We start from the raw sequence: 142,040 nt of genomic DNA on the forward strand, positions 1-142,040 counted from the left end.
GTCGTCACCAATCAAGAACCACTCGCGAACAACACACCTAGTGTTGATCAATACATCCTTTTAGTGTCGATCAGCACCAATTGGAAACCACACACGAAAAGCATAGCTAGTGTCTACCGACACCCTTTTGGTGTCATTAGACACCAACTGATGCGACCCTGGGTAGCGTTCATACGGACGGACGGATATTTTCGTGGACGGACGGACGGCTTGGCCAACGAACGTATGGACAAATTGAACAAACGGACGGACGACGACCTAGCGAGACGAACAAACGGTCGAACGCGAGGTTATGGACGCGGAACGGTGAACAGACGTCGAACGAACAGTGGTCTAGCAAGGAATGGTGGAACGGAGGAATCTGGCCGATAAGTAACTCAACTCGGCAGGTTCTGGTAGCGATGGAGCTGGAGATCGACTCGGTAAGTAACTCGACCGGAGCAGATCTCAAGGGATGGAGGGTGGATTGTTGTAGCAACACACGAGCTATGTAAGGACTCGTGATACGGCTAGACTTAAACGATTTGAACCCGGTTCAAAGCGTGTTAAGGGTTTTCGTTTCCATGAGAGAATAAAGAGAGAAAGAACAACTTTTATATGTTTATTCAAGGTAGGTTGCTTTTTACAAAGAGGTTCACAACCCTTAAATAGGCAAGCTAAGCAAAGGAACTCTTAACCCTAAAATAAACGTGGCCAAACGCCAGCCTTAAACATGGTCACAAGGAAAAGACAAAGATAAAGAAAATTCAACGGTCCGAAAGATATTTAAACAAAGTAAAAAAAGATAGGATTGCCACGTCACTTGGACGGGAAATGCGTTAAGAGTTCATGGCCTCATTAAAACCTTCTCGGTAAACCCTATGGGACAAACCCGAGTAAGGAAAAAGAGTACCATGCCTCGTAACGTCTTAATGTCTTCACCCTTGAGCATTCTCCTGATCATTAGCATCTCTCCGACGTCGGGTTTGGCAATGGCTTCCTCTAACTTGACCGGTTCCGCGTGATCGTCCGGTTCTCCTTCTTCTTTGTCTTGAGACTCGATGTCACCGGCTGGTGTAACGATCATGGCTCTCGGGTTTGGGCAGTCTCGCGCATAGTGTCCTCTTCCTTGACACTTGAAACAAACAATGCCCTGGCTCCTTGCTTTGTTAGGAACTAGTCGCGGATCAGTACGCACTTCCTTGGCCGGTTCCTTTGATTTGAAACGAGTGTCGATCCGGCCTGACTTGGACTTGTCTTTACCAGCTTAGGAGTCCTTGGTTGCGTGTGCGACTAAGGCTCACGGCCTACCTCTTGATTTGTTGTTCGACTTGAATGGCCAAGTGCAACAACTCGTCGAACCCATCGTAAGAAAGTCTCTCGACCTTTCGCACGATTCGGTCTTGCAAACCATCGAAGAATTGAGCCATAAGAGCTTCCTTGGTCTCGTCGATTTGGAATCGATTGCGTAGATGTTCAAACTCCTCATAGTACTCCTCCACGCTTTTGTTGCTTTGATTAAGTCTTCTGAACCGGCATTGCAACTCCCGGCTGTAGTGCGGAGGAACATATCGGCGCCGCATGGTGGCTTTCATGGCATCCCAAGTAGGAATGGGACTTTCATGGTTTCTCCTTCGATCGGCCACGCCTCTTTCCCACCAGGTTAAGGCATGGTCCGTAAGTTGGGCTGCGGCATAGGTGAATTGCCTCTGGTCCGTGTACTGGTAACAAGAGAAAGCATGGTCTATGTGTCCTTCCCAGTCGAAATAAGCTTTGGGATCAACTTTGCCAGCAAAGGTCGGAACCGTGAGCTTATACGCTGGCTCAAGCTGATTGTTGTCAGGTCTGGCTCGCCGGTCTTGGTTCCGGTTCATGCCGCCTCTGGCATCGAGGAAGTCATGTTCTTCCTTGATCATATCTCCCATATCGTGTCTGCGGTTCATCGGTCGGTTACGGACGGGGCGTACGGGAGCGGCGGGTGGTGGCCTACCAAGCTCCATTCGCTGTAGGCGTTCACCTAGCTGGGCGATCTGGGCTCGGATATCAGTCAGGACAGCTCCGATCTCCGGTGGTTGTTGCGGCTCTTCAGGCGGCGGATGTTCCGCCATTGCTCGGTCAGTGTCTGTACGGTCGGCGGTTGTACGGACGGCGGCGGCCGGTGGTACGTACAGTGGCCTCTGGTTGGAAAATCCGGAAAGTGGTACCAACAATAGTCAGTCGCCGGAAAAGGTGGTCGTACGGCCGGTGGTCGGTGTACGGACGGCGAAGGCGATCGGTCGGATACAGAGGTCGATGACTGCGGTGCGTTTGGCTCTCGGTCCACGGTTGCTTCTTGACTTTGGCACGTGTGCTACGTCAGTCAGACCACTCGTGCACACCTGTCCACAAGATCACGCGTTTTGCTTTAGTGTAGCGAATATTCCAAAAGCTAAATGGATATTCAATGATTGAAAGATGATTGAACAAAAAGTAAAAGCAACCTACAAAACGACAAAAGGAAAGAAATTTGACGCAAAACGGCTAACCTAGGACTGACACGCGTCTATGGACCACTACAAACAAAGAAAACAAGGTAAAGCAAAGAACTTTAACGATCTACACCCTAAAACAACCAAAAATAAAAGCAAAACAACCCAAAAGATCTAGCTAAGTAAACGAAGAACAAAAAGAACAACGAGACGAGCAAGAACAAGCTAGAATGGAAATAAACTAACAACCTAGAGCACAAGGGAAACGAAAGATGACAAAGGATGCACGAAAATAGAGGTAAAGGAAAGATACAACCTTGTAGGGATTCTTTAGCTCTGATACCAAAATGATGTGACCCTGGGTGGCGTTCGTACGGACGGACGGATATTTCTGCGGACAGACAGACGGCTCGGCCAATGAACGGATGGACGGATTGAAAAAAACAGACGAACGGCGACCTAGAGAGACGATCAAATGGTCGAACGCGAGGTTATGGACGCGGAACGGTGAACGGACGTCGAACGAACGGTGGTCTAGCGAGGAATGGTGGAACGGAGGAATCTGGCCGATAAGTAACTCGACTCGGCAGGTTCCGGTAGCCATGGAGCGGGAGATCGACTCGGTAAATAACTCGACCCGAGCAGATCTCAAAGGATGGAGGGTGGATTGTTGTAGCGACACACGAGCTATGTAAGGACTCGTGATACGGCTAGACTTAAACGATTTGAACCCAGTTCAAAGCGTGTTAAGGGTTTTCGTTTCCATGAGAGAACGAAGAGAGAAAGAATAACTTTTATATTTTTATTCAAGGTAGGTTGCTTTTTACAAAAGAGGTTCACAACCCTTAAATAGGCAAGCTAAGCAAGGGAACTCTTAACCCTAAAACAAATATGGCCAAACGCCAGCCTTACACATGGCCACAAGGAAAAGACAAAGATAAAGAAAGTTCAACGGTCCGAAAGATATTTAAACAAAGTAAAGAAAGATAGGATTGCCAAGTCACTTGGACGGGCAATGCATTAGAGTTCACGGCCTCATTAAAACCTTCTCGGTAAACCCTGTGGGACAAACCCGAGTAAGGAAAAAGAGTACCATGCCTCGTAACGTCTTAATGTCTTCACCCTTGAGTAATGGTGAAGACCGTCCGAACAACCTCGGAGTGTTGAGACGAGTTGTTCGGTCGTGTTCCTTGACCGGCTAGAATATGATCGTAGAGGAACCATTCGGCGAACAGGTTGCACTTGATCAGGAGGTTCCTCTTAGCACTCTTGCTTCTTGTAGTGGCTCCTGAAACGATCCGTAGTACTTGGGCCGCTTTCCTGGTTCCTTGTCCCGAACTGGCCTCAAACTTGTCCGTGTCTGTGTCCGTGTCCGTTTAAGCGTCCGGTCCAGTTGGCCAGGTCGCATCACCAACTCTCTTCGGCACGATCCTGTTGATCTTTCCTCAATGAGCACTAACTTCCATCATCCACGATCAACAGACAACAAGAAGTTAGTGTCGACTGACACCTAAACCGTGCAACTAAACTTCTCTTATTAACCATTTGATTGATCCACTTAGCTTAAACCCCACACCATTGAGCTTTCACTTAGTAATCCTCCTGCCAAGACCTAATTTCATAGTCCATGGAAGCTCATGTAAGGTTCCAGGTCAAATCGAGCTCGGTGGCCCAACAATCAATCTAATTTGCCGCAAATCAGCCCATGGAAAACCTCCATATTAATACTCAAAAAATTTCAAAAGTAACTGTTTATACACAATCCCACCATTACATATGGAGCATGTAGCACCAGGAAGCTCCCCAAAAATTTTTAGCTAAATCAGACACTGTTTCATCCTTCCAAATGTTGTCCCATAGAAGCCATTCTAGACTAGTCCGCATTGTTCCATTGCAAGTGTTGGTGTAGACTGACACCACTATGGTGTTGAACAACGCGAAGACTGCAACCACGATCTAGGTGTCTCCTCAAGCCCCTCTTAGCCACAAAACCCTAATCATCTATAATTGTCGATTACCTAACCAATTATACACCAAACTAACACACTTACCAAGGTAAGAAGCTACAAAGAGTCTCCACACTCTCACACCCACATATCAAGACAATGAGACACAATAGTAACATCATCCTTCTTGTATCTCTCTCCCTGTGAGCTTCTTTCTCCCTCATCTTCCACCAAGAGCGCCAACCCTCTTCTCCATCTATCCTGAACGCATATGTTACAACTCTCTTTCCATCTCCTTTAATGTCCCATCCCCACTCCGACCATCTCCTTTTACCCTTTTCCCCAAGAGACTAACCATGCCTCTTGTCTCTTTTGTTTAGGGCTGGAACAACTAGGGAGAGAACCCTAAAACAAAGAGGGTGTTCTCCTTTTATAAGGAAAGTTTAGGGTTTCTTTGAAACCTATAAACCACATCAAACCGGAAAATGAAACAAAACCACAATCTTTGATGATTATGGTGTCGAGTGACACCATCTTGGTGTCGATTGACACTAATCTCCAAAACTGAAATTTGGTTTACAGGCGTTACAATGTGGTTTAGGCTTTGTAGAGACGTTACAATGTGGTCTAAACTGGTATGGTCAACAATAAGTTTAGACTTTGTAGAAGGGCTTCCATCATCTAGAGGATTAAACTCAGTTTTGATAGTAGGAAACAAATTAAGCAAATATGAACTTTTCATAGTCCTGAAGCGTCTCTTCACAACAAATCAGTGACATAAGCTTTTGTTTGAGAGGTGGTCAAGTTTCATGGATTTCCAGAAAGCATGGTATCCAACAAAGAGCTGCATGGAGTTTCTCTCAACTGTAGCTTAACTTACCATCCGCAATCAAACGACCAAAAAAAGTTGGTTAGCAGGTACCTAGAAATGTATCTACGTTGTTTCACTAATTGACAACCTGCTAGTTGGGAACATTGGTTACCTTGGGCCAAATATTAGTATAACATCTCTTTTTACTCAGCAAACCATAATACTCCATTCTTCATAGTATATCAAAAGGTGCCATGAAGACTGATTCTCTATGGTGATACACCAACACCAAATGCGAATGTGGAGGAGCTCCTTAGGGATCGAAAAATTTTACTAGGGAAGATGTGTGAAAACGTAGAGCTGACACAATTCTAGATGCAAAAAGAAGCAAACAAACTCTGGAAAAAAAAACTTCAACTGGAGGTAGAAAGTGTATATTATTTATCTTCTTCTTGCATTGAAATCATGTCTCCCTTGGGACTACAAAAATCCTATCTTTAATCTCAAATGTGTCTGTTTCGATCCTCGTATTTACTCTACAAACCTAGAATCTTTAAGTTGACCAAATCTTCTTTCAAGTCGACAGTTCCGTCGCCCATCGCCAGACTCTTCACTTCAAGCACCTCGGCACTCAAGCTCTCCTTGACTTCCGTGAGCCGGAGAGTTACCAACCGGGGAATCTTGGCCCTGAGCTCTTTGACCCCATGTACTGCTAATGATATGTGCCCTGAAGTTGGGCTCCACAAGCACATTACATTTGTAGACTCTGATTACTCCGCATCAAACTCCTTTGACATCCGACTGCACAAGCCACTTGTCTCCACTTCCCGGAGCAAACTTCACTTAATCACTATTCCAAACACCACCTCATCTTGATACTTAGTCGCACAACCAACCACCCTTAAGCGACCAAGTAACAAGAGAGATAAGCTGCAATCAGCACACCAAATATCTCTAATAGAGAAACTCTATAATAGAGGTGGATTTTACTCCAACTCATCTCTATTCTTACCTCTAAAACAGAGATTGCTATTTTTTCCTCTATATATAGAGGAACTCTATTTTTCTCTACAAAGGGTTCCTTTATATATAGAAGAAAAAATAGCAATCTATATTTTAGAGGTGAGAATAGATGTGGGTTGGAGTAAAACTCACCTCTATTATAGAGTTTCTCTATTATAGAGGAAAAGATAGGAAAAATCATTGGAAATGGTCTAATAGAAGTGAGTTTTACTTCAACACATCTATATTCTCATCTCTAAAATAGAGATTGCTATTTTTTCCTCTATATATAGAGAACTCTATTTTTTCCCTCTATAAATAGAGAAAAATATAGAAATCTCTATTTTAGAGGTGGGAATAGAGGTGTGTTGGAGCAAATTTGCCTCTAAAATAGGTTGCTATATTTTTCTCTATTTATAGAGGAAAAAAATAGAGATGAATTGGAGATTCTCTTAGACCATTTCAATTGATTTTTCCTATATTTTCCTCTATAATAGAGGATCTCTATAATAGAGATGAGTTTTACACTGATGGTTTTCCCTATTTATTCCTTTATAAAAGAATATTCAAAATAGATACTATTTTTATTTTACAGTTAACACCTTTTATTTACAAAAATTGCAAACTGACCCATTTTACTTTAAATTTTGTAACACTTTCATAAAATTATCTTTTGCAAATGGTAGTCTCAACATTTCAGAATAAATATTTATACTTACATTTATATTATTAGTTCTTAAAAATACTTATTTTATTTATTTTGGTCATAAATAAAAGACTTAAAATATTAAGAGGACTACTTTACAAATAAAACAGTTCAACTCTATTTATAGAGGAAAAAATAGAATTTCTCTATATATAGAGAAAAATAGTAATCTCTATTATAGAGGTGAAAATAAAGATGGATTAAAGCAAATATTACTATATTATAGAGTTTACATGCAAATATAGAGAACCATTGGAGATGCTCTTAGTTACACAAAAGCATGCTAATCCGCATCCAAAAGTAATCAAAAGAATACCTTAAGCTAGTATTGCCAAGGCTGCTAATCCGCATCAAAAATGACAAAAGAGCAGCTTCCTACCTAGCTATGCATGACGAAAATCATAACAAAGTCTAATAGAAAACAAAACCAAAGAGAAACTTAACTATGTAGTTAAATATAAAATCATAAACAGTATTAGACACTTAAGTAGTTATGTATAATTATGCTTATGTATTAAATACATTATAATTATTTATTCAAAATTTATTCTTTTTTTAGTTACTGAAAAGATAATTAAAACAAAATATATGACATAAACATTTATACAACCATTTTCCTGTAAATATCATCTATCGTGTGCATCCATTTTATATAATCATTATTTCTCTGTTAGTTTATTAATTATATTTTTATATCTTCCATTACAAACCTTATATATATATATATATATATATATATGTAAATCTATTATAAAAAGGTCAATCATAATCACACATTCTGACCAATTCAATTTGGATATTTGTTTTTACAAGTTGTTTTTAAAACATATTACAAAACTAAACACAATCATTATGTGTTTTTTCAACATAGTGAAATTTTAAAAAGTTAGTAAATTTAGGCGTTGGGCAGAAAAAATATATATAGAAATTAAAAAGACTATTCAAAATAATTAAATAGCATGAAATTCATAAATCTAAATAGTGTAACATCTGTTGGTGCATGGCATGGGTTCTTACCCAGTAGTTATATATAATATTAAAAAGTATTTGATCATTCAAATGTTTGCGTAAAAAAAATTACTCCCTCTGTTTTCTTATATATGGTTTTTGTAGGTTGTGCACACAAATTAAAAAAAAAAAGAATTTGTTTATTTTGAAACTAAAACATTATTTAATAATATCTACATAACACTATTTAACCAATGAAAAAAAAACTATGTATAATATGAATTGTTAGATCCAATAAAAAACTAATTAATTTTGTATTGAAAACTTGAAAGTAAAATATTTCCCTCAAGTATCATATAAATAAAACCGGACAAATTATAATTTTTTTTATCATATATCGATATCCCGGAAATTTTGAATGATATCTATATATAAATTTTTGGAGACATTTATAAAATAAATCCTAAAGTTGACACTTATTTACAGGCATACCACTGGCATTTAAAAATTAATTTAATAAACAAATTAACTCTACTTATATACGATTTTTTTTATAGACACTAAGTATTTTAAAAGGTAACAAACATAATTGTAAATGTATACATATTTTATTTCTTTATTTTATAAGAAAGTGAGTGAAGAGGTATTGTTCTTTAAAAATTTGAAAAACTGATTTGATAAAAAGTGACTTTTAGTCTCATATACTATATTTTACTTTCACGGGTTTCGTATGATTGAGTTTTTGCGGATTAAAAATCTTTGAACATGTTGCGTGATCCGCCTGGCATGGGGGTTTGGAATATAGAACCAACACTAAAAATATTAGTTTATTTCATATACTATAAATTTGTAGGCATAGTTTGAAAAAATAACTTATAAATTATTTAGTATATGAACTACAAAATATTACACATACTACAACACATTTTTAATATTCCAAAAAAAAAATTGTATACACATAAAAATATACATTAACATACCATATATGCATATACTTCTGTTTAATTATTATAAAACAAAACAAAGTGTTTTAAAAATTTATATTCTATCTTATAACAAATTTATAATTAATGTAATTAGGTTATAAACTGTATAAAACGTAAGAAGAAGAAAAAATATTCTAAACAAAATTATAAATTAATTAGATAAAAGTTAATTAATTGAAAATTTAAAAGCTAAATAATTAAAAATTATTATTTAAATATATTAATTTATAATTTAGTGTCGCGGTGTACTATGGGTGAAAACCTAGTGATTTACATAAATAAATAAGACCATCCGTCCAAAACAATTAAATTACACTATCATTCATTGGGACTTTAAATAGAGGTTTGTCAATTCATAAATACTAACTAGGATATATCCCGTGCTTAAAGCACGGATCAACATTTTTAAAAAATTTATAATATAATAATAAAAATTATTGTTTTATTTTTAAAAATATATATTTTGTTTGAGATAATATTTATTTTGAATTGTTATGTAAATCTATTAGTCTATTTGAATACTTATTATTTTAGAATATTATAGTATTTTATTTTTGATGTATTATTACATTTTTATATTGTTTATTTGTTGTATTTGCATCATTATTTTATGAAATATAAAATAGTAATTTTAATATTATAATTGTGAGCAAATAAAAAATATTAAATTATCATTTATATAAATTTAGTTTTACCAACCCGCCGATGTGGAAATTAAAACACACATTTTCATACATTGAGTAATATATTTTCGTTTTTAAAAATTCAAATCACAACATATGCAGAAAAAAATATGCATTTTATTAATTATAAATATTATATGAAAATTCCAAACAATTTGTAAATAAAATAAAATAAAGATGATAGGAGAATCATAATTTAGTTATTAAAAATAATTGTATTGTATACTTGGATATAAAATCTTAGTTTTTAAAATTCTGATTGGTTTATATATATTTAAAAAAAAAAATAATTAGTAATTTCGTCCATAATTTATTAGAGAGAGAAAATATTTTTTTAGATTTTTTAATATTTGATCTGTAAGTGTTTTTTATTTTTAATTAATTATATTTATTTTAATTAGTTAATTAAGCTTAATTAATTTTTTCTAATGGCAATTGAATGTAATTTTTTACACATTTTAAGGTTAGTTTCATATTTGTACTTCTCAATTAATATAGTAGGATTATTTCATTGCCAGTATTAAATACAAATAGCTAGGAGAATGTCTTCCGTTTAGTAAACTTGTTGCGATGCTTGTTATTAGTCTAATTATTTTCCTATTTACCATCTTTGGATAGGAAAAAACGAAAAAGGGTCGAAGAATGAGAGGTAACGATTAAAGATGGATTTAGAAAACTTATAGAGAAACTTCCGATCTTGTTTAAGATATCACACAGGTTCAAGTCAGTTTCTATGTTTCCTCAAACAATTTTGAGCGAAATTTTTCAATAAATAAAATATAAAAGAAAGAAATGAAAGAAAACAAAAATTAAAAGAAGAAATCGCCCTAAAATTAAGTGCGGTGGTGAAATTGGAGAGAATGTGGGGTTGAGAGAAGCCATAAATGTGATGACACATCGATTTCATGATAACTCCTTGTAACACATCACATGATATTCAACTCCGCTTGATTCCAAAACAATCTTCAATGACCAGATTTTTCATAACGATAAATGTTAAAAATATTTGATTTTTTTTTTCTGTATGTGTAAAAGATTTGATTCTTTCCTTCGTAATAGAAGAAGCACCGTACCATCCTCGATAAATAGAATGGGTTTGTTAAAAAGGAAATAAAATTGTTTGAAAAACTGGTGTAAACTCTATCTTGATGTCTCAAGGTTGTATTAATAATAAACAGTTATAAACTAGCACCTGTGTTTACTTTACTCACAGGATACTCCAAATTGGTGAAGATGGTGTGGACACCAGTAAAATGTCCAGCTTTCGCGACTTATTTAGATGAAGTGGAGAAGAGCAAAACGAAGTTTTCATTTTTTTCATCATCTTTAGTTTGTTGTAATGCCAATTCTAAGGTGGATAATTTAACAGTATTTTCCTATATTTTACCGCATCTTGTTTTATATGTATACAATGTACATATTGATAACCAAATCTTTTTAATTTAAATAGATATTGAAAAAAAAAACAGAGTACGTGTGTGGTTAAATTAAAAGCTTATATTGATTTTTAGAACTCTCTCTAACAAACCCTAATGTCCATCCAATCAGCTGTCCAAAGCAAAAGAGGTGAACTCTAACAAACCCTAATGTCTAATCAGCTGTCCAAACTAAAAGAGGCGACAGAACCATTTGGCTCATCCCTAACTAAACCTGAAATCTAGTAAAAGGTTTAATTTCCAATGAAAGCAAATAAAAATATTGGCCGCTTGCTTTCATGCTAGTCCCAGCTTTTGCACCCTTCCGTAGCCACACTACTTTCTTCCTTTTCTTTCCTCTTTCCCCATTTCCATGAAATATGTGTATTGGAATGTGTATTGATTTTACCATCTCGTCACACCTTCACAATTATATATAGTTTAATGTGATTCATTTCATTATTTAACAGAAAATATTAATTTATTTTTGTCTGTTTTCGTATGATATACCATTTTTCTAATTTGTCCATAATAATAATGATAAGTAATGACTTTTATTTGACCAAATTAAAAAAAAAAGTAATGATATTTATATACTAACTATTTGCATTTATAGTTATACTTCAAAACCTACTAATCAACCCTAAATACGACAATATGAAAAAAACTACCCTATATTTGATTGAAGAAGTATCCCACGAATAAAGTCGAAAAGGAAATATTCTCATATACTCTTTTTGTTGTTGTTGTTGTTGTCATCATCAACGTTCTCATATACCAATCTTTCTTTACACCATTGATAATAGAGTATCTTAATTTAGTGTTCTTGGAAGGAAGGCCGACATATACAATATTCTCGCGAATAAATATTCTTCTTTACCACATACACCACCTTGCATATGCTAATTTTATTTAATTTTGACGATGATAGATGAAAAAAATAAAAATCATTGACAATTTTTTTTTCCCTGGCCAATTGTATATTTCCAATAACAATGTTTTGTTCGTTTTCTTTAAATAAATATGCCTTTAACTAAATGCTAACAAAACCGCAACATTTTTATTTTAATTTGCTTAGCATTTGATTAAGTCCATCCCAATATTTCGATAAGATTTGTTTTTTTTAATGGTACGCAACCCTATGAGTGAACCGGACCCTACTCGTTAAAAGACATAGAACACAACCCTACATCGAAATTCCGAAAGCCTTGACATTGCATATAATAATTTTGCCCCTTTAACTCTCATCCTCTCCTTAGGCTTATTATCTTCTCCATTTAATTAATTTATGATCTCTTGGCATAGTTGTTGAAGTACAATACCCGATTTTAAGGCAAGTGTCTGTTCGGGTAGAGAGATAAAGAGAGAACGGAGAGAGGGCTAGAGAGAGAGTAAGAAGCTTTTTCACCTATATAAATTGCTCTCATCTTCTATCTATTCTTCAACAAAAACAACTTGTTCGGACTATATCTCCCATCGATCATGGCTAACTCTGTGATGGCAACGGAGCAACTCTGCTACATCCCTTGCAACTTTTGCAACATAGTTCTTGCGGTATATATATATGAACTATATTTGCTTTTATCAATAATGGATCTATGCTCCTGCAAAAATATCGTATATATTTAAAGATATATAGTTTAAGCATATATAGATCTACCTTTATTTCCTTTGTACTATTTATTGGTTTCTGATAAAGAATAGTGCAGTTCTTTTCATCAGTTCCACTATCTTACAAACGTTCAAAGTTCTTCCCAATGAAATCCGTTTGTAATTTGTATTTTTTTCAGTAACAAATATTTCGTTTTAGCTAATGGTGCCAGAGAGAAGTCACCATCCTTCTGCTATACATGACCTCCCCCCCCCCCCCCCCCCCCCTAATCATATATAGATCTATTTTCTTCTCTTTTCCTGCTTTTCTCAAAGTATAGTCCTACTTGTAGCATTTTACTTATAATTTTGGGAATCAGAAGATAAAAATATTTTTCAATGGTCATGCATATATGTGTGTGTGTCCCTATTTACTAATCTGTAACAGATTGTACATAACTAAAAAAGGAGTCACTTTCCCTAAATGGTGGTTTCAACGAAAGAAGAGATGATCGTCTATCTCGAGCCACTACTTTCGTTTTATTTTAAGATTTGATGACATAATTTTCACTCCCTCTTTTATTTTTGAGCTTTGCAAACCCACAAACGATTGGAATATCCTATCTATAATAACACCAAAAGCTATATATTTCTTTTGTGTCTATAATTATCATGAACAAATTTAAGTTGTATAAATGTATATAAGTTTTTCGTCGATCTTTGTCTTATGGATCTGGTAGACAAATCCAATTTGTCCAAGAAAGAAGATCAATTAATTAATATGTGAGATTGTGTTTTGCTAAAATGTGTAGGTGAGTGTCCCATGCAGTAGTCTGTTCGACATCGTGACTGTCCGATGCGGTCACTGCACTAATCTGTGGTCTGTAAACATGGCAGCTGCTCTTCAGTCGCTTTCACGACCTAATTTCCAGGTAACTTCTATATATCTCTCTCTCTCTCCTAAATTTGCCTTAATTTTAGGAATTATATTGTAATAAAAAAAACACTCGAACCATCATCCCTCTAAAACTTAGGGCTCTTTTGTTTGTTTTCAAAGACAAATAATAGACAGAGATCTGAGCCTGTTGTTGCATGTTCTTTCTCCAGCGGCCGTCTACATCTACATAGCTGATAGCCCCCAAACATTTTTAAAAACTACTTAATTTAATTATCTTTACTCTTTTCAAGTTTATTCAATTTTATTTTCCTGCTGCGACTGATATATGCAGCCTTGTCGTAATTGCTTTATTTCATAGAGGCCTAGCTTATGTTGATCTACTACTGATGTGGGCTACTTCCTCTATGATTTGATTGACATGAATGTTAGGGTTTCATAGGTTTGTTTCTTTTTCTTTTTCTAAATATATTCTCAGATTCCTTTCTTTAAAGGTTTTGTCTTTTACTACTATTATACTATTTAAACATTAATAAAACGTCTTTTCGTTGGTCCAGTTTATTTTTTCTTTTTTCATCTCCTAATTTAGACAATACATACATGACTGCTTCTCATGTCCTCTTGATTCACCATTTCGATCTGAGAAAAAAAAAAGTCAAGTAAATAAAAACTAAACTTAATTAGCATATAAATTGTTATTAACAAGGATTAAATGTGGAATATAGGCGACGAACAATGCAGTACCAGAATATGGATCTTCCTCACGAGGTCACACCAAAATTCCTTCCAGGATTTCAACTCGTACCAAAACTGAGCAAAGGATTGTAAACCGTTGTAAGTTTTGCCTATCTAGAAATAAAGAAGTACACATGACAAGCAATTTTTGTGTATATTTTAAGTTTCTTATTGTCTTCCAGCTACGGAGAAGCGGCAGCGAGTACCTTCTGCGTACAATCAATTTATAAAGTACCAAAATATTTCTAAGACATACATATATAATTTATGTATTTTTTGTTCAAATTCTCTTAATTAACGAAGAGGTAATTGATTTGTGTGTTTATTTTATCGTGAAGAGAGGAAATTCAGAGGATTAAGGCGAATAATCCAGACATAAGCCACAGAGAAGCATTCAGCACCGCCGCCAAAAATGTAAGTTTTTCTTTTGTTTTTCTCGACGTTACAAATTTTCTATATAAAGTATGAGTTTCTTATAGCTAAAAAATTGTAAGTTTTAAAGAGTGAAGCTTTTTGTAGAGGAACATTAGAAAAATTATTAAAAATGCCAACCATGCGACAGTAAGCGTTAAAGAAAAGTACTATTAAATAAGTAAGAGTTTGCATTTAGGTTATCTGCTGCTGAAAATTAATGAACCGATCCGTTAGTATATATATATACACTTTACTTTTAAAATTTTTAAACATACAATAGATGTTTACCATTATTCTTATTTAGTTTATTTACTAAGTAATATTAATGACTTTCTCTCAACCTAAGTAAATAAGAACAATAGTAAACATATTGTTTTTTTTTCTTTCTAATAACTAAGAGGTTATGACCAAACTATTTTAAATTGTTTTAATATGGTCTCACACTTTTTAGTGGGCACACTTTCCTCATATTCACTTCGGTCTAATGCTTGAGAGCAACAAGCAAGCCAAGCTAGCTTAATAATGTAAGTGCTCTGTTCTATATATCAATCGTTTTAAAGATTCACCTTAATTATAAAATTTATCTAGTGGGAACTTACATGATTTTACTTGATCTCTCTGGTTTTAGTCTGGCGGTTAATGAAAATGAGTGTTGGAGCTTTGATGTAACAAGAGCTGATAAGGAAACTATATAATATATATATATATATATATATTGTATGATCTTGGATGTAAGTGAAGATGTCAATCTTGAAGACCATATGTAGATATAATTTAGTAATAAGGTTCTTATGATTTATCTTTTATGGCACTTATATGGTTCGTCTCACAAGAATTTTGAGTTCGTTTTCGGATTTTATCAATCTTAAACAAAAAAGAAAATGTAATCTACGTCTGAAGAAGGCATAGAATATGGCGAATCTATCTTATTGTCCAAACTCCTAAGTATCACGATCAGTACTACTTCGCTTCTAAGTCCACTATCCACCGGTTTATTTTTGGGTTTATCAAAACTCGTTGTAATAGAGAACAATCCCTTTACTTATGTTTTGGCCTATGTATATCATTTAATAGGTGTCCAATGTGATTTCATATATATATATATATATATATATATATATATATATATATATATATATATATATATATATATATATATATATATGTTCCTTTCCATAAAATTGGTCACTCTTAAAATTCTCTTGGATGAAGGATTTGTAGAGATGGATCGAGAGACACCACATAGATGATAAACGGTCTGTGCTAAGTCTAGAGTACTCAAGCTTCAAGAATTCACACACAGCAAAGCTGAGACGCTTTGGGCATTTTGATAGAAGTAAACTAGGTTTTTATTGCATATAAAAATATAAGTTATAGAGGCTGAGAAGGGACTTTATATAAAATCTAGCAGCAAGGACCTATATTTATTACAATTAAGAGGACTAAACTTACAAAACAACAGTCTCCAAAAGGGCTTACAACAAAGATACTCATAATTATTTCGTCCCAAAACTGGTTAGAACCAATAAAACATTGCATAGACGCAGTAATCGCTTTGTTAGTGTTTCTAGGATCGAAATGCGTCACAATCCAATACATATGATTTATTATAAGAGTTAAAGATACATTAGAAATGTCTAGACATGTGTAGAAAGACTTCTGTGTATAAAAAAAAGTGTAGAAAGACTTCTTACCATTTCGTCACAAAACTAGTTAGAACTAACAAAACATTGCTTAGAAGCAGTAAATATTTTGTTACTATTTCTGGGGTCAGAATATATCATAATTCAGTACATATGATTGATTATGAGAGTTAAAGCCAACAAAAATTATGACTAATTGAAAAGAGTTCAAGATGCATTAGGAGTGTTCAGACAAGACCTATTACCATTTTATTCTAAAACTGGATAAAACCAACAAAACATTGTTAAGAAGCAGTAAACCGATTTGTTAGTATTTCTAGGGTCGAAATATGTCACATTTCAATGCATATGATTTATTATAAGAGTTAAAGATACATTAGGAGTGTTTAGACATGTGTAGAAAGACCTCTTACCATTTTGTCCCAAAACTGGCTAGAACCAACAAAACATTGCTTAGAAGCAGTAAACCACTTTGTTAGTGTTTCTCGGATCAAAATGTGTCAATCCAATGTATATTTATAATTATAAGAGTTAGAGATGATTTAGAGTGTTTAGACAAGACTAAAACTATTGTGTCCCAAAAGTGGCTAAAACCAATGATAACATCATTATTTTACCCATTTTAGCTATAGTTTATATATGCATTTAGGAAGAGTTTGATGTGATTTCAATGCTAAAAGGTCTATTATCAAGTATTTTAGGTTTCAAAAAGGTTTTACACGGTTAAAGGTAAAAAGGACCAACTTATCTTGAGTCAAGAGGAGGTGGAGAAAGTTTTACATGCTAAATTTGATAAAGATGAGCATCGATTTCGAAGGTAAGTTTGAGGCCATCATCGAGAACATTACACGCTTGGAGGAACAAATAGACATCATCAACAATCAAGTTTTAAACCATATGGAGTATATTGAAGATGATAGAACGAAGATTATCAACATGGGTTACCCCATTGTTACTATCGTGAATCGCCTAGAATGGAAGATTGAAGCCTTACAACGAGGATTCACTAATCGAGACGAATGCAATAATTCAAGTGATGATCAAGTTAATAAACATTATAAAGCTCAAGAAGGACATAGAGCCTCAAATGAGTATCTAACTGTACCTATTGAGTCCAAGGAGTGGACTAAAGAAGAATATTATCGAACCGTTTTGAAGATTTGACAAGAGCGAATGATGAGTCTTATGATCTACCATCTACTAGAAGATGGAGAAGAAGAACTTAAAGATGTCTACTGTTGAAACGACCCGACCCGTTTTTTTTTTTAAATAAGAAATACTAAATAATAATTAATAAATAATCTAAACTAGTGGTCCCATATCCACTAGCCACCTAACCACAATCAAACCAAACAGCAGAAAAATAATCAATACCATTAAACCAATAATCCAATAACCAATATTAATTCATAATAAATAGGCTAATAATCCAACCATCATAAAACGAAGAACCAGCAATCCTAAACAACATTCTAGGACTTAACTCTAGCAACCTAACAGAAGCCAGACAACAAGCAATCGAGCCACTAGAACATCTTCCTCTTCATTGCCTTGATTCCACGATCACACTTTGCCTTCACCCTGCACCATAAACACAAATTGAGATGCATGAGTATTTTATAAACACTCCGTGAGGCAATCCTCCCATCTACTGGGCTATACACACAAGCAATTGAGATACTCTAACCATCAAACAACAATCAACAACAAACCAGGAGCTGCATCGACCGACACCAACCATGCATCGACCGTCACCAACAGGGATCGCATTGACCAATGCAAGACTAGCCTGCATCGACCGACACTAACATTGCACCGACCGATGCATGCTCGACATTTTACGAAAATCCTAGTTGCATCGACCGACGCCTCCACATGGCATCGACCGATGCTCCTAGGTCAAATCGCGCCGTCCTCGCATTTGCATCGACCGACACACAAAGTGCCTCGATCGACGCACATGCCGAGTATCGTTTTACTCGAAGCTTCTCGCCGATCATAGTTCCTAAACCATCAAAAACTTGATCCCAAGCCACAAAAAAAACTTCACAAAGTCCCAAATATCATTCTAACAAGCCTAACAACACATAAACAAGCAGATCAGAGAAATCTCAAGATTAGATAAGCCGTGGTCATGCACTCACCTTTGCCAAGAAGATTCTAAACCTCAAACACGAAGATCTACACTCCTAGGAAGCTCCTACAACGATCCCAATTACAGATCTCGCAAGAACAACCACTAAATTCCAAGAATCTCACCAAGAACACTCAAGAACACTTCCTCTCTTTTCTTTTTCCCAGAAACGGCCAAACTCGGCCAAACCCTCGAGTTTCTGCTTTTATAAGCGATTCTAGGGTTTTCCTAATCCCAAAACGCAATGTTTAACTTAAACTCGTCCGCGAAAACCAACCTTGCATCGATCGATGCATCTCCTAAACCGGGATTTTGGTTCGCGGATGTATAACTGTTTCATTACATTTTGAATATCTAACGAAGAAATTATCGAAAATGCAATTTTAAACAATTTTGGACCAACGAAGAAGCTATCTACCGAGGTAATTCTAGAAACCTACCACCTCCAGCACACTACAACATATATCAAGATTGGAACCTGCCCCACGTCACTACCAAAGTTGTTTTCAAAGTCCTTACCCGAGGAGAACTGAAGACGATCTAAACTGGTCTTATCAAAATTTTCAAGACAATTCTCATGCTACTACATAAAAAAAAAGCTCAAGAAGAGAGACTAGTGATCCTAATGTGAAAATACTTGGACTTCCAAGAGATGAATTCAAGAATGTTACATGAGAAGATCGACAAAATGGATTCTACTCTTTTGGGAAAGATGGATGAAATTTTTGTTAAAGTTGAAAAATTTGATGAACAAATTTCTAAAGATGCTGAAACCATGGAGAGAAAGCTCCATATGCTTGAAGAATAACAAGAGAGAAATCTTAAGAGCGCTCAAGACAATGATATAAACATTAGAGACTTGGCAATAAAGTTTTTGACTTAACAAAGGACCATGAGTCCAAGTATGGAGTTTTTTCACCAAAGATGCAGACACAAGGAAGCGTGTGGAGAAGCTTGAGAACCGAGCTTATGAGGGCGAGATGAAGATGAGTAGTGTCAGCCTTCAACAAAAAATGATTTGGAGATGTTATATCCAGAAATTTTACGTTAGTAAAGGAGAACCACCACTACAAGAAAACAGGCAAATAGCGACTGCACTATTAGTCACTATTTAGTCGCTAAACGGTGTGTTACGACTAAATAGCGACTAAAACTAGTAGTCGTAAATCGAGAGTCGCTAAAATAAATAGTCGTAAAATTAGTCGCCAAATAGCGACTACATTACGACTATTTTGCGTAGTCGTAAATTTAGTCATAATATAGTCACTAAATTTAGCGACCACGTTACGACTATTTTACGACAACGCAAAATAGTCATAATGTAGTCACCAAATTTAGTGACTAATTAACGACTAATTACTGACTATAGTTGTATTCAAGTATTTATACATTATTGTATTTATACAGTATTTATACAAATTACATATATTTTATTAATTGTTTTAAATATATTTAAATTATGAATAATGTTTTAAAACATTATTTTTTGAGTACTATATTTATTATTATAAACCATGATTACAAAAAAATTGTATTACAAAATAAAATTAAAAATCATAACTAAAAATAAGAATAGATGAAAAACTACATAATAAATGGTTTGTAGCACATTCTCAATTGCTTTGTATTCCATCATTGAAGCCTAGGTAGTTCCCATTAATCTTCCAAGAGCAACTCATTTCTTCAGAACAAACAAACAAAAAATGTATCATGGGGACTCATTTCCCATTATCAATATAACACAATTTCAAAATCGAGACTAGAAATGAGAAACAATCGGGACAAGCAATTCACTATAACTAACATGTCTTCTAGCTTAAAAACGTGAGTGTGAGTAAGAAGATCGACAATGGTGACTCAAGTTAAAGAGTGCATATAAAACAGGTGTCTAGAGATCGGTATTACCAAATAACTCTTGACAAATTCAACAAAAAGCCTCACAAAAATTACAACAGAGGCTTCTAAACAAATGACTCTTTGACAGATTTAATAAAAGTCTCACAACAATAAGTAGCAAAGTATATATATTGTACCTTAATAGCGAAAGATACAATAGGATAAGAAAATGTCTTAACCAATGAAAGTTTACCTTACGCTCTGAAATAAAGTTGTACATCATGAGCTCTGTCTAAGAGTGTGCTTGGCTGTGGCTTTCTCTGTAAGCCAAACATCATCTTCGACCTAAGAACAATAGGACACTGAATCAGATGGTTTACGCATGCAACAATGTGACTTCAAAGAATTGAAGAGTAATACAAGAGTAATAAAATAAACATAAGGGTTTTACCTATCTTCTTCCAGCCAACCGCTTTCAAGCTTCTCCAAATCCAGTCTATTGATCACAAACAACAAAATAATATAGTAAACAAAAATCACATGTTCAAACCATAAGCTTCAAAGACACAAACACAAACACCAACACACACACATACCAGATTTTATCATATAAAATCACCAAAACTGAGGTGACTCTGTGAAAGAAGTGATATGCTTTTAGAGAGCTTAGTTTGAGTACCTTCGGTGACTTTGGTGACACTGAGGAGAGCCGAGTTGAGCCTTAAGTTCTTTAAGCCACAAGACTCAACCAAAACAGCTGACACTTGATCTGAGAGAAACCCACCAAAGAAAGCAAAAAAAAAACAAAACAATTTTGCACATAAGTACTCAAGAATTCTGAAAAGATGAAATAACAAAGCAGTTCCAGGATTTTTGAAAGAAAAGAAACCCACCTCCATGGAGACCAAAACAGATGGAGCTAGACATTTGAAAGAAATGACAAGAGATATACCCGCGTGGCAACAAAGCTATTGATGCGCTACTCCTTCCCTCACTTCTCCTTCATCATTCTTCTACTTCTTATCCTCCCTCATCTGCAATCACACAGGGGATGAGAAACGCGAAAAGGCAACTAAGTGGATCACATCAGCATTGGCTACCGATATCAAGCAGATAAATCAAACTCGTTTTCAGCAGAATCAAAGTGAAAATCTATGCTCCTACAGCGGAACAAGAAAAAAAAAAAAAAAGAAGGGATAACAAATGAAAGCAACTACTAAGCCTTCAAGAACGTCGGAGAGGATAGGTGTGAGAGCAAAAGAGAACTTGACCCATTGTTGCTTGATAGAAAAATTGATTCTTTAGTCGACCCAAGTTTTCGGCTGTGCGCCGGAGAAGCACACGACTTGAATCGAAGCAGATCTTTCCCGGTTTTGAGATCCCAACTTCTAATTTCGTCGATAAATCCACGGCTTAGCTTTTTCGTCTTCTATGCCGTCTTCCTCCGCTTCACCTCTCAGCTTCTGCTTCTTATATGTCGTCTTCAAACCAATTCGAAGATTAAGGTCATTACAAACGTAGACCAGAAACCCTAATCCCAAAATCAGATTTAAAGGGGGAAATAGAGATAGAACAAACTAACCTTCTCCCACGGAAACCAGTTTCCCTTCTAGATCTGGAGATACGGTCGGAGGTTTGGCCGGACAGAGTCATCGCGATTCGAAGAAATGAGAGTGAGAGTTTCTCCGAAAGAGTTTCGAGAGTGATGATGATTTTTTTTTTCTAAGTGTAGTGTGAGGAATAGAGGCACAGGTTGGTGAAGGTTTCTTTATTTGTTGATTTTTATTTCTTTTTTTTGTTGGCCAATTTTCAATTCATATCAAAATCCAAAGTGGTACAAAAGCCTCTCAAAGCCCAGACTAAATGATATAGTTTTATGTTTTTTTTTTATCAACAATTAGTTTCAGATTTTACAATGACTAATTTAATAAATTTTATAAGTAAATAGTTTTTGGAAGTATTAAATTATATATATACACTAAATAGTTTTAGATTAGATTTAATTTTATACACATAATGGTTATATTTTGGTTAAATGGTTTATAATTTAATTTCTATATACTATACATTATAAAAGTTTAAAATTTAAGATATAGGGTTTAAAGTACAGGGTTTGGTGTATAGGTTTATGATTTGGGGTTAAGTTTTGAATTTATGAATTATGAATTAATTTCTAAGATTTAGAGTTTATGATTTAGGTCTTGGGGTTTGGTTAAGGGTTTGGGATTAAATTTTGAAAATTATGATTTTCTTAAATAGCGACTGATATGCGACTTCTTAGCGACCGTTTACTATAAGTCGCATATTAGTCGCTAAATTGGTGACTATTTAGCAACTACATATTTTGGTGTGCAATATAGTCATAAAATAGTCGCTAAATTACGACTAAACTAGCGACTAACATATGCAGTCGTTAAAAAATGACTAATATATGACCAAATATTTGTAGTCGTAAAATAGTCGCTAAATAGTCACTACTTAGTCGCCAAAAATGACGACTACATATATAGTCGCCAATTGTAGTCGTAAAATCCATGTTTTCTTGTAGTGCACCAGCTACTTAAGGATATTGAATGTGAAATTAAGGTGAAGAACCAAGAATTTGCTGAAAAGATTGAGAAAATATCCTCACGTCACGTGTTGATGGACATTACGTGAAGAAAGAAGAAACCCTACCCTATTCAAAAAAAGGAAAACATTCATATTTCCTTTTAGAAAGAAAATTTTGGTTCTATAAGAACAAGAGAAAACCGATTCCTCCTCTACAAGATCTCGATAAAGGAGAAAGTTCCCTAGAGAAAGAAGAACTTGAAGAAAAATTCATGGGAAACAAGCTATAAAGTTCCATGGAAACCGAAGGTTTCAACCCTAATTCACGTGATACCTCTCAACAAGAACCAAGGAATTCTGTGTTGTACCAACACTTGATGCTTCACCACCATGATATCTAGAAGGTTTAGAAGAATGAAAATCAACACCCCATGTCGCTTGTAACACTGCCACAATCTTCAAAGAAGTCCAACCTTTGCGAGAACTTGAACAAGGGGAGATTTATGAAGAAGAAGAAGAACGTCTCAAGGGAACACAATTTCAACATGAATCACGTTGACAACAGGATTTTCATCCAGGGTATCAATTTCCTATGCAGTTGTAGTACAAAGGGTTAACAATCCAAATGGTTGTTATGCTAGCAGATAAGATGTGATCAGAACAATGCAAGTCAAGCCAAGCAATAATATGGTTTTGACTATCAACCTAAGATGAACAAAAATAAGAAAACAGAAAGAACAAAAATCAAGAACAACTCGAAGTACTACACGATGCAGGTGATCGGGTACCATACCGGGTTGGTGATCGAGTTGATGTAAAAGTTGTAAACAATAAAAATACGAAAGCTCCTAAGGATGGGGTAATCGGTTCATAAGTATTTCTAATCAACCTAGAATGTTTTACTGGCCTCAAGCAATCTATTCCCTAGACAATAAATCTCTAAACCTTGCTAATCCATTCTCGTGGTAGAAATAATCAACTCTAATCACTTCCTTACCCAACTCTCGTTGGAGAAACGTGACTAAGCAGGCAGTAAAGTCCAATTCACTATTGTCAATAAACTCCTTACTCATCTAATCTCTTAGGCTAAGTGAGTAAATCTCTGGCATTAGTTGATTCAAACATTTCATCGAACACCACTCGGTGCAAAAATGACTAGGATTTAATCTGAACCACTCGGTCTGAAACTAGCACTAAGAGCACTAATCCATAAAAGAATTTCCATAAAAAATCAAGCTAAAACATCCTAATCGATTAAGAATACGTACTAACCTATCCCATCCATAGAAACTTTTGGTTCACTACCCAGATTTCATTGCAAAGAAAATAAACCCTGAAAAATATAAAAATTGCATAATCATAAAGATGAAAAAGAGAGAGATGTTTATTAGAAAGAAAAAATAAAAAAATGTAAACAGAATTCAAGTTGAAAGAATAACAAAAACTAGAAAATTTGCTCAAAGAAAAGTGTAAAAACGGCTCTCATCTCTTGTGTCTCGAAAAAGAGGTTAAGAAAGGGTTTATATATGGAAACCATTTGACCTAGCCACACTAGATGGTATCCAAAGCCCAACTTGAAGAGGTGCTCGACCTTATCCTCGACCTCCACTTCGAGTGCATGGTCGGATGGTTCCATTCTTCGATCTGGATGTATGTATGTTCCTTAAAACAGGAATAATTCTTAAACCGGACCTCCGATTGGCCTGAAATCACCACCATTGGAAAGCTAACTCGATTCCCTATAACTTCAATCAAGAACTCAGAAGATGAATCCCAACAGAAAACCTTCATTCGAGTCGATCTTTGAGGGTCTCGTCATGAGCTCGACCGGGTGGTCTTTGGTACAGAAGACAGCTTAAAACAATGGTGTTATTTTCTGGATTATTATTGCTTAAAATTTCTGGTTTTCAAAGTCTGAATAGAGACATATACGATACAAAAATGGATATGAGAGTCTCAGTGGTTAATAGGTCGTTGTGTATTGTGTTGTTTATACGAAGATATATATTTTTTAAAAGTTGATTATGCGATATGTAATCAGTTACTTTGGAACGGCTACTTTGAAAATTTTGGATAATTTTGAAAACAATTATATAGTTTTTTTGAATAATGTGAACTAACTATATAAAAGTTGGGGAATTCGGGTATTCTGTTTAAATTTTTTACCCAATCTCTATTAATAAACATCTTCTAATGAGTAATCATTTAAAAGATGGAATAGGACGGTACATGGAACAATACATAATGGGACGTTACAGATGGGACAGGAGGAGATGTATTTTTCGTTCTAAAGTAGATACGTCTAGATTATATACGCACAATAATCCAAATTAAAATCTGATATTTGGATTTAATACCAATATTATACAAATACTTAATTTATGTATTTAAGATAATAAAATTCTAACTTACTTTTACGAATTTAAATTTTATATGAAAATATTTTTCCCGTACTACCTAGTACCATGTTTATCATAAACAGTTTATGTATAAAATTACACAGAAAATCTGATGATGATATAAAGTGGGTCAACTCATTTAACCCATTAATCCACTAAGCTTAACTGGTTGTGGGTTGATCCAGACCATTTGCTGAATGAGTTGGATAGAATCATTACCCATTAAACACTAAAACTCAATGGTTATGAGTTGGTTTGGTTTGGTTTAACCAATTTGACACCATATTACTATACTACAACAAAAATAGACATAAGAGTGACATTAATGAACTGAATTCTAACTTAGATTGATTGATTTTTTATTGGAAACTGATTAATCTTCCGGATTCGTTTTCTTCTTCAATTTATCACGACTTCCCTTTAATTAATATTTTTTAAAAATATATACTTCATATAAGATTAAGACTTGTTATCTTATACTAGTATTTGTGTTTAAAATTTTAATTAAAAGAGATGCACTTTTCTTGTACACTAAATATACAACTTGTTGGAGACATTTAATTCAACTATTAATATTTTGTTGTATTTGTTTTTTATGGATTTCTAATTGTTTTTTTTCTTCAATTGTTTACCTTTAGTTCAAACAACAAAACTGTTGAATAAGATTAGATGAGTTTAAAAGTGAGATATGAGCGTCTGAATCGGATCATATCATAGTTTATATATGTATACTATTAAAGGAGGAGTTCTCATAAATCTTTCCACTTTTTTGTAAAAAATTACATTAACACCAGTGGTTTTTTTAAAAAGTACACTAACTCTTTAGAAGATCAATGTATATATGTTTGGTTAACGTATATACAAACTACTCGTTTTTGTTTAGAAATTTGATTATTTGAATTACATAACTGTAATTACAATCCTTAAATATCATAGTATTTTTTTTTTGTTTGATGCATATTGCTATTGTTTGTCTTATTTGTTAACTTACATATAAATTAGAGGACACCATTCTGGGGTATATGGACTCCGAATTAAGAAAATCTAAAAGCAGCATTTTAGAGAGTTTCAAGAGGAGTACAAAGAAGATATATCTAAAATAAATATAAAAAACAAAAAGCCCTGCTGAATAAAGTTATACACCAAAAGATAAATAATTGGTAAGCAAGGAGAAGACTCTGACTGGTCAAGAAAGCTTTGACTTCATGTTGAAACTAATCTCTTCTTATTTTGTGTAACAGAGTCCTTTTTTCCACCATTGGAGTACTTCTCAAAGCTCTCGTGTTTGTGCGAATCTCAAGGCTTGTGAGACAGAATTGATGGGCACAAGCTTAACGTAGATAGGATCAGAGACATCAAAGCCAAACATAATGGCCATATCATTAATCATGGACGTGTACATGTATAAAAAGTATCTCAACTTCGCCAGCTCTCCAGATCAATATTTCTTTACTTGCCATATTACGCTTTAAATTAGCCTACAAGTAGCCTTGCAGGATACTTTACACACCGTTGGAAAACCGATTGAATAGTTTGAAGTACATGAGACGTTCATTCAGAATACTCATCCTCATTACCATCACGATATTGATTGACATCTTGTTCCCGCTCGTGTTTCCAAGATCTACCAAGGCCTTCTTCGTCCTCTAACCTTCTCATCTTGGAGCTCGAAGGACCAACCCTAGAAGAGTAAACCTACATCCAAATCCCCAAAGTCCAAAGAAATTGGCAAGAGAAGTAGAGAACTTTCCACATACTTCTTGTCTTACTCTTTTAAATGCTAAATGTATGGATTTACTATACCCCTGAATCTTTATGTTCTATCACTGATAGAGTTGATCGTCGCCTTACAGTCACCCTTGAAGGTACTGGAAAGTGTTCAATCTCATCAGAAGATCTTCCTTCCCTGGCCCTTTTCTTCCTCAAGGTCAGCTTTGTGGGTGGGGGCTGCCAAATTCTCAAGGGTCATCCCGAAGTATTATGGACAGAAAAAAAAAAAAAAAAGATAACCAACTGGAATATGTAACAAAACCCGATGCAGGTATCGTTTAGGTAATACCAGATAGCTAGCGGTCCCATCGTCAAATGATACCAGGTATGTGTCATTTGCATCGTCGCCAAGTACCTGTTATAACATCAGGTGAGATATTTACTTCAATCAGCGACTCAAACAATCAAAATTTTACTCAAACCACAATGGCAATGGTACATACATCCCAGTGGTATTCGCGAACCCAAGTGTAAGAGATATCTTCGTTTTCATCATGCATATCCTTAGACAACTGCCACAGCAACATAAATTGATAACGCATAAATCAAATTGAACTTTTCTTGACTTGACAAAACTTGTGTAACAGAGATCAGTTCGTGGAGAGGCATGTCTACCTCATCCAAGGAAGGAACCATGTACGCCAGAAATTTTTCTGGATTAGCAGTGTCTGATCCAGCCACCACATAGCTTTTCAAAATGGCCTGTGGAGTATAAGGTCAGAGCTCGTCATCACTATGAAAGATAAGGCAATCAACCATTGTCAAGATTCGGCCCCATATCTCATATATCCCATCCTCATTCGAGTACACTTATGTAAGCAACAAAATCGATATAGTTTATACAGTCATCTTGTGTCTATCAGGAACAAAGTTATCCCTATGATTGAGAACAGAGATAATTGGACCTTTCTCAGGGATATCGGTATTTAATAACTCACCCGTGACTCATGTTCATCACGAATTGAAGGGTCTAACTTGCCAAAGAATTCAGAATCAGCTGTAGGAGCACTATCAAAATTCCCTACCACAAACTGCTCATCGTACCTGTGTCAAAAAAACAAAAAAAACGGAAGAGACAAACTGTCAGCTTTCAAGCACTTCATCGTTGTGTCTACATGCCGGGAAATTATGTGAAAAATATGACTGATTCGGGATTTTAGATTTAAGATTGTCTGCAAGGGAAAACAAGGAACATCCAACCTATCAAAATATGGCAACAGTGGTAACACTTCAACCGGCTGCAAGTTTTTATTGGTGGCATGAACTGGTCGAGACTTGCATGCCTCAAAGGATGCTTCAATATCCTTGATTTGTCTCTCTCTAGAGACCAAAGAAAGGAAAAAAAACATCAGATCTTCCTTTTCCACTTTCTTTAGAAATACACAAAGTGAAGAAACAAACAACACACCTATTGTTAAGATTTTGCAAGATGTCGATGCCTCCTCCTTTCATCTCTCGCAATTCCTTTGCTTGCTTCTCAGTTAGCGACTACACATGGAGAAAGATAGGAGATTGGAAAGTGTTTAAACAAAGCTATATACATCACAAAAGAAAACTTCCAACAAGTGAGACTGATACCTGTCTTGCCGATTCATTATTAATAGAAGAAATGTATTGTGTTTTCACGAGCCAGGAAACACCTTTATCAGTTGGTCTTTCTTTTCTCCGGATTCCTTCTTTCTTAATAGGTGTAACAGCATCATCATCACGCAACAGTTCTTCATCTTCAGGGGCAAGAGGTGCCTTGACTTTGGGAGGGCTGAAAAGCGATACAACAACAGTAAGTATCCCAGTAGATGAGAAAAATAATTAACTTTATTGAGAAGATCATACTTGTATACACTTAGGTCAAGGAGATCCAAGGGTATTCCAAGATCAGGCTCGACAAAGATTTTTGGTTTCCATAATTTCTCCAAGGATGTGATGGTATACTTCGTAAATCTAGTGGGATCAAAATAGTTTAAGAAGTAAGGAAAGGAGATTAAACACAACGGATTCAAGAGATAAAAATTGGATCAATCTTTTCTTTTTTTTGGCAATAGAGTAACAACATACTGATCTTTATCCCGTTTAATGGTCATGAGCTTAAGCTGTGCACTAGGATCAGGGAGCTCATTCCGGAACCTTCAAGAGAAGTAAGAAGATGATTATATCATTCTAATAAGAGTAAAAAGATGAATACTCTTTGGTTAGTCTCTAGTAGAAGTGAGTGAGAATACTGACTTGAGCTTGCAGATGAAGGTGGTTGGTTTCTTTAACCTATTCTCGACCCTGTCGGTGGTGAGTAGAGGCGTAGGCTTCCTCTCCTCGGTGTGTCCTTTGGGGGGCATATGAGACTTGTGAGAATTTTTCATCTGCTGTTGTCTAAGTTTATCTGCTTGCCTTTGTTTCTCTAACTCCCTCTTCTTCCTAAGCCTCCTCTCTTCTTCCGTCTCGATTTTCTTAGAATGGGGAAGATGAGGCCTATGGTGCTTCGATGGATCCGGTTTAGCACGCTCCCGCCTGGAGGCCCCTTTGTCGCGGTCATTGGCTCCTTGGTTTCGAGGAGGATCGGGTACGACGGGAGGAGGAGCTGAGGGGGGTGGAGGAGGGGGAGGAGGAGCTTGGACCTGATTGAATTGAGGATAATGGGAAGGCTGCTGCTGATAGTAAACATGCGGAGGGGGAGGCGGCGGAGGATAAGAGTACGGTTGATGATGCGACGGTGGTGGGGGAGGAACAGGAGGGGGTAACGACGGCGGAGGAGGCGGAGGGGGTAAAGGATTTTGAGACGGCGGAGGAGGATACGGCGGTCGGTACGACGCCATTCTCGTGGTATACTCTGTGATCTGATGAATTCCCTAAACGAACGACGACGAGTCTTAAAGATTCACCGATTTCCTTTTTTATTTTTTTAGGGCCTCATTAACGGCCCAATAATCGATACTATCATATGGGCTTTCCTAGCACGGTTTCGACAAATAAAGCTCACCGTTTTATGAGTCCCCAGTTTGGTGTGAACCGTTTTAGCACGGTTTCGACAAAAACATGGGTTTTTTTTTCTGTTAACCGGCAGGCACGCTTTGTGCAAAGTTTTGAAGTTGATCAACGAGGAACACATAACAGAGGATATTCATTACTTTATCGATACTGTACTACTTCTTTATAACAAAGGGACATTATGTTAGTGAACCGAGTTGAGGTTAAACACTTAACAATCTCGATCCAAAAAGATGACGCTCATAAAAAAAACCTCTGACCTGGGGGGGCTTCATAAGCCGAAGATGTTATGGTCGTTGGCACTGAAAATAGCACCGCCAAACTGCCTGGTGTTCAAGTCGCCTCCATCAAGGGCGGACCCAAAACGGTCTAGCCACTGGGCAGGGCTGGGATTCTCTGCCTCTTCCACCCACTCCGACATCATGTCAATTTCCTCCAGGACAATTGGGTCTGTCTCCAAGGTAATCATTCTCCCCAATTTTAGATTCTGATTCACGTACATCATATTGTTCAATATCTCTCTGTCAATCTTGTTACGCCTTTCCCAGTGCATCTGCTGGAATGTACTCCATTGGCGTTCCAAGTTGTAACCGCTGCACACTTGGCTCAGTATCCTGATGGCCACCCGCTGCAAAACAGGTGCTGAGTCACCAAACTGCTCCCACCAGAGACCTGCATTACTAAAAGCAAACCATCATTAGACATCAACTTCTACGACTTAGTTACCAATTCTCAAGCTAGCATGTAAATGGGAAAATATCTTCAAGTTTTGCAATTTGGTTTTCTCTCTTACTCAGACTACCTAGACAACTTTGTTCACAAGTCAGGTTTGTTCAAAATCCTGTATTAACTTCCAAAAGTTACGAATAGCACTATAGCAGCCCTTTGAAATTTGACTAAAAATTATATTCACGGTTTTTGAAAAAATATATAAATGTATTGTCCGTCCATACCTGGTGAAACTGAAGCCCTGGCCTCCATCGCCAGGTTACAGCCGAACAATCCCTTTGCCCTAGTGAAAGTGAATATCTGATTTGTAATATCACGTCTTAGATCGCTAGTGGGAAGAAGTTTCTCCAACACTTTGAAAAAATCTTCTTTCAAGGAAGTGAGGAACTTAATCTCCGGGTTATACTGAATACTGGGGTTCAAGAATGCTGCCGCTGCATGAAGAGGTGAATGCAGATGGTCACACCACTTGGAATCAACTATGTCAGAAAAGACCTTATGCTTATTCTCATCCATTATGTAGTATGTCCGTATTGACTCCTTGGCCTTGGACATTAACTCATATATAGATCCTACAGCGGGCTTTCCACTAGAAACTTCCCTCAACACTTTGAGGATAGGCTCGGAAATAGCCACACTTTCTTCCACAGCTCTCCAAAAATCATCATCCTCTAGGATATTCACGCATGACATGCTCTGTGGTTTATTAGTATTAGTGGGGGTATACTCTGGGCTATTGAACATGTGCTTTAACCTTGCTTTGTGTTTCATCATTGACTGCAACGATAGAAAATTGGAAACAGACCTTGTGACACCGCTTCTGATAATATCTTGCCCACATGTTGACTTTCTCATCAAATCTAGCACGGAGCTATTGTTGTACACAAACTTAGATATGACCTGCGCTTGCAATATACATTGGTTGACCCAATCTACCTTGGAGAATTCATCTAGTATCATGTTCAAACACTGAGATGCACAAGGGGACACGAAAATGCTTCCATAGTTTTGCAAGATATGGTTTGAGATACCTGTGTAGCTGAAGCTGTTGTCCATAATGATTTGCACTATATGCTCATGTCCAATATCTTGGATGATAGAATCAAAGAGATCAGCGAGGCATTTTGTGTTCTTGAAATATGAGGAGGCGTCCACAGACTTGTGAAAGAAGGTTCTGGAAGGTGATGAGACGGAGAAGTTAATGAGAGCTCGGGATTTGTTGTCGGTCCATGCCTCTGCGATGACAGTACAGCCCGTGGTGACCCACTCCTTTTGAGTCTCTTTGAGTTGTAAAGTGATTTCTGATTTAACCCTATCCAGCAATTCAGTCTTGAGAGGTGGGGCAACAAATGCAGGACCACACTTGGCGATGGCATCAAGCATAAAGTGATAAGAGGGTGAGCGGGCAACACACCAGTCAATCTTGTTCTCAAGGAAGAAAAGAGAAATATTCCTCTCTGCAGTCTCCTGAGCAGTTGGAGAAGAGGATGACTGGGGTAGAAGGAGATTACTACTAGTAGGAAAGAGTTTGGAAGCAGAAGAGAGTGTAACATCGGATTCAGGAGGAGGCAGGGAAGGTGGTGGTTTAACTTGGGGAGGCTTGTCGGTGGTGTTGGTGAGAGGTGAATCTTTGGGATCATCCTTGGCCGATAAAATGGATCGGACTCTGTCAGTAACATCGTGTCTAACCTTGGCACAAGGATTGACACCTTTACTTGGAAGGCGAGAGAGATGATGCTTCAACCTGCTAATGCCGCCATTAAGAACTCTGGAGCAAAACTTGCATTTCACCTTATTACCATCGAGTTTCTCTGCGTATTCCCAGCAGATATCCTTTTCTCGTACCACTGTCAGTATGTGCAATTTATTATAGTATGTGATGGCAGACACGAAATGACTACTAAAGCATGATCTTAGTGAGATGCCAGGAAAATCAAATTGAGCTACCTACTTACTTACTTTACTTACTGGTGCTGAAATGTTTCTTCGTCAGTCAGCTTATTATACACCTGCCAAACACACACACACAAACCGTAGAGTAAGGAAAAAAAAAAGTGAAGAAAAAAAATAGCGTGGCACACTGCTGGATGGATCCAAATATGAATAATCTATTCTTTCTATCTATAAGGATTCCGGATTTCCTCTTGAGTATTGCAGGAAAACGAGAAAGACACATGACGAAACCGGTCGGGGGTCGTCGCTGGGAAAAACAGATTCAAAAGATGATCTATATCGGAGAAAGACCAAGTCTCCAAGAAAGAAAAAAAAAAGAACCTAAGACAAATTTGAAAGGAGAAAGAGAAATTGGGAGAGAGAAATATCAAATATATCCAATAAAGCTTACAGAGAAAGAAATATGGGGGGAGAGATTCACTTCTTCTCGCCGGAACTATCTATCTATCTTCTGAGATTTCCAGCTTAATTTTTCGCGATATTTTGCTCTTATTTCTTTCTTTCTATTTAGTTATATATACATGTATCGTCTATCGCTACTATTATTTTTGAAAAGTCGTTTATAAATTAAACATCAGTTTTGTAAAAAATTAGGATTTAATCTGTAGTATACTACAGGACAAAAGTATTTTATATAATTCTTTTTAAAAAAAATTAGAGTGAGTTTTTATGAGTTTTAGTATTGATGTTACACTTTTATATATATGTTTTTTAGTAGAGTCAAGTTGTATGAGGGAGATGCAGAGAAGCAGATACTGACTTATACAGAAGCTGTGAGGACTGTGGATCCCATGAAAGCAGTTGGCAAGTCTCCTCACACGTTGTGGGTTGCGTTTGCCAAGTTGTATGAATCCCACAAGGATTTGGTTAATGCAAGAGTGGTTTTTGACAAGGCTGTCCAAGTAAACTACAAGACCGTGGATCATTTGGCTTTTGTGTGGTGGGAGTGGGCAGAGATGGAGTTGACGCACAAGAATTTCAAAGGACCTTTAGAGCTGATGAGGCGTGCTACAGCTGTACCATCGGTAGAAGTCAGAAACAGAGTGGCTGCCAGTGGGAACGAACCAGAACCAGTCCAGCTAAAGCTACACAAGTCCCTGAGGCTGTGGTCACTTTACGTTGATCTAGAAGCAAGTGTAGGGACACTGGAATCGACTAGATCAGTGTACGAGAGGATACTGGAATTAAGAATAGCCACACCTCAGATTATATTGAACTATGCTCAGCTTCTTGAGGGAAACAACTACTTTGAAGAGTCGTTCAAGGTGTATGAAAGAGGTGTGAAGATGTTTAAGTACCCAAATGTGAAAGACATATGGGTAACGTATCTCAAAAATTTTGTAAAGCGACATGGTAAGACAAAGCTGGAGCGGGTGAGAGAGTTGTTTGAGAATGCTGTTAAAATGGTAAGTTCATCTGATGCTGCTCAACTGTACCTTGAGTACGCAAAATATGAAGAAGATTATGGTCTGGCGAAGAGGGCCATGGGAGTTTACGAAGCAGCTACAAGAAAAGTTGCTGATGAGAAGAAGCTTGAGCTGTATGAGATATACATAGCTAGTGCAGCAGAGAGGTTTGGTGCTCAAAGAACTAGGGAGATATTCCAAGAAGCCATAGAATCATCTGGGCTTCCAGAGAATGATGTGAAGATGTGCATCAGATTTGCAGAGCTGGAGAAAAGCATGGGAAAAGCCGATCGAGCTCGTGCTGTCTACAAGTATGCATCACAGTTTGCAGACCCTCAAGTGTGGCAGAAGTGGCATGACTTGGAAATTGAGCATGGAAACGAAGATAGCTACAGAGAAATGCTTCGCGTAAAGCGAACTGTTTCTTGCTGCTCTCTATCTCCTCCAGCTCAGATTAACACATCACAGTCTCTGTCAGACACTCTTCTATCTCAATTCACCCCTCCGGCTCCGGTTAAGAAGGCTAGGTCTCTGTCTGATACTCTTTCCCCATTATTCAGCTCTCCAGTTAAGAAAGCACGGTTATTTGTGTAAGAGATGCTTACTGTTTATTATTTGTCCCGTGTAAGAGATGCTTACTGTTTATTATTTGTCCTAAGATGTTTTGTGACTTGCATCTCTCTCGTCGGTAAGAGACTTGCATCTCTCTCGTCGGTAAGAGACTTGTCAGTGGTATGTGTTTCATCTCCATCAGCAAATATCTCTCGTCGTTTAATATTCTTGTAATCTTGTAATCTTCCATTTTTTGGATCAACATATTAATTTTACATATTCCAATATGAAAAAGGAGAAAGTAGGAGTATATTTTAGTTAAGAAAAAACAGGAAAATTTGTCTTCCAATAAAAAAAGTTTCACCAATAGAAAAAAGTTGAAAACAATATTTTTCAATAAATTATTTAAATATAAGACGATCTATGTCTATTTAGAAGTGAATGCTTACAAAATTTATAGAATTTATAATTAACTGTATATTTTTTTTAATCCCTTTTTCTATTTTATGTTGAATTAAGGACTTAAAAATAAAAATAAGTAAACAATATTATAATTTCGAATTTATTAAATATATATATATATATATTTATAATCTCCTTATAATTATTTAAAAAAACTTGGTATTTTTTTATAAATTCTGTAGTTTTTGATAATTATCCTTTTACATTATTAATATTTCTAAAACAAAATATTTTATTTTTGTTGTAATCAAAATTCCTCCTACTTAATATTAACTTTTACACATGTCAAAATCTGAAATTGTAACTTAACACATGTCAAAATCTTGTTAATGGCTAACTTTTAAAACCCAACTTTATATAATAAGATTCGGTACTTTGTGAATCATCTTGTATTGTTATTATAGATCAATTAATCATAGAACAGTTTTCAGTAATCAAGTCCTCCGTTGTTAGGAATGGGACTAAAGAGCTCAAATAGAAGAGTAGAAGAGCAGCAAGAGCTTCTTTGGAAAGACATTTTCTCTTATCGCTATTTGTTGACATACGCCACGGATTAAATGGCCAGTAAGTTATATTTCTTTTCCATTTTAAACCAAAATATACTCCTACTTAATTCTTTTTCAGTTTGGAATAGATAAGATTAATATGTTGACCAAAAAAATAGAAGATTAATATATGCATCTTCTTTTTCTAATACTGTATTTTAAAATTTATTTTAGTAGTTTTAGACTGTTTTATTTAATTTATATTTTCATCTTTGTACATCATGGTGTGTCAAAGAAACTTTCACGTATACATTGGCAAATTTAACATTAGTTACTATCAAAAGATTTTGTGACGTTGGAAAAGGGTCTTTAGTTTCATTGGTTGCTGGAGCAAGCCACTTTGAGATAGCGAAAAGACTTGAACATGTTCTCTCCATCCAGGAGGAGGGCAGGTTCTCTCTAGTGGAGGAGGTTGGACGCAAGGTTATCTCCCAAGGGAAGAAAGTGGAGGAGGTTGGATGCAAGGTTATCTTCCCATGGAAGGAAGGCGGAGCCAAAGTGGTGGAGGAGGTTGGACGCAAGGTCTCCCATAACGCAAGAACGCAGAACCGAGGTTCTCTCTATGGTTGGTCATGCACTATTGTGATATAATTTATTTTTTATTCGAAATATTTTTTGAGCTAACAATTTTAGTGATTAAAGAAACTATACAAAAGTGAAAGTAAAAAGACATATAATAGTTGGTTTAATTTGTTCATATGAACATTTTCTAGGTGGTGGTAAATAATATTCCATTTGTAACATACAGTATACTTAGGTGTAAAAATACACCTTTAATGGTAATATAAATAAAATATTTGTATATAGGATATAAATCAGTATATTATAGCAAAAAAATTATAAATAATGTATAATAAATTTTAATATATTCTAATTAAATTTAATTTTAATTACAAACTTTAAATCTGCACATCGGGCATGTCCTTAAATTAAGGACAATTGTTCATTAGTTGTTTATACCAATTCAACTTAGGCTATGATTGGGAGACACTTTAAACACTTTAAAATTAATTTAAAGTCTTAAAAGCCTAAATTTTACCAATCAGATTTTTATTACTTTATTATTTTTGACAGACTTTAAAGTCTAACTGCCCATCTTTAAAGACTAAACATTTTTTTGTCTTTTTTGTCTTTTTTGTTCTCTATTGATTGAGAGTTAATATTATCTATTCTCAGCCATATTAAATCTCAATGAGTAGAGAAAAAAGACAAAAAAAGTGAACTAATCATCAAACAGTAGGAGATTACAAACAGAGAAGTTGGTAGGTGTTTTTTTTTTTTTTGTGGCATCTTAATTCTTATAATCTTTACGAATCCACTAAGTTAAACATATCTGGAGTGCGTAAGTAATATACAAAGTCCTTAATTAGTTCCTTAGTTATATCTATTTCCGGCATATTTTTTTGTATTCTCTCCTCTGAAGTAATCAAAATAATGAACAAGTTAATCCCCTATATAATAAAACGGAAGTACACAACTTTTTTTATAAACTATGAAGTTTTTATAAGTTGGTTACAAAATAGGTTATAGATTAAATATAAGTTGGTTTTGGTTACAAAAAAAAAAGTTATAGACTAATTGGTCAATCTTTGGGCTATATGAATACAATTAAAAATATCCCAAAGATTTCTCTTAAAGAGAATATTCTAATGATTTATATAATTTCCAAAATAATATCTTTAGTATTCTATGTATTGTTACAAAATATATACTGTTAGACAAAAAAAAAAAATACTGTTAGGCGTAAAAAGAAATAACATCTTGGCAATTTATCACACTTAGACCATCTTTAGTCGAGAATGTGTAAGCGTTACTCAGAAAACAAAAAAAAAAAGAATTTATTATACATATTTCTTATTTATTTATTTATTAATATATGTACCAGTGAATAACTGACACATGTCTCTTTACTCTAAGAACCGATTCTTCAGATACTCCACCAAGCAATGATTACTCTTATTTTTTACTCTCTCTCTTCCTTTTGTTATTATTTTAATAAGAGTAATTGCAAGAGCAATCCCCACTAATGATGCTCTTAATTGTATAATTTTCACAATCATTTTTTTCTAATATAAAAAGTAATATTTTTCTTGTAAAATTAGCAACTTAAAATTAAAATAAGTAAACAATATTATAATTTCGAATTTTATGATATATCTTATTATATAATTTCCTTATAATAATTTTTCTAAATTTTAAAACTGTTTAAATATTTTAAATAAAATTAGGTTTCTTTTCTCTATTTTACTTTTATATAAAACTTTTTTATGATAGGTTTTGAATTTTTACATTTTTATTTTTTATAATTTTAATAAATTTAAAATTGACATGTGTCAATATCTGAATGATACAATTGACACATGTCACAATCTTGTTAATTAGTAATTTTGACATCAAATTTTATATAATAAGATTAGTTTTATATTGATATATATGTATATGTATATACTTTCCTTTTTACATTTATTTTGTTTTCCTTTTTAAAATCGGATATTTCGGTAATAATTTCTAATTTTTAATTAACTTTAAAGAAAAGAAAAAAAATTCATTAACTAATGCAAGTTTTTAGTCTCAGCCATATATATTAGTCGATCCAACCTAATTAGGTAGGAACAAGAGAGGAAAAAAACACACAAGTCGTGTAGAGATGGATGCCAAGAAGAGAAGAGGCGTAAACATCTTAGATGACATTGTAGAAGAGATTCTGGTGAAGGTTCCGGTGAGATCACTGGTGAGATTCAAAGCGGTGTCGAAACAATGGAAAGGAACCATAGAATCAAAGTGGTTCGCAGATAAACAGGTCAGGTCTCAGAAATCTCTAGGGGGAGGACAAGCGAGAATCGTCAAAATTGTACCACGATGTTTTGGGAGAAAAACACGCAGAACTCGTCTCACTCTAGAAAATCTGTTGTTGATGCCTCCCAATGGACTCGTTTATACTTCTCCATATCGACTCATTAGGCATCCTCGCCCTCGCCTTCGCCTTCGTCTTCGACGTTATAAAATCTCGGAGCCTTGCGACGGTTTGTTTTGCATCTACACGAAAGATCGTGAGCTTATTCTTGTTAATCCTGCCACAAACAGCAGTCGCATACTCCCTGATCCCAATCCTGATCCTTATCCCTCTACTCTCCCCGAAGGTACTTACTTACTTACTTTCAAAAAAATTTAACCTTTAATTTAAGTTTTCGTTTAATCTTTGATTAATTAGGGCTTGTTTTGCAGATGTTTGGCGTAGGCAGATTACTTTGGTAGGGATCGGAAGAGAGAATGTTGCGAATAATCCAAGGTATAAGCTGGTGTGTTTTTTCAAGGCTGATAATGAAATGGTGAATAAATCTACTAGGTGCAAGGTTTTTGCCCTCGACTCTAATACTTGGAGATACGTAGATCCGCCTAACCGTCAAGTTTACTATGACCACCCTATAATTCACGTGGATGGAGTGCTTTATTGCTTCGGCTACAACAATATGGAAGAGTGCTTTATTGCTTTTGATCTTCACACAGAGACGTTTCAAAGCTATTCGGTTACACCGGATGTCGGGTCTAGATACTTACATGAATTAAGCATGTGCGCTCTTAACCATCGTCTATGCATCTTCAGGAGTGCTCCTAATATAAACAGGGAGGACCTTTTCTTCAAAGTTTGGGGTCTAGACATAAAAAAGGGATCACTGGAAATCATGTATTCCATTGAATATTCTTGCCTCCCGCCTGATGTCGACCATATGACAATGGTTCCAGTGGCAACTCTCAACAATTATCTTATCCTTTCAAATCGTTCACATACCTTCTGGGTTTTCTACGGTTCCAAAACCCACATTTTCCTTGGCAACCATTCTTCTGGTAGATACTTTATGTCTTTTTTTGAGACGCTAGTTTCTCTCTACCAATAACTCTTATGACGTTAATAAAATTTATTTTTTGACATTCAAAATAAATTACAAATATTATTATGGAAATTAAAAATTAATTTCGAGAACATAAAACTTACTCACCTGAATATTCAAAGTTACAAGACATTAATTACGCTGGGATGCAATTCCAAAGTTACAAGAGTAGTTTTAAGCAGGAATTTTGTTTAAATAATTCTTATGGATACTGCAACCCAAAACATATTAGAATCATTTGATTTATACTTATTTTTGTTACAGGATTTCTTGAATATGTAGTACTACAAGGACATATACAAACCAATACCATCAGCTTATAATTTGGTCTTAGCCATGCATGCTTTGGAGACATCCAGAGAATATAGAGTTTGACCAAGTCAAAGTTGTTCACTACTGTGCTGCTGGTGGCTAAGCCTTGGAGGTATTTTTAAAGTTAAAATTGATAAATTCTCTCAATACATATATTTCATAGTAAATATTAGATAGTCTTTTTTTTTAATTAGATGATGGTATTATATATAGTAAAGTTAATCTATATATATAAAGCTAACTTTACTCACTTCTGGTCCACATCAGCCACTCCCTCAATTGAATAAGCCTAATTTTTTTATACAACCCACTAAGCAATTCATATTCATTTGATTAAAGTCCAGTTTTATATTTCTTTAAAAGCTCAATCCATTAGTAATACATGTTTTATATGCTGTAGAAATAAAACTCTTCCCCAGGAAGCTCCACTCCGTCGTCTGCCGGTGTGCGACCTGAAGTGTCTCTCTCCTTCTCAATTCTTTCATCTCAGAACACCTAAAAGATATCTTTCAAATTAATCTCTTAGCTTAAGAAAAAACAGTAAGATTCACCAATGTTATCATCCTCAAAAAATTTTCAAAATTCAAAATAAAAGTATTTATTTTCCTCCTTCATAAACATTACCTACGCCTTCAAAAGAATTTAAACAAGAGAACGAGAGAACATAACTAAAAGTATAGCAAGAATACAAACGATGGGGGGGGGGGGGAAAGTCCACCACTTATCATGACAACAAAAATAGAACATACAAGATCAACATATATTGAAGAAACTTCCCACAAACAATCTCAAAAATAGGTCTAAAAGTATCACGACCACCAGGAGATAGACATATAACATATGCAAAGAGGTCTTTAGCTTCAGGGACACCTAGATCATAAAAATTGTCGGCTTCGAAAAACATGACTACTTTAAAATCAAAAGAAAAAAATACTCAAACGAAAAAATAAGATAAGCACTTACAGAGGATCCGGGAAACACAACTAAAATTTAATTAACATTAGTCGCCAGAAATTGACAAAACCATCACCAAACAGAAGAAAATGTAAGAGATACATACACCGTTAGTTGAGGGAAAAGATGTTGAAATTTGAGTTCCAGATTTTGTTCACATAAGACTTAAATTGAATGACTTACTAAACCGGCCACAAAAAATATACACCCCAAAATGTTTTTTTAAAAAGCATCATAGAAGCAAAAATTAAATTTTACAACATACAATTCACATCCAATCGAAAACCACACTCTGGGGCCAACCGAAACAAAACTTAAAACTAAGATCTCAAAAACAATAGATAAATTAAATATGAAATGAAAGGAAGAAAACAATTAAAAACAACAGATTTGCACACCAATTAACACTTAAATGGAACGAAAACATTAGGGGAGAACCAATTAACCCCTACAGATGCGAAGCAAAGAGGAAAACACCCAAATACACCCAAAAAAATGTGTGCATCGATGAAAGGGATGAATGAAGAAGGATAACAAGCATCAAATAAATAGTTTCAAAACTCTTATTGTCTTGTAGATCGCAAAAATGACTTCTCTGCTATCCGTTCACGAGACATTACATTTTCTAAGAGAACAAGGCCATTCCAACCTCAATAACATACCACTAAAGATCCAATAGACAAACACAATTTTAAGGCTTACAGAAAATAAGGCCCAACGGCAGAAGCACAAAAAAAATTAAAAAAAATAATGAAAACAAAATTGTAAGTAACTGAGATTTTTAAACATTTTTAATCAAAAGCCACTAACTAATCACTACAAACACAAAAGTATTGACAAAAAAGCTACTTGCACCGGTTACTAATTAAATAAGAAAATAATTAAAAAATTACCTACAACTACATAATATAATACCAAATAACAATTCAACGACAAAATAACAATTTTTTAGTTAAAGTAACGGCTAAAGCGGGACAACAACTATTATTATATAAACTTAACTTCTAATTCTATATTTTTTTAAAACGAAAAAGAGATCACGATGATTTAAATTAATTAAAAATAAAAAAATTGACTACATTATACTAGCTGAAAAAACATACATAAAAAAATAAATCAACAAAAGAGCAAAGGAAAACATATGGACAACCTTTTTTTTTTTTTTGTCAATAATTGGGCCACAACTGGCCGGCCCATTAGTCAAATTTCTACATTCGTAGGAGCCGGGACTCGATCCCGGGTGTGATGATGCCTTCTACAAATGGACTTACTTCCTGCCACTGCACTAAGGTCACTTCACCACATACGGACAACCTAACCAGACGAAAGAGGAAAAATACATACCAAAAAAACAAATTAACAAAACAACCGAAAATACCTTTATCTAACTTCCGCGCGTAGCGCGGCTTAAATGCTAGTATATTAAAAATCTATATGCATGTTGCAATTTCAATCAGAATTTTAGAAGTTCATATTTGAAAGATCTTTTAAGAGGTAGGTAGTAAAACTATCATTTCACCCACCTAACTTACACATCTAATAGTTTTATGTAACTATATTAACTAAAATTGACCATGATTTTGTTAAATGAGTTCTTGTTTGTTGAGTAGGAACATTGTTTCCTGCCGTATTGTAAAGTATATTTACTATACGTGAGATCGAATACATTAATATGTGTTTAATTATATTTTTATTTTTATTGCATAGAGCCGTTTTGTCTTTGTAGAAGTCACCTTAGACTCAAATTCTTACTTGATATATAATATCTAAATCAAATGTACGTTGACAAGATATAGCGAAATAACTTAGCTACAATTATAACATGCATGGAGCTATTAAAACAAGATATGGACACATGAAAGCAATGCCCGTGCCACCGGACCCAACTTTGATCAAACAATAGCTGCTACCTTGTCGAGAAGGCGGAACTGTCTTGTACCTAACAAGATTCGGAAAACATAGAGGAAGCATACTCTTTATGCAATTCACACTTTAGCTCTACAACATGTTTATATATTTAAATCTTGCTAATCAAAGAGGTGCCCACATTATAAAACTGATGCTTGCAAGTCCATATTGACAAGATGTATAATGTATATATCATGTGACTTTAAGATTCCTAGAAGAAATTAAGCTACAACTCACGGACGTGTCATCAGTTTGCGCACGGAGAGGAGCTTCATGTGTCTGAGAGGAATTAGTATGACCATATACATATATCGTAAAGTTGCTGACATTATTATGCATTTTATTTTGAAATTTGGAATTTCTATCCAAGACATGTTTTAAAACTTGCGTAAAATTTATCTGCCGGTGGCCATTTGATCAGTAGTTGTCTTTTTACTTCCTGTATCCATTCTTAGTTCAATAGAGAAAGCACTATAAACCAAAAGGGTTTCAGTCAAAAAAATAAAAACCAAAAGCGTAAAACAAAAGCGTTATATATACATAATCATAGAAAACATATATTATCATGAGCTTCTATCACGCACTTTTCATCGATCGAATAAAATGGAAACACGTAAACACTACAAGAAAAATCAATATTCATAGCACACGATAAACGCTATCGTATGTGTTTAATGTTATCGGCAACTATCTTAAGTGTCACTTCTATTATAGCGTTTTTGACATATGCTATTATATGTCATTCTTTTATAACACTAATTAAATGATATAATATAGTTTTCGGTAACACATATTTTGTGCCATTTTATATTATGTCATAGCATTTTTATTTTGCTATATGGAAAAATTTTAATTTTAATTTGATTTTTATAATTTATATATTTGATGCCAGTTTTGTAGACTTATTTAAGTGGATTGATATAAAAAAAATTATTTCATAAATATCATCAACATACATAACATTAATTTAAACAAGTCTTACATATCATACAAGTCTTGTACTATGCTGCCAGGTTTTATCCAAAAAAGCTAACATTAAAACTTATAAGGATTGAGACAAACTTCGATATCTTCAATTTCTTCTCCTCTATCTATTTCGCCTTCCCATCAAAAGCAGTACACATGTCTGAAGAACTGTTCCGGTTAGCATTCCCATCCATATTCCCTGTAATCATGTGTATCCACAATACTAAGGTGCTTTTGTGGTAAAGTAAAGAAAGATATTCACGAATCCAAAACATTGACAAATAGAATAAAGACATTTTAGCTCAAAATCAAATATCAGAGACTTATGGATGAGTAGAATTAACATTAAGGTTTTCTATAAGACAAGTAGAGAATCAGATAAACAAAGCATTCACCATTCTGATAATCAAAACAAAGCATTCACCCTTCTTAAACAGCTATCACAGCTTATCCATACAATGGTGAAAATAAGAATGATAATAGATGGGGTAACATCCAACTAAACATGCAAACATCCACTAATGGAAAGGTAATAAGATATATATAATTACCTCTGTATGGGCTTGTCACCAGATTATGACAATTCCACAATCTCTGCAGGAGGGTTTTACTGAAAATAATTTCTTCTATTACCTCTGCTCAGGCGCCTCTTCCCCTTCAAATCTCATGTCCATGAAGTAGTTATTCTTCATAGATTCCATATACTGATCAAACGGAACAATAAAGTCAGATGGGCTCGTCCTGTATCAAACAAAACAGCAGTGCAGTGATAAGCCTCTACAGGTCTATACAAGGAAGAAATACAAGAATAATACAGCACGTGTGGAAGGATGATAACACGTGCGAGCCAAAAGTTGAGAAACATTGTATATAAAGAGAAAATTAGAATCAGAGAAGTTTATGTTGTTAGTTGTGAAACAGAGTCGCATGTGGCTTTGATGGGAGACGGTTATGATTCTAGCTGCGACTAGAGACCTCTCTGTTACAGATTGTATTGTTCCCGATTCATATCAATAAAGGAGTATTCAGATTCTTATCATGCAGGAACATTAAGTAGAGCAATTCACTGCCAAGCATCAGACAAATAGAGACAAGCCTTGAACATGAAACTGAACACATGAACCAGCAGGATATCAAACAACTAACGATTCACCAATTGATGTTTCATAAACCAAACCAATTAAAGAAGTTTGATGCTTACCTTCACTATCAACCATCTCTCAATGCAAAAACCTGTAACATAGTTAAACGTTTAGACAAAACAAGAATAATCACACTAATGTACTAACTAACCATTCAAAATACTAACATGTCTTGTGATTAAAATAATAGAGAAGCTTCTCTAACTCTAGAACTTGGAGCACACAAGAAGAAACGAAACAAAGTTCAACAGTTTTAGAAAAGAGAAGCTTCTCTATCTCCATTAAAAGATGACAGTACACACCAAAGCTCCTAAATTTGGGTGAAAAACAACAAAGCTAAGAGTAAAAAAATCCTACAAACTTTTGGACTGAAGAAGCAGACAAATTCAAAATCGAGAATCAAAGAATTTTTGACCTGAAGAAGATCCATCAATTGAGAGGTTCCTTGGTGAAGATCGATCTCAGAACCATTTTATAGACTATAGTCAAATGTCTTGAGCTTACTTGCAAGACATTAGATGTCTGCAAACAAAACTCAAATTAACAAGGAATAGATCTTAGATCTGGTTTATCCTAAAAGAAGAACAAAAAAGTCTTCGGGGTACCTTCTCAAGAGTTTCAAGTTGTGCTCATCTGAATTCCTCCTGTAAACAAAAGCTTCACTACTGTGACATATAACTCTTTGTTTCCATGACTATAACAGAGAGACATGGGCGTTGAAGTTAATAGTCCTCCTACCAGAGAAGATAAATCAATCAGGACACCATGGATAATATTTATGTAAGAAACACCATGGATACAAACAAATTTCTTAGATCCTCACCTGCAAACCATAAATAAACCCAAAGAACTTTATACCTTTATTACTTAGCTTGGCCGTCAAATCAGATGAGAGTAGAAGAAACACCATGGAAATAAACAAAGTCCTCTTCACATCCCCACCTGCAAAGACACCAAAACGACACCTGCACCACACCAACGATTCTAAGAACCATTATTAGTTTTTTAAGTCTAAAATAACAGCCAAAGTTCAAACCATAAATCCCACATGTATCAATCTTAAAATCCAAGTGAAAAAGCTTCATACCTTCTTAGACACTTCTTTAAAGCAATTGAAGATGTCTCCGTATACCTGCTTCATACCAAATTAAACGAAATCAAAAACCAATACAAAAAGTAAACCTAAATTGCTCGTATTTAAGCTATAAGAAACTTCATCCGTTAAGCTTAATCAAAGCTTGCTTCATCATCCACTCATCCCCAATCTTCATTCTTGTCAACAAATCCCTAATGTAAAACCTCATATCGTCTCTACAAGCTTTATCACTAGGCTTCAAGACAACAAATACCTCATTTGAAATCTACAAAATCAAGCTTGTAAATACAAATTCATCATTAAAGATAGATGGAGATTAAGAGGAATTACCATGGCTGCTTCTGGGTTTCTATAGAAACGGATTCTTGTGCAGTGGAGGTAGCCAGATCTGGAGTTAAGGTGACAAGAAATGGTGGAAGATGAGAAAGGAGAACTGAGTTTCGGTTGAAACGGGTGGGTTTGGTGGTCGCGGTGGCGGAGGAAGATGACAATAAGAGAAGAGAGAGGAAATCTGGAGACAAAGAGGAGATTTGAATACGATGAGAAGAGGAAATCTGAAGAGGAAAGGAGATTTTGAGACAAAGAGGGAAGAGAATATCTAGAGTCGAAGAGGAAATTAGAAGGAAAATAAAATAAATAATGGTTTTTTTTTTGTATTTTTGATTACACTTAGGTAGTGAATGGAAGCATATAATTTGCGGTTTTCAGAAAAAGATAATCAAAACCACACAAGTGTAGCCAATCAGAAGAAAAAGAGTTAATGTGCGTTTTTAAAAAAAAAAAAAAAACAAAAAGCGGATTGTTGAGAAGATAATAACTTGGACCGCGTTTCAAAAATGTAATGGGTATTAACCAGCGGATTTCTAGACCGCAGTTAATAAATGCTTTCTTTAAGATTTTTTTAATATTAAAGTGTACTATATATGAGATACCTATCTATGCTACAAACCTAAAAACTATCTCACCCATATTAATTTTTTTAATATTAAAGTGTACTCTCACATTTTTTATTTTCTTTAGATAGTTTTTATCAAAACCTAATTTCATCTCTCTCTCAAATATGACTCAACTCCATTAAGATAATGTTTTTTTAATCACTCTCATATATTCTTTTTTATTATTATTAACAAAACTATTCTCATATTTTTTTTAAAACAATGTTATATAGGTTTTTTAATATATTTTTAAAACAAATTCATGAAAAATACACTTTTAAATGATTTGTTAAATTTTAAATTTATAAAAACTGATTTAAAGTGCAGTTTCCATGTCAATAAATAGAGTTATAGTATGTTTTTTAAGTTGAAAATTAATAAAAATAATCTTATTGTTTAACAAATAATACTATTGTCTATGCTACTTAAATATCATATTGGTTATTAAAACACCCATATAACATGAGTCTCCATGTATTAATTCTATTATTATTTTAAAAAAAAACTGTAATCCAGTTTACTTATTTTTTATTTAAATTATACATGTTAGTTTAATTATATAACAATTGAACATTTTCATTATGTTTCATATCATCTTTAATTTTTTTTCCTAACTAATATATAATATAAATATATATATGTATATGTATATGTAAAAACATATGTTAGTTTGGAAGTAAAACAATATATTTAAAAGAATTCTTATTAACAATAAAATTATTAATACTTTATTAAATGTATAATAACCGGTGACTTTCATTAAATGTAGATATGTCTTCTAATCGTCGAAGAAACACAAATCCTTCAAGACAAACAAGTTCAAATCAACCAACCAAAAATTTAACTCCTCCTACGAAAACAACAGTACGGGTAAATTTTCTTTAGCTTCTTTTAAAAAAACTTAAAATAATAGTTATATTTTATATAATATGTGATATTGTATTTGCAAAATTTGTAGAACAAAGACAAGAGTGGTAATGGGAAATACTATTGAGAAGCTATGACGCAAATAAGAGATACTATTGCAAATCTGTTATGGGAAAATCAAAGTAATCGATAATTTTTTTTTTAAAATTGTATCTTTATATAGTTGAACTTTTTATCAATATGTCAAAAAAAAATTTTACTTTTTGATCAACTATAGTATTTAAGATTTATAAATACAATTATTTTTATTATTAATTCATAACATACAATAATATACAAACATACTAATTATTAATAAATTTATTTATAATATATGTAATCTGCACCGCTTTTCTTTTTTTTACCATTCACACAATTAATACTGAACCGCAAATAGTTTTTTCACCAATCAAATATCATTCTGTACCGCTTATTTTGTAGAAACCGCACTTGTCCCGCAAACCGCACGTACCGCAGTTGAACTGTACCGCACTTTAAAACCGCTTTCCCCGCACAACCAAAACCGCGATCACCATTCGGACCCTTAAGCAGCAAATAATTTTTTTTTGGCTAAGTATCACCCGCTTTTTGTGGTTTTTGGTTCCGACTCCCAAATTTAGATTTCCGCTTAGTCATTTTTAGGTTTAGCGTTTTTATAACGCTGTTATATAGTCTCACTTTTTTTTTATCAACGATAGCATTTACGAAAACAACGCTATGCTTTTCTTCTATCAATGCTAATATTTCTTGTAGTGAAAATTCTACCTCGACAGCTTTGATCACTTTAGTAGTGATTATGGTTAGCAGCAAGAAAACTATTATATGTGTTTCGCCCTTGTCAATAATCTTACCAAATCAAATGTACGGACACACCTTTCTTTATATAATACTAGTAGTCATTTCATGCTATGCATGGATTTAGTTTATGTTGTTTTTGGATATTCTTTTATAATTTTTTTTGATCATCAACATCATTGTATTTTTACCACAAAACACCATATCATATTAAGCCGGTTCAAATAGAATAGCCTCGTGAGCTAACCATTCCGAAACCTGCGGATTTACATAGGAAAAGAAAGATCCTCGTGCTCGAACCACTTTTGCAAGACAGATAACACAGACATTGTTCAATCTAGGTATACATCCACAGAAAACATAGAAAACCTCCTTTGATAAGACTGAAAATAATCTAATTCCGAAGCAAACGCTGGCCAACTAAATTAAAACAGAGGGAGTATTTTCATTGAAAACCTAAAACGATAACTAAATTAAACAGAGGGAGTTTTCATTGTCATAGGAGTCACATAAACTTTGTGAGAGTTATAGATATGCAATCATGAAGCCACCCGACTTTTTTTTTTTAATAATAAATAATAATAATAAATAATAATAATAATACTAATAATAATAATAAAAATAATAATAATAATAATAATAATAATGATAATAATAATAAAAACTACAACTAGTGGTCTCATACCTACTAGACACCTAACCACAATCACAAATAACAGCAGAAATAACAATACCAATAAATATCCAATAATGCAATAACCAATATTAATTCCAATCATATACTAATGATCCAATCAACATAAACCAGAGAACCAGCAATCCTAAACAACATTCTAGGACTCAACTCTAGCAACCTAACATAAGCCAGACAACCAAGCGAACCACTAGAACATCCTCCTCTTCATTGCCTTGATTCCACGATCACACTTTGCCTTTACCTGCACCACAAACACAAATTGCAATGCATGAGTATTTTATAAACACTCAGTAAGTCAATACTCCCATCTACTGGACTATACACACAAGAAATAGAGATATCTCTAACCATCATTCAACAATCAACAATCAACAATAACAAACCAGGACTCTACATCGACTGACACCAAGCATGCATCGACCAACACCAGTTGGGGTTGCGTCGACCAACGCATGATATGCATCGACCGATGCAAGGTTCACTTGCATCGACCGATGCAAGGTTCACTTGCATCGACCGATGCAAGGTTCACTTGCATCGAATGATACTCACATTGCATCGACCGACGCATGCTCGACATAGCACAAAAACCATAGGTTTTAGGCGCCGTCCTCGCACTTGCATCGACCGACACACAAAGTGCATCGATCGATACACATGCCGAGCATCGTTTTTTCCCAAAGCTTCTCGCTGGATCTTCGTTCCTACAACCACAAAACTCGATCCCAAGCCACAAAAAAGCTTCCTAACGTCCCAAATAACAATCTAACAAGCCTAACAACACATAACAAGCAAATCAGAGAGATTTCCAGCTTAGATAAGCCATGGTCATGCACTTCCCTTTGCCAATAAGTTTCTGAACCTTAAACAAGCAAGAATACGCTCCTAGGAAGCTCCTACAACGATCTCAACTACAGATCTCTAAAGAAAACACTCCCAATCACCAGAAATCACCAAGAACACTCAAGAACACTTAGGAAACTTTTTCGCTCTTTTGTTTTCTCTCAAAAGCGGCTAAACACAACTCATGAGACAAAACTTGAGTTAAGGGTTTTCCTAACCCAAAACGCAGCGCTTAACTTAAGTCAAACCGCAGAAAAACCAACCTTGCATCGACCGATGCACCTAGTGCATCGACCGATGCAATCCCTATACCGGGATTTTGGTTCGCGGATGTTACAATTCTCCCACACCAACATAGATTCGTCCTCGAATCTCGAACAACAATCAGCCAAGGACTCCCGTGCTACCGTCTCCACGGCCCGCACTTCTCCGACCGATCTACGGAAGGTCACCTCTAGGCGATAAACTTGTTCCATGCATTATTTGCTCTCGACTTTTGGACTTTCCTTTACTCATAGGTCTCAACCTTGAGTTTTTTATTGGCTCCTCATCAGGCCTAAGCCTGCATGCCATAATATATATAAGAAAGTCTAATATTCGTCTCTCGGGTTGCCACCCTACAGCGCACCCCCGGATCGTCATCCAAAGTTGATATACCAACCATACTCCCAAGCCACAAAGTGTCAGAATATGGCGGTACTAGGAGAACAAAAGTCCCCCAAGATCGCGAGCAAACAATTCTGAACACATCTGAATCCTATCCCTATCCAGGTTTCCTTCCTGTGGCTCGCGTAAAACATCATAATGTCCTACCAACCACATATCCCCTCACTGGAATACCTCATGACCACACAAGGGCCGCCACGAAGGCCAAACAAATGTCCTAAATAGGACCACCACCAAGGCCAAACATATGTCCTAAACAGGGCCGCCACCAAGGCCAAACAAATTATCTAAACAGGACCGCCACCAAGGCCAAACAAATGTCCTAAACAGGACAGCCACCAAGGCCACTCAAATGTCCTAAACAGGACCGCCACCAAGGCCACTCGTCCCGAAGGACCGTCACAAAGACCATACATCCCAAAGTACCGCCTAAACAGGCAACATTGGCTAAACAATCCACCACTAAGGACACACAATTGGCTAAACAGCCCGCCACAAAGGCCACACAATTGGCTAAACATCCCACCACAAAGGCCACACAATTGGCTAAACAGCCCGCCAAAAAGGCCACACAATGGCTAAACATCCCGCCACAAAGACCACACAAGCCCCTCCAAGGCTCACAACCACTAAAAATGGACAAATTCTAACTCACATAAAACTTTCCATTTTTAGAACCTTCCACTTCTGGAAACTTTCCATTTTTAGAAACTTATATTTCAGGAAACTTTCCCTCAAACCACCGCCTAACGGAAATTTCGTACCCCGAACACCAACTCATCTTGTTACTTAGTCGCACAACCAACCACCCCTAAGCGACCAAGTAAACAAGAGAGATGGGCTGGAATACTCCATTCCTGCTCCAGCCACGAATTACAGATGGGACCAGGCTAGACAAGCTCAAGTCGCGGCTTGCTTGTCATACCACTTCTTCAACCTTGCCTTCATCCTCGCCTCAGGCTCCCAAGTCTGCTCCTCAACACCATCATAGTCCCAAAGGACACTCATCAAAGGAATCTTCTTCTTCCGAAGTTCTTTGATCCTCCTCCCGAGAACCCTCACTGGTCTCACCTCCAAAGTCATGTTAGGCTGAAGATCTTCAGGAATCTTAGCCAACAACTGATCATCCTCATGGAGACACTTTCGCAACATAGATATATGGAAAACCTTGTGGAACACACGCATAACCTCAGGCAACTCCAGCCTATATGCTACCGGTCCCATCCGCTCAATCACTTTGAACGGACCCATAAACCTCAGACTCAACTTAGTCCCTGACAATGACCTGTTTGGACCCTGCAAAATGGCCATCTTGAGGTACACTCTGTCTCCTACCTGAAACTCAAGATCTCTTCTCCTCCTATCAGCATAACTCCTCTGCATATCCTAAGCTTCCTTTATGTTCTGCTTGAGCACCCGAATCTTCTCTGAGGTCTCCTGAACAAAATCCGCCCCGAACATGCTCCTCTCTCCCACCTGAGTCCAGCATAACGGTGTATGACATGGTCTCCCATACAAAGCCTCATAATGAGTCATCTTAATGCTCGCCTGATAATTGTTGTTGTAAGCAAACTCTACCAGGTTCAGGTGATCTGCCCAATGGCCACCCCAATCCAATACACACATCCTCAGCAAATCCTCCAGCGTCTGGATCGTCCTCTCTGACTGTCCATCTGTCTGGGGATGATAAGCTGTACTCATATGCACTTTAGTGCCCATCTCTGCCTGAAATGCCTTCCAGAACACCAAAGTGAACTTAGAATCCCTGTCAGACACAATGCTCACTGGCACCCCATACGATCTGACTATCTCTTTCACATACTTCTTAGCCAAGACTGCTGCTCCATCAATCTTCTTAATGGCCAGAAAATGTGCTGACTTAGCCAACCGGTCTACAATGACCCAGATAGCATCAAAAGTCCGAGACATTGGCAGTCCTACCACAAAATCTATCGTGATTATATCCCACTTCCACTCAGGAATGGGTAGACTCTTCAGTAACCCGCCTGGAACCTGATGCTCAGCCTTCACTAGCTGACACACATCGCACCTCGCGACCCAAATAGATACATCATTCTTCATCCCGACCCAGTGATAGTACCTCTTGAGGTCACGATACATCTTAGTCGCTCCTGGATCAATAGAAAACTTGCTCGCATGAGCCTCTCTCAGGATCTCCTGCCTCAACTCCTCATCTTTGGGCCCACAAACCCGCCCATGCACCAAAATAGTACCATTAGCTGAGACCTGATACTCTGAATCCACATCCTTAGAGGCATTCACCAGCCCCATATCCTTCTCTTGAGCCAACTGCACCCTACTCAGAAGATCTGCTCTATCAACCGCCTCCAAACCCAACGGTTCCTGTGAAACAGCACACAACCTCAAAGCACTAATCTCTCCCATCAGAGACCCCATCTCCTGCTCCTGAGCCGAAGCTACCCTCTTCCGACTCAGAGCATCTACTACCAAGTTAGCCTTACCAGGGTGATAAGCTATCTCCAAATCATAATCTGCCACAAGCTCCATCCACCGCCTCTGTCTCAAATTCAGCTCAGGCTGAGTGAATATATACTTCAGGCTCTTATGATCTGTAAACACCTATGATGGATACCCGAACGGATACCTGGTATTATCCAATCCTGACCCTAACCCAAACCCACGGGTATTAGAGAATAGAAACCAATAGAGTTTTATAGGTAAACCCGTATCCAACCCGGACGAGACGAGACAGGTTTTTTGTTAGTTCCGGTCTGGAATGGTTTTCTGTTAGTTCTGGTCTGGGACGGTGTTTCGATTAGTTCCGGTTTGGGATGAAACGGTTTGATAGTCCACAGGAAGGGAAGAGACGTTTTAAACTTTAAACATATCACCTTTCTCTTACTATTTTTTTTTTAATTTGCCACTAATTATAATAAAAACAATCATATCATTTTTTTTTCTATACCGAATTAGAAACAAATCGACGAGTTTGGACTATGAATGTCAATAATATTTATATAAATTACGCTTTCAACATAATCTAACACATACAGAAAATATTGCAAATTTGATCGCAAACTTAGTTTTTGAAATCAACCCCGCACGTACGTGCGGGTCCAAACCTAGTTATGATTAAAAAGACTAACTATAAATAGAGTAGTGTAGGTTTGAGAGGTTTAGTGGTCTCAACACTGGGCTTTATATTAAGGCCCGTTTTGCTTGATCCAGTTTTTTTTTTTTTTTTTTTTTACTTTTTGAATTAAAAAATCGGTTAAATATCCAATTTTAGTCGGTGAAGTGGACAAAAATTGGGGTACCGACTAATTTTAGCGATTTGATCATAATTGCCGTGGGTATGCTCCGATCAGCGACTATTCAGACGTGTAATCGGCTAGGCGCCCAATTTTTAAAACAGGGCCTGAGTCTAACCGAAGGGGGAAAAAGAAACAAACACGCAATATCGGTTCCGAGTCTGAGCAACCTGAGTCTAAGTCTCCAAAGATTCTCAACCCAAGATCAAATGTGTGGCAACACTTCACAAGATTGAAGGACAACCGTGACAAAGGTAACTGCAACTATTGTGGAAAGGAGTTGTGTTGTCCAACAAAATCAGGGACAAAAACCTTGTGGAATCATCTAAAAATTTGCAAGGCACACCAAGCATGGGTCGAAAGTCAAAATCCTAGTGAAGGTCAACAAGTTATTAATAAAGATGGGAATTTGCAGTCTGGAAAAGTGCCTGAGCATATATTTAGAGAAGAATTGAATGAAATGGTGGTGATAGGAGAGTTACCATTGTCGTTAATTGAATGAAATGGTGGTGATAGGAGAGTTACCATTGTCGTTTGTAGAAGGAATGGCACTTAAACACTTTTGCAACAAGGTGATGCTTCTATCTTATTTTGCGACTTGTTTTAATATACATGACTCTAATATACATGACTCTAATATACATGATTCTAATTGACTTTTTTCTACTTAGGTAAACCTATACAAGCCGCATTCAAGAAGGACAACAGGAAGAGATGTAGTAAAGATGTTCCATGTGAGGAAAACTACTCTTAAAAAATGGTTTCTCACTACCAAGCAAAGAGTATCACTGACAACTGATATATGGATTTCCTCTGTAACCGGTAATGTTTTTTAAATCAAAATTTCAATATATTCTCATCAATGTTTTTACTTAATTACTGAAGATGCTTATCAATGTTTTTTTTTAATTCACAGGTTCAAGCTATATGGTTATAATTGCCCACTACATTGATAAGAATTGGCGTCTAAAGAAGCTAATTATAGGATTCAAGCATGTCGAAGATCACAGAGGTAAAACAATCGCCAATACACTGCTGAAATTTCTAGCTGAATGAGGGATAGAAAGGCTGTTTACTATTACTATTGATAATGCAACAACTAATACTAGTGCTTTGAGTCAGTTTCAGTCTGCTTTCTCTTTAATTAGTGAAGATTCTCTGGTTCTTGATGGGTACTTTGTGCATTTGAGATGTGCTGGGCATATCATTAACTTGATAGTAAAGGACGGTTTGACTGAGATTGATTCAAGTGTGGCTGCAGTCAGCAATGGAATCTCATATGTTTGAGGGGGTCCAAATCGGAGGAAGTCATTTCAGTTGAGAGTCGATTAATGGTAAATTTTCAAAGGGAAGTTTGCCGTTAGATGTCTGCACTAGTTAGAATTCGACATTTTTGATGTTGACTAGGGCAATAAAGTTCAAAGGAGCATTTGATAGGATGGAGTTTGAAGATAATCTGTATAGTGATCACTTTTTAGAGACTGAAAATGGGGTGAAAAGGATTGGACCTCCTCAGAAAGATGATTGGCAGTGGCGGAGGTAGGGTGCAAGCATGTGGGTCAAATGACCCTGGTGAAATTTTAAATTTGGCTGAAATTTTAAGAAAAAATTCAAATTGACCCATGTAAAATAGTACAATTGACCCTGGTAAAATTTTTAAATCACATAATTGACCCCAATAATTTTTTTTGACCCTGATGTGATGATTTCCTAGCTCCGCCACTGATGATTGGCGTAAAGTTGAAAGGTTAGTGAAGTTTCTAAATGTTTTCTATCATGCGACATTGGATGATGGAAATTGATTATGATGTACTCTCTTGGTGGAAAGTCAATAGTGGCAAGTTTTATCTCAGATGGTTAGGGATTTATTTGCTATGCAGGTGTCTTCAGTTGTTTCTGAAAGTGTTTTTAGCACTAGTGGAAGGATAATCAACCCATATAGAAGTTGTCTCACACACTATATGGTCGAGATTTTGATATGTACAGAACAATGGCTCAAGCAAGACCTCAAGTTTGAAGATACAGTGCTTACAAATGCACAGATTCTTGCTGACTTTGAGTTTGAGGATGAGCTTGAAAGAGGTTTGTTTCTTATCTTGCTTAATGCTTACTATCTAAAAGTTTTTGGTGTTAATATAAACTTATCTCTCAATGCTTGTAATTTTTTTTTTCAGAGTTTGAAACATCATCAGAAGAAACTTAAGTCATTCACATGCCAAAGGGAAGATGCAAAAGAGAAGTGAACCAAAGAATGAAAGAAGCTGTTTTGTAAGATTTCAAGTTGATTTTCTCTTTATTTTTGAATACTTGAACTTCTCAATTGTTTGTAGAATGTTTTGGAAGACATGAATTTCTTTTTTCTTTGCCTTTGAACCTTTGACATTGAGTTTGATCGGGTTTGAATTGTTTTGGAAGACTTGAATTGTTTGTAGAATGTTTCGGGTTTTGATCGGGTTTTGGACAATCTGATCGGGTTCTTCGGGTTTCGGGTATAGTCGAACAAAACCCGAACCCGAAGGAACCCGATCCGAACCTGACCCGATAGTATATAAAACCCGATCGGGTTCTATAGGTGTAAACCCGAAAACCCGAACCCGAATGCCCACGTCTATTTGAAACAAAGCATTTGATTCAATCTTTACTGATTCTTATTGTAGCATCCGTGTTCCGGGAATAGAGTTTGGGATGTGTTGAGTAAACCAAAGGAGTGGGTTTTAATTGATTTTTGGTGTAATTAAATCCTGGTTTAATCAAATTAAACCAAAAACCCTTAATCTTCTTCATAAAAATCACACCTCCTCTCTTTTTCTTGCTTTTGTAGACACTATCAGAGAGAGGGAGAGAAAGTGTGAGAACCCTTGATTTTTTGGTGTAAAGGAGGAAGAGAAGGAGATCAAGCTTTTTCAGAGAGAAACAGAACTGTTAGGGTTTGGGAGAAGGAAGATCCGACGGGTCAAATCGTTTGGAAAGGTATTGATTTTTTGTAGAGTTGTAGCTAAGAGATTTTCGTACACTCGCCTTTTTACAGAAGTGAATTTGGGTTAATATTCTAGGAGATATTGACAGTTTCGTGGTTAAAGGTGTTTGAGTTGTTGATCGTGGACGGGGACGTGGTCGTGGTCATGGTCGGGCAGGTCCTGAGGCCAGCGAGTGTGTGGTCCAGAGTTCCACGAGGAGGTACATCAGAGGGTCGCAAGCGTATCAGGAGGGACCAGAGAGGGTTAGCCGGTGAGAATGCCGGGTGTGCTGGGAACCCAGGTGTGCGGTTGCAGCAGGTGGAGCCTAGGGTCGAGATGATCGCTTGGCGGATCTGTTGGCATGATGTTGGAGCGGTTACCAAGAGGGGTGCCAGTGCAGGCTCCAGTTGTACCGCATGTGGCGGGGTGCAGCCGAGGGTTGCGGATGTTGAGGAGTTTCCATCTTATGTTAAGAGGATGAGCAGTTGTAGATGACCGGTATGAGATTATTCTCATGAGGTATCGAGCCTAGAGAGGCAGATAAGTGGATATATGCAGTTGGAGCAGATATTTTTGCAGCTTGGTTAATCCAGTTGGATATTAGAAGTTGAGTGGGCAGGTGTAACATTGCAATGTTACACTCGGACCGCGGGAGATACTCTTTGTCGAGAGATGTTTATAGTCGTTAGGGATTGTTGCTCCTAAGGAGATGGTAATTCTCCTGAATACCGATAGCTCGAGGGGTTGGGGGCTTCGAGAGTGGCGAGGGGATGAGTAGTTCCCCTGATACCGAGATCTTGAGGATTGTGGTCCAAGTGTGAGACAGTATAACTCGAAGATGCTAGTCTGAGAGTAAGATTGGTAGGGCCCGAAGGTTGCGACCTAAGGGTGGAGGAGTTTGGAGCAAGCGATACCTAGGACGTGAGTATAAACATAACAAAAAAATGTAGACCTCGAGAATTGATGTGGTATAAACTTTGATTTTAGTTGTTTGGCCGATGTGCTTACTGGTGTTGCTGGAGGTCTAGCGGGTGTTCTGAGTGTGGTGATAGGTTTTGCTCAGACCGAGATGACCGTATTGCGGATTTACTAACAATGTTGTTGGAAGAGATTTAATAAGATGATTAGTTCTTATGAAATCTTGATGTGGAATAGGTTAAGGGATTATGTGATTATAAATATGGAAAGTGTTGAGGGAGTTAGAGTTTTGCTATTTATGGAAAGTGTTGTTGCAAAGGAAGAATAGAAGTTCCAGAATAGGAAAGTTTTCATAAATAGGAAGTTCTATGAATAGTTAGGGCTTGTCTATTTTTGGAAAGAGGATGTGAAATGCCGGAGAGACAAAATGTTTAATGGATGACCTGAAGAGTGGTCATTATTATCAAAACACGTATACTCTTTTTAGTTCCCCTGTTTTGCTTACACAAACATAAAAAACTACTTAAGTCCATAGAACAACTTTAAGAAAAAAACCTATACTGAAACTTCCACTATGAAGCTACAAAGTTATGGCTTGATAAACTAGCGAGACAGCCTCACCACCAGAATTTTGGTTATTGAGCTTGCCAGCCAATATTATCTCTTCTTCACTCCATTCTGGAATTTCAATCATTAGAGGCTGAGACGAACTTTTCCGAGTTTGCAGACCCGTAAAGCAGTGGGCAAACATCAATCGATTCTTTCAAAGCCGTGGAGCAGATGAAGAATCATTGCCATGAATCTCAAAAGAGTGGGCCAGCCTCCAAGATAGATTTGATAAGAGTCAACAAACAGCTAGAGAAAGTTACGAGGTTCACAGTTGGGATAGATGATTAAAGTTGTGATAGACTGATCCATTCCTCTTGATGTATCATAGACTGATTGATCCTCTTGATGAATCAGCTGTAGCATGAGTAAGCTCAGAAATGATGAGAGGAGTCTGCCACAAGTCAAACAAATGCTGCAGAACCTCTGAAGATACCAAACCAAGGTCCAATCCGTTTATCAGATTGATACCATTTTATTAATCATGTTCCTTGTTTCTAGGGTTGGTTAGACATAACTGCTCTGATACCACTGATAGAATGGTCCCTCTTCAAAGCCAAAGAGATGTGTTATGTCTAACACATGAACAAGTAACCAAAGAGATAAACTCTGTTTTGTCAAATTTCAAGTCTATTCCATTAATGTGATATTGAAGTCTTTAAATACACAAATGAAACAAAACAGATTGATAACCAACCCTGGAAACAAGGAACATGATTAATATAATGGGAATATGGAATCGTGGACTTGATATCCTAAAACTAAGGAAACCACTAAGCATCTTCTCTGGTTTGGTTCGGTTATGATCTTATCATTTAATAGCGTTATGTTAGCACTAAATCGTCATATTCTTTCTTCTCATCTTAAAAAAACCTACCAAAACCGGATTTATAGCTGTAAAACGATATAATTGTTATATGGTTTTGTGGAGTACACTGAATATCTTGCAAATCTGGAATTCATATCTTTCGTTATTTCTCTAGAATGCACATTAATTCTCATTTTCTGACTTTTTGTATGTTTAGACACATATATAGAAACTAAATATGCAGTTAATAAGGAATTTATGTAGAAATAAATAGTTTCTATAAATTGATTTTGTCGATTACCTATATTGTATTTAACTTATTATTTTTTTGTGCAAATATGTAGGGATTAGATTTGTAAATAAGGTTTTAAATAAGTTAAACTTCAAGGGTAGAACGCAAAATGTACTTCAAAATGTATATATAGATTACAAGGGTATGCCATTAGAAACAAGACAAAATAACAGATTTTCATTAAGGGTAAAAACGTCAATTGCCCATTTTTTCCTTATCTCCCAAAGCTTTTAAGAAAATTTAATTTCGTCATCTGTTCTGAAAAATACAAATGGTCTGGTGGTTAAATATAGTGGGGACCTTGTCAAAGGTATCAAGTTACAAACGGGAACCCATAATTGTGACAACCCGTCCTGTGACAGCTTGTCCTGTGGGAAGGTTGTTAAAGGGTGGGGATCAGGGTTCGAGGAACGCCTAGCGCACCAATAACCTACTGGTGGATTGGGATATCCACAGTGATGGGTTAGGATCGATGCCCTGCAGGGCCAGCTTGGGGTCTGTTGGGCCGGCTAGCGGTGGGCTAGTAGGGTCCACAGACGGTCCGTTGGGGCAGCTAGCGGTGGGCTAGTGGGGTCCGCAGGACGGGTTGTCACATAAAAATCGATCCTAACCCATCACTGTGGATATCCCAATCCACCAGTAGGTTATTGGTGCGCCAGGCGTTCCTCGAACCCTGATCCCCACCCTTTAACAACCTTCCCACAGGACAAGTTTTCACCAATTAATCTGGCCAGCTTGGAGTCTGTTGGGCCGGCTAGCGGTGGGCTAGTAGGGTCCACAGACGGTCCGTTGGGGCAGCTAGCGGTGGGCTAGTGGGATCCGCAGGACGGGTTGTCACAATAATTCAAACAATAAAAATAATTATCTAAACTGTTTCTAATAAAAAGAACATGATGCAATCATAACATTTGGATAATTAAATTTAATTTCAACTTTCAAATATAAAAAATTTATACTTTTCCAAAGAGTCTCAGTGGTTAATGTGTCGTTCAGTATTGTCTTGTCTATACAAAGATATATATTTTTAAAAAGTTGACTATACGACATGTAATCAGGTACTTTGGAACGGGTACTTTGAAAATTTTGGATATTTTTGAAAACAAATAAGTATTTTTTTGGATAATTTCAACTAAGTAAATAAAAAATACGTATTCAACGGGATCTTTGTTGTGAAAGAGATGGTAAAAATAAGGAATATTTTATATTGGTGTATTTTACTATTTTAGCGACTTTATGAATATGTAATACAGAAAATATAGATACTATTATGATTTAATGGTGTTATGTTAGCACTAAATCATCATATTCTTTCTTCTCATCTTAAAAAAAACTACCAAAACCGGATTTATAGCTTTAAAACTATATAATTGTTATATGGTTTTGTGGAGTCCACTGGATATCTTGCAAATCTGGAATTCATATCTTTCCTTATTTCTCTAGAATGCACATTAATTCTCATTTTCAGAGTTTTTTGTATGTTTAGACACATATATAGAAACTAAATATGCAGTTAATAAGGAATTTATGTAGAAATAAGTAGTTTCTATAAATTGATTTTGTCGATTAACTATACTGTATTTAACTTATTATTTTTTGTGCAAATATGTAGGAATTAGATTTGTAAATAAGGTTTTAAATAAGTTAAACTTCAAGGGTAGAACACAAAATGTACTTCAAAAATGTATATCCCCTATATATTAATAGAAAAGTACTCTCTTGAAAAAGCTGATGTGTCGCCGCCAGAGAGCTCGAGACACATTTAGCAAAAAAAACCTTAAATTTTCTACTTAATTACATTAACATACCACTATATTTTTTTTTTTTAAAAACAATTAATTGAATAATAATTAGATATGTCATCAATTCTCACACAAATTTAAATATCACATAATAAAACTAATTAAATAATTACATACTATTTTAAGTCAAAATTTCACTAAAATTACTTACAAATATACAAGTCAAAGTTATATTATTTTTAAGAAATCAATATAAAATATTGATTTCTTAAAATCAATATAAGTAAAATATTCTAAAAATGCTATAAAAACATATAAAGTTAATAAAAATAAAGAACATATAACTTATTAAACATATAACTTCTTAACAAAATCATATAAAAATGTTATTTTTTATGTTAGTATTATTACCATAATAATTTTAATAACAAGCTTTTAATAGTTATTATAATTGATCATAAAAAGAAATATATTACCCCTGAATTATCTTCAACTCAGTAAAGGAAACTTAATTCCCAATAAATATAGAACTATATATATTCATAATTAAATATAAAAATGACAACAAATTAGGGGATATCATGATGTGTGACTATTTATAAATATCTAAGTATATATGTAAACTAATTAATCTCAATATTTAGTGTGATTATCCATTAAAAACTGGGAATATTGATAACCAAATAAGAATATACGTTTTAATTGTACATTAATCAATGTGCTATTAAAAAGGAATGAGACAATAACCCTTATCTATATTAACATTTTTGAAGTACATTTTGTGTTATGCCCTTTTAGTTTTTCTTATTTAAAATTTTATTTACGACATTAACCCCTCAAAAACTTCCAAAAATGGTATTACTTCAGATTTTGTTTCCTAAATTTTTTACATTCCATTATAACTAAAAAAATTACAGCAAAAATCAATATGAAAACAGTGAGCTTTGATTCTTAACGTAAGAAGAACTTTGAATCACATTTATTTAAATATTATAATTAACATATATAAACTTAATAAATATGTAAAATTTAAAAAGTTTTAAATACAATATGATTTGGTTATATAGTAAATGAGTTCTAAAGAGGACATGTTTGAATTAATAAAATATCATTAAATTTGTGCTAACACGGGTTAAGTCCTCATCTAATTATTTTTCAACACTGTTAAAGTATTAATATTAGAATATGGTTCTTAGAATATTTGACATATAAAATCAAGTTGATTTAACTAATAATTAGGAACAATGTGACTTAATCATACCGTAGAATAACTTATTATGTATTTAGATCCCTTATTTTTTTGTTATAATAATCAAAATAGAATCTCAAATACTAAACAAAACAAACTAAATATAACAAACAAATGGTCATGAAGTATATTGCAGGTTAAAAAATTAGTATAAATATTTTACCGTACAAACAGTCAGGAAATTAGTTATTCCTCTATTTACAAAACATCTAATATTTAACAAACAAATACAACAAAAAAATATAAATAATAATAAAATTATATGCACGCGGTGTACAGCGGGTTAAAATCTAGTCATTATAAATAAACTTAGTACCCAAAAAATTATAATATATTTAAAATAAGTGATTATTAGATTATGAAAAATTGTTATAGTTACTCGATTAACCATAAATATAAAAATTTAATTTTTAAAGCACACAAAAAATATATATTTCCATAAATTGTAACATTTTATAAATATTTTCTTTACCACGTTCACATAATTCACTGGTGAAATGTATTTTTACACGAATACGTTGATTTTGAAATTTCATTAATTTTCATAATTGTTTTTTGGTAATAATCCGTTATTTATAGAAAATATTAACAAACCGACTAACTCAAAATATTTAAATAGCCTAATCACAATTATTAAATCAATAAATTAGCTTATCTTCAGAAAATTTAGTTTAGAATCCGATTGTTACTAACATATAATAAAATTAATTAATTAAATTACCGAGTAATTAAGTATATGTTGTTATGGTTACATAAGAACATGCAAAATTGTTATGATTACAAAATAAAACATAAAAGATATGAATTTGATTATTAAACCACACAAAAGACATATTACAATAAATAGTAACATTTTATCAATATTTTATCTTCCATATTTAAAGATTTCACGGGTGAAACATATTTTTCATACGAAAAACGTAGCTTTGAATAAATAAGTAAAAAAATTTAGTTACATATTATGTTTGACACAAACAAATATTGGTTCTAGAATAATGATTTTCTTTAAATCGATTTATCGCGCACATAGTATAAATTACCTAGTATAAATTATAAAGGTATGTCATTAGAAACAAGACAAAATAATAGATTTTCATTAAGGGTAAAAACGTCAATTGCCCATTTTTTCCTTATCTCCCAAAGCCTTTAAGATAATTTAATTCGACATCTGTTGTGAAAAATACAAATGGTCTGGTTGTTAAATATAGTGGGACCTTTGTCAAAGGTATCAAGTTACAAACGGGAACCCGTAATTCAAACAATAAAAATAATTAGATCATGAGAGAAGAAAACAAAGAAAGAAAGAGGCTAATGATGCTGGATCTATAGGATGCAGTTAGAAAGTGTTGAGTTTCTGATGTGACCAGCTGATGTTGAGTTTCTAATAGAAAGTTTTGTACAGAGTTACATTCCATATAAAACGATATCATGTTTGAATATCTAACTTTTATATGGATTAATATTTTTGTGAATTTTTAATTATAGTTTTGTAACATCCGTGAACCGAAATCCCGGTTTGGGATGTGCATCGATCGATGCAGTTGGAGCATCGGTCGATGCTGACTCAATTCTCTACGGACAGATGGTCTTTGTGACGGTCCTTCGGGACAGATGGTCTTTGTGACGGGCTTTTGAGCCAGACTGTCTTTGTGACGGTCCTCTTTAGGACAATTGTTTGGCCTTGGTGGCGGTCGTCTTTAGGACATTTGTTTGGCCTTGGTGGCGGTCCTCTTTAGGATATTTGTTTGGCCTTGGTGGCGGTCCTCTTTAGGACATTTTGTTTGGCCTTTGTGGCGGCCCGTGTGGCGAGTATATGATCCTTGTGTGGTCATGAGGTATTCCAGTGAGGGGATATGTGGCTGGTAGGACATTGAGATGTTTTTACGCGAGTCACGGGAAGGAAACCTGGATAGGGATAGGACTCAGACGTGTTCAGAATTGTTTGCTCGCGACTCTTGGGGGACTTAGGTTCTCCTAGTACTGCCATATTCTGAGACTTTGTGGCTTGGGAGTATGGTTGGTATATCGACTTCGGATGACGATCCGGGGGCGCGCTGTAGGGTGGCAACCCGAGAGATGAGTTTGGATTTTTCCTCATATATTATGGCATGCGGGCTTAGGCCCGATGAGGAGCCAACATTTGGCATGCAGACTTAGGTCTGATGAGGAGCCAATAAAAAAAAAACTCAAGGCCTAGGTCTATGAGTAAAGGAAAGTCCAAAAAGTCGAGAGCAAATGACGCCTGGAGCGTGAGTCTATCGCCTAGAGGTGACCTTCTGTAGATCGGCCGGAGGAGTGCGGGCCGTGGAGACGGTTTCACGGGAGTCCTTGGCTGATGGTTGTTCGAGATTCGAGGACGAATCTAGATTGGTGGGAGAGAATTGTAGCATCCGTGAACCGGAATCCCGGTTTGGGATGTGCATTGATCGATGCAGTTGGAGCATCGGTCGATGCTGGCTCAATTCTCTGCGTTTTGACTTAAGTCAAACGCTGCGTTTTGGGTTAAGGGAAAACCCTTAGTTGCGAGTTTTGTCTCATTCGTGTTTGTGTGGCCGTTTTTGAGAAAAGAGAAAGAGAGAAAAACTGTTCTTGAGTGTTCTTGAGATTTCTTGGAGATTTGGGGCATTCCTGTAGAGATCTGTAGCTGGGATCGTTGTAGGAGCTTCTTCGGAGCGTGTTCTTGATTGTTTGAGGTTTAGTTTCTTCTGTGGCAAAGGTAAGTGCATGACTATGGCTTATCTAAGCTAGAGGACTCTTTAATCTGTTCGTTGTGTGATGTTAGACTTGTTAGATCGTTGCTATGGACGTTAGGAAGCTTTCTTGTGGCTTGGGATCGAGTTTTGTGGTTGTAGGAACGAAGATCCGGCGAGAAGCTTCGGGGAAATCACGGTGCTCGACGTTGCGTCGATCGATGCATAACTTGCATCGGTCGATGCAAGTGCAAGGACGGCGCGTAAAACTCTAGGGTTTTCGTGTTACGTCGAGCATGCGTTGGTCGATGCAGACTGGGTATCGGTCGATGCAAGTTACACTTGCATCGGTCGATGCAGCTTCTGTGTCGATCGATGCTTCCCTATTTGGCATTGGTCGATGCATGTGTGGCTTCGGTCGATGCTAAGTCCTGGTTTGTTAATGTCGTTTGTTGATTGCTGTGTGATGGTTATTGATACTCTATTGCTCGTGTGTATAGCCCAGTAGATGGGAGGATTTCCTTACTGAGTGTTTATAAAATACTCATGCATTGCAATATGTGTTTATGGTGCAGGTAAAGGCAAAGTGTGATCGTGGAATCAAGGCAATGAAGAGGAGGATGTTCTAGGAACTCGGTTTTATGTTGTCTGGCATTGCTAGGTTGCTAGAGTTGGGTCATTAGAACATTGCTAGGTTGCTGGTTCTATGATTCCTGTTGTTTTGGATATTGATTATGTTGGAATATGGTTATATTTTATTATTGGATTATTATTGAATATTGGTTGGTAATTTCCGCAGTTGAATGTGTTTGTGGTTAGGTGGCTAGTGGATATGGGACCACTAGTTGTAGTTTATTTATATTATTATTTATTAGAAAAAAAGAGGTCGGTCGTTTTATTTTAATATCAGAGCCCTTACGGTTCTAGGTTTGGGTTCACTAGGTTTCTGTGGTAGATGTTTGGGATTTGCATGTCTTGATAGATTATGTGAGTTGGTCAATTGTGTGTGGCATGGAGTCTTAGAACATCCTCTTCGAGCCGATTGTGTGATTCCACGGTGAGTTTATGTTTCCTGTGTTATAATAGAAATTGTTTGCTTAGCCTTCTTTTCATGGTAGTGCAGATGGTTAGAGATGAGGCTGTGGCTGGTCGAGGTCGTGGGCGCGGACGTGGTCGTGGACGTGGTCGTGGACGCGGACATGGTCGTGGTAGGGGCAGAGTCCCAGTGGTTAGTGAGACTGAGGACCAGAGTGTTACAGCTGAGGGTGTTGGCGAGTCGCAGGGTGTTCCGGGGGATTCTGTGAGTGTGGCAGGAGGGGGCGGAGTTGATGCTCCAGTGGCCGGTGATGCTAGGGTTCCGGGTGTGGAAGTCCCAGCGGGTGGAGTCCCTGGTACTGACTTTGCGGCTATGCTAGCACAGGTGTTAGAGCGGTAACCACCTGTGGTACCGGCTCAGGCTCAGGTAGTGCCACCAGTGGTGGCGGAGGAGCGGCAGCCAGTGGTTGCGGATGTGGGAGAGCATGGACGTTATTTGGCTATGCTCAAGGAGATGAAGGGTCTGTTCACTGAGAGGTTTTTGGGTGGTACAGATCCTACTGCTGCGGATGCTTGGAGGACGAGTGTGGAACGTAACTTCCATACTCTGAGATGTCCTGTGGAGTTTTGGGTGGACATAGGGTCTACTTTTTGGGTGGTGATGCTGAGTTGTGGTGGAGATCAATGGCTGCTAGGAGAGTGCAGCGGGAGATGACTTGGGCTGACTTCGTCTTGGAGTTCAACCGCAAGTATTTTCCTAGGGAGGCATTTGACCGGTTGGAGGTGCAGTTCCTTCAGATATCTCATGGGACGCGGTCAGTGCGGGAGCTGGACTTGGAGTTCAGTCGACTTCTATGCTATGGGGGTCGGGCTATGGAGTCTGAGGAGGCTCAGATCAGGAGGTTTTTGAGGGCTCTACGGGATGACTTGAGGGTTCACTGTAGAGGGCGGAGTTATGCTACGCGTGCAGAGCTGGTTGAGACTGCAGCAGAGATTGAGGAGGATATTCGGGCACAGTCAGTGGCGGTAGCTCCAGCAGTTCAGCCTAGTAAGGCTCAGCAGCAGGGTGGTTCTAGCAGGGGCGGTAGAAATGCTCAGGGAACCAAGAGGAAGTGGGAGGCTACGCAGAAGCCGAGTGGTGCGGGTTGCTTTGGTTGTGGGAGCAAGGATCACAGGGTTGCTATTTGTCCCAAGAGGAGTGTTCCGACGACGGGGCCTCGGGTATGTTATCATTGTAGGGAGACAGGGCACATCAGGCCTTTTTGTCCCAAGTTGCAGCCGGCAGCAGTGGCAGTGTTGTAGCAGGTGCAGCCTGGAGGTCAGCAGGTGGCACGGATTGAGCAGGCACCACGGGTTTACACGACAGCAGAGACTGGTGGAACCAGTGCCGGGGCGATCACAGGTATAATTTCTGGTACTTAATCTTTGTGAATTTTAGTAGGGTCAGATTTTATGTTTTCCTGTGATAAAGTGTTAGGTTCTCAACACATGAGGTTTGTGTAGGGACCTTGTTGGTGGGCGGGTTTAAGTCCCATGTTATGTTTGATTCTGGAGCTTCGCATAGCTTCATTACTCCAGAGTGTGCAGAGTGTGCGGGGATCAGCGGGGATCATGGAGTGCGTGCAGGAGTTGTCAAAGTTGCGGGAGGCGAGTTCTTGAGAGTGATTGGACGAGTCAGAGGAATTGATATTCAGATCGCAGGAGAGTTGTGGCCAGCAGATTTGCTTATCAGTCCAGTGGAGTTGTATGATGTTATTCTCGGGATGGATTGGTTGCATCAGCACAGGGTGCATTTGGATTGTCATCGGGGTAGAGTGGAGTTTGAGCGTTCATGAGGGAAGTTGGTGTTTAAGGGTATTAGACCGACTTCGGGGAGTCTCGTGATCTCAGCCATTCAGGCTGGGAAGATAATCGAGAAGGGCCGTGAGGCTTATTTGGTTACTATATCTATGCCAGAGTCAGTGGGGAAGTCTATGGTTAGCGGTATTCCAGTAGTGGAGGAGTTTGAGGATGTGTTTCAGTCTTTGCAGGGATTACCACCATCTCGGTCAGATCCATTTACCATTGAACTGGAACCGGGGACGACTCCGTTATCCAAGGCTCCTTATAGAATGACTCCAGCAGAGATGGCAGAGCTGAAGAAGCAGCTAGAGGATTTTTTGAGTAAGGGTTTTATCCGTCCTAGTGTATCACCGCGGGGACCGCCGGTGTTGTTTGTGAAGAAGAAGGATGGGAGTTTCAGGTTGTGTATCGATTATCGGGGTTTGAACCGGGTCACTGTGAAGAACAAGTATCCTCTTCCTAGGATCGATGAGTTGTTGGATCAATTGAGGGGTGCTACTTGGTTCTCCAAGGTAGATCTAGCGTCGGGTTATCATCAGATACCGATAGATGAGGCATATGTGAGGAAGACTGCTTTCAGGACGAGGTATGGGTATTATGAGTTTGTGGTGATGCCTTTCGGGTTGACTAACGCGCCAGCAGCGTTTATGAGATTGATGAACAGCGTGTTTCAGGAGTTTCTGGATGTGTCTGTCATCATTTTCATCGATGATATCCTGGTTTATTCTAAGAGTCATGAGCAGCATGCAGTGCATTTGAGGACAGTTATGGAGAAGCTGCGGGAGCAGAAGTTGTTTAAGTTGAGCAAGTGCAGTTTTTGGCAGCGTGAGATGGGCTTTCTGGGTCACATTGTTTCTGCAGAGGGGGTTTCTGTGGATCCAGAGAAGATTCAGGCTATCAGAGATTTGCCTAGACCGCAGAATGCTACAGAGATCAGAAGTTTTCTTGGATTGGCAGGTTACTACAAGAGATTTGTGCAGGGGTTTGCAAGCAGAGCACGTCCTATGACTAAGTTGACAGGGAAAGATGTTCCTTTTGTCTGGTCAGAAGAGTGTGAGGAAGGCTTTGCAAGCCTGATGGAGATGTTGACTACTGCGCCAGTGTTGGCTTTGCCTAAGCAGGGAGAACCCTATGTGGTTTATACATATGCATCTAGAGTTGGTTTGGGGTGTGTTCTGATGCAGCATGGGAAGGTGATTGCCTATGCTTCGCGGCAGTTGCGGGTGCATGAAGGCAATTATCCTACTTATGATTTGGAGATGGGTGCTGTAGTTTTTGCCCTGAAGATTTGGAGATCTTATCTTTAAAGTGCAAATGTACAGGTGTTTACAGATCATAAGAGCCTGAAGTATATATTCACTCAGCCTGAGCTGAATTTGAGACAGAGGCGGTGGATGGAGCTTGTGGCATATTATGATTTGGAGATAGCCTATCATCCTGGTAAGGCTTACACGGTTGCAGATGCTCTGAGTCGGAAGAGGGTAGTTTTGGCTCAGGAGCAGGAGATGGAGTCTCTGGTAGGGGAGATCAGTGCTTTGAGCTTGTGTGCTGTTTCACAGGAACCGTTGGGTTTTGAAGTAGTAGATAGAGCAGATCTTCTGAGTAGGGTGCGGATAGCTTAGGAGAAGGATTTGGGGCTGGTGAATGCCTCTAAGGATGTGGATTCAAAGTATTAGGTCTCAGATAGTGGTACTATTTTGGTGCACGGTCGGGTTTGTGTGCCCAAGGATGAGGAGTTGAGGCAGGAGATTCTGAGAGAGGCTCATGCGAGCAAGTTATCCATTCATCCAGGAGCGACTAAGATGTACCGTGACCTCAAGAGGTACTATCATTGGGTCGGGATGAAGAAGGATGTGGCTAGTTGGGTTTCGAGGTGCGATGTGTGTCAGCTAGTGAAGGCTGAGTATCAGGTTCCTGGCGGGTTACTGAAGAGTCTACCTATTCCTGAGTGGAAGTGGGATATGATCACCATGGATTTTGTGGTAGGATTGCCAGTGTCACGGACCTTTGATGCTATTTGGGTCATTGTGGACCGGTTGACTAAGTCAGCACATTTTCTGGCCATTAAAAAGACTGATGGAGCAGCGGTCTTGGCTAAGAAGTATGCGAGAGAGATAGTCAGATTGCATGGGGTGCCAGCGAACATTGTGTCTGATAGGGATTCTAAGTTCACTTCGGTGTTCTGGAAGGCATTTCAGGCAGAGATGAGCACTAAGGTGCATATGAGTACAGCTTATCATCCCCAGACAGATGGACAGTCTGAGAGGACGATCCAGATGCTGGAAGATTTGCTGAGGATGTGTGTGTTGGATTGGGGTGGCCATTGGGCAGATCACCTAAACCTGGTAAAGTTTGCTTACAACAACAGTTATCAGGCGAGTATTAAGATGGCTCCTTATGAGGCTTTGTATGGGAGGCCATGTCGTACACCATTATGCTGGACTCAGGTGGGGGAGAGGAGCATGTTTGGTGCTAGTTTTGTTCAGGAGACCTCAGAGAAGATTCGGGTTCTCAAGCTGAACATGAAGGAGGCTCAGGATAGGCAGAGGAGGAGAGATCTTGAATTTCAGGTAGGAGACAGAGTGTACCTCAAGATGGCCATATTGCGGGGTCCGAACAGGTCATTGTCAGAGACTAAGTTGAGTCCGAGGTATATGGGTCCATACAGAGTGATTGAGCGGGTTAGACCAATGGCATATAGACTGGAGTTACCTGAGGTGATGCGTGCATTCCATAAGGTTTTCCATGTGTCTATGTTGCGGAAGTGTCTCCGTGAGGGTGAGCAGGTGTTGGCTAAGATTCCTGAGGATCTTCAGCCTAACATGACAGTGGAGGCGAGACCAGTGAGGGTTCTCGAGAGGAGAATCAAGGAACTTCGGAAGAAGAAGATTCCTTTGATGAGAGTCCTGTGGGACTGTGATGGTGTTGAGGAGCAGACTTGGGTGCCTTTGGCAAAGATGAAGGCAAGATTCAAGAAGTGGTATGAGAAGCAAGCCGCGACTTGAGCTTGTTTAGCCTGGTCCCATCTGTAATCCGTGGCTGGAGCAGGAATGGAGTATTCCAGCCCATCTTTCTTGTTACTCGGTCGCTTAGGGTGGGTTGTTGTGCGACTTAGTAACAAGATGAGGTGGTGTTCGGGGTACAAAGTTTCCGTGAGGCAGGGTTTTGGAGGAAAGTTTCCTGAATTAGAAGTTTCCAAAAGTGGAAAGTTTCCAAAAATGGAAAGTGCTAAATATGGAAAGTTTTACGGGAGTTAGAATTTGTCCATTTTAGCGGTGGAGAGCCTTGGAGGGGCTTGTGTGTTGCTTTGGTGGTGGACTTTCGAGTCAGTGTGCCTGTGTGTGGCGGTCTTTTAGATATTGTGTGGCCTTTGTGGCAGGCTATTTAGCCGTTGTGTGGCCTTTGTGGCGGGCTGTTTAGCCGTTGTATGGCCTTAGTGGCGGGCTGTTTAGCCGTTGTGTGGCCTTTGTGGCGGGCTGTTTAGCCGATTGTGTGGTCTTTGTGGCGGGCTGTTTAGCCAGAGTGTCTTTGTGACGGTCCTTCGGGACAGATGGTCTTTGTGACGGTCCTTCGGGACAGATGGTCTTTGTGACGGGCTGTTTAGCCGGAGTGTCTTTGTGACGGTCCTTCGGGACAGATGGTCTTTGTGATGGGCTTTTGAGCCAGAGTGTCTTTGTGACGGTCCTCTTTAGGACAATTGTTTGGCCTTGGTGACGGTCCTCTTTAGGATATTTGTTTGGCCTTGGTGGCGGTCCTCTTTAGGACATTTGTTTGGCCTTGGTGGCGGTCCTCTTTAGGACATTTTGTTTGGCCTTTGTGGCGGCCCGTGTGGCGAGTATATGATCCTTGTGTGGTCATGAGGTATTCCAGTGAGGGGATATGTGGCTGGTAGGACATTGAGATGTTTTTACGCGAGTCAAGGGAAGGAAACCTGGATAGGGATAGGACTCAGACGTGTTCATAATTGTTTGCTTGCGACTCTTGGGGGACTTAGGTTCTCCTAGTACTGCCATATTCTGAGACTTTGTGGCTTGGGAGTATGGTTGGTATATCGACTTCGGATGACGATCCGGGGGCGCGCTGTAGGGTGGCAACCCGAGAGACGAGTTTGGATTTTTCCTCATATATTATGGCATGCGGGCTTAGGCCCGATGAGGAGCCAACATTTGGCATGCAGACTTAGGTCTGATGAGGAGCCAATAAAAAAAAAACTCAAGGCCTAGGTCTATGAGTAAAGGAAAACCCTTAGTTGCAAGTTTTGTCTCATTCGTGTTTGTGTGGCCGTTTTTGAGAAAAGAGAAAGAGAGAAAAACTGTTCTTGAGTGTTCTTGAGATTTCTTGGAGATTTGGGGCGTTCCTGTAGAGATCTGTAGCTGGGATCGTTGTAGGAGCTTCCTGGGAGCGTGTTCTTGATTGTTTGAGGTTTAGTTTCTTCTGTGGCAAAGGTAAGTGCATGACCATGGCTTATCTAAGCTAGAGGACTCTTTAATCTGTTCGTTGTGTGATGTTAGACTTGTTAGATCGTCGCTATGGACGTTAGGAAGCTTTCTTGTGGCTTGGGATCGAGTTTTGTGGTTGTAGGAACGAAGATCCGGCGAGAAGCTTCGGGGAAATCACGGTGCTCGACGTTGCGTCGATCGATGCATAACTTGCATCGATCGATGCAAGTGCGAGGACGGCGCGTTAAACTCTAGGGTTTTCGTGTTACGTCGAGCATGCGTCGGTCGATGCAGACTGGGTATCGGTCGATGCAAGTTACACTTGCATCGGTCGATGCAGCTTCTGTGTCGATCGATGCTTCCCTATTTGGCATCGGTCGATGCATGTGTGGCGTCGGTGGATGCTAAGTCCTGGTTTGTTAATGTCGTTTGTTGATTGCTGTGTGATGGTTATTGATACTCTATTGCTTGTGTGTATAGCCCAGTAGATGGGAGGATTGCCTTACTGAGTGTTTATAAAATTCTCATGCATTGCAATATGTGTTTGTGGTGCAGGTAAAGGCAAAGTGTGATCGTGGAATCAAGGCAATGAAGAGGAGGATGTTCTAGGGAGGGAAAAGAGTAAATTTCAACCCGTACTATTTTAAAAGTGTAAATTTCTACACAGACAACAGATCCGTGTGTTTTTCAACCTAAATAATTCAAATTTATTACCTAGACTTCAAATCGTTACATGTATTCCTACATTGACTCAAATAGTGTTAGTCAACTCCTAAATGTTTTGATCAATTTGACACGTAAGCAATGATGTGTCAAATTCATTGCTTACGAAACCTTAAAACAACGTCGTTTGCAATTAAGATCTTTCCCCCAATTCAAAACACGTCGTTTTAACCTTTCATTTCAAACGGTATCGTTTACAATTAAGATCTTTCTCCCAATTCAAAACACGTCGTTTTAACTTTTCATTGCAAACAACGTCGTTTTAAGGTTTTGAGCCCAATGACCTTGACACATCATCGCTTCAGTGTCAAATTGATCAAAACATTTAACGATTGACTAACACTATTTGAGTCAATATAGGAATACAGGTAACGATTCAAAGTCTAGGTAGTAAATTTGAATTATGAAAAAGTTTAGGTTGAAAAACACACGGATCTGTTGTCTGCGTAGGAATTTACACTTTCGAAATACTACGGGTTGAAATTTATCCTTTTCCCGTTCTAGGGACTCGGTTTTATGTTTCCTGGCATTGCTAGGTTGCTAGAGTTGGGTCATTAGAACATTGCTAGGTTGCTGGTTCTATGATTCCTGTTGTTTTGGATATTGATTACGATGGAATATGGTTATATTTTATTATTGGATTATTATTGAATATTGGTTGGTAATTTCCGCTGTTGAATGTGTTTGTGGTTAGGTGGCTAGTGGGTATGGAACCACTAGTTGTAGTTTATTTATATTATTATTTATTATTTATTATTTATTAGAAAAAAAGAGGTCGGTCGTTTCAAGTTTTCATGTTTAAACATAAATAATTTTGAATATAATATAATCAAAAATAATCACTTCACATGTGTTGGTTGCATGAGTGACGCTAATCACGGTATCATGCATAATAAAGTCACAATAAAACTGACATTAATTTATGAAAACCGACATAAATGTGAGTTTCAATTCCAGTTTTTTTTTTAATGTTATTAAAAACATACTAAAATATGGATAAAAAGACGAAAATACAATGTTATCAAAATTATTATTCTTTATAAAAAGGCCATAATTTTCTTTTATGAAAAAATAGAACACTCCATTTTTTATTTAAATTTTATACTATTTTTTACTCTTTATTTTATTTTCTGATATTATTAGTTTTACCCCCACTATAATGTTGAGAATTTATTAAAAATATCATTTTTGGTATACTCCTTTTCAAAAATACCCTCTTTTTTGGCCATTTTTATTTTTGCCCTCCTTTAATTTTTAATGACCATTTTACCCTTAGATTAAAAATATTTTAATCAATAAAAAAAAACAAAATTTTCCTGCCAAAAAAATTACCGACATATTTTCCCGCCAAAAATTTTTCGAAAAAAATTTCCCGCCAAAATTTTTTTTGTCAAAAGAAATTTGATAAAAAATTTCGACAAAAAAATTTTCCCGCCAAAAAAAATTTACAAGGTTTTTAAGAGGTTTTATAAGGTTTCTACCTTATAAAAGTCTTATAAACACCTTGTAAACGCTTTTACAAGATTTTTTAAAGAGTTTTAAAATGTTTTTTAAACACCTTGTAAAAGCGTTTACAAAGTTTTTAAAAGGTTTTCAAATGGTTTTTAAAAAGATTTTTAAAAGGTTTTAAACACCTTGTAAACGCATTTACAAGGTTTTTAAAAGCGTTTACAAGGTTTTTAAAAGGTTTTTTTAAAAGTGTTTACAATGTTTTTATAAGGTATAAATTTCAATATTTTTGGCGGGGAAAATTTTTGATTTTGGCGGGAAATTTTTTTTTGGCTGGAAAAAAAACTTTTTTGACAGGAAAATTTTTCGATTTTGGCGGGAAATTTTTTTTTATTTTTGGCGGGAAAATATTTTCGATTTTGATAACTATACATTCTTGCTGTCACTCAAAAAAGGATAATTTGGTCATTTTGTATATAAAGAGGAGTAGTTTTTAAAATGGTCAATATGAAGAGCTATTTTTAAAAAAGGGTATGGAAAAATGGGCATTTTTGAGAATGATCCTATAATATTATTTTCCTCTCCTAAATTAAATACCACTATCTTTTAATTCCTTTAATTACTCCCTCTGTTTCACAAAGAGTGTCATTTTGGAGAAAATTTTTTGTTATACAAAAAGTGTCATTCTACATTTCCAATGTGCTTTTTAATGCTACATTTTTTTTTACCCCTAAACCCAAAGCTTTTTCCACTGAATTTAAACCATTAATCATTAATTAAATAGGGGCAAACATGTACTCCCTCTATTTCACAAAGAGTGTCATTTTGACACAATGCACACAAATTAAGAAAAGATAGAATTATACATGTTTACCCCTATTTAATAAGTGACTAATGGTTTAAATTCAATGAAAATGAGCTTTGGGATAAAGGGTAAATTAGAAAATTTAATGTAAAAAATACATTAGAATTGTAAAGTGACAGTCTTTGTAAAACAAGAAAAATTCTCCAGAATGACACTCTTTGTGAAACAGAGGGAGTATAATTCAAACTTTCTTAATTTGTGTGAAATATGTCAGAATGACACTTTTTGTGAAACAGAAGGAGTGTATTAAGTAATTTTTAATGCCTAAGAAATCCGTTATCAATTATTAAAATCATATCATCGTAACATTAAAATAGTACACAATAAAGAATAGTTTTATTTATTTGTATTATTTGTATAGGTTTAACATTACAAGTGAAAGTGGGAATTTATATTAACAGCTTTAATTTATTTTTCAATATGTAATACTTACCTTAAATGATAAAATTTGAAAGAACTAAGTTAACCCATCAAATTAAAAATGTGAATGTGTGGGGGTGGGGATGTTTTGGTCATTTTTGTTGTTTAATCAACCGTACGTTTACGTTCACTCCCACGCTTTTCTTCTCATTGTTCTCTCTCTCTCTCTCTTGCTCTGCTTCTTCGATTTCACAAGAGCAAAGGGGATTTAGGGTTTCATCGACGAACAAGGCTGCTCTGCTCCGACGGTGAGTTCCTTCTTCTTCTTCTTTTTTCCTTCTCTGAGGATTTATGCTTCGTAAGTCATCTGTTAAAGATTAGTTTCTAAATTTGAAGATTAGGTTCTTCTTCTTCGATTTCACAAGAGCAAAGGGGATTTAGGGTTTCATCGACGAACAAGGCTGCTCTGCTCCGACGGTGAGTTCCTTCTTCTGATTTTTTTTTCCTTCTCTGAGGATTTATGCTTCGTAAGTCATCTGTTAAAGATTAGTTTCTAAATTTGAAGATTAGGTTCTTCTTCTTCGATTTCACAAGAGCAAAGGGGATTTAGGGTTTCATCGACGAACAAGGCTGCTCTGCTCCGACGGTGAGTTCCTTCTTCTGATTTTTTTTTCCTTCTCTGAGGATTTATGCTCCGTAAGTCATCTGTTAAAGATTAGTTTCTAAATTTGAAGATTAGGTTCTTCTTCGATTTCAATAAACGGGAAGAGACTAGGCTTGGACGAATCCGCTTGATCAAGCACGAATCAAGAAGGTGCGTTCCTTTTTTTTTGTTTTTGGCTCTGTAAATTGTTGATTTGTTGAGTTAATCATGGGAAAATGGAACAAAATTGCAAGATTAGTTTCTAATTTTTGGTCTCTACTCCTTCCATGAGTTGTTAGCTCTTGATTGCTCTTTAATTTGTTCGTCTGTTAGAGAAAATCATGGGAAAATGGAATTTTATTGCAAGCTCAGCTTCTTCCGTGAGTTGTTTTTGTTGTAGCTCAGTAGTAGATTGAGTGTTCGTTCTTAGTGTTTACTGGTTCTCGTCAGTTCAAAAGGTTGAGGTTTCTCTATGGAAACTTTATAGTGTTCTCAGATTTCCATTTTTTTTTGGAATGAATAGTTCTCAGATTTCTATGTTATACTTTCTGTAACTTGCAATGTGATGAACAAACACGTGATTTCTTTCTCTCTTGTGCAGGTTCTTCTGTTGGTTTCATCTTGTGTCTGCCATGGATTCAAATAAGAAGAGAGAGAAGTCTGCGATTACTGATATACCAACTGACTTGGTGCCTCAGATTCTATCCTGGTTGCCAACCAAAACAGCAGTAACAGTGTCATATCTTTTGCTAAAAGGAGAGTGGAGAATCAACCTCAATAGTTTGTCAAAGCTCAGCTTCTGTTATGATGATGAAGAAGAGGAAGACCAATTTGTGAGATTTGTTAATGAAGTCTTGAGGCTGAGAGTAGCAAACTGTGAGCTAGATAGTTTCTACCTGAAGATTGATGGTGAGATTGATGGAAGTGATGTGTCCACTTGGGTAGACTACTCGCTAAATAATGGGGTGCAGAAGATGAACCTTAGGATATATGATATAAAAGGGGATTTTGAGCTGAACCCAAGAGTTTTCGTGCAAAAGAGTTTGGTCACTCTGAAGTTGGCCTCTTACCGAAACTTGATTAGTATCTCTGGAGATGACGTAGCCGAAGTTGATCTTCCTTGTTTGAAGAGACTTTGGCTTGATGATATCAATATTGAAGACAATGAGATGTTTGTTAGGTTAATCTCGAGTTGTCCAGTCCTTGAAGAGTTAGTCATGATTGATATGAAGTGGCAACGATGGAATGCCTGTCTTGTGGCAAGCGCAAGTCTGAAGAGACTGAAGATCATCTGGAGTAATGCTGTAGAGATGGACGATTTTGAAAGATGCCCCCAAAGTGTGTCATTTGACACTCCGAAACTGTTATACCTTGAGTATACTGATCACGTTGCTGGGCAATATCCAGTATTGAATCTTGGTTCACTTATTGAAGCCAGGATCAGAATTGAAACCATAGATGAAAAGGAGGAAGAAGATGATGAGGAGGAAGAAGATGATGAGGAGGAAGAAGTGATTGTGAATGCTGGTGATGATGCCACAACTTTTATCACGGGGATAACAAGTGTTCGGAAACTTTATTTGTCTGATAACACTGTTCAGGTTTGTCAATTTCTTGCAGCTTGAGAATTGCTTGTCTAACAACACTAACACTGATTTGATTGTGATTTGCTTGTGTTTCAGGTACTTCATCCTCCATTCCATGATGAATATGGAAATTTGACTCATTTGACTGTTCAGAGTTGCAAGACACTAAGCTGGGACCCAATTCCAGAGCTGCTCAGATCATCTCCACATTTGGAAACCCTCGTCTTTGAGGTAAGAAATCAAGCTGCTGCTTAGTGAATTCAGTTTTATTAGTAAAGTGAGCAAAACAGATGCATCAAGTGATTTCTATCTGTCTTTTATGTTTAGGGACTCTTCCACTTAGCCACAGATGAGTGTGGTGATGTGTGTCCCTGCCAGATTAGAAAGAAGTCTTGCCTAGTAGCATCCCCAGTAACTCTTCTGGAAATACATGAGATTACTAATGATGAAGAAAGTGATGAAGGAGTCGTTAAGCAAGATAGGGGAGAAGTTATTGAAGATGAAGCAAGATTTGTTGAGCAAGTGAAGTTCTTTATGATGAGAATGCCACGACTCCAACAGGTGAAGATATATGGCAAAACCAAAGAAAGTGTTACTGCTCTGAATGAAATTGCCAGTCAACTTTGGAGACTTGAAGGCAAAGCATCCCCTACGGTTCAAGTATCCATACTCGAAGCTTAAAACAAAGGCACCTCTCCCATTGATATGTGGACCAATTTGAAAGTTTCTGTTACATGATACATCTTTTTGGTATTTTCTGATCTCTCTCTCTCTCTCTTTTGACGCGTATTGTAGGAGTAATTCTGGACCTAAGTTGAAAAGTCTTGTGTATGCTCTATTACATGCTACTTTTGTGTGATTCAGTTCTTGTCAATTTATGGCTGTAGACGTGTCTTCCTTTTAACTAATGAGTGTTTTCTTATTATCAAAACACGTATACTCTTTTTAGTTCCCCTGTTTTGCTTACACAAACATAAAAAAACTACTTAAGTCCATAGAACAACTTTAAGAAAAAAACCTATACTGAAACTTCCACTATGAAGCTACAAAGCTGTGGCTTGATAAACTAGCGAGACAGCCTCACCACCAGAATTTTGGTTATTGAGCTTGCCAGCCAATAGTTATCTCTTCTTCACTCCATTCTGGAATTTCAATCATTAGAGGCTGAGACGAACTTTTCCGAGTTTGCAGACCCGTAAAGCAGCGGGCAAACATCAATCGATTCTTTCAAAGCCGTGGAGCAGATGAAGAATCCTTGCCATGAATCTCAAAAGACTGGGCCAGCCTCCAAGATAGATTTGATAAGAGTCAACAAACAGCTAGAGAAAGTTACGAGGTTCACAGTTGGGATAGATGATTAAAGTTGTGATAGACTGATCCATTCCTCTTGATGTATCATAGACTGATTGATCCTCTTGATGAATCAGCTGTAGCATGAGTAAGTTCAGAAATGATGAGAGGAGTCTGCTACAAGTCAAACAAATGCTGCAGAACCTCTGAAGATACCAAACCAAGGTCCGATCCGTTTATCAGATTGATACCATTTTATTAATCATGTTCCTTGTTTCTAGGGTTGGTTAGACATAACTGCTCCCATACCACTGATAGAATGGTCCCTCTTCAAAGCCAAAGAGATGTGTTATGTCTAACACATGAACAAGTAACCAAAGAGATAAACTCTGGCCCTGATTGGTAGACTACTTTTAAGATTTTAAAATTTTTTTAAGTCATGACAGTCATTTTTTTACCAATCAGGCTTTTTGGCTTTTAATTTTTTTAAAGTTTTAAAAGTCACTTTTTTTTTCTCTTCCTTGTTTTCCTTTCTTTTTTAAAGCGTCAAATTCATGTTTTAAAACAAAACAATTTTTAAAGCATTCTTTTTTTCACCATTTTATATTTAAAAGCTCTTCAAAAGTATATATAAATATTTTATATACTTTATTTTTATAAATTAATTATTCTCATTTTTTTCTCTTTTTTCTAAGACCCATTTCAATAATAAATTTTATTTTTTCATCATCATCACTAATAATATTATAAAAGAGTTTATGAAATTTATCATTAATAAGACAATAACATTCAAACAATGCATTGATTAGTGGTTAATAGATTTTTGACTAGTTTTTATAAATTAATGAATTATTCTAGATTTTTGTGACTAGATTTTTGACTAGTTTTTATATATTTTATTTTTATAAATTAATTATTCTCATTTTTTTCTCTTTTTTTAAGATCCATTTCAATAATAAATTTTATTTTTTCATCATCAGCACTAATAATACTATAAAAGAGTTTATGAAATTCATCATTAATAAGAGAATAACATTCAAACAATGCATTGACTAGTTTTTTTTTTGCATTATTTAAAATTTAATAAGTTAATAAATTGATGTCTACAACTTCAATTATTTATTTCTTATTCTTATAGTTGTTTGTTTTTAATTAGTTTTCAAACAAAATTTCATATTTGATTGATTTATATTTTTTAAAATTTTAATTTATCATTAATAAAATTTATTTTGTCATTAAAATGTTATATAAATTAATTTTTGACATAATATATATTTATTATTAATATTTATAATAATAATAAAAATAACAGCTACAGCTTTAAAAGTTGTTGGTAAACAATCAGATTTTAACAGTTAAAGTTTCTACAGTCAAAGCATCTACAGCCAAATTCTCTACAGCTAAAATTTTAAAGTCAAAGTCTTTACAGCCAAAAGTAACAGCCGTTACCAATCAGGGCCTCTGTTTTGTCAAATTTCAAGTCTATTCCATTAATGTGACATTGAAGTCTTTAAATACACAAACAAAACAAAACAGATTGATAACCAACTCTAGAAACAAGGAACATGATTAATAAAATGGGAATATGGAATCATGGACTTGATATCCTAAAACAAAGGAAACCACTAAGCATCTTCTCTGGTTTGGTTCGGTTATGATCTTATCATTTAATGGCGTTATGTTAGCACTAAATCGTCATATTCTTTCTTCTCATCTTAAAAAAAATCTACCAAAACCGGATTTATAGCTGTAAAACGATATAATTGTTATATGGTTTTGTGGAGTCCACTGAATATCTTGCAAATTTGGAATTCATATCTTTCCTTATTTCTCTAGAATGCACATTAATTCTCATTTTCTGACTTTTTGTATGTTTAGACACATATATAGAAACTAAATATGCAGTTAATAAGGAATTTATGTAGAAATAAATAGTTTCTATAAATTGATTTTGTCGATTAACTATACTGTATTTAACTTATTATTTTTTTGTGCAAATATGTAGCAATTAGATTTGTAAATAAGGTTTTAAATAGTTAAACTTCAAGGGTAGAACGCAAAATGTACTTCAAAATGTATATATAGATTACAAGGGTACGCTATTAGAAACAAGACAAAATAACAGATTTTCATTAAGGGTAAAAACATCAATTGCCCATTTTTTCCTTATCTCCCAAAGCCTTTAAGAAAATTTAATTTCGTCATCTGTTCTGAAAAATACAAATGGTCTGGTGGTTAAATATAGTGGGGAACAATACTTGGGTTCACCCACAGGGTGAACCTCTCCATTCACCCCCTTATAAAATAAAAAAATAAAATCTGTATACATTATTATAAAATTAAAAACTTAAACCGCTCTTTAATAAACCTAAACCGACATATATGGAATCTAAATCATAACCATCTCATTTGTGAAACCAAACCGACATATAATTTCGTTCTACTTGTAAAATCTAAACCCTAACCATCTCATTTGTGAACCTAAACCGACATATAATTTCGTTTTAATTGTGAAATCTAAACCCTAACATCTCATTTGTGAACCCAAACCGACATATAATTTTGTTCTACTTGTAAAATCTAAACCCTAACCATCTCATTTGTGAACCCAAACCGACATATAATTTCGTTCTAATTGTAAAATCTAAACCCGAACCACCTCATTTGTAAACCCAAACCGACATATAATTTTGTTTTAATTGTAAAATCTAAACCCTAACCACTTCATTTGTAAATCCAAACCGACATATAATTTTACTCTAGTTTTAAATCTAAATCAAGCCAAATATTTAATTTTCCTTAATTAAAAGTATACAGAATTTGTTTCCTTAATTTGGGTTGCTTTTAATTTAATTTTGATTTATTTTTTAAATGAAATATTAGATGGAAGATTCTGATTTGCCGAGAAAAGAGAGGGTGAATGGAGAGGTTCACCCCTAGGGGTGAACCTAAGTATTTTTCTATAGTGGGGACCTTCTCAAAGGTATCAAGTTACAAACGGGAACCCATAATTCAAACAATAAAAATAATTATCTAAACTATTTCTAATAAAAAAAAAACAAGATGCAATCATAACATTTGGATAATTAAATTTAATTTCAACTTTCAAATATAAGAAATTTATACTTTTCCAAAGAGTCTCAGTGGTTAATGTGTCGTTCAGTATTGTCTTGTCTATACAAAGATATATATTTTTAAAAAGTTGACTATACGACATGTAATCAGCTACTTTGGAACGGGTACTTTGAAAATTTTGGATATTTTTGAAAACAAATAAGTATTTTTTTGGATAATTTCAACTAAGTAAATAAAAAATAAGTATTCAACGGGATCTTTGTTGTGAAAGAGATGGTAAAAATAAGGAATATTTGCTACATAAGTAGTTACTAATTAGTTTATATTGGTGTATTTTACTATTTTAGCAACTTTATGAATATATAATACAGAAAATATAGATACTATTATGATTTAATGGTGTTATGTTAGCACTAAATCATCATATTCTTTCTTCTCATCTAAAAAAAAAACTACCAAAACCAGATTTATAGCTTTAAAACAATATAATTGTTATATGGTTTTGTGGAGTCCACTGAATATCTTGCAAATCTGGAATTCATATCTTTCCTTATTTCTCTAGAATGCACATTAATTCTCCTTTTCAGATTTTTTTGTATGTTTAGACACATATATAGAAACTAAATATGCAGTTAATAAGGAATTTATGTAGAAATAAGTAGTTTCTATAAGTTGATTTTGTCGATTAACTATACTGTATTTAACTTATTATTTTTTGTGCAAATATGTAGGAATTAGATTTGTAAATAAGGTTTTAAATAAGTTAAACTTCAAGGGTAGAACACAAAATGTACTTCAAAAATGTATATCCCCTATATATTAATAGAGAAGCACTCTCTTGAAAAAGCTGATGTGTCGCCGCCAGAGAGCTCGAGACACATTTAGCAAAAAAAACCTTAAATTTTCTACTTAATTACATTAACATACCACTATATTTTTTTTTTAAAAACAATTAATTGAATAATAATTAGATATGTCATCAGTTCTCACACAAATTTAAATATCATATAATAAAACTAATTAAATAATTACATATTATTTTAAGTCAGAATTTCAGAAATAAGACCCATGATTATCAACTTTAAATTACATATGTGTATGGCAACTTTTTGTCCAGTACACATGAAGAAAGATATCATGGGTTAAATTATGATAATAAACCCATGAGAAATAATTACATAATCATGTAGTCCAACTTACATAACACATGAGATACCCATGAGTTGTCATGGTATGATATTAGGTTGTAGCCCTGTTTCAAAAATCGGTCAAATCGGCCGATTAATCGGCGTGGAATCGCTAGGCAGTATAGAGCCGCCGCGATTACACCCAAATCGGGAAGAAATCGGAATTTTTTTTATTTTGATTTTGACTTGATTTTCTACTTAGATATGATGTTAAATCTGAAGATCTACTATTTCTATATCATATCTAGTTGAATATAAGATGAAATGGATAGAAACTGAGCTAAAAAAAAAGTTGCGGCCATAGATTAGGGTTTGACAGTATCTGGATCGGGTAGAGAAGACGACCGGCAAAATTACCGTGTTGCCCTTGGTAATAAAAAGGACAAAAATGAACTAAATAGACATTGGGAGGAGTCAAACTCGCGACCTTAGTTATTTCTTAAAGAGTGTTAAACCGATTGAGCTGTCAAACATTTTCAAAATATTACGGCAAACATTATATATAACCCTAAAAGTTAAATATTTTATTATTTATTATATATAATAATAAAAACCCCTAAAATTAGTCCCCGATTAATCCCCGATTTAAATCCGATTTCCTGATTAATCGCTAGGTCCTCAGTCATCGCCCGACTAGCGCCTAGCGATTGTAGTGGTTGTCATGGTATGATATTAGATACCCATGAGTTGTCATGGTATGATATTAGAATGCACATGATTATGGGTTGGTTTGAACTTTTCGTCCAAATAATTATATACACATGATTATATACCATTCACCCTCATAAATATACTTCCAGATTTTTTATTACGAAAAGTTGGACTACAACCCATGAGAAATAATTACATAACCCATGAGAAATAATTACATAATCATGGGTCTTAATTAAAGACTCATGGGTTAAATTACATCCCTAACCTTTTCGTCCACCAGAAGGAAGAGATCATGTAGTCTCATGGGTTGAATATTCCTCTAGGTCCTTAACCTAGTCTTCCCCGATGAAGTTGTCATGGTATGTGATAGCCATGAGTTTGTGATAGCCATGAGGGTTGGTTTGTGATAGCCATGAGTTGTCATGGTATGATATTAGATACCCATGAGTTGTCATGGTATGATATTTCGTAATTACCACACAACAATCAAAAATTATTTCTCATGGGTTGTAGTCCAACTTTTCGTCCAGGCCATACACATACCCATGATTATCAACCCATGAGAAATAATTACATACTAATAAATATCTTTCTTCATATGGATGCAACAAGTTGCAGTTGTTTAACTGGGCAGATCAAATAATTTTACTTACCTGATTGTATGGAAATTTCTATTGACATCACTTCTACAATCCTCTCAAGACCTCTAACACGGTTCTCCAAACTTATCTTTCCTTTATTGCCGCTTCCTTTAGTTTCTTAATTAAGTGCCTATTGAAAAAAATGTTTATTAACAACACTTTCTGTTATTAAAGATGAAATTCTTGCTCATTGGATGGGTCTTATTCCTCTAGCCAAAGATCCGAGGGTCTAATATTCATCCGGTAAGAGACTTGTCAGTGGTATGTGTTTCATCTCCATCAGCACATATATCTTTCTGTCGTTTGATTTTCTTGTAATTTTGATGAAGGAATTGAAATGGTACCAAATGAGTTGAGTTGTTCAAAGAATCTAGAAGTTCAACCTCAAGGCTAATAACCTACACTTCATTCAGCCACTTATTTTGCTAATAATCATACGAGGCACCTTCGATATATATCTTCATAGCAAAACTCAGCCCCAGCCAGGCATTGCTTGTATGTTGTATACAGTGGCGGAGCCAACGTACAAAGAGGGGTGTCAGATGACACCCATAACATTTATACTTTTTTTTAATTATAGGGTAAATTTTCTAGATAATGAGATGTTTTGGTTTAAATATTCACAATGACACCCATGTTATATTTTTTTTGGTAATGAGACATCCATGTTATATGATCTATTCTTCTCTTTGACACAATGTATATTTATTTTGCCACTTAACCATAATGCCTAATCCATTTTTGTTGGCTAGAAATATATATGACACCTGTAAGCAAAATTTCTGGCTCCGCCACTGGTTGTATATGTGTCTTCTCTACTGGCCTCTGCTTCTTTATAGTTTCTTTCTTTGCTTAGAGTTCCCGGTATGTATTACATCTCACGATGAGACTCTTCTTTGTGTTCATGATCGTTTTCCTTGCAGAAATGCAGAAACCAAAGTTGAGTTGGTAACTCAGATGAGTTTTTTTCCTGACCATTCAGGAATGTTTGGTTGGTGAAACTTTATAAGTTTACTATGTTTTGTAAACAACCCCAGGCTTCATAACTCTTTAGGTTTCTTACTTTCTTAGCAAGGTAGTTATAGAAAATATAACTTTTCCTCCACTAACATGTGAAGCAGGATGGGCTATAAATCTTAAGCAACCCGGGGAGATAGTGATGTGCAGAGAACTTAGAGGATTATGAGGCCCTTGTGTTCAGACTTCAGATATAAGAACGCATTGCAGTTATGCAGAAAATGAGATTTATGAGTCATACACTGCTGCAGTTCTCATGCAGGCTAATGTCTCACATGTTTCCGTCTTATGTACTAGTACTGCTAATTACACAATTAAGACGAAGAGCTAGCCTAGTTTGAGAACTAAGTGGAAAAACGAGGCTCTCCAATCTTTTGGTAATCAATCTTTTTGCAGTAGGCTTCTTTTTTGTATTAATTAATAATGGATGCTGTCTGCTCTAACAATGAGGGTTGTATCAAGTATTGATACTGCAAGTATCATGAGGTAAACAAATCTAAATCTTCTGCAAGTATAATTTTAATTATAATTAGAACTAATGGTTGTAATTATAAATATTTTAATTTTAATTTTAATTTTCCGTTGATACATTTGCACTCTTTATTAAATATATTTTGTAACTAGAATTTGAACCCGCGCACGCGCGGGATTTTAATTTAAAATAACTTTTATCAATACAAATTCTTGAGCTCAAATATATTTATTGAAACTTTTGAGTATAAATCTATATAAACACTAAACTTAATTTACTAACACTAGATTTTAACCCGCAGTACACCGCGGGAAAATACATTTAAACTAAAATATGAAAATTATAAGCTGCATTTGTTTGTTAATTTTTGTTTGTTTTATTTAGTGTTTAAAATTGTATAAGTGTATTTTGATAGTTAATATTAGGATTTAACCCGTAGTATACAGAGAAATAATTTATTTTTACATAATCATAATTTAATCAAGTTAATTAAACATGTCTAAAATTTTAATATTGATAAATACTTTTAATGAATAATTTTGTAGTACCAAAATAATGCTATTTCAAATTTACATTAAAACTAATCCAAACCCGTGAAGCTATACAACCCCTTGAATTTGAAGGATAGACCAAAAATAAAATAAGAGGTATTGAACCCAGAGAAGAGTAAACAAAAAGAGGGGGCAAGACATTTATAAAGCATAAAAACTTTAAAAAGTCAGCTACTTTAGACTGTTTTCCATCAGCAAAAGAACATAGAGGTCACAACTTTATCATTCAGCTGTGGCATGGGATGATGGGAGGCATAGGGACTGCTCCAGATTTGGTGATCCCTCCATGGCATCTCGACATATTTCATCACAGTTGTATATGTGCAGCTGCCAAATGAGCATAGCAAATAGGTGCATCTTTTTATGTTGCTGGTGATGCTAACTTGAGAATAGGGGTCAACATTATTTATAGGTGGATATATTCAACTTATAGGTGGACATATTCAACTTAATCTCATTAATTACCACATTCAATTCTAAAATTCTGAAATACTATAATTTTGTGCCAAATTTCTATATATAAAAATCATATAAAAATAAATTAATTAAAACAAATTAATAACTATAAAATCGCATAATATATATATGGGAATATGCCAAGTTTATATTATTAGATTAATTTTGATTGATTTTAAGTCATTAATTTATTTTATACGATTTTATATATAGAAATTCGGGACAAAATTATTGTATTTTAGAATTGAATGTGGTGATTAATTAGGAAGATAGAAAATCAAATGTAGCTGATTTATAGGTTCTTCATAAATTTATATTTTAAAATCGATTATTGTAAAGAATTTGTAGAGAGATTTTAGAAGAATGAAATTTGAAAATTTTATTTCAGATTTAATAGGGAGACAATTTAGGAAATCTTTGTTTTTGTTAATGGAAAAGAGTTGAAATGATTTTTTTTGTTTTATAATTTTATTAAAAAGACATTAAATTACAATGGCATGAGATGTAAATAATTCTCAACTTTAAGCCTTCTTTGCTAAAGTTGCTGTGAAAATAATAATATAGATAAAACATATATATAATTGAAGATAATGTTTATTTGTTATATTTATTTGCGAGGGATTTTAGTTTAAATTTTTTAGGAATAAGAATCATTGAATATAAATATAATAATTAATCATTTGAAGTTTAAAATATAAATCCAAATAAAAGTCATACTTACTTTACTAATCTATATATAATATCTATATTGTCTAGTGTCGCAATAATGTTTTTCTGGTAAATCAATAATATATCACGTAGTAAAAAAAATGACTTAAGAATCTCCCTCGAATAGTACATTCCATATTCATATCCAATGAAAACATCATTTTAAAATTTCTAACACCGAATGTCGATCATTGACCTAATTATAAAGATCATTTAAACATATCGATATCCCACATTAAATATAAATATACAAAGATTCATGAACATTTTAGTGTTATGTCGCTACAACGGAGTTGTACAAGTGCATCACCTGCCATAATAGAATTTCCAACCAAGTCAAGAATGATTAAATGGTGAAATGATTAAACCCGACATCCATTCACTAATCCAAGTTACATATTTGTCTAAAACCCTCATATGTTATCTTCAGATGCTAATTTTGTGATGAAACCTCAACTTCGTCTTCTAAAAAGAACATGGTGTACTTTAATAATATGTTGTTTTTGGCAATGTTTTTGGTTAAAAGTATTTGATCATAAATTGATAAAATCTCAAGCCTGTTTTATATATATATATATATATATTTAATCATGTTATAGAATTGTAGCTCCGGTTGATAATATGCATTCTGAAATATGCTATACATGTCACTTTTTTGTAATGACTTACATATCATTTTTTCTAGATTTTGTGACCATTGATTTTGTGTTTTTTTAGATGGATTAATTTGATCATAAATTGATAAAATCTCAAGCCTGTTTTATATATATATATATATTTTTTTATCATGTTATAGAATTGTAGCTCCAGTTGATAATATACATTCTGAGATATGCTATACATGTCACTTTTTTGTAATGACTTACATATCATTTTTTTCTAGATTGTGTGACCATTGATTTTATGTTTTTTTAGATGGATTAATTTTTCAAGATTCCTTTTCATAGTTTTTCCCTAAAAAAAATTGCGACCCTTACAATGTTTTCGTTTTAGATCAAAACTTAAGTTGAGTTGAGTAATTAATCTTTTATTTTTCTATAATTGAAATTGTTTCTTAGAAACTAATGTTTCACTTCAACTTTATTTTTATGTTTAGAATTTTATAAATACAATTGCATAAACTCTTTTTTTACTCCACCATGCATTAAAATCTTACTTATATTCTAAAACTCATTAACCCATTCTAAATTTTGGAATATGATCATTTCTGGTTAAAATATAAATAATAATATTATTACTAAAATAAATCAATAGTATTATTTTTACTATTTAAAAATATTCATTTATTTAAAACATTTGGGTTTAATATGGGCTTTTAAAGTTTTATGAACTAATAGATTAAAAGCTATATAGTGGATTAGTTTTTAGGATTAGGCACAAATAAAAAAAAATGAGTTGCTGATGTGGCAGCATGAGGAGTGAGGAAAGGTAACTTTATATATATAGATTATAAATATTTATTAGAAATTTGCATTTACTCATTACAACAATTAGTTCAATATTTGTCATAATAGCTTTTTAGTTTTAGCTCTTTACCATATATGATTCTTCACAAAATATTTTTTTTGTCAACCCTTCATAAAACAAAATAATGTTATAACAAGAGGTTTAAGGAATTATTCTCTTGTATTATTAATCTATCCCAAGGGATAAAACATATCTATAGTGATACAACTTTAGGGTTTTAGGTTATACACCAGATCTACTAATGGGCCGATAATGGGCATCCATACAATACAATATATTCATAACACTCCCCCTTGGATGACCATTATAAAAATGAAGTACCAAATGCGTATGTGAAAGGCTGCCTCGTTAAAAACCTTACCAGAAAAACCCAGTGGGAAAAACCATGGTTAAGGGAAAAAGAGTGCAGCGTGCTTTTACTCCCCCTCTTGAATACATCACTTGAAATCTTCGAGATGACCGATCCAATATGATGAAGTAGCTTCTTAAAAGTAGTGGTTGGAAACGCCTTGGTAAATGGTTCGCCAAATCTTCACTTGAACAAATATGTAGTAAACGTGTATCGCCATTCTTCGCTTGGTCATGGGTCTCGCAATTGACTCATCTTTATCATTATCTTTGTTTCTCACAATCTCATCAATATATGTCAAAGACTTTGAAGATGATAGTCTTTCACCATTGGAATCATAATATTCCTCTCTAGACATTTATCTTTTGCGTGCTCTTTTGTTGTCTCGTTAAAAAGCTTTCATGGAAAAATCCAATAGGATAAAAACCATGATAAGGAAAAAAGAGTACAACCATGCACATGATCTTATATCTCCCCCTGAAAGCATCATCTTCAGGTTATGCATTATGATCATATATATCATCTTTTCTAAACTGTTATAAACAGAGTTTTAGTATATAAAATACATATGATCATCATATATTCTCTCGGGTCATTGGACTTCAAGTCATTTCCACTTTTTTCATATAGAAGATTCCTTTTCCATTTATTTGAACTTAAAGCTCGAATCTTCTTTTTTTCATACAATCTTCCAAACAATAATCTTATACATAGGAGTTATTCATAATCTCTTTGTAAAACTTTCTCTTTCAACTCTTCTTCTTAGTATGGTACTACAAGACCATTTTTCTATGTAAGATGATGTAGCATCTTGAGATAACATCTCTTTCATCAGATGTCAAAACTGTAACCTCAAGAAATTTCATGAAATATTTGATCATATACAATCTGATTTCTCCATCTTTCAGGAGTAATATTTCATCATTGATTATTTCTCCATATATTCCTTGGTATAGGAAATCTCTACCGGAGATCAGATAATATTTCATCATCAACATGTTTTGCACTTGTTCTTATAGTTTTCTTTTAACAAGAACCACTTGTAAATGCAGAAGAGACAAGAGACACATACAATTTTTCTTTTAACGAGGTTCAGCAAATGCCTACATCCTCAAACTTTGTTGAAAATATTTCTTGAACAAAATTACAATTAGTGTTCAATCTCGGATTTGCACAACCCTAAGATATTCACTTAGCTTGTTCCCGATTTATTTTCAACCCACTATGAGATCCCTAAGATCAACAACAATGATCTACAAACAGGATTCTCTTATAGAGATAAACTCTCACTATTTTCTCCTCAAAATGTGTCAAAAGTCTACAAAACTTTTTTTTTCGAGAATTATAAAATATTGCTTCTTGCAATATGATCACTTTAAGGGAAATTTTTGGCAGTTTGAAACCTTTTGAATAGACTGAATCAAGTCTTGCTCTTATTGTCAAACTCATAAGGGATCTACATAGTTGCTTCCACCATATGAGAGTGCAATTCTCATGATAAATATCAAGTATTTATGAGAATTATTTTACTACTACATGTACTTTATTTCTCATAAAGATCTCCTTATATCCTACTTATTTTACACTTTCAAGTGTAAGGACTACAAGTCCAAATATTATCTCTTTTTAGAGATTTGAATTATTTCATAATAGTTACTTCTTTCAATGATTAACCAATCATTCTTTGTGTACACTTTTCAATAGAACATTTTCTATTAACCATGCGGTTATGATCCTCAGATTTATCCATAACATAATCAACTGCAACACTGCATGCAAACATATTTACGACGTCGATTTGCTTTTTGGTTCCTTTTCTTTCGAGACATGACTCAACTTGTTGAGATTTCTTTTCATTATGATTCTCAGGTACCTGAATCTCTTTCTTACTCATGTCTACATCTCTTCTAGAGATTTTTCATAACTATTTGCTTCCTCGGTGCCATATTAATTTATGCTCCTTTTCCTTTCCGAGGATGCTTATATTTGGAACCATAAGTCTATCACACTTCATGCGATCTTTAGACTTACTAGCAGTTGATCTTATCCTTTTAGGACATTAATATTAATTGGAGCACAGCTGGTATATGTGTGACTTTGTCACTATCATGGTCAGCAAATGCTTCTTGCATTCTTTTGCTAAACTTTGCAAATAATTTATCTTTTCAATTTCTAGCGCACATTTCAAAGTAAGAGGATCCAGATAATTTATCCCAATATATTTATTTTCCTCATGTTGGAAAGACTGACTCACTGAAACAATAGTCTCACAGTCTCTGTATCTTGACCCTCAAATTCTCGAGATATCCAATCATCAAAAGAGATTCATATCCAACATGTTTCCAACATTCTTTCAAATTCTATCTTAATCACTTTGGTGGAGCAACTTAACATGTATAACACATTAGATGGAATATATCTGGTTTCTGACCCAAACCAATTGTATTGGAGAGTACTCATGATAATTCTTTGGCATGATGCGAATTATTTGACATATAGAGTCATTTATGTCAATTACTTGGCATGCTTTCACCACCATTGTCAATTAACCAAATACTCTCGCAAACTTCATGTTGCAATTTAATAACAAACATATATAGTGGATGATCAGTCCACAATATCGTTTTGTACATACCACAAAATTGACATTATCCAAATTCATGGGGTTGGTGAAAACCATATAATCGGCTTGTCTTGTAAAGCAGCACACATAATAAATCACTAAGAAAACTCTTCAGGTTCTCTAGTGAATGTTTTCAGAAATTTCTGATTATTCTTTTGCATCATTATTAAACCGAAATGGCTTAACCGGTCATGCCAAACAGTGATATTTTCATTAAACCTTCTGGTTTATTATAAGCATTTTATCTTCTAGATAATGCATGTAATCTCTAAAATACTTTTATTGCCTTGGGTAATACTTATGATTTCAAAGTATTTTCTTTGCTTATTGTCTCAACATGATTACGTTTCAAATCCTCAAGATTTGTTCTGTCATATGAGTGATTAAGCTCATTTTAGGTGTGAACTCTTCTATCTGTTCCATCACCTCTGTATGTGGGATTCATCAATTCCCTCCCTCGAGATGATGACATTTCATGTCTATCAATCTCGATTTGAATCCCACTATGTAATCAATAACATTCTCAAATTGGATCGTGTATTATATCTTAGACCCTTTTGATTTTGAGACTAATTGGGAGACTGTAACACATTTAATATCAAATTGTGTTCCCATAGACAATAGTATATATACTCTTAAAGAGCTTTCAATACTTTTTCTACTACTTCTTAATATTAGTAGAATAGTGGAAATTGTCTCACACTAGTTTCTTTCATCATATATATATATATATATATGAGATAAGTACATCTAGTACTTAATATTCACTTCTAGTGGAGAAACTAGTTGATAATTTTATATATCTTATCCATATTTATGGCCCCTTTTATATAGCAACTTTCTCATCAATGGTGTGGCTTTTTTATTTTATAACATAAAGTTATATTCACTTCAAAGAGTAAACCAAGTCAATAGGATGTGATTCACATCAACATCTCATAATTTACACAGTCACAAATAACAAAATCATAATATTTTTACTATAGTTTGTCTACAAGATAAATATAAATTTGTGACTTTAAAAGTATATATTATTTTAAAGAATTTTAGTCATTTACTTTCTTTAGATTATTTTAAAGAACTAGTGAATTTTATGGTCATATACTTGGACTTAAACCTCCTCATAGAAGTGATGCCAAGAAAATATAAGCAATAATCATTATTTAGTAAATTTTCACTTGATTTTCAATTTATTCACCAAAGGTTGGAGACATTGATTTAAAATATTTCATCATGATACTATATCTAATTTTGATTAGATTTAAATTTGTGATTAAAATTCACAAACATTATAAACAGTCATATAAATGAGTGTTAAATAAGTAATAAGTATCATTTATATATATATATATATATATCTATATATATTATTGTTATTATTATTATTTTTAATAACTGTTTTTCTTTCTTTTGTAAAACAATTAAGAAAATAATTTCATGATAAAACTTTGAAATTTCTATAAAATCATGTCACTGAAATCGTAAACAATAAAATCATGATTTAGATGTCTTTTCACCTTAATTCTCTATTGTTGCAAGTACTAATAACTTGGAGTTGACTGTTATAAATTAGTTAGCTAATACATAATTTTTAGTTTAATATGCGCAATACACATACACGTTCCTCGTGTACAATATTCATATATGCATAATTAAGCCAAATGATACTAAAGATCAATTGGTCACATAATAAAGTATATTTTGGTGTTTTAATGAAGTTTTAGTTTTAACTGTCAAACTTATAAAATTTGACTGACACAAGAAAATTATACTTAAATGCTTCATCTTATGACAAATATCATAAAACAGAAATACTTATCTCTGTGGTAATGGGTGATCGGAAATCAGAAACGTCATTGAAGTTGAGACGCATCAGACCATACATCGGCTGGAGATTTTGGTGAGTAATTATTTCCTCAGTTCTCCATATTAAATCACGTTGCAGTAGTAAACTCTGAACAAATAAACCAAACAACCAAACAATTATATAAATTTAGTTTAGTCTTTATGATCCGCATTTTATAAACTTATAAAGCAGGAGAAGACACTAATAAGTAGACACTCTTAATAGGTTAGAGACTCTAACTTAGAGTAACTAAACAATAGAACATGAATGTTTGTTTACTAACCAACGAGTTAAACAACCAAATAACAAAAGTAATAAAACAATAAGATTCCAGCAATAAAAGGAACCAACATCCATGACGACGATCTCATGATTATAATTATTTTTTTATTTAGTTACGTACTAATATATCATATATTATAAAACATGAACTAATATATTATAGATCTCACAGATCAAAGAGAAGTTACACATGTTTATCGTATACATGTATTATAGTATAATATTTAATATAACAAAGCAATGAAATTCTCATCAAGAACAATCGGTTAGTGTTGGTGTCAGAATACGACCCAATAATTTACTAACCGGCTTAAACCAACGGAACAATAAAGAGATCTCATCGAACAATTATCGTTAACAATATACAGATCTCATGGAACAATAATTCATTAAGTATTAAACGATAAAGTATGAGGTTACTTATCTCTATAATAAGCGATAATGGTGAGACGACACTACAACGGCACAGATTTTGTGTGTTTGCTGGTTAGGGGACGTGGAGAAAAAGAAGTTCCGGAACGTATGGAAACGACGGCAGAGACGAGAGATGTTCGTAGTTGGAGAGTAGATAAGTCGAAAGTAGTAACGGCTGCTGCTCAACGTCGGCAGTTTTTTTTTTTTTCTTCAGACGGCTAGGGTTAGAGACTCGTGCTGATAACGTGTTATAACAAGAGGTTTAAGGAATTATTCTCTTGTATTATTAATCTATCCCAAGGATAAAACATATATATAGTGATACAACTTTAGGGTTTTAGGTTATACACCAGATCTACTAATGGGCCGATAATGGGCATCCATACAATACAATATATTCATAACAAATAAGTATTTTCCAGATCTACTATGTGAATAATTTTCCTTATAATTAGCTTGTTTGAACTAATTCTGTTATGTGGCTGGCCAAAAAAAAAAAAAGAGAGGGAAAAAAATCTAAACTAGGTTTTACAATTTAGCCAAGAAGCGATAGATAGGTCAAGGGTAAGAACATAGGCATATAAGTCTCAACATAGATCAAGATCAAAAAGGTACCGGTAGAGATGAGATCTGGTGATGGTAGTAACGCAATGGCATTAGACGGCACTGACCGCATATTTGTTGGCGGGTTTCCTTATTACTTAACGGAGGCACAGGTCAGGGAGCTAATGGAGTGTTTTGGGCCACTAAGAGGTTTCAAATTGGTTAAAGATAGGGAAACCGGGGGCTCAAAGGGATATGCGTTCTGTGTTTACCAAGATCCTTCGGTAACAGATCTTGTTTGTGCTTCTCTAGACGGTACTAAGATGGGCGATAAGACACTTGCAGCTAGACGTACAAATATCCAGGGTGCAGTTCAACGTAAACCCGAGCAAGTAGAAACTTTACAGGTTGCTTTGCAGGTGAATTGATTGTCATGTTTTCGTTATAGTTTGTTTCTATAAATTGTTTGGCTTTTTATCTATCTAAAAGATTACTAATGAAAATCTTATTTTAGCAGAGGCTTATGTTACAACCAGAAGGCACTCCCACCAAGATTGTGTGTTTGACTCAAGTGGTTACAGCTGATGAACTTAGATACGAAGAAGAATATGCAGACATAATGAGACAAGAAGGTGGACAATTCGGTTAGTAACCTTATTTTATTGTATGTTGTGATCACATTATATCATTAGCACATACTCAGGCTTTTTTGTATAGTCTGAATTAACTTTGGTTATGTGTGCAGGTAAATTAGTGAATGTTGTGATTCCGAGGCCTAATCCAGATCATTATCCAACACCAGGAGTTGGAAAGGTTCGGTTTCAATTCTCAGATGTACTGTGTCTACCAAATTCATATATATATATATATAAATGGATACTCTAATGATAATATATATTAATGCAGGTATTCTTGGAGTATGCGGATGTGGATGGCTCATCAAAGGCAAGATCGGGGATGAACGGAAATTTTTTTTGGAGGAAACCAAGTGGTGGCTATGTATTACCCGGAAGACAAGTATGCGCAAGGCGACTACGAGGACTGAGCTATCTATTAACGTCTCTTCTTAAGCTTTTAGCTTGGATCTCTTATCAACAAACATGTTTGGATCTTTTTGTTAATTCTTTTGTTTTGTTTACATGTTAAGGTCTCTCTGCTGATGAATATTTTTTTTTGTCTAGAAAATGACTAATTAAAGGAAGGGATCAACTAACAAGTAGCACCAGTGGTATAGTTGTAGAATTGTTCTCTGCCAAAGTCAGGACCCGGGGGTTCGATTCATGCAGTCAGGTGCAGTTGAGCTGTGATGACATTGGCTTCAGCGAAGGTTGGAGTCCCCTTTCAAGGAATGAGTCTTGATCTACGAGAGAGCTCTTAAAGCTCTTCCCGGCAGCTACAAGTTTTGGTACGCGTATCTCCGGGAACGTCTCGATCTCGTTAGCGATAAGTGTGTTACTCATCAACAGTACGAGATCCTGAACAATACTTTCGAAAGAGCTTTGGTTACGATGCATAACATGCCTAAGATCTGGCTCTTCTATCTTCAAACCCTAGTTTCTCAGAGATTGATTACTAAGGCACGTAAAACTTTCGATCGGGCTCTCTCTGCTCTTCCCCTTACACAACATGGTCGAATCTGGGAATCTTATCTCGAATTTGCGAGTCTGGAAGGTGTTCCTGTGGAGACTTAGGTTAGGGTTTATATAAGGTATCTTAGGTATGATCCTAGTTACGTGGAGGATTTTATTGACTTTCTCATCAAGTTTGGTCGTTGGCAAGAGTCTGCAGAGTGTTTAGCCTCTGTGTTGAACGGCGAGTTTCAATTTCAGTCTAGTAAAAGCAAGAGCGTTTACAGCCTTTGGAAGGATCTGCTTGAGGTTGTTGTTAACCATGCTAATGACGTTTCTGGTCTTGATGTGGAAGCTATCATCAGGGGAGGCATTGCAAAGTTCACGGATGAAGTAGGGAGGATGCTCTGTACTTACCTTGCAGAGTACTACATTAGAAAGAATCTGTTTGAGAAGGCGGGATATATATGAGGAAGGGATGATGAATGTGGTTACAGTGAGGGACTTTAGTGTTATATTTGACGCTTACTCGAAGTTTGACGAGAGTTTTGTTGCCAATAGGATGAAAGAAGATGGTGAAGAAGATGAAACCGAGGTAGAGGAGGAGGAGGAAGATGTTCGTGTCAATACTTCTCTGTCTGTAGAAGAGATGCAGATGAAAATCTTGCGTGGGTATTGGTTGAACGATGGTAATGATGTTGATCTGCGATTAGCTCGTTTGGAGGAACTGATGAAGATGTTCGTGTCAATACCCGCTCTTGCAAACAGTGTTCTCTTGAGGCAAAACCCTCACAATGTTGAACAATGGCATCGTAGAGTCAAGTTGTCTGAGGGAGATGCAGAGAAGCAGATACTGACTTATACAGAAGCTGTGAGGACTGTGGATCCCATGAAAGCAGTTGGCAAGTCTCCTCACACGTTGTGGGTTGCGTTTGCCAAGTTGTATGAATCCCACAAGGATTTGGTTAATGCAAGAGTGGTTCTTGACAAGGCTGTCCAAGTAAACTACAAGACCGTGGATCATTTGGCTTTTGTGTGGTGTGAGTGGGCAGAGATGAAGTTGAGGCACAAGAATTTCAAAGGAGCTTTAAAGCTGATGAGGTGTGCTACAGCTGTACCATCGGTAGAAGTCAAAAACAGAGTGGCTGCCAGTAGGAACGAACCAGAACCAGTCCAGCTAAAGCTACACAAGTCCCTGAGGCTGTGGTCACTTTACGTTGATCTGGAAGCAAGTGTAGGGACACTGGAATCGACGAGATCAGGGTACGAGAGGATACTGGAATTAAGAATAGCCACACCTCAAATTATATTGAACTATGCTCAGCTTCTTGAGGGAAACAACTACTTTGAAGAGTCGTTCAAGGTGTATGAAAGAGGTGTGAAGATGTTTAAGTACCCAAATGTGAAAGACATATGGGTAACGTATCTCAAAAATTTTGTAAAGCGACATGGTAAGACAAAGCTGGAGCGGGTGAGAGAGTTGTTTGAGAATGCTGTTAAAATGGTAAGTTCATCTGATGCTGCTCAACTGTACCTTGAGTACGCAAAATATGAAGAAGATTATGGTCTGGCGAAGAGGGCCATGGGAGTTTACGAAGCAGCTACAAGAAAAGTTGCTGATGAGAAGAAGCTTGAGCTGTATGAGATATACATAGCTAGTGCAGCAGAGAGGTTTGGTGCTCAAAGAACTAGGGAGATATTCCAAGAAGCCATAGAATCATCTGGGCTTCCAGAGAATGATGTGAAGATGTGCATCAGATTTGCAGAGCTGGAGAAAAGCATGGGAAAAGCCGATCGAGCTCGTGCTGTCTACAAGTATGCATCACAGTTTGCAGACCCTCAAGTGTGGCAGAAGTGGCATGACTTGGAAATTGAGCATGGAAACGAAGATAGCTACAGAGAAATGCTTCGCGTAAAGCGAACTGTTTCTTGCTGCTCTCTATCTCCTCCAGCTCAGATTAACACATCACAGTCTCTGTCAGACACTCTTCTATCTCAATTCACCCCTCCGGCTCCGGTTAAGAAGGCTAGGTCTCTGTCTGATACTCTTTCCCCATTATTCAGCTCTCCAGTTAAGAAAGCACGGTTATTTGTGTAAGAGATGCTTACTGTTTATTATTTGTCGTAAGATGTTTTGTGACTTGTTAATAAATAAATAAAGATGTTTTGTGACTTGCATCTTTCCTTTATTGCAGCTTCCTTTAGTTCCTATTGAAATATTTTCTTGCTCATTGGATGGGTCTTATTCCTATTGCCAAAGATCATTGCTAATATCTCTCGTCGGTAAGAGACTTGTCAGTGGTATGTGTTTTATCTCCATCAGCAAATATCTCTCGTCGTTTAATATTCTTGTAATCTTGATGATGGAATTGAAATGGTACCAAATGGAATTGAGTTGTTCAAAGAATCTTTAATTTCAACCTCAAGGGCCAATAACCTACATTTCATTCAGCCACTTATTTTGCTAATAATCAAACGAAACACCTCGATATGATCTTCTTTGTAAAAGTCACTTCCAGCCAGGCACTGCTTGTATGTTGTATTCGTGTCTTCTCTACTCGTCTCTGCTTCTTATAGTTTCTTTCTTTGCTTAGAGTTCCCTGTATGTATTACATCTTACGATGATTCTCTTCTCTGTGTTCTACCAAACGCCTGACTTTTTTCCCTGACTATCCACTATCCAGGGATGTTTGGTTGGTGAAACTTAATCAGTTTACTATGTTTGTCAAACAACCCCAGGCGTTTCTTAGTAAGGTAGTTATACTTATTGGAAATATAGCTTTTCTTCTACAGGTTTGGTAATTAAACTATTAAAGCGATGAGCCAGTTTGAGAGCTGAGTGGAAAAGGAGGCTCTTTGAACTTGACAAACATGAATCCCTAATACTATTACAGAAATATCGGCAATAGATCAGTGGTATGTGTGCCAAGCTCTTTTTTGCTGCCTCATTTTCCCGAGAGGTTCATAAGTTCTTTCCAACTTGGTTATCGTTGCTTTTTTTTGTTTGAATCATAAATAAATAAAGGATCAAATCTTTTGCTGAGTAGTCGCATCTTTTGCAGTATGCTTGTTTATTGTATTAACTAAAGGATGCTGCCTCGATCTAATGGTAACAATGAGGGTTGTATCAAAGTATAGGTTCTGCAAGTATAGATGGTAAGCCAATCTAACAAACACACTTTGATTTTTGGACATGCTAACATATTCTATATGGTGACCAATTGTGAAGATTCAGCTTTTCAAACCTTGCCATCCAATTTATAGTCGTGTTGGTATTGTGTTTTGGGAGATAATCTAACAACTATACTACTATAATCTTGGAGTTGGAGGTAATCTCTCAAACCTTCCATCCAATTGAGATGATCTTGGAGTTGGACGTTACAGGTTCACTCTACCTAACACGAATTGATACAAATATATTGGAATATAAAAAATGAAAAAAAATCAAAATGGTTGGGAGTTGAAACGTTTGCTTACACGTTAGGTGTAGCTTTCATCGGCAAACGAACACCCTTTATGATGGAAGAGTAACTCCAAAGGTTTTACAACTAATTTTATAGAACAATACAACTTTTATTACTTGTACAAAACAAAATTTGTAGTGTATGATTTAAATTTAAAATTTGCAGTATGACTCATAACATATTAACATGTTTCTGTTATATAATTGGACAATATTTTCAAGTCTGTAATTGTAGGTAATTGGACAGACTAATTATAATGTTTTAAAAACAAAATTTCCTTACAGAAAAAAAAATTGAAAATGTTTAAATATAAAAACGATCCTTATACCAGAAGAGGTATCGATTTTGTTCGCTAACTACCAAAAGCTGTAGCTACCTCTCCTTCCTTGTTCCTCTCTCAACGGTAAGTTAGATCCGCCATTTTAATCGATATCTTCTTCCTCCTCCTCCTCTGATCCGTCTCCGTAGGTCTGTTTCATCACGAATCGTAGACTAAATTCGTGTTGATACTCCTGTCTCTGTCTCTTCTCGATGTTCTATATGATGTTCACTGTTAACCCTTAAGTTTAAAATTCGTTTGATCCATTCGAATTCGTTAGTGTTGCGAATCTTCATTAGACTCTAATTGAATAGTTTAACGATCTGATTCCGATTTTTTGTGTGTTTGTTCACTGTACCTGGATCTGTTAACATTTTATCAATTTTTTGTTATGTTTTGTTTGGTTAAGTTTACTTGTTGAAACATGGCTCGCAAGAAGATCAGAGAGTACGACTCAAAGAGACTGGTAAAAGAACACTTCAAAAGGCTTTCTGGTCAAGATTTGCCTATCAGATCCGTTCAGGTTTAGATCCATTAACAAAACTTTGTCTTTAGTGCAGTGCATTGGTTTCTCCGACATGACTCAGTTCTGTTGTATTAACGCTTGGATTCATATAATCTCTGTGTGTGTATTTAGATTAACGAAGAGACTGATCTGAATGAGCTGGTGGAGAGAGAACCTTGGCTCTCATCCGAGAAGCTTGTGGTGAAACCTGATATGCTGTTTGGGAAGCGTGGCAAGAGTGGTTTGGTTGCCTTGAATTTAGATTTCGCTGATGTTGCAACTTTTGTTAAAGAACGTTTGGGCAAAGAGGTAACCTTTTCTTAGCTGGCTTGTTGTTTCCTTCCCTGTGGTTTGAACAGTTTTAGCTTTTGTCTAATATATTATTATCTACAGGTAGAGATGAGTGGATGCAAAGGACCTATTACAACATTCATTGTTGAACCATTTGTCCCACACAATGAGGAGTTCTATCTTAATATTGTCTCTGATAGACTTGGCTGCAGCATAAGCTTCTCAGAGTGCGGAGGAATTGACATTGAGGAGAACTGGGACAAGGTATATTTGGAGGCTTTTTCCATTGATATCCTTCAGTGTCAGTTTTTCTCACACCGTAAAGCTGAAAAGTTGAGTTCACTTTCTATAGGTCAAGACCATATCTATACCGACAGGTGCTTCCCTGACATCTGAGATTTGTGCACCTCTTGTTGCAACCCTTCCTCTAGAGGTACTTAAGAGAACTTTGTATTGAAAAAACTACTTGCAATTTCGACTTACTAATTTTTCCACATACAGATCAAAGGGGAACTTGAAGATTTTATTCAAGTTATTTTTACCCTATTTGAAGGTATGCTAAATGTGACTGATTCTACACACAAGTCATAGCAGATTCACAGTGACGAAATCTGAACCAAAAACTGAAGCTTTGTTAATCTCTTTTCTTTTTTTCTTGGGGTCTAGATCTTGATTTCACTTTCTTGGAGATGAATCCTTTCACATTGGTTGAAGGAAAGCCTTATCCTCTGGATATGAGGGGTGAGCTTGATGACACCGCTGCTTTTAAAAACTTTAAGAAGTAAGTTTGCCTCTTCCACTCTTTTCAACTGTTCCAAGTCGAGAGCTTCAAGAAGAGGCATGAGAAGCCTTCCTGCTGCTGTATTAAAGCAATATGCTTAACATCACACGTTTTTTCCAGGTGGGGCAACATTGAATTCCCTATGCCCTTTGGAAGAGTGATGAGTTCAACAGAGAGCTTCATCCACGGTCTAGATGAGAAGGTATCATTACCAATCTGTGTAGAACTTGAAAACACCAGTTTCTCTATGACTTATGTCCCTTCTCTATATGCAGACAAGTGCATCTTTGAAGTTCACTGTTCTGAATCCCGAGGGAAGGATTTGGACTATGGTAGCTGGAGGAGGTGCAAGTGTCATCTATGCTGATACTGTATGTTTCTATATGAAAAATCCGTACATGCTTAATCAACACTGAGAATCTCCCTGCAAGCCTTAGCCTTTAAACTGAGGTCTAAAATGTTATATCCAGGTTGGAGATCTCGGGTATGCATCTGAGCTTGGAAATTATGCTGAATACAGTGGAGCACCCAAAGAAGACGAGGTTTTGCAGTACGCAAGAGTCGTTATCGATGTAAGATGTTTTTTTTGTTTTCTCCTTCCACATTAAAACATATGAAACTAACCCAGCATAGTGGCACTTCTGACTATAAAATACTGTGATGTTTCCCAATTCTTCAGTGTGCTACAGCGAATCCAGATGGAAAAAGCAGAGCTCTGGTAATTGGAGGTGGAATTGCTAACTTCACGGATGTTGCTGCTACCTTTAATGGCATAATCCGAGCTCTCAAGGAAAAGGTAAGCAAGAAGAGAAGAGAGTAGACTCATCCACAAGCCATTTATTGCCCTAGACTATAAAGTATAGATGATCATTTCTTGAACCATTTACAGGAAGCAAAGCTGAAAGCAGCAAGGATGCATATATTTGTGAGGAGAGGAGGACCAAACTACCAAAAAGGACTTGCTAAAATGAGATCACTTGGAGATGAAATTGGTGTCCCCATCGAGGTATATACAGCACAATTAAATGAACCTCAACGCATTCCCGCTTAATCCGTTTCTAACTGTTTTGACATGTCTGTTTGATTTTCAAGGTGTATGGTCCTGAAGCAACAATGACAGGTATCTGCAAGGAGGCAATCCAGTACATCACCGCGGCTGCATAAGCCTTTTCACTCTTATCAATTACTTTCAAAATACTGTTAGCGTATATTGAGTTTGAGACTTGTGTTTGGATTATGTTTCCCCTCCAATTATATGTTTCTTAATATTCATAAATAATAAACAAGCATCTTCTTTTTGACTTTAGTATCATCTTCTTGGCTTAGAAAAAGAACAAGAAGAACCATATTTCGCTTTGATAGGACTTAGTAGTTGGTCGATTAGGTATGACTTGTGAGTGTAAACGTCTACAAAGAGTGACGAATCATAAGCCTTGCAAGTTACGTTATGTTTGCGTAATCATTTTTTTTTGTTTTGTGCTAATTCTACCAGTGAGATGGGTCCAAAAAGAAAAACAAACCAAAAAATTGAATCTATACTAATAAAAGTATGACTATGAGCTATAAGCTTTTAAGGCTGTCCACATAAAATTTTAAAAAACCTATGGGGATTTGACATGTGACTCATTAACATTTTTTAAAATTTCTAGAATTTTCAATATTAAAAATTATTTTAAACAGCCTATTAGGATTTGACATGTCACTCATTAACATTTTTAAAAATTTCTGAAATTTTCTGTATTAAGAATTTTTAGAAAAGGAAAAATTTTAAATTTATGGAAATAAAAGAACTATATACAATGTTCCACATCTAGAAGAAAATTTTTAGACAATGGTTCAGAACTAGTATAAATAAGATTAATATGCTTCCAACAACGAATGAGCAGAAAAACTTGATTTATCAGGCGTCTAAGTTTAAAAGTTTTCTTCGTTTGATCCGGTTTTTTATTTGATCAAATTAAAAATTTAAAAAGTTTCAAAAAAAAATTATAATATTTAAATTTTTTTAAAAATTAAATATTATAAATATTGAAACATTTTAAAAGGCTCAAACATTGTATTTCAAAACCTTTTAAAAGTTTAAAATATTATAAATATTGAAACTTCTAAAAGTCTTAGCTTTTAAAAGGTTTCAAAATATTATAACTTTTAAATTCTTAGCTTTTAAAAGGTTTTTAAAAATTATAATTTATAAATTTTAAAATTTTAAATATTATAAATATTGAAACCTTTAAAAGGTTCAAATATTAAAAATATTTAAACTTCATAAAACATTTTAAAATATTACAATTACTTAACCTCCATAGCAATATTATATCTATACTAATAAAATGTTGAAGCTATAAACTCCTAAAGGTTAGGATTTAAAACAACCGATAAGAATTAGATATTTCACTAATTAATACTTTTGGAAATATAGTAGTAATCCATATTATTAAGATTTTTTAGAAAAGAAAAGAAAAAGTAAAATCTATAGAAATAAAAGAAAGGGTAATATTAGTGGATAGCAAAATTTTGGTGTGAAATGAAGGAAATACCACATCAGAAAACTTAGGTAACTACCATATTCCGTACAACAAAGATTACACATCTGCCCTCTACAAATTGCTAATGCCGACAAGTAGGTGTAGTCTACAAGGAACCATAGTGAAGTAGGCAATGATTGTATTGATTTTTTATAGTTGCACTCATTATTCTACTTGTACGTTGAACTGTGAATGTCTGTTCAAGACTGTTGGGGAGTCCTCATGCAATGATGCTCTTCCTCAAGTTGAAACAAGTACAGACGCTGTCATTATACACACGTCACGAGAGGTAAGTGATATTGAAATTAAAATATAAGAAACTTCGGTGATTGTAGTTATTTAATTTGCGTTTGTGCTAACATTCATACTCATACATACAGGACGAGGAAGCTGGAGAAGAGGCCGCTGATTTACTAAGAAACTTCTGCATGCCGGATATTAATCTCTCCGACGATGAACTATCATCCTCATCAGACAGTGTTGATGTCACTATATCAGAAGACGAGGGACCCCTTACAGAAGAGACGATTAGAGAGTGTCATTTCTTTGGGCCGCATGCAAACTACATGGCTACTCCACTGGGAGAAGGACTAGATCTACGCATCCCATTGCAGGAAGCCCTTGAAGACATGTGCTTAAATTTTGCGTCATTCAACAGAGACGCTGCTCCTACCCTCGATGAACAAAATGAAGAAGGTATGAGACGATAATTCTACCGCTTATGTTTATTAGAAAGAGAACATGTAAATTTATAATAAGCGTTGCTAAAATATTGTTGTGATCCGCAAGAAACGTTTCTAAATTTATGAAGTCTACTTTCAGGCCGTGTGGGAATGGAGCTAGCTATACGTGACGTTTTGTACGAAGGAGATGAGCTGTTTGGTGGACGTGTTTTTAAAAACAAACAGGACTGCAATGTGAAACTTGCCCTACACGCAGTCAACCGAAAATTCCATTTTCGCCGGGACCACTCCGACCAGCAGAGATTGATACTCACATGCGTCTTGGATTCTTGCCCTTGGAGAGTGTATATTGTCAAAATGGAAGAGAGTGACAATTACCAGATAAGAGGAGTGTCACTAGAGCATACCTGTACCGTTGAAGACAGGAGCCACTACCACAAACAAGCAACTACACGGGTCATTGGTAGCATTATGAAAGCCAAATACGAGGGCAATGCGAGAGGTCCACGGGCGATCGATCTTCAACGCCTTCTAATGGCGGAACATTCGGTGCGGATTTCGTATTGGAAGGCTTGGAAATCCCGCGAGGTGGCAATGGAGGGAGCTCAGGGTTCATCTGATAACAGCTACGCCTTGCTCCCAACGTACTTGCACCTCCTTCAAATGGCGAATCCGGGTTCCATTGTTGACCTTAAAACAGAGGTTGATGCAAAAGGTATGCAAAGGTTTAAATACTTATTCCTCGCATTTGGAGCATCCGTGGAAGGTTTTCAGTTCATGAAACGGGTCATTGTCCTCGATGGAGCTCATCTGAAAGGCAAATATGGCGGCTATTTGTTAACCGCCAGTTCTCAGGACGCAAACTTTCAAGTCTTCCCGATTGCGTTTGCGGTGGTGGATGGAGAGAACGACGATGCATGGGAATGGTTTTTCCGTGTTTTGATCACTGTAATACCTGACGGGGAGACCCTCACATTTGTCTCCGACAGACACTCCTCCATTTATACAGGACTACGGAGGGTATGTCTTCTATATATCCCTTCTCTAAAGAACTGTGTTTGTTAACGGAACTGATGTTATGTCACAGTAGGTCATGTGTATTTTAAAATAAAAGGATGTTACAGTGCATAATACCGTTAGACAACTTCTACTAGGGGCTTACATTTCAATAAAACATGATAATTTCATTATTATTTGCAGTTGTACCCACGAGCAAGGCACGGGGCCTGTGTTGTACATCTCCAGCGTAATGTTGCATTGAAGTTCAAGAAGAAAAACCTACTGTTTCATGTCTCCCGTGCTGCTAGAGCATATCGCATATGTGACTTCCACACCTATTTCAATGAAATCATCAAGCTTTCTCCACAATGCGCAGCCTATCTTGAAGCAATAGGCTTCTGTCACTGGACTAGAGCTTACTTTTTGGGGGAGCGGTACAACGTCATGACTACCAATGTCGCTGAGTCTTTGAATGCTGTACTTAAGGAAGCTCGTGAATTACCAATCATATCACTCCTCGAGTTTATCCGTACCACGCTTATGAGTTGGTTTGCAATGCGTCGTGAAGCTGGTAGGTCTAAAATCTCTGAAATACCACCAAAGCTGAGAGAAGTGATCCACCAGAACTTTGAAAAGTCTGTCAGGTTTGGGGTTAAGCGTGTTGATAAGTTTGAATATGAGGTTGTCGGGACCGGGGAGGTTTCCCATTATGTCAAACTTGTAGACAGAACGTGTTCCTGCAGGGCATTTGATTTACTGCGACTACCTTGCCCTCACGCAATATCTGCAGATGTTGCAGAAGGGCTTCCCATTCATGGGATTACGGCGCCAGTGTTCTCGGTAAACCATTGGCGGATGTCCTACCAAAACTATTAAACCCGTCCCTGATGTGCGAGAAGCTGGAACACTTCCAGAGCCTGTAGGCTCCTTGATGTTATTTCCACCCATAGCTCGCAGGCCACCTGGGCGCCCAAAGAAGAAACGCATCCCATCTTGTGGAGAGTTCCCGGTAAACCATTGTTACACTCATCATGCTTTCCTTTGATACCGTTCTTGCCAATCCCTTATGAATCATGCATTGTCTTTTAAATCACAGGTTAGAGAAAGAGTTGTGACACGCTGTTCACGTTGCACCGGCACAGGCCATAATAGGGCAACGTGCAAAATGCCTATATAAAGGTTAGCAACCGCCTCGTTGCACCGGCACAGGCCATAATAGGGCAACGTGCAAAATGCCTATATAAAGGTTAGCAACCGCCTTCTTTACTTCATTTATATTGACTGTCCTTATTAGTCAGTTAGTCGGACTCTTAATGACATACAACTTTCTTACATTAACGCATTGTTCACTTTAGTTGTTGAAATTAAAGAAGTTTCTATTACCATGGCATCCTACCATCCCGTAAGCTGGTTTGTACAGAGTATTAAGCTATGAAGGGGAAGTCCATCGTCGATGGAGTTTAAAGAAATGGACGCTACTTGATTCGATGTACAAAGTAGCATAGAGTCATTGCTTCTAGTGTGGCGACAGAAGCAGAGGACTAAATGCACTCAAGTAGTAGCCATAGTGCTTCGCACAAGCCATTTGTGGCCTTTTGTTGTAAATATTGCAATATGCCCCCAATGTTTTTTTGTGTAGTAATAGTGCTTTTTGGAATATGTTTTTTGTGTAATATCAATGCTACATTATGAAACGGGATGGTTTTAAGTACTACTGATTCTGTTTTATATAATTTACTTGTCATTTAACTAAAACCACAACAAAGAGATTCATGACAACGAAACGTGAGTTCAGCCACTCGCTGAAATACGAAGCCTTGACTTTAATCAATTATATTGGGAGCAAATATTGGGACCAAAGCTTTGGGATGTTGGGAAAATATAATTTCAGGTTAGATATTGTTTGACAAAATGCCAATGTTTAGTTAATCTGTTAAACGAGTTAGTGTAATCATAGTTTTGGGTGTCCTTTGGTCGCTGGAGAAATTTATGACAGCAACTTCTCTACCATCACACCAAACAACCACATTTGACAATAAATGTGACTTCCAATATATAAACAATGGTGGATCAGTTATAATCAAACCTACAACACCCCCAAAACAACCAAACACATACAAAATTTCAATACAAAGAATGTGGACTGGTCTAATGAAGGAGTACCTAGAACATCCATCAATGATGTCCAAAAATGGGCTGTTCCGAAAAACTTTTGAAGAAGCTTTGTGATGTTCATATATTTTACCTTGTTTTCCCTTAGTTTATTCACATCTTTTGCATCTTTTTCTATCCATTTAGGCCATTATTGTGTAGCTTTAGCACTAATCATGCATTAGGGCTTAGTTGCATTGCATTTGCATCTTTTCATGCATAAACAGGTGATTTTGGAGCTCAAGGAGCATGGAAGCAATGGAGAAGAGATGTGAAGCAATCTTGAGGAGGAAACAAGGGAGTTAAGGCTGAAACAACAAGGTCCGGAGTCCAACTCGACCGCACACTCGACCAGACACTCGACCGTGTGCTGAGAAGGACTCGACCGAGTGGAGATTGCACGTGAGAAGCCAGCTCGACCCCTAGCTCGACCGAGCACAGGTCGAGTTGACCGAGCCGTTGACTGCTTTGACATTTTCTATTTTTAGGGCTTCCACTTCCCCACTATATAAGACCTTGTACCTGCAGCCACCAAAGGGTCCAGTTTTTTAGATATTCCCAAAAACCTAGTTTTTACCTTTTTTAGCATTATTCCTTTTGCTTTTTATTTAGATTTTGTACTTGTTTAAGAAAACTCTTAGATTCTTCAATATTGTTGGTTCAATAACTTTCTTAATATTGAGAATTTGAGTTTCATCTTTTGATTAATATTGAAGATCTCAGTTTTATCTTTCTAATAATGCAAGTTTCAATATTTTCTGGGTTTTTGATTTGTTTCATCATGTCTTGTTGTGAGTAGTCTTCTTAGGATCTTGAGGATGGGTTAGGAAGGATTGATCTTGTTGTTTATGTGATTTGGTCAAGCTGGATTGTTGTAGATCTCTTCTAGGCTAGATGTTCTTAAGGCTGATCTTGAACTGAGAGGTTAGGATCTGATTTCAAGCTCCTTAGCATCACACAAATGTTTAAGAAGCATAGATAAGGCTAGATCTAGAGCTTACCATTAGGCTTGCTAAGAGATTAGAGGTCTTGTTTGGTTTGAGATGTATTGCTTAATGCCTGCTTGTGTAGATTCTTTACTGTGTGAGAACAAGTCTAGAATTGCATAGGTTTGATTGTTTCTTGACCATGAGAGTGGGAGAAACTTGTCTTAGATTTATATGTCTAGAGGTTAGCTCAAAGTTTGCTTGAGATTTGTTGACCAAGTTAGATAATCACAATGATTAGTTCTTCCCATGAATCCATCCTCAGGAACCTTCTTTGTTTATTGATTTTAAAGTCTTAATCTCGTAGCTTGCTTGTTGTTTGTTTGGTTTAAGTGTTGCTCTGTTTTTGTTGTGTTGCTCTGTTTTCCGGATTTAGCCAACTCGACCTCTCACTCGACCTACACTCGGTCGAGTACTTGCTCGAGTTCATCCCCAGAACTCTGGTTTATGATTTGTGATTGTCTTGTTTCATTCCTGTTTCATTCCAGTTGCATACATTTAGCTTTCAGTTTATTAATTGTCTTGCATTAGTTCATTAGTAGTAGTTTCTATTTCTGTTCTTGCTTCATTACTGTTTCAATCATTCAGTTTCATTTGCATTTAGTTCTTGGTTCTTGTAGTTTACTTTCTGCATTTTTACATTTCCATCTTAGGATTGTTAGTGACAAACAATCATTACATTTGTCTTAACTTAGATTCATATGCACATCTTATCTGTTCACAAACACTCATTTAGGATTGATACCTCTTGTACTGCAATAGCATAAGGGGAATTGAAACACCCATCCATCATTCCATTCATATATCATCATTGCATACTTCCACCATCATTCACCACCAAATAAATCTTGTTTCAATTTGGCGCCGTTGCCCATTTGAGTGTATTTTTGTGACATTTAGGATCCATATTAGTCTAAGATTAAGTTCGTTTAAACACTTGTGAGGTTTCTGGACTTGAATCTTCTGTTGTTGGGTTGAAGTTCCATTTCAGGTACCACTCGACCATCAACTCGACCACCACTCGACCGAGCAGTGATCGAGCACTTGATCGAGCCAGACCCCGGATCTCTTTAACCATCAGTTTCCAGTCGACTTGATCACCAACGAGAGCCTGTGCTCAGTCGCGTGCCTGGGAAAAATCGTTTGTGTTTGTTGATGCACACAAGGTCTAAAGGAAAGGACCATCTTCTCAAGCACATTGACAACATCCACAAGGTGACAAAGGGTTTGGGAATTAAGCAAAGGAGAGTTGTTCAGGACCAACAAGAGGTTATAGTAGCAATGGATCATCAGGATCAGGTTCAGAGACCAAGGAACATTGGTGCTGGAGATGCACCCAACACTCACAACCAAAGGGCTGGAATTGTGCTTCCAACTGTTGCCAACAACAACTTTGAGATCAAGAGTGGCTTAATCTCCATGATTCAAGCCAAAAAATTTCATGGATTGCCAATGGAGGATCCACTTGATCACCTTGATGAGTTTGATAGAATATGTGGCCTTACAAGGATCAATGGTGTAAGTGAGGATGGTTTTAAGCTGAGGTTGTTCCCTTTCTCACTTGGGGACAAGGCTCATTTATGGGAAAAAACTCTCCCGACTGGTGCAATCACTACTTGGGATGCATGCAAGAAGGCTTTCTTGGCCAAGTTCTTTTCTAATGCTAGGACAGCAAGGCTAAGGAATGAGATCTCTGGATTTGCTCAAAGGAACAATGAGACCTTTTGTGAGGCATGGGAGAGATTCAAGGGATATCAGACTCAATGTCCTCATCATGGTTTCAGCAATGAGTCACTCTTGAGTACCTTGTATAGAGGAGTGCTTCCAAAGATAATGATGTTGCTTGACACAGCTTCTAATGGCAACTTCCTCAACAAGAATGTGGAAGAAGGCTTGGAATTAGTTGAGAATCTTGCTCAGTCAGATGGCAACTATAATGAAGACTATGATAGGACCATAAGGAGCTCCTCAACTGATCAAGAGGACAAGTATAAGAAGGACTTGAAGATGGTCAATGAGAAGCTTGACAAGATCCTTCTTAGCCAGTCCAAGTCTATTCATTTCATTGGTGAAGAAGAAGCACAAGTTCAAGAGGGGGAGACTGAGTTTGCTGAGTTGTGCTACATGCAGAATCAAGGAGGATTCAAAAGCTACAACCAAGGAGGTTTCAAGAACAACAACCTATCTTATAGGAGTACCAATGTGGCTAATCCTCAAGACCAAGTCTATCCACCTCAACAGCCTCAACAGCAACAAACCTACATCCCCAAACAACAACACCAAGTGTTCCAGCCTCAGTTGTGTCCCCCACCAGGGTTTCAGACTAACCAAGGCCAAGAACAAGACTTAAGAGCTATGATGCAACAATTGTTGATTGGGCAAACACAAGGAAAGATTGAGGAAGCCAAGCAGTTTGCTGAGTTGAACCAAAGGTTAACATCACAGTACAATGATCTGAATATGAAGTTTGAGGGTCTTAATTCAAGAGTGAAGTATATGGAGGGTAACCTAGCATCTACTTCAGCTCCAAAACCCAACCAACTCCCTGGAAAAGCTGTTCAAAATCCAAGGGAGTTCTCAGCCAAAGCCATTCAATTTCAAGAGGAAGAAGTCACTGAGGACAATGAAGTCCAAGTTTGGGGGAATTCATTAGTTACTGAAGCCCCAAGTGACATCTGTGCAAAGCAACAGGAGCATGCAGGAGAACTCGACCAGGAGCTCGAGCAGTCACTCGACCGAGTGCATGCTCGAGTGGTCGATCGAGCTGGGGACTCCGAAGCTGTCAAGCCTGCTAAGTACATTCCTCCTGCTTACAAGCCTCCACTGCCATTCCCTGGGCGTTTCAAAGCACAGAGGATCAAGGAGTTAAGGGAAATCATTGAGAAAAAGGAGATGTTGGCTAAGCAACATGAGGAAGAAAGGGTTTTGAGGGAAGAAGCTTTGGTTGAGAAAAAAGAAGAAGTGATGGTTATTCAAGAGATCATCATTGCCTACCAAGAAGAGGAGAGAGGACCTGCTTTGGAACAATATAAACCATACCCTCTCTATAGAGATTTTTTGCTTGATTTATCAGTAAAGAAGGCTCAAGCTCAAGATGAGAAGGATCTTGAGAACCTTGGAGGAGTGATAATCCCACTTAAGCTCAAGGACCCAGGGCCATTCTACTTGCCTTGCACAATCAGTTACCTCCACTACAATCAATGCCTTTGTGATTTGGGAGCTTCAACAAGTGTGATGCCATACTCCTTAGCTCAAAAGCTTGGGAGAACTGATTTCAAATCCACTAAACTCCATGTGTGCCTAGCTGATGGGACAAATAGAGAGGTAGTTGGAAGGTTGGAGAATATCCCACTCAAGATAGGGAAGGCAAGGGTTCACACTGATTTTGTGGTCATAGAGATGGACAAGGAGCCTGAAGATCCAATCTTGTTAGGGAGGCCATTTTTAGCCACTGTTGGAGCAGTAATAGATGTTAGGGAAGGTCTTGTGACCTTGAACATTGCTGAGGAAACAGTCATGAAGTTCAACATCTATAACCCAACCAACCTGCCTACCATTGATGATCAATCCTTCACTATCAAGGAGAAAGTTGATCATGAGGTTTTCAAGGATGAAGGAGACCCTAAGGCTGAGCTCCCACTTCAAGAGGATTCTGTTGAGGATCTTAAGAGGTCAGTTCAAGAGCTGTCTAGTATGGTTGAGGATCTCAAAGTCAAACTGAATAAGAGGTCTTTGAGGAAAGCAAGACCTAGGCTCAAATTTAAGAAGAAATATGGTTTGAGTGCCAAGGGTGAGGTGATCAAAGATCAACTTCACAGTGACCAAGAGGTTCCAGGGAGGATTTCATCACCTCCTTGGTATCTAAACCAAAGTTAAGAAGGAAACCAAAGTCAAGCTTAGTGACTTTAAACAAACTCACTAGGGAGGAAGTCCCTAAGGTATCCTTTGTAAATATGGTTTAAATTCTTAGTAGTTTTTATGTGTTTTCTTTTATGTTTTTGTTGGACAGGCTTTTAGTGAGAATGTAGTTGGTTAAAGAGAGTTGTGGACTTGGAGAAGAAGACTCGCAGGCCCACTCGACCAGTCCACGAGAGGTACTCGGCCGAGCTGGGTATGAATTAAAGCCCATTTCATCTTCAAACCGTTAGGACGATCGAGTGGAGGGAAGAACAAGGAGAAAAATTTTGAAATTTCAAAATTGGTCAAAGAGCTCGACCACGTGCTGGTCGAGTGTGGGGTCGAGCTACAGCCAAAAGCAAGTCAAAGATTCCCAATTCAAATTTGAATGGTATGGACGCTCCACCCTTGTCTCCTTGTCCCCTTGGCTTATTTATATAGCCCTTGCACGATCTTGAACCTCTCACATTCTCTCATTTGCTCAAAACACTTAAACTCAAGCTTTTAAATCTCCCTCAAAGTTCATCTCTTGCTCAAGCTTTGTTCTTTCAAGTTTTTGGGTCACTAACCTATTAACTTTGAGCTTTGAGTTTATTCTCTTCAGTTTCTTTTGAAAATGTCTTCCAAGATCACCAAGAAGTCTCACCGAACCGCTACAAGCTCCATGGAACGTCGTGATGCTGATCTTGAATCAAGAGGTGAAGCTGGGAGAGTCACTCGACGGACCACTCGATCGACCACTCGACCGAGTGCCTGGTCGAGCAGTCGGTCGAGCCAGATGCCGTATCCAAGGAGAAACTCTGTTGAGGAAGATCCTGAAAGGACTGAGAGTGAGGAGGAAAGAGAGCCTACTCTCAATGAGTTTATGAGGAGACACAAGGACAAAGGGAAGAGGCCAGCTGTTGAAGTTGAGCAAGAAGAGATTGAAAGTGAAAGTGAGGAGGAGAGTGAAGAAGAAGAATTGATGGATGATGGAGAAGCTGAGTCTTGTGGGCTGTCAAAGAGGCAGATTTATGATGCCTTCATGAGGATGGAGTTCTTGGGAACTAGGTATCCTCACAAGGAGACCATGGAGAAGCTTGCCATTGATGAGGATGTGGAATACCTCTTTGAGAAGAGCAATCTCACCAAGTTCATGGGGCTGTGCATGGAAGGCTACAAGGAGGAAAGCTGTGAGTTCCTAGCTACTGTCAAGCTGCACACATATGCAAGGAAGACTGCTGAACATGGAGCTGGTCACATCTCTTTCACTATCAAAGGGAAGAAGCATGAGCTTTCAATGAAAGAGGTAGCAAATGTGTTTGGTTTTGAGGTTGGGAGCAATAGGAGTTTGATGGTTCCAAGAGATGAGTTGTATGTTGTGTGGGAAACCATTGGAGATGACAAGTACTACTCATCCTCCAACTCCAAGAGCTCAAGGATAAGAAGCCCAGTCCTAAGGTACTTCCACAAAGCTCTTGCCAATACCTTCTTTGCAAGGAAGAAAACTGGAAACATTAATGAGGGAGAGCTAAAGATGATTGACTTGGCTCTTAATGGAGTGATCTTTCAAGCAAGGAATGGTACCATCATCCTTGGGAGCACAGTGGAGACTGATTTAGGAATGGTGCTCATTGACCACATGACCCAATTGAGAAGTTGGGTAGGAAAGTTGGAGACCAAAGGGTCAAGAGGAGCACTTACCATTGGAGGCATCATCACTCCAATCCTACAAGTTGCTAGAGTTCCACTTAGAGGAGAAAGGGTCTCACCAAGATGGATTGACTCAAGCTACCTCACTTCTACTCTCATCCTAGCCAAGGAGAAGCATCAAGGGAACCACATATTCAACTTTGAGCTTCCAACACTTGGGAAAAAGTAATTCATATTGCCTAACCAAGAGCTCACCACCATTCAAGAAGGAGCCAACATTGATTTTTGGCCAGCTGAGGAGCATTGTTTTGATGGAGTGATTCAACATAGGGTTGAGGAAGCTAGGAATGCACAAGTAGCTGATGGAGAGGAGCAGTTCTACTTTGAAGATTATGAGCCCAACCCAAGAGATAGTAGAGGAGTGAGGGAGAATGCCAAGAGGTTAACTCTTTTGCAAAAATGGGGTAAGTGGCATGGAAAGAGATTTGATAAGCTGAAGAAGAAGGTGACCAACATGGCTAAGTCTATCAAAGGCTTGAAGAAGGAGATTGCTGAGCTGAAGAGTGGAAACTCATCTCCTAGCCAACATTCAAGCCCTTTGAGGAGAAGTAGCTCAACTAGAGCACTTTCAAGGGTTGCGAATCCTGTGGAACCAGCTAGGACTTCAATGTATGAGACAAATCTGAGGAAGAGGAGCTCAAGTACCCGCGAACATCAGTTTTCGAGGCACTCGACCGGGTCACTCGAGCACCTCCGACGCACTCGGCCGAGCACCTTCCCAGATCACCCTATGGCTCCCTACCTCCAGCTGCTTATCCAGGTTATCCATTATACCCTCCCATCCCACCTCAATACTACATGGATCCAGCTCTCTACCAGCAGTTTTGCCAGCACCAAGCTCAACATATGGACACTCGCGGTCCAGCTCGACCCCCCCACTCGGACACGTGCTCGACCGAGTCAAGGTCGATCTCCATCATCGAGCTGCCCCAAAGTCCTTCTCCAAGCCACCAGCCTGACCCCAACTACTCCTATGACAGCATGCAGATGGATGTGGACAACTACTTCCACAATCCCTAAGGTACCACTATCACCTTACCATTGTTTATACCATTGCATTTCATATTGTGTTTTGTGTTGTGTTTAGCTCTTGAATCCTCTCACAACTTTTTCACACAAGGGACTGTGTGATTTAAGTTTGGGGGAGGGTTTGAGATAGCATTTGATGTTGTGTTTTGTGTTCTTATTTCAAATTTTTATCATCATCATGTTAGCACTTGCATTAGCATCTAAGACATAGAAAAACCATAAAAATTTGAAAAATTTTGAAAAAATCTTCATAAAAAAAAGAGTGTTCATGTAGTTTGCATTGCATATTAGGATCTTGTTTAGCATGTTTCATGTAGAATTGTATAATATTTGCATTAGGGATCTATGATGAGTATTTCCTTGTTAGCTAGCCTATTCACTAGACTAGGATCAATGCCCAAGTTATTAGTACTTTGATGCTAGTTGAGTAGTAGGAAGCATAAGATTGAACCAAGCTTGAATTCTTGCATTGCATTTGGTCTAAATTGAAGCATGTTGTGATTTGAAACCATTTCCTATTTTATAAGAACCTAATATTGACTTTTAATTATCAATGTGTGCATTGCTTTAAACTCATGGATACCATATACATACTTGGATCATCTTTCTTCTTTTTACCACTTTTGTTGATCCAAGTAGTTGATTAAATCATTAAGATCAGTTTTCCTACCCCTAAACCATACCTTCTTTCAAGCCTTGTTTGTTCTTGAGTGTGTGAGGCCTATTTTTGGGATTGAGCTTGGTAGAAAGTGTTAGGTTTGAACTGACAAGAGTAAGACCTTGTGTAGTTCTAGTTTGCATTTTTCAAACTAGATAGGACTAGGTGTTTCACTTGTTGGGTTTGGGACTTGGCTGTTATGAAAAGAAAAGAAAGAAAAGAGAAAGAAAAAAAGGGTAGAGTCTTTAAGAGGAGATTGTGTTTAAGCAAAGTCTAGTGAAAGGATGGGAAGTAAAGTGTTGTTTAAGATGGTTCTAGAAAGAAAAGAAAGGTTTAGCAAAATGCTTATATGTCTTAAGAATAAGAAGAAAGGAGAACCATAGCAATAAGAAAGAATCCCCCATTCCACTAGAAAGATCAAATAAGAAACATCTCCTAAGACTTGAAAACCAAAAGAGAAAAGGGTTAAAGAGAAAAGAAGAAGCAAATGGTAGCACTAGGATCATTTGGGTTTAGATTGCTAAGATAAACACTTTGGGTACCTATGGGTAGACAAGGTTTTATTCTTGTATGTGTCTAAGTGTTCTTACCTTTAGCATTCTTCTAAAGCTCAATCCATTTTCATGAGAGAACCTTGATATTGACAAGCCCCACTCTAAAAAGAGACCATCATTGTCTCAAAACCCTTTATTACCAAGCCAAATGAGTTTAAGCATTGCATAGAGTTGATTCATGTTCTTGTTTAATGAATGTTAAAGGAAATGGTTGATTTGAATGCATGTGGATAACTAAGGCTCAAATCAATAAAGGTTGTGACATGCTTGTCTAAAGTCTTTAAATTCCAGCTCATTCAACTTGCATCATAGTACTAGTAACTTGGACATTGATTCTAGATGGTCTATTTGCAAGCTTAAGGAGCTGAGATCCCACTTTCAAACCTCACTTACCTTCTTATGTCTTTGATTATTTGCTTGAGGGCAAGCAAAGACTAATTTTGGGGGTGTTGATGTTCATATATTTTACCTTGTTTTCCCTTAGTTTATTCACATCTTTTGCATCTTTTTCTATCCATTTAGGCCATTATTGTGTAGCTTTAGCACTAATCATGCATTAGGGCTTAGTTGCATTGCATTTGCATCTTTTCATGCATAAACAGGTGATTTTGGAGCTCAAGGAGCATGGAAGCAATGGCGAGGAGATGTGAAGCAATCTTGAGGAGGAAACAAGGGAGTTAAGGCTGAAACAACAAGGTCCGGAGTCCAACTCGACCGCACACTTGACCAGACACTCGACCGTGTGCTGAAGAGGACTCGACCGAGTGGAGATTGCACGTGAGAAGCCAGCTCGACCCCTAGCTCGACCGAGCACAGGTCGAGTTGATCGAGCCGTTGACTGCTTTGACTTTTTCTATTTTGAGGGCTTCCACTTCCCCACTATATAAGACCTTGTACCTGCAGCCACCAAAGGGTCCAGTTTTTTAGATATTCCCAAAAACCTAGTTTTTACCTTTTTTAGCATTATTCCTTTTGCTTTTTATTTAGATTTTGTACTTGTTTAAGAAAACTCTTACATTCTTCAATATTGTTGGTTCAATAACTTTCTTAATATTGAGAATTTGAGTTTCATCTTTTGATTAATATTGAAGATCTTAGTTTTATCTTTCTAATAATGCAAGTTTCAATATTTTCTGGGTTTTTGATTTGTTTCATCATGTCTTGTTGTGAGTAGTCTTCTTAGGATCTTGAGGATGGGTTAGGAAGGATTGATCTTGTTGTTTATGTGATTTGGTCAAGCTGGATTGTTGTAGATCTCTTCTAGGCTAGATGTTCTTAAGGCTGATCTTGAACTGAGAGGTTAGGATATGATTTCAAGCTCCTTAGCATCACACCAATGTTTAAGAAGCATAGATAAGGCTAGATCTAGAGCTTACCATTAGGCTTGCTAAGAGATTAGAGGTCTTGTTTGGTTTGAGATGTATTGCTTAATGCCTGCTTGTGTAGATTCTTTACTGTGTGAGAACAAGTCTAGGATTGCATAGGTTTGATTGTTTCTTGACCATGAGAGTGGGAGAAACTTGTCTTAGATTTATATGTCTAGAGGTTAGCTCAAAGTTTGCTTGAGATTTGTTGACAAAGTTAGATAATCACAATGATTAGTTCTTCCCATGAATCCATCCTCAGGAACCTTCTTTGTTTATTGATTTTAAAGTCTTAATCTCGTAGCTTGCTTGTTGTTTGTTTGGTTTAAGTGTTGCTTTGTTTTTGTTGTGTTGCTCTGTTTTCCGGATTTAGCCAACTCGACCTCTCACTCGACCTACACTCGGTCGAGTGCTTGCTCGAGTTCATCCCCAGAACTCTGGTTTATGATTTGTGATTGTCTTGTTTCATTCCTGTTTCATTCCAGTTGCATACATTTAGCTTTCAGTTTATTAATTGTCTTGCATTAGTTCATTAGTAGTAGTTTCTATTTCTGTTCTTGCTTCATTACTGTTTCAATCATTCAGTTTCATTTGCATTTAGTTCTTGGTTCTTGTAGTTTACTTTCTGCATTTTTACATTTCCATCTTAGGATTGTTAGTGACAAACAATCATTACATTTGTCTTAACTTAGATTCATATGCACATCTTATCTAGTCACAAACACTCATTTAGGATTGATACCTCTTGTACTGCAATAGCATAAGGGGAATTGAAACACCCATCCATCATTCCATTCATATATCATCATTGCATACTTCCACCATCATTCACCACCAAATAAATCTTGTTTCAATTTGGCGCCGTTGCCCATTTGAGTGTATTTTTGTGACATTTAGGATCCATATTAGTCTAAGATTAAGTTCATTTAAACTCTTGTGAGGTTTCTGGACTTGAATCTTCTGTTGTTGGGTTGAAGTTCCATTTCAGGTACCACTCGACCATCAACTCGACCACCACTCAACCGAGCAGTGATCGAGCACTTGATCGAGCCAGACCCCGGATCTCTTTAACCATCAGTTTCCAGTCGACTTGATCACCATGAGGTTAGATTCTCATTTACCACCTATGTGTAAAGATCACAAAAGAGGTGTTTTATATGGTAGAGAAAACTAGGTATTTGCTATATATATAGAAATAGACCTGATTTTTTTTTAATAAAACGAAGGACATATATAAAATTCAAGATGACAACTATAGACTACATGTTGTTACCTTAAAACACATGTACTTATTTCGAAACACTTACTGCTAGATATGAAAACACTACTAAATTTAAACTCACATTAGCTTTGGCATCGACTTTCCAAACAATGTCCAACTTCAAATTCCAAAGATGTTCCGGTTCGGGAACAACCTCTTCAATATCAGAATACTCGTCCACATCTACTGCAGGGAACTGTAATTCCCTTATACTGGGGACAAATTGAAGGAGTAGCATTTGCAAAGCATGTGGAAATCCTTGCAGAGACACTGACTTTTTATTCAACTTTTCAGGCCCCCTGGCCTTTATGCTGGCCAAGGTCATTTGAAAAGATTTAGTCCCCCATGGGTGCTCAAGAAACTTGGAGATATCTGCTATCATATCAGCATGAATAGGAGAAATCTTCGCTTTTCCTGAAGTTGGACACAATACGCCGTCAATTATGGCGAGCAGGGCGTATCTTATTCTGGTATCACGCTCGGGTACCAAACGCTTCTTCAGTCTGGAAACTACCCATTCTACAGATACATCAGGCCGCTCAAAAAGACTGTACCAATACCTACCAGGTCCGACTACCCGTTTCCTCTTTCTAGCTTTCTCGTTTGGAGGTTTATCACAATTAAGGCCAGTTACCATTTGAAATTCAGCCAGAGAGAATCTAATAGGAGAACCGGCAAATACAACCCACAACTCTTCTTTTTTTTTGACAACCAACTGCCGGTCAACAGAAAGTGGACAAGCTTACGAGAGAAAGCCGAACCGTCAACAATCTCAAGCAGTTTGTCAAATTGAGAAGATCTCAAGAAATTCAAATCCTCAGGGAACAATGCTGAGGTTATCCCTTCAAGGTAAGCTAACTCGCTATACGACTGGACACGTTCACCATTTGGTTCTGCACCTTCTTTGAACAGACGAAGCGGCAGGACTGAATTCTCCATGAACTGTAAAGGTGAAATAGATGTTTGTCAAATTTACCACTTCATAACTACCACACAGTTAGAAGGGAAATAGGGATAATTCTTCTGATTATACATGTGTTTTTTGGGTATACGAATTTGAAAGTAGACGACAAAACAGTGGGACAGAGATCTGATTGCGTTCCACACACTGCCAAGAAACGGTGGGGCTGAGTAGGGCAGATCTTACAGGAGAAGCTACAACCCAAAGGAAAACAAAAGTGTACCCTACTAATTGCTGATACTGGAACTGGAACGATTAGAACTCTCTGCGGCTTATTTGGTGAGACAACTGAAGGGTCAGAGAAATGGTATGTTTGGGCAAACACACCTTCTAGCAATGTGAAAAGATATTTACTGTTACGAATGGGTAAATATGTGGTCCCAAATCGTTGTGTACTCTAATATCTTATCCCTTCTCTTCATCTATTAAATATTAATATTATATCCCCCTATAATGTATGTTCCCTAGAAGGAGGTCACCTACGGAAGGCCAGCTTAGTAATTAACTACGGGCCACTCGACATCTACAGTTACAGTTGTGGTAGTTTCTTTAATAAGTCTCAAAATTATGCTATCCACTGCATATTCCCTATTAATTATGTGTACAACAAAACTTTCAAGTGAAAATGAGATTTTATAAAGAACTAAGAAAAAAAAAGAGAGAACAAAAATGAATAAGATGTATAAGATGTTTATCCTGAGAAGTAAATATGAGAGAATATGTGATGAACATAATGGCTGCAAGGTGAAACTTTGACAAAGCCATTTTGTTTGAATGATTTTTATTTTTATTTTTTGGAACATGCCTACATCTTATATAATATGAGAAGGTTTTCCTCTAACTTTGCATAATACGATGACATTTGGCAGCGTATATTTCAACACTTGTCCTCACTTCTCAATTATTAAATTCTTTTAATTCATTTTTCTCAAAATTACATACATTATTTTTTATATTCACTAAATTGAAATGATATTTCTGTACTAAAAAATGTATTGAAACTTACGCAATGTCCTTTTAGTAAATATATGTAGATATCATTTATCAATATTTTATATAATTACCATGACATTATAATTTTGCAATAAGAAAGAATGAAATATTAATATATGAGAAGGTTTTCTCCTTGCATAACACGACGACATTTGGCAGCGTATATTTTCAACACATGTCCTCACTTCTCAATTGTTGAATTCTTTTAATTCATTTTCTCAAAATTACATACATTATTTTCAGATTCACTAAATTTAAATGATATTTATGTACTTCAAAATATATTTACATGCAATTTTCTTTTAATAATTATATGTAGATATCATTTATTACAATGGCTTAGAACCACTGTAAATAAGACTAATATGCTTCCTACTATGAATGAGCAGCAAGCTTGAAGGATTTACGTCGCAAGACCCTTGATTTGTTGTTGTTTGAGTTAATTTTTGAGGTTTAAAGAAAAAGGATTGACGACGAACACTTTTTTCATTATCTATACATGTGTTCATATTACTTTCTCTGCAAGTAATTTGCAATTTTATAGTATTAAAATTTTGGTTCAAGAAGTTTCAATACATGTGGATCTAAAACCGAGTAAGTATACAGGTGAAAATATCAATAATTGAGTGCATGTGGTGACTATGCTGATCCATGAAATTTTATGAGAAAATAGGCAATGATTTTGGTTTTGGAGTTTGATAGGTTAACAAGTTATTAAGTGAAAGAATGTGAGAAAGCAGATGAGGAAGAGGAAGAAGAAGAGTATAACAAAGAATCAGATGGTAAAAGTAAAAATGACAATTATCGTGAAAATTTGACAACAAAAATGACGAGAAAGAATATGAAAAGTAAGAAAACAATAGAAAAAAAACATGAAAACAAAGATGGTGGCTGTCAATTAAATATGAGACAACAAGATTAATTCATTATTCAAAAAATGTTTTGTTTGTCTGGCCGTAAAAAATGGTTTAGTATATGCAAGGTCACCAGTTCGAATGTCCGATCCTCCTCTCCTGGACGTCCAGTTAAAATCCACGATTCTTTTGATCAGATTTGATTTTTTAGCACAACTGATTTTCTATTTTTTTAAAATTTTGGTGTATCGGAAATAAAAGTTTGGCCTTAATATTAATTTAAATTATTCTATAAGATAATATTTCATAACTATCATCAATCATATATTATTTTCACCAAAATATATCAAACAAACCCACGCGTAATGTGGGTTCAAAATGTAGTATAATAAATAAGTTCAGAATTTTATATGGTATTAGAGAGAATAGTGCAGTTCTTGATAATACTCCACTTTATTACATTCATATGATGATGATAATAATATTTTTTCTAACCAAAACTACAACAACAAAGATCTCCGGTACCAAGAGGATTTCTCATGCACATCCCTGTAGTATCATCTGGGAACTTAGGCGGTCCACATCGTTTCCTACAGTCGTCGTCAATATGGCATGAACCTCTAAAATTACACACTCCAGGCCTGATATCGTCTGCCTTCAATACTATCAATTTCCACCCAAAACACAAAGTGATCATTAGTAGTGTACTATGTTTTTTCCAATAGGAAATTATCTATTGTTCTACAATTTGTATGTGTGACTTTCTGTTAGAAAAATAAAATCATGTTTATTAATTATGTGTACAACAAAACTTTCAAGTGAAAATGAGATTTTATAAAGAACTAAGAAAAAAATAGAGAACAAAAATGAATAAGATGTATAAGATGTTTACCCTGAGAAGTGAATAGGAGAGAATATGTGATGAACAGAATGGTTGCAATGTGGAACTTTGACAAAGCTATTTTGTTTGAATGATTTTTATTTTTATTTTTTGGAACATGCCTACATCTTATATAGTATGAGAAGATTTTCTCTTAACTTTGTATAAGACAACGACATTTGGCAGCATATATTTCAGCACTTGTCCTCACTTCTCAATTATTAAATTCTTTTTATTCATTTTTCTCAAATTTACTGTAACACCCGCAAACCAATTTTTGGTAAATTGGTGAGGGTGTCGATCGACACCACAGGAGGTGTCGATCGACACCGATTGTTTTCCGATTTAATTATTGATTTTTGGTCGGTTTGGTTTGAGGAGAACCATTAAACCGTGATATTTAAGTGGGGGAACGACCTAGGTCATGTTTTGGGGTTGTCCAGCCACTGAAAACAAAGAGAAAGAGGAGAAAACATCGTTCTTGAGTTTTTGGGAGTTTTTGTGAGATTTCAAGGCTTTGTGGGTGAGATCTTGCTGTGGGAGTGAGGATTCAAGGCTAGGAACGTGTGGGAAGCTTGTTGGGAGTGTGGATTCGTCCATTATTGGTCAGAAACTTCCTGCAAAGAGGTGAGTGCATGACGATGGCTAATCTAATCCTTTGATTCCCTTGTTCTTGCTTGTTTGTTGCTTGTTTGTGTGTTTTCTTGCTGGGATTGGTTGATACAGGTTCCTACGGATGTTTAAGGCTTGGGTTTCGAGTATTGGACGATTTGGAGGAGATTTGGGAGTGAGATTTGACTCTCAACTTCGCGCGGATCGCAGTTGCAGAAGGAGTGTCGATCGACACCAATTGGTGTTGGTCGACACCAGCGAGTTGGGCATCGATCGACACTGTGGGGTAGCGGTCTTGGCTAAGAAGTATGTGAGAGAGATAGTCAGATTGCATGGGGTGCCAGCGAGCATTGTGTCTGATAGGGATTCGAAGTTTACTTCGGTGTTCTAGAAGGCATTTCAGGCATAGATGGGCACTAAGGTGCATATGAGTACAGCTTATCATCCCTAGACAGATGGACAGTATGAGAGGACGATCCAGATGCTGGAGGATCTGCTGAGGATGTGTGTTTGATTGGGGTGGCCATTGGGCAGATCACCTGAACCTGGTAGAGTTTGCTTACAACAACAGTTATCAGGCGAGTATTAAGATGGCTCCTTATGAGGCTTTGTATGGGAGACCATGTTGTACACCATTATGCTGGACTCAGGTGGGGGAGAGGAGCATGTTTGGTGCTAGTTTTGTTCAGGAGACCTCAGAGAAGATTCGGGTTCTCAAGCTGAACATGAAGGAGGCTCAGGATTGGCAGAGGAGTTACGCCGATAGGAGGAGGAGAGATCTTGAGTTTCGGGTAGGAGACAGAGTGTACCTCAAGATGGCCATGTTGCAGGGTCCGAACAGGTCATTGTCAGAGACTAAGTTGAGTCCGAGGTATATGGGTCCATTAAGAGTGATTGAGCGGGTTGGACCAGTGGCATATAGACTGGAGTTACCCAAGGTTATGCGTTCATTCGATAAGGTTTTCCATGTGTCTATGTTGCGGAAGTGTCTCCGTGAGGGTGAGAGAGTGTTGGCTAAGATTTCTGAGGATCTTCAGCCTAACATAACTTTGGAGGCGAGACCAGTGAGGGTTCTCGAGAGGAGGATCAAGGAACTTCGGAAGAAGAAGATTCGTTTGATGAGAGTCCTCTGGGACTGTGATGGTGTTGAGGAGCATCTACAGTTGGTTTGGGGTGTGTTCTGATGCAGCATGGGAAGGTGATTGCCTACGCTTCGCGGCAGTTGCGGGTGCATGAAGGCAACTATCCTACTCATGATTTGGAGATGGGTGTTGTAGTTTTTGCCCTGAAGATTTGGAGATCTTATCTTTATGGTGCAAAGGTACAGGTATTTACAGATCATAAGAGTCTAAAGTATATATTCACTCAGCCTGAGTTGAATTTGAGGCAGAGGCGGTAGATGGAGCTTGTGGCAGATTATGATTTGGAGATAGCCTATCATCCTGGTAAGGCTAACACGGTTGCAGATGCTCTGAGTCGGAAGTGGGTAGCTTTGGCGCAGGAGCAGGAGTTGGAGTCTCTGGTTGGAGAGATCAGTGCTTTGAGTTTATGTGTTGTTTCTCAGGAACCGTTGGGTTTGGAAGCAGTTGATAGAGAAGATCTTCTGAGTAGGGTGCCGTTGGCTCGGGATAAGGATTTGGGGCTGGTGAATGCCTCTAAGGATGTGGATTCAGAGTATCAGGTCTTAGATAATAGTACTATCTTGGTGCACGGTCGGGTCTGTGTGCCCAAGGATGAGGAGTTGAGGCAGGAGATTCTGAGAGAGGCTCATGCGAGCAAGTTGTCTATTCATCCAGGAGCGACTAAAATGTACCGTGATCTCAAGAGGTACTACCATTGGGTCGGGATGAAGAAGGATGTGGCTAGTTGGGTTTCGAGATGCGATGTGTGTCAGCTAGTGAAGGCTGAGCATCAGGTTCCTGGCGGTTTACTGAAGAGTTTACCCATTCCTGAGAGGAAGTGGGATATGATCACCATGGATTTTGTGGTAGGATTGCCAGTGTCACGGACTTTTGATGCTATTTGGGTCATCGTAGACCGGTTGACTAAGTCAGCACATTTTCTGACCATTCAGAAGACTGATGGAGCAGCGGTCTTGGCTAAGAAGTATGTGAGAGAGATAGTCAGATTGCATGGGGTGCCAGCGAGCATTGTGTCTGATAGGGATTATAAGTTCACTTCGGTGTTCTAGAAGGCATTTCAGGCAGAGATGGGCACTAAGGTACATATGAGTACAGCTTATCATCTTCAGACAGATGGACAGTCTGAGAGGACGATCCAGACGCTGGAAGATCTGCTGAGGATGTGTGTGTTGGATTGGGGTGGCCATTGGGCAGATCACCTGAACCTGGTAGAGTTTTCTTACAACAACAGTTATCAGGCGAGTATTAAGATGGCTCCTTATGAGGCTTTGTATGGGAGACCATGTTGTACACCATTATGCTGGACTCAGGTGGGGGAGAGGAGCATGTTTGGTGCTAGTTTTGTTCAGGAGACCTCAGAGAAGATTTGGGTTCTCAAGCTGAACATGAAGGAGGCTCAGGATAGGCAGAGGAGTTATGCCGATAGGAGGAGGAGAGATCTTTAGTTTCAGGTAGGAGACAGAGTGTACCTTAAGATGGCCATGTTGCAGGGTCCGAACAGGTCATTGTCAGAGACTAAGTTGAGTCTGAGGTATATGGGTCCATTCAGAGTGATTGAGCGGGTTGGACTAGTAGCATATAGACTGGAGTTACCCGAGGTTATGCATGCATTCCATAAGGTTTTCCATGTGTCTATGTTGCGGAAGTGTCTCCGTGAGAGTGAGAGAGTGTTGGCTAAGATTCCTGAGGATCTTCAGCCTAACATGACTTTGGAGGCGAGACTAGTGAGGGTTCTCGAGAGGAGGATCAAGGAACTTTGGAAGAAGAAGATTCCTTTGATGAGAGTCCTGTGGGACTGTGATGGTGTTGAGGAGCAGACTTGGGAGCCTGAGGCAAAGATGAAAGCAAGGTTCAAGAAGTGGTATGAGAAGCAAGCCGCAACTTGAGCTTGTTTAGCCTGGTTCCATCTGTAATCCGTGGCTGGAGCGGGAATGGAGTGTTCCAGCCCATCTCTCTTGTTACTCGGTCGCTTGGGGTGGTTGGTTGTGCGACTCAGTAACAAGATGAGGTGGTGTTCGGGGTACAAAGTTTCCGTGAGGCGGGGTTTTTGGAGGAAAGTTTCCTGAATTAGAAGTTTCCAAAAGTGGAAAGTGATAAATATGGAAAGTTTTTCGGGAGTTAGAATTTGTCCATTTTAGCGGTGGAGAGCCTTGGAGGGGCTTGTGTGTGGCCTTAGTGGCGGACTTTCGAGTCAGTGTGCCCGTGTGTGGCGGTCTTTTTAGACATTGTGTGGCCTTTCTGGCGGGCTGTTTAGCCGTGTGTGGCCTTTGTGGCGGGCTGTTTAGCCATGTGTGGCCTTTGTGGCGTGCTGTTTAGCCAATTTTGTGGCCTTTGTGGCGGGCTGTTTAGCCAGAGTGTCATTGTGACGGTCCTTCGGGACAGATGATCTTTGTGACGGCCCTTCGGGACGAGTGGCCTTAGTGGCGGTCCTCTTTAGGACATTTGTTTGGCCTTGGTGGAGGTCCTCTTTAGGACATTTGTTTGGCCTTGGTGGCGGTCCTATTTAGGACATTTTGTTTGGCCTTGGTTGCGGTCCTCTTTAGGACATTTTGTTTGGCCTTGGTGGCGGCCCTTATGGCATGTATATGATCCTTGTGTGGTCATGAGGTATTCCAGTGAGGGGATATGTGGTTGGTAGGACATTGAGATGTTTTACGCGAGCCACGGGAAGGAAACCTGGATAGGGATAGGACTCAGACGTGTTCAGAATCGTTTGCTCGCGACTCTTGGGGGACTTTGGTTCTCCTAGTACTGCCATATTCAGAGACTTTGTGGCTTGGGAGTATGGTTGGTATATCGACTTCGGATGACGGTCCGGAGGCGCGCTGTAGGGTGACGCCCCGAGAGACGAGTTTGGATTTTTCCTTATATATTATGGCATGCGGGTTTAGGCCCGATGAGGAGCCAACATTTGGCATGCAGACTTAGGTCTGATGAGGAGCCAATAAAAACTGAAGGTTTAGGCCTATGAGTAGAGGAAAGTCCAAAAAGTCGAGAGCAAATGACACCTGGAGCGTGAGTCTATCGCCTAGAGGTGACCTTCTGTAAATCGGTTGGAGGAGTGCGGGCCGTGGAGACGGCTGCACGGGAGTCCTTGGCTGATGGTTGTTCGAGATTCGAGGACGAATCTAGATTGGTGGGGGAGAATTGTAACACCCGCAAACCAATTTTTGGTAAATTGGTGAGGGTGTCGATTGACACCACAGGAGGTGTCGATCGACACTGATTGTTTTCCGGTTCGACCGGTTCGATTTAGTTATCAATTTTTGGTCGGTTTGGTTTGAGGAGAACCATTAAACCGTGATATTTAAGTGGGGGAACGACCTAGGTCGTGTTTTGGGGTTGTCTAGCCACTGAAAACAAAGAGAAAGAGGAGAAAACATCGTTCTTGAGTTTTTGGGAGTTTTTGGGAGTTTTTGTGAGATTTCAAGGCTTTGTGGGTGAGATCTTGCTGTGGGAGTGAGGATTCAAGGCTAGGAACGTGTGGGAAGCTTGCTGGGAGTGTGGATTCGTCCATTGTTGGTCAGAAACTTCCTGCAAAGAGGTGAGTGCATAACCATGGCTAATGTAAACCTTTGATTCCCTTGTTCTTGCTTGTTTGTTGCTTGTTTGTGTGTTTTCTTGCTGGGATTGGTTGATACAGGTTCCTACGGATGTTTAAGGCTTGGGTTTCGAGTATTGGACGATTTGGAGGAGATTTGGGAGTGAGATTCGACTCTCGACTTCGCGCGGATCGCAGTTGCAGAAGGAGTGTCGATCAACACCACTTGGTGTTGGGACACCAGCGAGTTGGGCATCGATCGACACTGTGGGGTAGTGTCGATCGACACCAAGGCCAGTGTCTGTCGACACTAGGCTGGTGTCGGTCGACACCTCCCTTCCAGCGAGACGATGTTTGATTTCCTGGTTTGTGTGTTTTGTTTGATGCTTGTTTGGAACTTTGGAATTATTGTTGCTTGTGTGTATAGCCCAGTAGATGGGAGGATTGCATCACTGAGTGTTTATCAAATACTCATGCATCTCAATATGTGTTTGTGGTGCAGGTAAAGGCAAAGTGTGATCGTGGAATCAAGGCGATGAAGAGGAGGATGTTCTAGTGGTTCGCTTGGTTGTCTGGTTTCTATTAGGTTGCTAGAGTTGAGTCCTAGATCATTGTTTAGGATTGCTGGTTATTTGATTTATGCTGTTTGGATCATTAGTTTTTGATTGAAATTAATACTGGTTATTATTTTATTGGTTATTGGTTTATTGGATATTTATTGGTTTGTTATTCCGCTGTTGATTGTGAATGTCGTTAGGTGGCTAGTAAGTATGGGACCACTACTTGTAGTTTATTTATGTCTATATATTATATATTATTTATTAAAAAAAAGGTCGGTCGTTTCATTTACATACATTATTTTTTATATTCACTAAATTTAAATGATATATCTGTACTAAAAAATATATTGACACTTATGCAATGTCCTTTTAGTAAATATATGTAGATATCATTTATCAATATTTTATATAATCACCATGACATTATAATTTTGCAAATAAGAAAAAATTAAATATTAATATATGAGAAGGTTTTCTCCTTGCATAACACGACGACATTTGGCATTCTATATTTTCAACACCTATCCTCACTTCTCAATTATTAAATTCTTTTAATTGATTTTCTCAAAATTCCATACATTATTTTCATATTCACTAAATTTAAATGATATTTTTTTACTTAAAAATATATTGACATGCAATGTCCTTTTAATAATTATATGTAGATATCATTTATTACAGTGGCTGAGAACCCCTGTAAATAAGACTAATATGCTTCCTATTATGAATGAGCAGAAAGCTTGAAGGATTGAGGTCGCAAGATCCTTGATTTGATGTTGTTTGAGTTAATATTTGAGGTTTAAAGAAAAAGGATCGACGACGAACACTTTTTTTATTATCTATACATGTGTTCATATTACTTTCTCTGCAAGTAATTTGCAATTTTATAGTATTAAAATTTTGGTTCAAGAAGTTTCAATAAATGTGGATCTAAAACCGAGTAAGTATACAGGTGAAAATATCAATAATTGAGTGCATGTGGTGACTATGCTGATCCATGAAATTTTATGAGAAAATAGGCAATAATTTTGGTTTTGGAGTTTGATGGGTTAACAAGTTATTAAGTGGAAGAATGTGAGAAAGCAGATAAGCAATAGAAAGAAGAAGAGTATAACGAAGAATCAGACGGTAAAAGTAAAAATGACAATTATCGTGAAAATTTGACAACAAAAATGACGAGAAAGAATATGAAAAGTTAGAAAACAATGGAAAAAAAAACGTGAAAACAAAGATGGTGGCTGTCAATTAAATATGAGAAACCAAGATTAATTCATGATTCAAAAAGTGTTTCGTTTGTCTGGCCGTAAAAAAATGGTTTAGTATATGCAAGGTCACCAGTTCGAATGTCCGATCCGCCTCTCCTGGACGTCCAGTTAAAATCCATGATTCTTTTGATCAGATTTGATTTTTTAGCACAACTGATTTTATATTTTTTTTAAATTTTGGTGTATCGGAAATAAAAGTTTGGCCTTAATATTAATTTAAATTATTCTATAAGATAATATTTCATAACTATCTTCAATCATATATTATTTTCACCAAAATATATCAAATAAACCCACGCGTAATGTGGGTTCAAAATGTAGTATAATAAATAAGTTCAGAATTTTATATGGTATTAGAGAGAATAGTGCAGTTCTTGATAATACTCCACTTTATTACATTCATATGATGATGATATTAATATTTTTTCTAACCAAAACTACAACAACAAAGATCTCCGGTACCAAGAGGATTTCTCATGCACATCCCTGTAGTATCATCTGGGAACTTAGGCGGTCCACATCGTTTCCTACAGTCGTCGTCAATATGGCATGAACCTCTAAAATTACACACTCCAGGCCTGATATCGTCTGCCTTCAATACTATCAATTTCCACCCAAAACACAAAGTGATCATAAGTAGTGTACTATGTTTTTTCTAATAGGAAATTATGTATTGTTCTACAATTTGTATGTGTGAATTTCTGTTAGAAAAATAAAATCACGTTTATAAATTATGTGTACAACAAAACTTTCAAGTGAAAATGAGATTTTATAAAGAACTAAGAAAAAAATAGAGAACAAAAATGAAGAAGATGTATAAGATGTTTACCCTGAGAAGTGAATAGGAGAGAATATGTGATGAACAGAATGGCTGCAAGGTGAAAGTTTGACAAAGCCATTTTGTTTGAATGATTTTTATTTTTATTTTTTGGAACATGCCTACATCTTATATAGTATGAGAAGGTTTTCTCTTGACTTTGTATAAGACATTTGGCATCGTATATTTCAACACTTGTCCTCACTTCTCAATTATTAAATTCTTTTAATTCATTTTTCTCAAATTTACATACAGTATTTTTTATATTCACTAAATTTAAATGATATTTCTATACTAAAAAATATATTGACGCTTATGCAATGTCATTTTAGTAATTATATGTAGATATCATGTATCAACATTTTATATAATTATACCATAACATTATAATTTTGCAAATAAGAAAGAATTAAATATTAATATATGAGAAGGTTTTATCCTAATTTTGCATAACACGACGACATTTGGCAGCGTATATTTTCAACACCTGTCCTCACTTCTCAATTATTAAATTCTTTTAATTCATTTTCTCAAAATTACATAATTATTTTCATATTCACTAAATTTAAATGATATTTCTGTACTTAAAAATATATTGACATGCAATGTCCTTTAATAATTATATGTAGATATCATTTATCAATACTTTATATAATTATCATAACATTATAATTTTGAAAATAAGAAAGAATTAAATATTAATATTATAATTTTGGACAAAATAAATTTCTGATAATTAAAGATTTAAATATTAATATCATAATTTTGGGAAAATATAATTTGATGGTCGTTAGATTATTTACTTCATGTAGTTAGCTGTCTTAATCATGCATTCTCCCATATTTAATGTAGGTAGGCATCTTTTTCAAAATATTATAATATTACAATAGTTATTTGTTGAAAAAATATTATAATATTTTTTTCACAGTTTTTGTGCCAAAAGATCAAATCAATTTATTCTAAAATAATTTCAAGATATAAAACAATAAGTATGATATTTTCTTTCTTTAATAGTAATCATTAACACAATTTATTGCATATTAATTCTTTAAAATATAACTCCCATGACGTTTGAAAAATCTTAAAAACAAATCTTTCATCATATGAATACACTTTAATGTATTAAATACAATACATTTTGTATTTTACAAAAAAAAAACACATAGACAAAACCTATGGTATATTTATTCTTTGAAAAGTAACCATAACTCCCATGATGTTTAACCAAAAAATTATTCGTTGAAAAAATATTATAATATTTATTTCACAGTTTTTGTGCCAAAAGATCAAATCAATTTATTATAAAATAATTTTAAGATATAAAAAAATATGATATTTTTTCGTATTCAAAACAGTTAATATTTGTTTAAACTCATTTTGGTGGGTAATACATACAAACACACTTGTATAAAATATAACATGGGTAATAAGTAATATAAATATTGTGACTAAGATATAAAATCTATCAGAGTTAATGAATTATGTTCTAAAATGTTTATATTAAAAATAATCAAATGGATAAAAAGAAAAACAAATTACTATATTGATATACAAAATAGTCATTCAAAACAACATTTACCAACATTTACAAGTGAGAATATGTTATGTTCCTAAGGCCTTCTTCATCTAACTATTTCTAATGAATAACCACATTTCACATGTTCACTTCTATATATGCTCCAAAATTTTGACTAAACTTATTTATTTCAAAACTTACAAATATCACACAAAGAAAAAAGTTAAATATTACAAAATTCAGAAAATTATGTGAGAGGTAGAATATGATGTTTGGTGAAAATTTTTTATAGCTATTTATAGATAAATTTGTAGTAGTATGAGAGGTTTTTCAATTTTTTTTTTGGTTAAACATCATGGGAGTTATGGTTACTTTTCAAAGAATAAATATACCATAGGTTTTGTCTGTGTGTTTTTTTTTTTTGTAAAATACAAATTGTATTGCATATAATATATTAAAGTATATTCATATGATGAAAGATTTTTTTAAAAAAATTTTCAAACATCATGGGAGTTACATTTATTACTTTAAATTTGTTCCTTAACGTTACAACTGTGTTTGTATGTATTTATTAACTTTCTTTCTGATAACCATTTCCATAGTTCTTTATTTTATTTATAGGTTACGACTTCTTATGAGAAAGGTTTTGCGATGGTAGGATTTAGAGACGAGGAAGATTTGGACGTCTAGGTGATATATATCTCATAATATGGGTTTCCAAAGCCATGTGATTTATCCGAATTTAGTTTTTATTTTCTTACACAATTTAGTCTTAATTATTTTCTTAAAATATAATTAACATCTAATTTCTCTTCTCATATTTTCCATTAATTTTCCTACCCATGATCGATTGTTGATGATGTGATGATAGTGCTTACCCGTAAGCAGAACAAGGCAATGGGATTTGACCATGTGTTCAAGTTTCATCAATACGCATTTAACAAGACTCACCTCTACCACGTGTTTATCAAGTTGAATGATTCAAAGATCACCCTAAGCTAATCCCAATTACATTCATTATAAACAATGTTTATTTTCTTGGACTCATCGTTACCACCAATGTTTTCATGTTTTAGAGTTTTTACTGCAAAAGTATCAAATACATTCACTCACCTCTACCACGTGTTTATTATAAAAATCAAAATGACAAGAAAGAATATAAAGAATAAGAAAACATTGAATAAAAAACATGAAAACATAGGTTGTAGAGATCAATTAAATATAAAAACGAGATAAATTCATGATTATAAAATTGTTTCATTTTTCTGGTGGTCAAATAAATGGTTTAGGATATGTCAGGTCACTAGTTTGATCCGCCTCACTTAGACGTCGATTTAAATTCATGATTTTTTTATCAGATTATATTTTATAACACAACTGATTTTTATATTTTTAAAAGTTGTGTATCTGAAATTTTTTTTCTTTAATACTAATTTAAATTTGTATAAGATATTATATAATGATAAGTCTTCAATCATATATAATTTTCATCAAAATATATCAAATAAACCAACGCGTAGCATGGATTCAAAACCTAGTGGTGGACAAACTAACACATAATGTTCATGCTCATCCGCATTTTATTTTATATGTAATCAATGTTCTTTTTTCCAACGTAAAAAATGATTGTACGTCTTGATTGTGCATCAAAACATGATGAGTTCTATATATTATGGAATACAGACTAAATATTTTAAAGTAACTTTTCATATTAACATAAATTTTCAGTTTAATGCTTAACTAATCAATAGTCATTCATTTTAAGTGACTGAGAATACTTATTTAAAAACAAAACAAATAACAAACATAAGATAATTTATCGAAACACAAAATATAAAGTTTTAAATATTTTAATAAATTTAAAATATATTAAAATTATTATAAAGTTATCTCTCACATCACGCGAGTCTACTTCTAGTATATATATACACAAAGGAGTCAAACTTCTATACCTTGAATGCCAAGGTAGTAAATTTACTATTAAAAAAAGAAGGGATGGTAGTAAATTTTGTAATGGTTTTTGGATTTGTTTTCAAGCAACAAATTTAGTATCCAATATTATAAATATTCATAAATATGATTGGATACTAAATTTGTTAGTATAAATATGAATATTTATAAATATTCATATTAAAAAAATGAAACAAAATCCAGCTCAAAACTAAAGTAAAGAAATCTACATAAATCTTCCCCATTCTTGTGACTATATGTTGTAGATAAAAAAAGTTTGCATGTATTGTGATTTGAATTTTTAAAATGGGTATATTACTCAATCACTGAAGAAAAATGTATGAAATAAACATATATTATGGGCTTACCATTTTGTTGGTGTTTCAAAATCATGTTATAAAAGAAACTAAAATGATTTCAAATCTGAATGAGTAATAAGTTTGATTATACAAGTGTCCATATTTTAGTAGTTTTTCGGTTTAATTTTGTTCTTAAACCGTATAATTTATTGAATATTATAAATATTCATAAATATGATTTTTTACTATACAAAATCTCTGTTTTTTTCCTAAACTTCAAAAAATATATTTCAAAATATTAATATAGTTTACAAAGTAAATAAAATCAAAGTAACCAAAATCCATACAAGGGATCACTCTCCATTTTACTAATTTTTTTTTTGTCATCCTTACCCAATGGTAGTAGGTTCTGTAGTTCTACAATGGTCCGTAGATTTTAAAGGTCCAAAGACCATAGTTGAATCTACCGCCTTCAATGATAGAAGATTCTACAATTGTTTTGGATTTTGGTTTTTTAAAAAATCATTTTTTAACCCTATCAAAGTCTTTGAAAATTTTGATTTTTTTTTGTGTATAAAATCTATGGAATCCAGTTTTGTCTTACATTTGTTTTCTTAGTAGAAACTCGTGAAACTGTTTTAATATAGCAATAAACTTTTGGCTACCTACAGGCAACACTCCATTGTAGAAATCTACTATCATTCTCCATTAAAGAATCTACTACTATTGAAGCTAGTCTTTGGCTAGAAAGTGTAGCAGAATCTACTATCATTAAAGATTCTACAATGGTTTATTTTCTAAAAATTCGTAGTTCTCCTATCAAAGTTTTTGATAATTTTATTTTTGTGAAATCTGTGGAATCCAGTTTTGTCTTACGTTTGCTATCTTAGTAGAAAATTCCAAAAACTGTTTTAGTATGGAATGGCGATAATGTTTTGGCTACCAACACTTCCGAGTTCCTACAACCACCACTCCATCTTTTTTTCCATTGACTTATGAGCATAATCAAAGAAAATAGAGTTAAACAAAAAGAAACTAAAAACATCTCTAACGGAGGGAAAAAACAATTTTCCATGTCACCAACATGCAGATTGGCTCATCTAGAGTTATACCGATAATGTGACTATGTGAGTATGGGACACATTCGGTTAATTCGATAACAAAATAATGCATCCGATTCAGACTCGATGTAGAAGTGATATTATATATGCCTTTGATCATAGTCTTTGACAAATCCGGATTTAGACATGGCTCAACAAATTTGGCCATTTTTTTTTTATTGAGCATAGCCCATTCATCTATTGACCATGCATGGCCCATTTTTTTACTTATAGCTCTGGCCTCTGGTATATTTTGTTTTCATCGAGTCGCGGGTGAAAGGAGATCGCAATATCTATTACTATCCCACGTTCTCACCCAAAAATTAGTCATCCCAAGTTCTTCTTACCAACAAAATTAGCCATCCCGAGTAGGCAAAACATAAAACTTGGTGAAATATATTTCGTATAAAATTAATATCGTCTCGTCTACGCTAATACTTTCGTATATTTAAGTGAAGTTATCTTTTTAAAAGTGTTTATTAGAAATGATAATTCTTTTTGTAATGAAGAAAAAACTCAAAAAAGGTTTGAAAAAAATAATTGAAGCCCGAAAAAGCCAACAAGATAGGAGACAGGGCCATGAACGTGATCTGCCCAACAAAAGGGACCTTTTTTTTTTTTTTTTTGCTCTGTAACTTTTTCTAAAAAGCAAAAAAAAAAAGATGAGAGAGAGAGACAAAGGTCCTTATTCTTATGTTTTTTCTTTTATCTTTCTCTCTGACCCATCTCTTCAATCTAATCACATTTTTGTATATTAAAAAGGTGTTTTCTTGAAGTACCTGTCCGAAAGCAAAAACAATGAAAAAGAATTCGAACTGAAAATCATGAAAACATATTAAAAATGTACTATTTTTTTCCCTCACAGTAATTTTTGATAAAATTAAAAAAGAAAAGGTAGAAAAACAGAGTGTCTCTTCTTTTCTTGTTATTCTGTCAGTATCTTTCTGTGTGTGTTTGTGGATTTTTTGGCATTTTCATTTTGGATTTATGCTTGTTTGGTCCCTTTCCTTTTGATTACTTTATTTATTTATTTTATAATTCCTTTTTCTTTTCTTTTTTCTTCTTCTAGTGGTGTGAGAATAATGTGAGAGAGTAGGCAGTTGAGATTAGATGATTTGGTAATAGTGGTGTGGAAATTAGAAACAAACCTTTTGAAAGAATGTTATAGAGAGAGAGATTAGTAGTTATTCAATAATTACCACAAAAGTAACAAAAATGATTAAAAAAAAACCAAGAGGCATTAGTATCACTCAATAGCTCAGCTTTGTTTCTCAGATCTCTAGAAAAAATTCTCAGACTTTCAGAGCATTTTGGTGGTTTTGTTTGCTTGGTTTCTCGGGAAAATTCTCTCTTCTTACTTTATTTACTTCTCTCTTTCTCTCTCTCTTCTCTCTCTTGTCACTGCTCGTTTAGCACTCATTCTCTTAATGCTTCTTTCAAAAATTCTCTCTTTCCTAAAGCTGAGTGTTTTGCAAGAAGTCATTTTTCAATTTGGGTTTTCTCTATTCACTCCATTTGATTAGGATTCAGAGACAGAAACAAAAAAAAAAAAGAAAAAAGAGAGAGGTTCCATTACTGGAAAAAGAGTGAGATTGCCTCAAAGTAGTTTCTGTGTCTGAAAATAGACAAAAAGGCTAAGGCATTTTTAGAGAGAAAGATGAGTTGGTGGGTTTACTGAAACTTTGTGTTCTTTTTTCCCTGACCAAAGTTGATTACTTTAAGAAGAGGGATATATGGTCATGGACGGTGTAAGATTGGTCGTTTGGAGATTAGGATTTCTGGTTTTAGTGTGGCTGTTTGATGTCTCTACTGCTACACTTTCTCCTAGTGGTGTAAACTATGAAGGTGAGTCTTCTTCTTTGAGACATCTCAGATTGGAGTTTTGTCTGTGAATTTATCATCTTTTTTTCTTAGTTGTTCCGAAAATTCTGGTGAATGTTTTTGTGTGTGTGGAATGGATTTGGTTCTTTTTGTTTTCTTTAGTGGATAATAAATGTCACAGCTTTAAATGCTCACCAGACTCATATCTCAAGCTGTACGCCTGTACCCAATAGCAACTCAAGTTTTACTTCTTTCTCTGTGGAACAGTCCTGCAGATAGTTCATTTATAAGGATTTGTTGGTTTTTTCTTGGATAAGATTACAATTTCGAAAAAAAAATGCAGCTTTAGGGATAAGAGAATTCATATGAGTTTTTGAGGCTAGATTTGTTCTATCTATCTAAAGTTTCTTTCTTTTTGTTTGTCTGAAATGAGCAGTGACGGCCTTGGTGGCTGTGAAGAACGAGTTGAATGATCCGTACAATGTTCTTGAGAATTGGGATGTGAATTCAGTTGATCCTTGTAGTTGGAGAATGGTTAGTTGCACTGATGGCTATGTCTCTATGTTGTGAGTCTTCTCGTCTCTTCTCTCTCTCTCTCTCTATTACACAAGACAAAAAGACTGGAGAGATCTCTGAGACTTGTTTTGTTTTCTTGACTAAACAGGGGACTTCCTAGCCAAAGCTTGTCTGGTACATTGTCTCCTAGAATCGGAAACCTTACCCATCTACAATCTGTGTAAGTTATTATAGTCTTTGCTATGTTTGATTCTTGTTCTTTAGTTTTGCTTCTTGTTGAGCTTAAGGTTTTGTGGTGTAGGTTGTTGCAAAACAATGCAATCACTGGTCCAATTCCCGAAACGATTGGGAGGTTAGAGAAGCTTCAGACACTTGATCTTTCGAACAATTCATTCACCGGGGAGATACCGGCCTCACTTGGAGAACTCAAGAACTTGAATTACTTGTGAGTGCTCCTCTACGGTTTCACAATGATTCTTTTGTTTATAAAAATTCCAGTTTAAGTCTCACTGTTTTATTGTTCCGTTCTTGTTCACTTCCATTTTCAGGCGGTTAAACAATAACAGTCTTACAGGAACTTGCCCTGAGTCTCTATCCAAGATTGAGGGACTCACTCTAGTGTATGTCTCTAAAACTCTGCTTTTTCTATTGTTCACAGTCCAAAATAAAATACATTGGAAGAGTATTTACTAACTTATTTTGTTATTGATTCTTATTGTGCAGTGACATTTCGTATAACAATCTTAGTGGTTCGTTACCAAAAGTTTCTGCCAGGACTTTCAAGTAAGTTTTACTAGAGTTATCCAAGAACTTACCTATCCATTGAAGTGAAACTAAGATTCACCATCGTTTTTTTTTGTTTTCTGGACGAAAGGGTAATTGGAAATGCGTTAATCTGTGGACCAAAAGCTGTTTCAAACTGCTCTGCTGTCTTTCCTGAGCCTCTCACACTTCCACAAGATGGTCCACCAGGTATTAGCCGTCTGCTTCTCATGGATCCCTATTCTTCTTCTGCGTCAATGGACCTTTTCGCTTACTCCTTTGGTTGTTTTAGATGAATCAGGAACTCATACCAATAGCCATCACGTTGCTCTTGCATTCGCCGCAAGCTTCAGTGCAGCATTTTTTGTTTTCTTTACAAGTGGAATGTTTCTTTGGTGGAGATATCGCCGTAACAAGCAAATCTTTTTTGATGTCAATGGTTGGTATCTTGAAATTTTCTCAGCTTTGCTCTTGTGCCTGGAAAGACTAACAGTTACTTCTTGATGGTGAAAAATTTGCAGAACAATATGATCCAGAGGTGAGTTTAGGACACTTGAAGAGGTATACATTCAAAGAGCTTAGATCCGCGACCAATCATTTTAACTCGAAGAACATTCTTGGAAGAGGCGGTTATGGGATTGTGTACAAAGGCCATTTAAGTGATGGATCTTTGGTAGCTGTGAAACGTCTCAAAGACTGTAACATTGCGGGTGGAGAAGTCCAGTTTCAGACAGAAGTAGAGACTATAAGTTTGGCTCTTCATCGAAATCTCCTCAGGCTCCGCGGTTTCTGTAGTAGCAACCAGGAGAGAATATTAGTCTACCCTTACATGCCAAATGGGAGCGTCGCATCACGCTTAAAAGGTATAATGCAGTTTCCAAAACCAAATTTGTTAAATCTCTTTGCGCCCTTTTGCAAGTTTGTAATAGTTCAGTCTTGCTGCAATTTTTGTTTAGATAATATCAGGGGAGAGCCAGCATTAGACTGGTCAAGAAGGAAGAAGATAGCGGTTGGGACAGCTAGAGGACTAGTGTACCTACATGAGCAGTGCGACCCAAAGATAATACACCGGGATGTGAAAGCAGCTAACATTCTGTTGGATGAGGACTTTGAAGCAGTTGTTGGTGATTTTGGGTTAGCTAAGCTTCTAGACCATAGGGACTCACACGTCACAACTGCAGTTCGTGGAACTGTAGGCCACATTGCACCGGAGTACTTATCTACGGGTCAGTCGTCAGAGAAGACCGATGTCTTTGGCTTTGGTATACTTCTCCTTGAGCTCATTACTGGTCAGAAAGCTCTTGACTTTGGCCGTTCCTCACACCAGAAAGGTGTAATGCTTGACTGGGTAAGCCCCTTTTTCTCTGTTTCTTGATTCACTTCCTATTCTGGTTTTGGTTTATGTGTCTGAGGAAATGAGATTGTTTAAAAATGGCAGGTGAAGAAGCTGCATCAAGAAGGGAAACTAAAGCAACTAATTGACAAAGAACTTAATGACAAGTTTGATAGAGTAGAGCTCGAAGAAATCGTTCAAGTGGCGCTTCTATGCACTCAGTTCAATCCATCTCATCGACCAAAAATGTCAGAAGTTATGAAAATGCTTGAAGGTGACGGCTTGGCTGAGAGGTGGGAAGCGACGCAGAACGGTACTGGGGAGTCGCAACCACCGCCGTTGCCACCGGGGATGATGAGTTCATCTCCTCGTGTTAGGTATTACTCAGATTATATCCAGGAATCGTCTCTTGTAGTAGAAGCCATTGAACTCTCAGGTCCTAGATGATTAATTTATGTAACTCTCTTTTTCTTGTTTTCATTTTTTTTTTTTTTTTTTGGTTTGTTTTTGTTTTTGTTTTTTATAATTGATATAAAATGTGGAGTTGAGTGTAATTTTATGTAAAAAAAAGTTAAATGCAATAGAAAATGTTGATTAGACTAACACATCAATCTTTAAATTTTGGACATAGATAGGGCATAAAAATCGAACCGAATTGTCTATAAACATTAAATCA

The 142,040-nt window shown here is 36.3% G+C and overlaps 8 protein-coding genes, 7 long non-coding RNA genes, 1 other non-coding gene and 3 pseudogenes across 70 annotated transcripts; 12 read left to right on the forward strand and 7 right to left on the reverse strand.

Moving 5' to 3' along the window:
- The first annotated feature begins 12,031 nt into the window (after positions 1–12,031).
- Positions 12,032–15,377, forward strand: LOC104787082 (axial regulator YABBY 5). The gene is made up of 7 exons (XM_010512586.3): positions 12,032–12,498; positions 13,347–13,466; positions 14,155–14,263; positions 14,347–14,395; positions 14,503–14,578; positions 15,030–15,102; positions 15,207–15,377. The coding sequence occupies exons 1-6, from the start codon at positions 12,427–12,429 to the stop codon at positions 15,096–15,098; spliced, it is 495 nt and encodes a 164-aa protein (XP_010510888.1). The 5' UTR covers positions 12,032–12,426; the 3' UTR covers positions 15,099–15,102; positions 15,207–15,377.
- A 4,387-nt stretch (positions 15,378–19,764) lies between these two features.
- Positions 19,765–21,958, reverse strand: LOC104713245 (uncharacterized). Of its 4 annotated transcripts, XR_755597.3 has the most exons (7): positions 21,774–21,958; positions 21,463–21,672; positions 21,085–21,225; positions 20,871–20,960; positions 20,643–20,687; positions 20,445–20,536; positions 19,765–20,036 (listed from the first exon to the last, which is right to left on the reverse strand). It is a non-coding gene; the product is annotated as an uncharacterized LOC104713245 (long non-coding RNA). The 4 variants fall into 4 exon arrangements; XR_015557255.1 differs by lacking the exon at positions 19,765–20,036 and having other exon boundaries at positions 20,206–20,536; XR_015557256.1 differs by lacking the exon at positions 19,765–20,036 and having other exon boundaries at positions 20,206–20,536; positions 20,788–20,960.
- Positions 21,959–26,491: 4,533 nt separating this feature from the next.
- Positions 26,492–30,010, reverse strand: LOC104787084 (protein PAF1 homolog). Of its 2 annotated transcripts, XM_087450504.1 has the most exons (13): positions 29,882–30,010; positions 29,134–29,750; positions 28,966–29,034; positions 28,744–28,851; positions 28,489–28,669; positions 28,319–28,398; positions 28,111–28,230; positions 27,849–27,954; positions 27,526–27,612; positions 27,354–27,422; positions 27,200–27,265; positions 26,944–27,087; positions 26,492–26,835 (listed from the first exon to the last, which is right to left on the reverse strand). In XM_087450504.1, exons 1-13 carry the CDS (start codon positions 30,008–30,010, stop codon positions 26,692–26,694), a joined length of 1,920 nt encoding a protein of 639 aa, XP_087306630.1. In that variant the 3' UTR covers positions 26,492–26,691. The 2 variants fall into 2 exon arrangements, with proteins under 2 accessions (XP_087306630.1, XP_010510890.2); XM_010512588.3 differs by lacking the exon at positions 29,882–30,010 and having other exon boundaries at positions 29,134–29,849.
- LOC104787085 (uncharacterized) lies at positions 30,003–33,140 on the reverse strand. Of its 5 annotated transcripts, XM_087450503.1 has the most exons (5): positions 32,963–33,106; positions 32,578–32,627; positions 31,650–32,465; positions 30,843–31,518; positions 30,003–30,561 (listed from the first exon to the last, which is right to left on the reverse strand). In XM_087450503.1, exons 4-5 carry the CDS (start codon positions 31,471–31,473, stop codon positions 30,161–30,163), a joined length of 1,032 nt encoding a protein of 343 aa, XP_087306629.1. In that variant the 5' UTR covers positions 31,474–31,518; positions 31,650–32,465; positions 32,578–32,627; positions 32,963–33,106; the 3' UTR covers positions 30,003–30,160. The 5 variants fall into 5 exon arrangements, with proteins under 5 accessions (XP_087306629.1, XP_010510893.2, XP_087306627.1 ...); XM_010512591.3 differs by having other exon boundaries at positions 30,843–32,465; positions 32,963–33,140; XM_087450501.1 differs by having other exon boundaries at positions 30,003–30,569; positions 30,843–32,465.
- Positions 33,141–33,275: 135 nt separating this feature from the next.
- On the forward strand, positions 33,276–34,571 carry LOC104789320 (uncharacterized; annotated as a pseudogene).
- A 3,534-nt stretch (positions 34,572–38,105) lies between these two features.
- Positions 38,106–39,477, forward strand: LOC104789321 (F-box protein At1g11270-like). Its single transcript, XM_087452843.1, has 2 exons — positions 38,106–38,676; positions 38,762–39,477. The coding sequence occupies exons 1-2, from the start codon at positions 38,184–38,186 to the stop codon at positions 39,430–39,432; spliced, it is 1,164 nt and encodes a 387-aa protein (XP_087308969.1). The 5' UTR covers positions 38,106–38,183; the 3' UTR covers positions 39,433–39,477.
- A 4,038-nt stretch (positions 39,478–43,515) lies between these two features.
- Positions 43,516–46,532, reverse strand: LOC147944110 (uncharacterized). 33 transcript variants are annotated; one of them, XR_015557263.1, is made up of 9 exons: positions 46,135–46,445; positions 46,058–46,069; positions 45,796–45,840; positions 45,567–45,673; positions 45,314–45,442; positions 45,124–45,230; positions 44,768–44,799; positions 44,118–44,270; positions 43,516–43,765 (listed from the first exon to the last, which is right to left on the reverse strand). It is a non-coding gene; the product is annotated as an uncharacterized LOC147944110 (long non-coding RNA). The 33 variants fall into 33 exon arrangements; XR_015557258.1 differs by having other exon boundaries at positions 44,118–44,307; XR_015557261.1 differs by having other exon boundaries at positions 44,118–44,632.
- Positions 46,533–47,505: 973 nt separating this feature from the next.
- On the forward strand, positions 47,506–56,188 carry LOC147944111 (uncharacterized). Its single transcript, XR_015557291.1, has 3 exons — positions 47,506–47,609; positions 55,820–56,021; positions 56,114–56,188. It is a non-coding gene; the product is annotated as an uncharacterized LOC147944111 (long non-coding RNA).
- A 19,822-nt stretch (positions 56,189–76,010) lies between these two features.
- LOC104787088 (F-box protein At1g56610) lies at positions 76,011–79,071 on the forward strand. 12 transcript variants are annotated; one of them, XM_087450505.1, is made up of 7 exons: positions 76,043–76,219; positions 76,308–76,388; positions 76,477–76,557; positions 76,646–76,725; positions 77,156–78,155; positions 78,237–78,371; positions 78,468–79,071. In XM_087450505.1, exons 5-7 carry the CDS (start codon positions 77,187–77,189, stop codon positions 78,819–78,821), a joined length of 1,458 nt encoding a protein of 485 aa, XP_087306631.1. In that variant the 5' UTR covers positions 76,043–76,219; positions 76,308–76,388; positions 76,477–76,557; positions 76,646–76,725; positions 77,156–77,186; the 3' UTR covers positions 78,822–79,071. The 12 variants fall into 12 exon arrangements, with proteins under 12 accessions (XP_087306635.1, XP_087306637.1, XP_087306631.1 ...); XM_019245961.2 differs by having other exon boundaries at positions 76,046–76,219; positions 76,482–76,557; XM_087450506.1 differs by having other exon boundaries at positions 76,046–76,219; positions 76,313–76,388.
- Positions 79,072–85,103: 6,032 nt separating this feature from the next.
- Positions 85,104–85,667, forward strand: LOC147944112 (uncharacterized). Its single transcript, XR_015556634.1, has 2 exons — positions 85,104–85,230; positions 85,317–85,667. It is a non-coding gene; the product is annotated as an uncharacterized LOC147944112 (long non-coding RNA).
- A 10,026-nt stretch (positions 85,668–95,693) lies between these two features.
- LOC104787089 (splicing factor U2af large subunit B-like) lies at positions 95,694–96,865 on the forward strand (annotated as a pseudogene). The gene is made up of 4 exons (XR_015558501.1): positions 95,694–96,134; positions 96,233–96,359; positions 96,461–96,528; positions 96,622–96,865. The product of XR_015558501.1 is annotated as a splicing factor U2af large subunit B-like (transcript).
- A 130-nt stretch (positions 96,866–96,995) lies between these two features.
- LOC104789322 (uncharacterized) lies at positions 96,996–99,381 on the forward strand (annotated as a pseudogene).
- A 1,446-nt stretch (positions 99,382–100,827) lies between these two features.
- Positions 100,828–103,949, forward strand: LOC104787090 (ATP-citrate synthase alpha chain protein 2). Of its 2 annotated transcripts, none has more exons than XM_010512602.2 (13): positions 100,828–101,150; positions 101,476–101,589; positions 101,704–101,880; positions 101,965–102,126; positions 102,215–102,295; positions 102,364–102,415; positions 102,529–102,643; positions 102,764–102,845; positions 102,919–103,014; positions 103,114–103,215; positions 103,323–103,439; positions 103,533–103,649; positions 103,736–103,949. In XM_010512602.2, the coding sequence occupies exons 2-13, from the start codon at positions 101,491–101,493 to the stop codon at positions 103,805–103,807; spliced, it is 1,272 nt and encodes a 423-aa protein (XP_010510904.1). In that variant the 5' UTR covers positions 100,828–101,150; positions 101,476–101,490; the 3' UTR covers positions 103,808–103,949. The 2 variants fall into 2 exon arrangements, with proteins under 2 accessions (XP_010510904.1, XP_010510905.1); XM_010512603.3 differs by having other exon boundaries at positions 101,086–101,215.
- A 1,617-nt stretch (positions 103,950–105,566) lies between these two features.
- LOC104789323 (uncharacterized) lies at positions 105,567–107,859 on the forward strand. The gene is made up of 3 exons (XM_010515042.2): positions 105,567–105,864; positions 105,991–106,871; positions 107,052–107,859. Exons 1-3 carry the CDS (start codon positions 105,597–105,599, stop codon positions 107,724–107,726), a joined length of 1,824 nt encoding a protein of 607 aa, XP_010513344.2. The 5' UTR covers positions 105,567–105,596; the 3' UTR covers positions 107,727–107,859.
- Positions 107,860–111,661: 3,802 nt separating this feature from the next.
- Positions 111,662–111,768, reverse strand: LOC147944113 (small nucleolar RNA R71). Its single transcript, XR_015558609.1, has one exon. It is a non-coding gene; the product is annotated as a small nucleolar RNA R71 (small nucleolar RNA).
- An 11,011-nt stretch (positions 111,769–122,779) lies between these two features.
- On the forward strand, positions 122,780–123,545 carry LOC147944114 (uncharacterized). The gene is made up of 2 exons (XR_015598221.1): positions 122,780–122,990; positions 123,099–123,545. It is a non-coding gene; the product is annotated as an uncharacterized LOC147944114 (long non-coding RNA).
- A 64-nt stretch (positions 123,546–123,609) lies between these two features.
- On the reverse strand, positions 123,610–124,261 carry LOC147944115 (uncharacterized). The gene is made up of 2 exons (XR_015598344.1): positions 124,143–124,261; positions 123,610–123,913 (listed from the first exon to the last, which is right to left on the reverse strand). It is a non-coding gene; the product is annotated as an uncharacterized LOC147944115 (long non-coding RNA).
- Positions 124,262–131,580: 7,319 nt separating this feature from the next.
- On the reverse strand, positions 131,581–132,200 carry LOC147944116 (uncharacterized). The gene is made up of 2 exons (XR_015558475.1): positions 132,080–132,200; positions 131,581–131,850 (listed from the first exon to the last, which is right to left on the reverse strand). It is a non-coding gene; the product is annotated as an uncharacterized LOC147944116 (long non-coding RNA).
- Positions 132,201–137,798: 5,598 nt separating this feature from the next.
- Positions 137,799–141,967, forward strand: LOC104787091 (protein CLAVATA3 INSENSITIVE RECEPTOR KINASE 1). Of its 2 annotated transcripts, none has more exons than XM_010512604.3 (11): positions 137,799–138,777; positions 139,190–139,319; positions 139,418–139,489; positions 139,571–139,714; positions 139,818–139,889; positions 139,993–140,052; positions 140,144–140,241; positions 140,324–140,470; positions 140,553–140,894; positions 140,988–141,379; positions 141,470–141,967. In XM_010512604.3, exons 1-11 carry the CDS (start codon positions 138,666–138,668, stop codon positions 141,809–141,811), a joined length of 1,911 nt encoding a protein of 636 aa, XP_010510906.2. In that variant the 5' UTR covers positions 137,799–138,665; the 3' UTR covers positions 141,812–141,967. The 2 variants fall into 2 exon arrangements, with proteins under 2 accessions (XP_010510906.2, XP_010510907.2); XM_010512605.3 differs by having other exon boundaries at positions 137,998–138,777; positions 140,333–140,470.
- Positions 141,968–142,040: the final 73 nt, after the last annotated feature.

The sequence above is a fragment of the Camelina sativa genome, chromosome 5, assembly GCF_030686135.1.
Source record: "Camelina sativa cultivar CO46 ecotype springtype chromosome 5, ASM3068613v1".
Taxonomy (NCBI): domain Eukaryota; kingdom Viridiplantae; phylum Streptophyta; class Magnoliopsida; order Brassicales; family Brassicaceae; genus Camelina; species Camelina sativa.

Bases quoted from the DNA above. Each gene is read 5' to 3' on its own strand.
- LOC104787082 (XM_010512586.3), top strand. From the start codon at position 12,427: ATGGCTAACTCTGTGATGGCAACGGAGCAACTCTGCTACATCCCTTGC. The intron at 13,467-14,154 runs GTAACTTCTATA...TGTGGAATATAG, and splicing joins TTTCACGACCTAATTTCCAG to GCGACGAACAATGCAGTACC. The intron at 14,579-15,029 runs GTAAGTTTTTCT...CACACTTTTTAG, and splicing joins TCAGCACCGCCGCCAAAAAT to TGGGCACACTTTCCTCATAT.
- LOC104787084 (XM_087450504.1), bottom strand. From the start codon at position 30,010: ATGTGTTCCTCGTTGATCAACTTCAAAACTTTGCACAAAGCGTGCCTG. The intron at 29,751-29,881 runs GTGAGCTTTATT...TCGTTCGTTTAG, and splicing joins AACTGGGGACTCATAAAACG to GGAATTCATCAGATCACAGA. The intron at 27,613-27,848 runs GTGAGTTATTAA...TATACTCCACAG, and splicing joins GTGATGAACATGAGTCACGG to GCCATTTTGAAAAGCTATGT.
- LOC104787085 (XM_010512591.3), bottom strand. The intron at 30,562-30,842 runs GTATGGACGGAC...TTAGTAATGCAG, and splicing joins CAGGGCTTCAGTTTCACCAG to GTCTCTGGTGGGAGCAGTTT.
- LOC104789321 (XM_087452843.1), top strand. From the start codon at position 38,184: ATGGATGCCAAGAAGAGAAGAGGCGTAAACATCTTAGATGACATTGTA. The intron at 38,677-38,761 runs GTACTTACTTAC...CTTGTTTTGCAG, and splicing joins TCCCTCTACTCTCCCCGAAG to ATGTTTGGCGTAGGCAGATT.
- LOC104787088 (XM_087450509.1), top strand. From the start codon at position 77,187: ATGGATTCAAATAAGAAGAGAGAGAAGTCTGCGATTACTGATATACCA. The intron at 78,156-78,236 runs GTTTGTCAATTT...CTTGTGTTTCAG, and splicing joins TGTCTGATAACACTGTTCAG to GTACTTCATCCTCCATTCCA. The intron at 78,372-78,467 runs GTAAGAAATCAA...TTTTATGTTTAG, and splicing joins TGGAAACCCTCGTCTTTGAG to GGACTCTTCCACTTAGCCAC.
- LOC104787090 (XM_010512602.2), top strand. From the start codon at position 101,491: ATGGCTCGCAAGAAGATCAGAGAGTACGACTCAAAGAGACTGGTAAAA. The intron at 102,127-102,214 runs GTATATTTGGAG...CACTTTCTATAG, and splicing joins TTGAGGAGAACTGGGACAAG to GTCAAGACCATATCTATACC. The intron at 102,644-102,763 runs GTAAGTTTGCCT...CGTTTTTTCCAG, and splicing joins GCTTTTAAAAACTTTAAGAA to GTGGGGCAACATTGAATTCC.
- LOC104789323 (XM_010515042.2), top strand. From the start codon at position 105,597: ATGCCGGATATTAATCTCTCCGACGATGAACTATCATCCTCATCAGAC. The intron at 105,865-105,990 runs GTATGAGACGAT...GTCTACTTTCAG, and splicing joins CGATGAACAAAATGAAGAAG to GCCGTGTGGGAATGGAGCTA. The intron at 106,872-107,051 runs GTATGTCTTCTA...TATTATTTGCAG, and splicing joins TTTATACAGGACTACGGAGG to TTGTACCCACGAGCAAGGCA.
- LOC104787091 (XM_010512604.3), top strand. From the start codon at position 138,666: ATGGTCATGGACGGTGTAAGATTGGTCGTTTGGAGATTAGGATTTCTG. The intron at 139,890-139,992 runs GTATGTCTCTAA...CTTATTGTGCAG, and splicing joins ATTGAGGGACTCACTCTAGT to TGACATTTCGTATAACAATC. The intron at 141,380-141,469 runs GTAAGCCCCTTT...TAAAAATGGCAG, and splicing joins AAGGTGTAATGCTTGACTGG to GTGAAGAAGCTGCATCAAGA.